The sequence below is a fragment of the Peromyscus californicus genome, unplaced genomic scaffold (assembly GCF_007827085.1).
Source record: "Peromyscus californicus insignis strain IS unplaced genomic scaffold, ASM782708v3 Scaffold_10__1_contigs__length_136768540, whole genome shotgun sequence".
Lineage (NCBI taxonomy): Eukaryota > Metazoa > Chordata > Mammalia > Rodentia > Cricetidae > Peromyscus > Peromyscus californicus.
In genome coordinates, this window is record NW_026294391.1 from 57348853 (window position 1) to 57470748 (window position 121896).

At 41.8% G+C, this 121896-nt stretch overlaps 1 protein-coding gene and 1 non-coding gene across 4 annotated transcripts; both read right to left on the bottom strand.

Moving 5' to 3' along the window:
- Positions 1–39244: 39244 nt before the first annotated feature.
- Snx12 (sorting nexin 12) lies at positions 39245–121694 on the bottom strand. 3 transcript variants are annotated; one of them, XR_008217143.1, is made up of 7 exons: positions 121428–121694; positions 114850–114945; positions 113431–113555; positions 112795–112885; positions 42619–42697; positions 41046–41088; positions 39245–39584 (listed from the first exon to the last, which is right to left on the bottom strand). XR_008217143.1 is itself a non-coding variant. In XM_052733641.1 (6 exons), exons 1-5 carry the CDS (start codon positions 121590–121592, stop codon positions 41065–41067), a joined length of 501 nt encoding a protein of 166 aa, XP_052589601.1. In that variant the 5' UTR covers positions 121593–121692; the 3' UTR covers positions 39245–39597; positions 41046–41064. The 3 variants fall into 3 exon arrangements, 2 of the variants coding, with proteins under 2 accessions (XP_052589601.1, XP_052589599.1); XM_052733641.1 differs by lacking the exon at positions 42619–42697 and having other exon boundaries at positions 39245–39597; positions 121428–121692; XM_052733639.1 differs by lacking the exon at positions 42619–42697 and having other exon boundaries at positions 121428–121691.
- Positions 41284–41426, bottom strand: LOC128118044 (small nucleolar RNA SNORA72). Its single transcript, XR_008220976.1, has one exon. It is a non-coding gene; the product is annotated as a small nucleolar RNA SNORA72 (small nucleolar RNA).
- Positions 121695–121896: the final 202 nt, after the last annotated feature.

Genomic DNA, 121896 nt, shown 5'->3' on the forward strand with positions numbered 1-121896 from the left:
AAGTTCTTGTCATATAGGTCCTTCACTTGCTTGGTTAGTGTTACCCCAAGGTATTTTATGTCATTTGTGGCTATAGTAAAGGGTGATGTATCTCTGATTTCCTTCTCCACTTCTTTGTCCATTGTATATAGGAGGGCTACTGATTTTTTTGAGTTGATCTTGTATCCTGCTATGTTGCTGAAGGTGTTTATAAGCAGTATCAGTTCCTTGGTGGAATCTTTGGGGTCGCTCAAGTATACTATCATGTCATCTGCAATAGGGAAAGCTTGACTTCTTCCTTTCCAATTTGTATCCCCTTAATCTCCTTATGTTGTCTTATTGCTCTGGCTAGAACTTCAAGTACTATATTGAATAAGTATGGGGAGAGTGGACAGCCTTGCCTCGTTCCTGATTTTAGTGGAATTGCTTTGAGTTTCTCTCCATTTAATTTGATGTTGGCTGTTGGCTTGCTGTAAATTGCCTTTATTATGTTTAGGTATGTTCCCTGTATTCCTGATCGCTCCAATACCTTTATCATGAAGGGGTGTTGGATTTTGTCAAATGCCTTTTCTGCATCCAGTGAGATGATCATATGGTTTTTTTCTTTGAGTTTGTTTATATGGTGTATTACATTGACGGACTTTCGTATGTTGAACCACCCTTGCATCCCTGGAATGAATCCTACTTGATCATGGTGGATAATTGTTTTGATGTGTTCTTGGAGTCTGTTTGCCAGTATTTTATTGAGTATTTTTGCATCAATGTTCATGAGGGAGATCGGTCTGTAGTTCTCTTTCTTTGTTGTATCCTTGTTTGGTTTAGGAATTAGGGTAATTGTAGCCTCGTAGAAGGAGTTTGGTAATGTTCCTTCTGTTTCTATTGTGTGGAACAATTTAGAGAGTATTGGTATTAACTCTTCTTTGAAGATCTGGTAGAATTCTGCGCTGAAACCATCTGGTCCTGGGCTTTTTTTGGTTGGGAGACTTTTAATGACTGTTTCTATTTCGTTAGGGGTTATTGGACTATTTAAATAGTTTATCTGGTCTTGATTTAACTTAGGTATGTGGTACCTATCCAGAAAGTTATCCATTTCTTTTAGGTTTTCCAGTTTTGTCGAATAGAGGTTTTTGAAGTATGACCTGATGATTCTCTGGATTTCCTCAATGTCTGTTGTTATGTCCCCCTTTTCATTTCTGATTTTGTTGATTTGGATGCTCTCTCTCTGTCTTTTGGTTAGTTTGGATAAGGGCTTGTCTATCTTGTTGATTTTCTCAAAGAACCAACTCTTTGTTTCATTAATTTTTTGTATTGTTCTCTTTGTTTCTATTTTACTGATTTCAGCTCTCACTTTGATAATTTCCTGGCGTCTATTTTTCCTGGGAGACTGTGCTTCTTCTTGTTCTAGAGCTTTCAGGTATGCTGTTAAGTCTCTAGTGTGAGATTTCTCCAACTTATTTATGTGGGCATTTAGTGCTATGAATTTCCCTCTTAGTACTGCTTTCATAGTGTCCCATAAATTTGGATATGTGGTGTCTTCATTTTCATTGATCTCTAGGAAGTCTTTAATTTCTTTCTTTATTTCTTCCTTAACCCATTGGTGATTCAGTTGGGTATTATTCAGTTTCCATGAGATTGCAGGTTTTCTGTAGTTTTTGTTGTTGTTGAAATCCAACTTTAGACCATGGTGGTCTGATAGAACACAGGAGGTTATTCCAATTCTTTTGTATCTGTTTAGATTTGTTTTGTGGCCAAGTATGTGGTCAATTTTAGAGAAGGTTCCATGGGGTGCTGAGAAGAAGGTATATTCTTTTTTGTTAGGATGGAATGTTCTGTAGATATCGATTAAGTCCATTTGAGTCATGACATCAGTTAAGTCCTTTATTTCTCTGTTAAGTTTCAATTTGGGAGATCTGTCCAGTGGTGAAAGTGGGGTGTTGAGGTCTCCCACTATTAATGTGTGGGGTTTTATATGTGATTTAAGCTTTAGTAATGTTTCTTTTACATATGTGGGTGCCCTTGTGTTTGGGGCATAAATATTCAGAATTGAGACTTCATCTTGGTGGATCTTTCCTGTGATGAGTATGTAATGCCCTTCTTGATCTCTTTTGATTGATTTTAGTTTGAAGTCTATTTTGCTGGATATCAGGATGGCTACACCCGCTTGTTTCTTAAGACCGTTTGATTGGAAAGTCTTTTCCAGCCTTTTATTTTTAGGTAGTGTCTATCTTCGAATTTGAGATGTGTTTCTTGTATGCAGCAGAAAGATGGGTCCTGCTTTCGTATCCATTCTGCAAGCCTATGTCTTTTTATAGGTGAATTAAGTCCATTGATATTGAGGGAAATTAATGACCAGTGATTGTTCATTCCTGTTATTTTTTGGTGGTGATGTGTGGGTACTTCTATACGTTGGGGTTTACTGCTGCGGCTTTATCTGTTGCCTGTGTTTTCGAGGGTGTATCTGACTTCCTTAGGTTGGAATTTTCCTTCTAGTGCTTTCTGTAGGGCTGGGTTTGTGGATAAGTATTGTTTAAATCTGGCTTTGTCATGGAATGTCTTGTTCACTCCATCTATGGTGATTGAAAGTTTTGCTGGGTATATTAGTCTAGGCTGACATCCATGGTCTCTTAGTGTCTGCATTACATCTGTCCAGGTTCTTCTGGCTTTCAAAGTCTCCATTGAGAAATCGGGTGTTATTCTGATGGGTTTGCCTTTATATGTCACTTGGCCTTTTTCCTTTGCTGCTCTTAATATTCTTTCTTTATTCTGTACGTTTAGTTGTTTAACTATTATGTGGCGAGGGGACTTTTTTTGGGGGTCTAGTCTGTTTGGTGTTCTATAAGCTTCTTGTATCTTCATAGGCATTTCCTTCTTTAAGTTGGGAAAGTTTTCTTCTATGATCTTGTTGAATATATTTTCTGTGCCCTTGAGTTGGTATTCTTCTCCTTCTTCGACCCCTATTATTCTTAGGTTTGGTCTTTTCATGGTGTCCCAAATTTCTTGGACATTTTGGTTCATGACTTTGTTGGCTTTAGTGTTTTCTTTGACTGATGAATGTATTTCTTCTACTGTATCTTCAACGCTAGAGATCCTCTCTTCCATCTCTTGCATTCTGTTGATTATACTTGCATCTGAAGTTCCCAATCGTTTTCTCAGATTTTCTATTTCCAGCATTCCCTCTGTTTGTGTCTTCTTCATTTTTTCTATTTCCCTTTTCAGGTCTTGGACTGTTTCCTTCATTTGTTTCATTGATTTTTCTTGATTTTCTCTCAGTATTTTATTGTTTTCTTCCAGGACTTTATTGATTTCTTCTAATTTGTTTGCCCTTTCCTCTAGTTGTTTACAGCGTTCTTCACATTTTTTTGTCTTTTCCTCTACACAAGCCTCTAGCTTCTTCATGATGTCATTCATAAGGCTGTTTTCTTCTGCTTCTTCCAATTTCTGATGTTCAGGTCTAGGTGTTGGAGGAGGGCTAGGGCCTGGTGATGCTGTATTGCTATTCATTTTGTTGTATATGTTTCTGCCTTGACGTCTGCCCATCTCCTTGTGCTTCGTTACTGGCCTTATCCGCACACTTGGTTCAGCCAGACCAGTGTTCCAAAAGGGAAGTCCGGAGCAAGATGGGAGCTGGGGGCCGGCCCCTAAGTCTCAGGAAGAGGCTTGGGGCTCAGGCGGATGGGCGTGGGGGCAGGGCGTGGAGACTGCAGGGCCTGCCAGGGGTCTTGGAGAAGGGGATCCTTCCCGGTGGGGCTAGCAGGGAACCTGCCCGGTGGCCAGAACCTGGGGCCAAGTTGGGCAGGTCTTCCCTGGAGTGGCTGGTGCCCAGGGATGGGGTCTGGGGCAAGGAAGGGCACTCACCAGTTTTCCAAAAGGGAAGTCCGGAGCAAGATGGGAGCTGGGGGCCAGCCTCTAAGTCTCAGGAAGAGGCTTGGGGCTCAGGGGGATGGGAGTGGGGGCAGGGCGTGGAGTCTGCAGGGCCTGCCAGGGGTCTTGGAGAAGGGGATCCTTCCCGGTGGAGCTAGCAGGGAACCTGCCCGGTGGCCAGAACCTGGGGCCAAGTTGGGCAGGTCTTCCCTGGAGTGGCTGGTGCCCAGGGATGGGGTCTGGGGCAAGGAAGGGCACTCACCAGTTTTCCAAAAGGGAAGTCCGGAGCAAGATGGGAGCTCAGAATTTAGTTTCTTATGGTTGTAGGGTTGACACCCTTGGTCCTAGAGATTGCCATGGCCTTCTACGCTGATGATTTAAATCATGGGAATTTGCTTCTTTTTTTTTTATTCCTTTTGTATACCAACCACAGGTCACCCTCTCTCCCTCCTCCTGCTCTCCCCCAAGCCTCCCTCCCCGACCCAGCCCCCATCTCCTCCTCCAAAAGGGTAAGGCCTCTCATGGGGAGTCAGCAAAGCCTGGTACATTCGCTTGAGGCAAGTCCAAGCCCCTCCCCCCTGCGTTAAGGCTGTGCAAGGTATCCGACCATAGGTAAAGGGCTCCAGAAAGCGAGCTCATGCACCAGGGATACATCCTATTCCCACTGCCAGGGGCTCCTCAAACAGACCCAGCTACACAACTGTCTCCTGTATGCAGAGGGTCTAGTCTGGTCCCATGCAGGTTCCACAGCGGTCGGTCTATAGTTTGTGAGTTCCTATGAGCTTGGCTCAGTTGTCTCTGTAGATTTCCCCAGCATGATGTTGACCCCCCCCCCCACCGCTCATACGGTAATTTGTTTCTTTTTTTTTTTTTGAGAGACACTAGATTATTTTAATTTATTGGTTATTATGTATATTATGAACTTACATTTCATACATCACCCTTTATATGAATATTTAGGTTTACTCACCAGAATACTTTCTTTTTGTCAATTTGTTATAATTTCTTTTTTTTAAGATTTATTTACTTATTATGTATACAGTGTTCTGTTTGCATGTATCCCTGCAGGCCAGATCTCATTACAGATGGTTGTGAGCCTCCATGTGGTTGCTGGGAATTGAACTCAGGACCTTTGGAAGAGCAAGCAGTGCTCTTAACCTCTGAGCCATCTCTCCAGTCCAGTAATTTGCTTCTTTAAGGGTAATGAGAAAGTTTTTCTTACTCTATTTGGCTGAACTAAAGTTTCCTATAACCTGGTATAATCACGAAAATGACAACCTATCACCATTGTCATAGAATGCATCTTAATCAAGGGAGTACAATCCATCATCTTGGCTACATGTTATGGGGGATGCAAGTCACAAGGGCTATCTGTCCTTGGGGGGGGGTTATACAAGGTGTGACACCATAGGGTTTACCTAAGATATGTTTGTCACACTAAGACAGATACTAAATTTACAAGAAAGGAAGAACCATATTGTTCATTCAAACATTTAAAAGCTGGGTATGATGATGCAGGCCTATAATCAGCAGGTGTTCAAGGCCAGCCTGAGCTACATAGGGAGACTCTGTCTAAAGAAAAAATGTAGACAGGCATAGCAGTGCATGCATTTAACCCCAGCACTCAGGAGGCAGAGGCAGGTGGATCTCTGAGTTCGAGGTCAGCCTGGTCTACACGGAGAGACCATGTCTTAAAAACAAATAAACAGGCCGGGCGGTGGTGGCGCACGCCTTTAATCCCAGCACTCGGGAGGCAGAGCCAGGCGGATCTCTGTGAGTTCAAGGCCAGCCTGGTCTACAGAGTGAGTTCTAGGGAAAGGCGCAAAGCTACACAGAGAAACCCTGTCTCGAAAAACCAAAAAAATAAAATAAAATAAAATAAAATAAACAGACAAAAAACCCAACATACTGCAATCTTGATGGCCCTTGCCACAACTAGTTTGTAAAGCAGAGGTACCACAATTGGAAGCCAAAGACCAAAGGCTACCAAGGCCATCCAAGTACCTTTTGAGTCAAATAGGTGTGACTCTCTCTACAAAAGAAACAGGCTACTGTCCCTACCCTGATCTTACAGTAGAGACTTGGAAAGTAGCACAGGTGAAGGATCACCCTCAAGAACTATGAAAGCCCGTGGTTACCATATTCAATGCCCAAATGGTGACTGTTTTCTCCTAAGATCAGTAACAAGACAAAAATGTCTACACTCTTGCCATTTTTAAAATTTTATGTAGGAGTGCCCTGTCTGTATCCCTGCAGGCCAGAAGAGGACACCAGATCCCATTATAGATGGTTGTGAGCCACCATGTGGGTGCTGGGAATTGAATTCAGGACCTCTGGAAGAACAGCCAGTGCTCTTAACTGCTGAGCCACCTTTCCAGCCCCAAGTCTTTTCAATTTTTTTTGTTTGGTTGGTTGGTTTGGTTTTTAGAGACAGGGTTTCTCTGTGTAACAGTCCTGGCTGTCCTGGAACTCACTTTGTAGACCAGGCTGGCCTCGAACTCACAGAGATCCGCCTGCCTCTGCCTCTCAAGTGCTGGGATCAAAGAAGCACCACCACCGCCCGACCAGTCTTCTCATTTTTACTCTGCATTGTATAATCAGTTCTAGCCATGGCAATTAGGCAAGAAAATGAAATAAAGGCAAAAAAAAAACTGGAAATGAAGAAGTAACTTATTTCCCAAGGAGTCCACCAAAAATGACTAGATCTAATAAATGAGTTGAGTCAAATTGCACCGTACAAGTTCAGCATACAGAATCCAGTGGTAAGATCAAACATGGCAGCACACACGTAATCCCAGTCCTCAGAGAAGCAGAAGCAAAAGTGCCGTCACTGCATATTTGAGCTCAACCTTGTTTACACAGTATCAGCCAGTCAGTGTTCCATAGCAAAAGACCATCTCCAAAACAACCCAAGGAAAAGCAAACCAAAAAAAACTGACCTCATCATATTTCTATACAGAAGTAATAGATAAACAAAAATGCAGCGAGGGGCCGGGCGGTGGTGGCGCACGCCTTTAATCCCAGCACTCGGGAGGCAGAGCCAGGAGGATCTCTATGAGTTCGAGGCCAGCCTGGACTACCAAGTGAGTTCCAGGAAAGGCGCAAAGCTACACAGAGAAACCCTGTCTCGAAAAATCCAAAAAAAAAAAAAAAATGCAGCGAGGGACTCATTCCATTTATAGTAGTATCAAAAGAATACAATATTTAGGAATAAATTTATCAAAAAACGTAAAGGTTATGCCCTGAAAACTTTAAAAAAATAGCTGAAAGAAATCAAAGACCTAGATACATGGATAGCACTCGTTCGTGGGCCAGAAGACTTGACAATGTTAGGAAACCAATACTCTTCAAACTGATCTATAAGGGTTTAAGCAATAGCCACAATTTGCCATTAAAATTCCAAGTTGACATCTTACAGAAACAGATGCAGTGATTGTAAAATTCCTATGAAATTCAGAAACTCCCTCCTACTTTCCCCCAACTGCAGATGATTTTAGGAGATGCTAGAATGTATAGGAAGTGGAAAGTTAACTGAAAAGGGTTTCTTTTTTCTTTCTTTTTTAAATTTATTTTTGAGATTGTCAAGACAGGTTTTCACTGTGTAACAGCCCTGGCTGTCCTGGATCTCACTCTGTAGATCAGGCTGACCTCGAACTCACAGAGATCCGCCTGGCTCTGCCTCCCAAGTGCTGGGATTAAAGGCGTGCGCCACCACCGCCCCGGCTGAAGAGGGTTTCTTATCCTGTTAAGATACCCTGAGAAACGCACTTAAGGGAGAATGAGTTTACTTTGACTCCCAGTTCAAGGGTCCATGGTGGCCAAATCACAGCAGCGGGAGACTGAGAAGGCGGCTGGGTATACTGAAATGGTAGTCCAAAAGCAGAGATCAATGAGCATTTGTGCCCAGCTTGCTTTCTCCTTTTCATTCAAGTCAAGGACCCCAGCCCACAGGAATGGTGCCACCCACCTTTAGGGTAGGTTTTCTCGCCATATTTAGCGGAAGCAAGATAATCGCTCACAGGTGTACTCAGGGTCTTGTCTCCTAGTGATTCTAGACCCTGTCAAGTTGACAACCAATATTAACCACTACATACTCCAAAACAGAGCCTCCTGGCTTCCTACGTGTCACCTACCTCAACTCCAGGCCTCAGGTCTCCTCAGGCCTCAGTTCAGAGTCCCAGAACTACTGGCTAATAGGATCCTCTAGTCCTCCAGGGGATGTTCTCTGGATTCTGCCCTCTAATACACGAAGAGAAAATATCATTTGTCCTTCATTAAGTGTAGCAGGCAGAGTCCAAAGTTCCAGACTCAGCGACAATGAAGAGTGATTGTGGCCCTCCACGGACTGTCCCACAGCAGGGAAAGGTGGCACTCCGTGTGAACTGCAGCTTGCTGTCACCAGGTGCCACACAGCTTAAGGAGGGTCTACTAGTGTGCCCGAGGAAATCCAAGGGAGTTAGGAGCATGTATTTTCTAGTCAAACTTCACATATATTTGAAATGTAAATGAAAAGGTTGCATCAAGTCTACAAAAACTTTCCAAGTATCTCTATTTGGTGTATTATAGCAATAAAGAAGAAAATGTGCATTGTCATTCACTGCTGGGGAAAATGCACATGTTCAGATTTTGAGGGATGGAATGATTTAGACAATCAAGAACCTTGAGGGCTAAGAGTACGTTCAGGGGCAAAGCACTTGCCAGGCATGTGCGGGGTCCTGACTCGCGTTTCAGCAACTTAAAAAAAGTCACATAAAAAAATTCATGTTGTTTTAATTAGCAATCCTGTTGGCCTAAGTTTTCTTAAACAATTAACTACAAAGTTATGGAACAATTTTATTCTGGATCATTCATCAAAGCTTTACTTACTAACAAATAGACGTGAGGTGAGAGAGGTGGTTCAGTGGTTAGGAACCCTGATTGATGTTCTAGAAGACCTGGGTTCAATTCCCACGTGGTCTGGTATCCAATCATGCCAGGATAAAAAATAAAAATAAAAAGGAAACAGATAGACGTGAGTGTTGGCTGACAAATGGGATTACTGTTATGATTTCGATATTGAAGCATCATCCACATGGCTCGGGTATTGAACAGTCTTCCGGCAGTGTGCAGAGAGGCGGGGCCTTTAGAAACCAATTGGATCACGGAGGTTGTGATCTGATTTGCAGCTTAATGCTGTTTGTTTCTGCTGAGTCTGGAACTTTGGACTCTGTTCCTTCCTCACTTACAGGAAGGGTCAAATAATTTGACGACATTACCAGGAGGTGGTGAAAAGTTGTAGGTGGAGCAACTTGGAGGAAGATGGCCACTGCCTCTGAAGCACGCATCTGTATCCGGGCCCCTTCTCTCTTTATTCCTTGGTCACCTCGAGATGGACCACTTTACTCCCACACCCACCCTGCCACAATGAGCTGCCTCAACGTGAGCCCAGTTGGACAGGGCCCCCTGACTGCGGACGGAGACCTCGGAAGCCATGAGCTACAGATCAGTCTCCGCTCCTTTAAGCTGATTTGTGATCATTCACAACAATGGAAACATAGGGAAGTTTTCAAATGTCTATGGCAATTAATGTTTGGTAAGCTTTATAAAATCATACCTAAGCCGGGCGGTGGTGGCGCACGCCTTTAATCCCAGCACTTGGGAGGCAGAGCCAGGCGGATCTCTGTGAGTTCGAGGCCAGCCTGGGCTACCAAGTGAGTTCCAGGAAAGGCGCAAAGCTACACAGAGAAACCCTGTCTCGAAAAGCCAAAAAAAAATCATACCTAAAGAGTGACCAGTGACAGGAAGATATTAACCATGTAGCAAGTTAAAGGCTAATTTCTTGTACAACAGTCTGTGCCTTGTGGATACTATTATCTGTATACATGGAAATTGTTGGGGTTGGATTTTAGATCTGTAGAACCGCACTCTAAGTAGAAGAGCTAATGGCAGGCTAGCGTCACAGAGAGAGGAAGTCACTGTGTTCGGTGATGTGGACACTGGTGGGCTGGTGAGTACACATGCTCCAGTGGACAAGTCCACACCCATGCCCAAGGGCACAGCCCTGGTTAAGACAAAAAGACGCGAAAATGAAAGGGGCTGTGGTGGGAAGAGCAGGGAACTGGTGGGGGATGGACAGAAGATGAGGGATGGTGGAGGGATGAGTGTGATCAGATTGTTACATACGTGTATGAAATTATCAAAGAACAAATTATTTTTTAAAACCAATACAGTAGTATTTGGAATGAGTTTCTGGTGTGTATGGAATATTCTGTTTCTTAAGCTGCATGATGTTATATAATGTTTCGCTCTACATTAATGCATTGAGTTGAACACATATGACTTGTACCCTTTTCTGTATTAGAATTACACGTCAATTGAAAAGTTAACCGCTCCTACACAAAGAACTGCAGGCAGCTGAGGAATGCTGAGAGCGGGAGAGATGGTCTTCCCCAGGGAAGAGCTCATCAGTTGGTTATGCAATACCAAAGGGTCAGCCCTGAAAACATGCATGCAAGTGACATTATACAGACTGAGCAGGCTATACTTATATATTTAAAGCATACACACACATATGTAACAATACACATAATTATGCTTATGTATTTAAGTATAAATAAATATATATATAAATGTTACACACACACACACACACACACACACACACACACACACACACACACACACGCAACAACTGAAGAAGAGACCATACATTTGAATGAAACCAAAACCGTGGACATGGGAGTGGATGGAGAGAGAAAGGGAAGAAGGGAAATAATATAGTTATATTATGACCTCAAAATATTTAATGCATATTAAGAAGGTTAATAATAAAAATGCTGACTGTCTCAATTTTGTTAAGGACTTACATGACATAACATAGAGCACCTAGTACAGTCAACAAGGCCCCCAAAACTTTCTTCCTAACCGATCTGCAGTTCACAGGGGATGCCCTTGTGAGCAGAAGAAATGAAAACTCTATTCTTCAAATATACCATCAAGAAAGCAATGAGTTAGCCAGGCAGTGGTGGCTCTCGCCTTTAATTCCAGCATTTAGGAGGCAGGGGCAGTCAGATCTCTGAGTTCGAGCCCAGCCTGGTCTACAGAGCAAGTTTCAGGATAGCCAGGCTACACAGAGAAACCCTATCTCAAAAATCCCCAAAAGAAAGAAAGGAAGGAAGGAAGGAAGGAAGGAAGGAGGGAGGAAGGGAGAAAAGAAGAAGGAGAAGAAGGAAGAAGGAGGAGAAGGAAGAAGCAAGCAAGCAACTCAGGAGGCAGAGGCAGGCAGATCTCTGTGAGTTTGAGGCCAGCCTGGTCTACTGAGTGAGTTCCGAGACAATCAGGGCTATATACAGAGACCCTATCTCAAGAAACAGAGAGAGAGAGAGAGAGAGAGAGAGAGAGAGAGAGAGAGAGAGAGAGAGAGAGAGAGAGAGAGAAATGGAAGCTCTAGATATGATGGTGTGTACTCATGATCCTAACACTTGGGAGGTGGAGGCTAAAACACCTTAGAACTTAATAATACTAAGACAATCACTTTGTATCTACCAAGAAGATTTTTACAAAAACAATCCTCTGGGGAAAAAAAAGAAAACTGAGAGTGTAGCAGTCACAAGTTCCTGCATCCTATCCCTTTGCATTATAAAAACAAACAAACCATAAATTCCCAAATGTTGGTGAAGAACTGGAATTGGACCCCTCATGCACTGTTCTTGGAATATAAATTCTGTTGTCATTACAGAAAACATTATGCTGATTCCTCAAAAACTTAAAACATAAAAGCACATGTGATTCAGCACTTCCTCTTCTTGGTATATATTCAGGCAAAGGGAAAGCAAGGCCCTGAGCAATGCTTGACAACCCACAGTGACAGAGGTATTATTCACAACAGATAGGTGACCCTGTCCTTGGAGTGACTGTTGGTCTGTTCTCTCCTCTTGTCATTTAGTGTTGTAAGCAATAAAGACTGTAAGCTTCCATCAAAAAGAAAGAAAAATGAACAAATGCTACTTATAGATAAAACTTAAAGACATTATACTACAGGAAATAAGCAAAAGGACAAATACTGCATGAGTCCTGTCCTATGAGGTTTGTAAAGTAGCCACATTCATTGAGACAAAAATGGTGGTTTCATTGTGTATATGTACCATATTTTATTTATCCATTCTTCAGTTGAAGGGAATCTAGGTTGTTTCCAGGTTCTGGCTATTACAAACAATGCTGATAGGAACATAGCTGAGCAAGTGCCCTTGTGGTATGAGTGAGCATTCCTTGGGAATATGCCCAAGAGTGGTATAACTGAGTCTTGGGTGAGATTGATTCCCAGTTTTCTAAGAAAGTGCCATATTGATTTCCAAAGTGATTGTACAAGCTTGCATTCCCACCAACAGTGGAGGAGTGTTCTCCTTGCTCCACATCCTCTCCAGCATAAGCTGTCTTCAGTGATTTTGATCTTAGGCATTCTGACGGGTGTACGGTGGTATCTCAGAGTCGTTTTGATTTGCATTTCCCTGATGATTAGCGATGTTGAGCAATTCCTTAAATGTCTTTCAGCCATTTGAGTTTCCTCTGTTGAGAATTCTCTGTTTAGTTCTATAGCCCATTTCTTAATTGGACTGTTGGGCATTTTGATATCTAATTTCTTGAGTTCCTTATATATTCTGGATATCAGTCCTCTGTCAGATGTGGGGTTGGTGAAGATCTTTTCCCATTCTGTATGCTGTCGCTTTGCCTTGTTGACTGTATCCTTTGCTCTACAAAAGCTTCTCAGTTTCAAGAGGTCCCATTGATTGATTGTTTCCCTCAGTGTCTGTGCTACTGGTGTTATATTTAGGAAGTGATCTCCGGTGCCAATGTGTTTAAGACTACTTCCCACTTTCTCTTCTAGCAGCTTCAGAGTAGCTGGATTTATGTTGAAGTCTTTGATCCATTTGGACAATGGAGTACTACTCAGCAGAGAAAAACAATGACATCATGAGGTTTGCAGGCAAATGGATGGATCTAGAAAAAAATCATCCTGAGTGAGGTAACTCAGACTCAGAAAGACAAACATGGTATGTACTCACTCATAAGTGGATACTAGATGTAAAACAAAGGATGACTAGACTGATACTCACAACTCCAGGGAGGCTACCTAGAAAAGTGGACCCTAAGAAAGACATAGGGATCACCCAAGGACAGAGAAATGGATGAGATCTACATGAGCAAACTGGACGTGAAGCGGGGAGAGTAATGAAGGGCGAGGGACAGGGGAAAGAGAGCTTAGGGGACCGGGAGATCCCAGCTGGATCAAAAACAGAGAGGGAGAACAAGGAAAGAGAGACCATGATAAATGAAGACCCCAGGGGAATAGGAAGAAGCAAAGTGCTAGAGAGGTCCCCAGAAATCCACAAAGATACCTCCACAACAGACTATTGTCAACGGTCGAAAGAAAGCCCAAACTGACCTACTCTGGTGATTGGATGGCCAAACACCCTAACTGTCATGGTAGAACTCTCATTCAATGACTGATGAAAGCAGATGCAGAGATCCAGATGGCCAAACACCCTAACTGTCGTGGTAGAACTCTCATCCAATGACTGATGAAAGCAGATGCAGAGATCCATGGCCAGGCCCCAGGTGGAGCTCAGGGAGTCCAATCGGCAAGAAAGAGGAGGGATTGTATGAGCAAGAGATGTTGAGACCAAGGTTGGATAAAGCACAGGGACAAATAGCCAAACTAGTGGAAACACATGAACTATGAACCAATAGCTGAGGAGCCCCCAACTGGATCAGGCCCTCTGGATAAGTGAGACAGTTGATTAGCTTGAACTGTTTGGGAGGCCCCCAGGCAGTGGGACCAAGAGCATCCCTGTCCTTAGTGCATGAGCTGGCTGTTTGGAACCTGGGGCCTATGCAGGGACACTTTGCTCAGTCTGGGAGGAGGGGACTGGACCTGCCTGGACTGAGTCTACCAGGCTGAGCTGAATCCCCAGGGGAGTCCTTGCCCTGGAGGAGATGGGAATGGGGGTGGATTGGGGGAGGTCAGGGGGGGCTGGGCGGGAGGAGGGAGGACAGGGGAATCCGTGGTTGATATTTAAAATTAAATTAAATTATTTTTTTTAAAAAATGGTGGTTTCAGCAGGCAGTGGTGGCACACGCCTTTAATCCCAGCACTCGGGAGGCAGAGCCAGGCGGATCTCTGTGAGTTCGAGGCCAGCCTGGTCTACAGAGCGAGTTCCAGGACAACCAGGGCTGTTACACAAAGAAACCCTGTCTCAAACAAAAAAAACAAACAAACAAACAAACCAACAAGGTGGTTTGGAGAGGGCAGAGAGATGGCTCATCAGGTAAAGGCACTTGCTGTCAAGCCTGAGACCTGAGTTCGATCCCCAAGGATCCACATTATGGAAAGAGAGCACGAACTTCTGTAAGTTGTCCCCTGACCTGCACGTGTGTACTACTGCACGTGTGTGTGGCTACACTAAATAAAATCCATTATAAATTAATTTTCAAATAATGCTCAAGGGGCCTGGGAGATGGATTGGCACTAGCTCTACGAGCCTGAAGACTCAAGTTTGATCTCCTGAACCTGTATAAAAAGCCAGATGTGGTGGTGTGCATCCGTATTCCCAGCATTCCTACCTGGAGACGGGAGGTAGAGACAGGAAAATTGGCCAGAAACTCGCAGGCCAGGCTAGCCCAGAGTACATTGCTGCACAGGAACAAAACCAGGAAGGAGCCCCTGCCTAAGCAGGTGGAAGGCAAGAACTGACTTCCAAAAATTCCCCTCTGACCTCCACACACATACTGTGGCACATACATCCTCCATTAAAAACATAGTGAAAAAAATGATAAGTTTTGTATTATACGTGTTTTACCACGATAATAAGATGGCCGTCTATTTCTTCCTTAGTGTTGTGAAAGGTCTCCTTCTTTCCTACTAACTTACTTTAAAAATTGGCAAAGCATCTAAGGATATATTCCTTTGAAAATATATGTACAAAGCCAAACAGAGCAGAAAAGGGTGTTCAATACCAGCAGCTACCAGAAAGCTAAAACTTAAAACCACACCCAATAGGTTGGCTATGTTCAAAAGGCCCAAACTTACCAAGGGCTGGAGAAGACGTGGAATGATCTCATGGGAATGTAAGATAGCACAGCCTTTGTGCAAAAGTTTGGAGGTTCTTCAAAAGGCTAAACAGTCTTCTTCAGCTCTTCTCTGAAGTATGTACTCGAGAAAAATGAAAATACATGCACACAAAAGCGTATGCCCAGTATTTCTAGCCACATAATAGCTAAAAATGAACAACCTTAAGCACCTACTGACTGAATAAAATGCTGGGTGCTAGGAGAAGTGGCACATGCCTTTAGTTCCAGCTCTCCGGATTCTGGGACAAAAGGATGTCAAGTTCAAAGCCAGCCTGGCCTACACATGAAGACACTGCTCGAAAATAACTAATACCTCTCCAAATGAATAAATTCTGTGAACCTGGAAAGCTGTATGCTAAGTGAGAGGAGCCAGTCACAAGGAGGCCATATTATACAAAACGTCCATAATAGATACAGAGAAACAAAGTAGATTAGTAGTTGCAAGGGGCTAGGTCGGTTTGGGAGGAAACATGGAGTCATTGCCAATGAGTATGATGTTCCAAACTGAGATGATTAAAATGTTCTAAAATTGATCGTCCTGACAATTGCTCACTTCTGTGAACAGACCAAGAATACTTACACAGGTGAATTGTGAGAAATATGAATTATAACTCAAAACATCGAGAGGAAGACTGGGTGTGCAGCTCTGCTTGCCTAACAAGCACAAAGCTGTAACTTTGATTCCCAATAGAACATAAATTAGGTGTGCTGGCGCATATCTATAACCCCAGCATTTCAAAGATGAAGGCAGGAGAAGCAGAAATTCAAGAAGAGCCTGGCCAACATAGTGAGCTTGAGGCCAGCCAGTGCTACATGAGACCCCATCTCAAAATTAAGCATGAATGCAAGTTCCCAGGATGGGGCTGGCAAGAGAGCTTTATGAGTAAAGGCACCTGTCACAGACCACTCCCAGGACCTGCATGATGGAAGATAATCGGCCTCTGAAAATTACTCCTGAATGAATGAATGAATGAATGAATGAATGAATGAATGAATAAATAAATAAATAAATAAATAAATAAATAAATAAATAAATAAATAAATAAATAAATAAGTGTAGTGAAATATAAAGTTCCTGAAAATAACCAGGACCCACATGATGGAAGATAATCAGCCTCTGAAAATTACTCATAAACAAACAAATAAATAAATAAATAAATGTAGTGAAATATGAAGAGCCTAACTACAATTTACCTTGAGCTGCCTTGGTAATCTTTTAATAGCTATTTATTGCCCACCTCTGTGTATGATCTAGCATCCTTGCGATGATTAGGTAAGTTCTTTTAGAATGTTTCTGAAGACCCCTATCTTCCACCAGCTCAAAAGCTGGAAATGTTAGCAGATAACATCTGAGGCCTGCAGGAGAGATCTCAGCAGCTGAGGGCTATGGGAGATGTTCTCCAGCTTTGCTATAATCTGCCTACTTGGTATTCTCAAACAGACTCCGTTTGTTATGTTCTTTGTTCTATTATTGAAAAAGAAACTTTCATGAAACTGGTACCACATTGGAATACAGAATTTGGGTGACTTAAATCTGTGTTTTCAGGACCTATTCACTGATATTTGCCTTTAAAATAAACTACTTCATATCCTCTTTGAGGTGACAGCTGTGGTTTTTATGTCATCAAAAGAGAGCCTCGGGGCTGGAGAGATGGCTCAGATGGTTACGAGCACTTGTTCTTGCAGAGGGCCCAGGGTGAATCCCCAGCACCAGTAGGGTGGCTCACAACTATCTAAAACACTCCTAGCCCAGGTTACCCAATGCCCTCTTCTGACTTCCTCGGGCACCAGGGACACACATACAGGAAAAACATTAATACACATAAAATAGCAAAAACCTTTTTTAAAAGCTGTGAAGCTATTTTTTTTAAAAAAGAAAGAAATTTCATCATCATCATCATCTCCTTCTTCACTGCCCTCTCCTAACTGTTTTACAATAGTAGTTCTACATTGTTAAATTCCATGCTATTACATTCCATAGCATTCACACTGTCATGAAAGCATCAGCACTGTCCATTTCCAAAACTCGGTCATTTTCCCCACATCAATCTCTGTACCTATTAAATGCTGTCTCTCCATCCCCTCCCGCCTTCAGCCCCTGGAAACCACCTTTTTGATTGGTTGGTTGGTTTTTTTGTTTGAGACAGGGTTTCTTTGTGTAACAGCCCTGGTTGTCCTGGAACTCAATTTGTAGACCAGGCTGGCCTCAAGCTCACAGAGATCCTCCTGTCTCTGCCTTCCAGTGCTAGGAATAAAGGTGTGTACCATCATGCCCAACAAGAATCTTTTTCTTTAAAAGAGAGCAGGATGAAGAGACTGCCTAGCTCTAAGATGCCGTGACTCCTCTTTCCAATGGATGATACAAATTTACTGGTTGTTAACTAGCTGGGAATAAGGACTGAGAACAGACTGCCATTGGAATGGTGGGGATCAGAATGTATTCAACAAGGAGAAACTAGAGAGAAAGGAACGGTAAATACAGACCTGTCTTCTGAGACTGTGTGTTACAAAGGAAAAGAGAGAATTAAATTTAGCTGAAAAGAATTAAATTAATTCAGGAAAAGGAAAATGATAGTAATTATATATTTAGTGGATTCTACAATACACACTTCTCTTTCTTCTTAACAGATTTATTTTTAGTGTGTGTGTGTGTGTGTGTGTGTGTGTGTGTGTGTGTGTGTGTGTGTGTGTACCTAAGGGCAGGTGCCCACAGAAGCCAGAGACATTGGCGCCCATAGAACTGGAGTAACAGATGGTTGTGAACCAGCTAACATGAGTGTTGGGAACCGAACTCAGGTCCTCTGGAAGAGCAGCACATGCTCTTAACTGCTGAACCATCTCTCCGGCCTCTCTCCCATTTCCCTCTACCCCGATTTTTTTTTTTTTTTTTTTTTTTTGAGACAGGGTCTTATGTACCTCAGAATGGCCTCAATCTCACAATGTACCTTGAACTTCTGATCTTCCTGCCTCCTCATTCCACGTGCTGGAACTATAGGCATGTTCCACCACATCTGGTTTATGAGGTGTCCAAGGTTCTGTGTATGTTAAACCATCCAAAGATACACATTTGTTCATGTTTTTCCAATTTTCGGAAGCTCAGATCCATCTGACAGTTCCTGGAATCTTAGCGTTTCTGCTGGCCAGGCAGCAGCTGTCATTGCCTGACACCTTCTGGTAAGATAAAGAAAATGAATACGAGGCTAGGAAAGAAAACAATGGGACACTTGTTTTTCCCGTAGAAATCAACCATGTTCTTAATGGCAACAAGTGTTGTGCAGAAACAGCAAATGACAGGGTCCAGTAGTACCAAGTATCAGATTTCAATATAAGGATACTTCATTAACACCTTAGCCATTTTATTTCATTTTGGTGTTTTCTGTAACACGCGTGAGAATGGCATGCCTTAAAAGTCCACTTTCAAGATAAGCATGCTGATGGCACTCACATCAGCACTCAAGAGGCATAGGCAAGAGGATTTCTGCGAGGCCAAAGCCTTCCTGGACTACATGAGATCCTGTCTCAAACAACAAAACCATCAACAATACAATATATCCTATACACATAACAATATATGTGTGTGCATATATACACACAGACATACATATTCCTTTCTAAGTGAGTCTTAAACTCTGGAGAGATGGCTCAGTGGTTAAGAGTACTGGATGCTCTTCCAAAGGACCTAAGTTCGATTCCCAGCACCCACATGGCAGCTCACAGGCACCTGTAACTCTGGTCCCAAGGGTAGGCCCTCTTCTGGCCTCCTTGGGCACTAGGCATGCATTTGGTGCATAGATATACACGCAGGCAAAACACCCATACACGTAAAATAAATATATTTTTAAAAAAGAAAAAAATCATTAGGCCAGCAAGGGAGCTCAGAGGGTAAAGGCACTTGCCATGTGAGTCTTGTGACGTGAGTCTATCCCTAGAACCCACATGATAGGAGAGAACCAACTCCCATAAGCTGACTTCCATGTGCATGCTGTGGTACCCACACCCACACATGCACATCACATACACATACAGTAATAATAATAGTTTTAATTAAGAAAATATAACCTTCAACACTTATAAAGTATAAATGCTAAATGATAAAATTGTCTACTGTGATCATTTGATTGGCAGTAACTTGTTCTTCTGTAGTGGTACATAAAATGAGGGGGAACTTTCTACTCATTGTTTCAAATTAGATGAAATACTGTAAGACCACATGGTGTTTTACCTCATTAAAAAATTCTGTGCTGCCAGGTGGTGGTGGCACACACCTTTAATCCCAGAACTTGGGAGGCAGGGGCAGGCAGATCTCTGTGAGTTCGAGACCAGCCTCGTCTACAAAGTGAGTTTTAGGACAGCCAAGGATACACAGAGAAACCCTGTCTCAAAAAAAAAAAAGTATATAGGTGTTTTGCCTGTCTGTCTTTGTACCATGTGCGTGCAGTGCCTAAGGGGTCCAGAAGAAGGCACTGGATGCCCCTGGGACTGGAGTTACAAATGATTGGGAGTCACCATGGGAGTGCTAGGAATCTAACCCAGGTCCTCTGCAAGAGCAGCCAGTGCTCCCAACTGCTGAACCATCTCTCCAGTCCCTAAGAAAAATGCTAATTCATTAGTTATTAACATATTATTTAACAAATATTTGCTGAGTGTTTACTATATGGAAGGTATCGGATACTGGGTACATAATGGTGAATGAGACAGACACAGGCCCCAGACTCAGTGAGTTTATTATTAAATAGAACTGGGTAGACCAGTAGAAATGTCCCTCAGCATTAGTTCCTTAAGATAATCCAAGAGCAATTATTTCATGATCAGACTAATTTGAGAAATGTTGTACGCTAAATTCACTTTTTCATAATATGCATTGTTACATTAAAGACTAAAGTCATATAGTAAAGAAGCCAGGATTGGCTGGGCGGTGGTGGCGCACGCCTTTAATCCCTGGACTTGGGAGACAGAGGCAGGTGGATCTCTGTGAGTTCGAGGCCAGCCTAGTCTACAAAGTGAGTTCCAGGACAGCCAGAGTTATTACACAGAGAAACCCTGTCTCAAAAAAACAAAACAAAACAACCAACCAACCAAACAAAGAAGCCAGGATGGTGGCACATGCCACTAGTCCTAGCATTATGGAGGCTGGAGCAGCAGTACAGCCAGTTCCAGGTAAGCCTAGGCTATTAGATAGCAAGATCCTGTCTCTAGATGCTGGAGGAAGAGACAACAATGTTCTTAGTTTTGTTTCACCCTATATATTCTATACACACTTATTTCTTCATCATTTTGAGACAAGATATTGCTACACTGCCCAGACCAACCTTGGACCCCAGGGATTACAGGCATGCTCTACCATATCTGGCTTCAAAGGTTATTAGTGAAATAAATCCAGAGTCAGAATTGTGATAAGTAATGTAAAAAGAGCTCCTATTAGTTTTCAAAATTATTTTTATTTAGGTGTGCATGTCTGTATGTATGTGTGCACATCTGTGCAGGTGTCAGAGGAGGCCAGAAGAAGGTGTTAGATCCCCTGGAGACGGGGTTACAGGTGATTGTGAACTACCTGATGTGGGAGCTGAGAATTGAACTCAGGTCCTCAACGAGAGCAGCGAGTACTCTTAACCTCTGAGCCATTTCTCTAGCCCCAAGAGCGCTTACTAGAAAAAGACGAATGTCAACTCACAGAGGAAACTGGTTAAGGGAAACATTTTCAACCTCGATTGTACTTGAGAAACACAAACTAAAACAATGAAAAAGCAGATCTTTTGGCAATTGGTTGGCAAAGATAGAGCAAGATTATTTTTTTTTACAGTGTTGGGAAGATGTAAAGAAGGAGACAGCCCCATTCATTGCTGGTTGGAGTAAAAAAAAATGGATCAATGCTTTAAGAATGCGATTTGGTGAGATCTACCAGTTTTATTTCTATGTACCTATCCTACAAAAATATTTGCTCAAGTGTCCAAAGATTTATCTACAAGAGGTCCACTGCATTATTCCTTGAAAAGTGAAAAACTGAAAGTAACCCAAATGTCCATTACTTTGACATTTGATGAACTATATTACACCCATGCAGAAGTCTCCCATTCTGCTTTTATAAAGATACAAGAGTTCTAATTGAAGATGCCTGACTGAAGGTATGTGCTTATCTATGTCTCCTCCAGCATCCCATTAAAATGCTAATAAAGGAATAAGCCCTTAAGAAGAAAATGGACTTAACAAACTTCGGGAAGATTGGAAATACATCAGCTGATGAAACAGAATGGATGGGTCAGTATGTCTGGAAAAATCCCAGAGAGGCTGCCACTTCAGAGCTGGCAAGTACTCAAGGTCAAATAAAGGGAGTCTGGAAAGCAGGAAGTAAAATCCTGCCCATGAAACAAATGCTATTGGCTCCCTCCTATCTCCCCACCCACCCATCCCCACCCCCACCCACCCCTACCCCCACCCACACCCACCCCTGCGCGCGGGCGCATGGTACTATCCACATATTTCCCATAGTGAACCAAGTTAATACTTCCTAGCTTTAAAAAAAATAAATAAATTGGGTATGGTAGCACACACTTGGGAGGCAAAGGCAAACGGCCCCCAAGTTGTGACCTGCCTGGGCTACATAACAAGACCATGTTAAAAATAAAAGTAAAAAGCCGGGCAGTAGTAGCACACGCCTTTAATCTCAGCACTAGGGAGGAAGAGGCAGGCGGATCTCTATGAGTTTGAGGCCAGCCTGATCTACAGCGCGAGATCCAGGACAGGCTCCAAAGCTACACAGAGAAACCCTGTCTTGAAAAACCAAAAAAAAAAAAAAAAAAAAAAAAGTAAAAGTCACCTGGAGGTCCTAGGAAAAGCTAAGGCAGCGCAGGTGTTAATGTCCCACAGCTAATGTGACATTTGGGGGTATTGTACAGGACTATCCTGCTGTGGAATAATCCTCTTGTACACTGTAAAGATTTGTCACCCGAATTGGTTTAAGAAAACGCTGATTGGTAGCCAGGCAGGAATTCTAGGCGGGACAACTGAATTAGGAGAATGATGGAAAGAAGGTCAGAGTCAGAGGAGATGCCAGGCAGCCGCTGAGGAAGCAGGACTGTAAAATATGAGGTAACCAGCCATGAGCCACATGGCAAAACATAGATAAGAAATGTGGGGGCTGGAGAGATGGCTCAGTGGTTAAGAGCACTGACTCTTCTTCCAGATGTCCTAGTTCAATTCCCAGCAACCACATGGTAGCTCACAACCTCCTGTAATGAGATCTGGTGCCCTCTTCTGACCTGCAGGGACACATGCAGGCAGAACACTGTATACATAATAATTAAATATTTAAAAAAAGAAATATGGGTTAATTTATATATGAGTTAGGTAGTAATAAACCTGAGCTATCAGTTGAGCATTTATAATTAATATCAAGTCTCCAAGTCAGTTATTTGAGAACAGGTAGTCGGGACAGGAAACTTCTGCCTACACTATCCAAATTGCCATCATCTTCAGGAGTTCTGCTGGGCCTGCTCTCAAAAGATCATAGTTGGTCCAGTTGACTGTTTACCTTCCCTCGGAAGGAAGGGGTAGGGTGGGTCATGGGACCCTCACCTGAATATCCAGTCACTCCTCCCAACCAGCTCTATGCAGTTCTCTTATTGGACGTGGTCTCTAGGTCTTGGGGGACAAGATGGAGGAGGTAGGTGGAGTAGAACTAGGGGAGGGGCCTAGGTGGCTATGGGAAAGCAATCATCCCTAATAGGTAGACTCTCCAGTGCAGCTTGTTTGGGGCAATGGAGCTCCACCCTTCTCTAAGTAATCCCTTGCCTATGGAAGGAAGCCCACTAGACACATTGGTTCCCCCAAGTGAACTCTGATAGAATCATACCTCAGTTTGCTGTTAGGACCACAGGAGGAGGGGTAGGGAAGGAATTTTAGGAACAGGGGAGCTCCTGCCCAAACGCAGCTTTGTAAACTAAGTCAAGGGAGAAGTTACTTGGCACAAGCCCTGATCTGGTATGCAACCATCTTCATTAGACTTCCTATTCAGGGAGAGACCCAGCAAACAAATAGATCTCCAGGCATAAAATGATGAAACTTCTTCCCCCCTCCCTTCCTTCCGCTCTTTCTTTCTTTAGACAGGGTCTTACTCAGTAGTCCAGGCTGGTTTTGAACTCAGAATGTTCCTTCTTCAGCATTCTGAGTGCTTGGATCACAAGTCTGTATCACAAAGCCCAGTTCTTTCATTTTTAAATATAAAGTAACAGACCACCAGATATAAAATGGTAAACAGCGTCATGGAAAGAAGGACAGAGTAAGGAGAATTAACCACAGAGAGACTAGAGACTTTAGAAAGGAGACTAGTATTAGGGCCTACTAAGCTAACAGGGAGAGAAATGACCCACATGCAGATATTATATATTATACCAGTCAGTCACACTGTTCGTGATAGCCAGGAAATGGAAGCAGCTTCAATGCCTATCCATAGATGAATGGATAAAGAAAATGTAGTACATATTCACAATGGAATTTTACTTAGCTATAGAGAAAAAGGGAATCATGATATTTGCAGGTAAATAGTGGAACTCAGAAAGATAAACATATCTGTTCTTTCACATGTAGAACTTGGATTGGTGTGTGTGTGTGTGTGTGTGTGTGTGTGTGTGTGTGTGTGTGTGTGTCCTGAAATTAGAAATCATGGGAGAGGAAGAAGCTATCTTAAGGGACAGATGAGGCAGAGGGCAAGGAAAGCCAGGGGGATAGGGAAGATGGGGACTAGCGCTGGGAAGGGGACAAATCAGAACAAAGGATAATTCCAAACGTACATGTATGAGGATGCACTGTTGAAACCCGTCATGGTATATACTAACTTAAAAGTCAATTTTAAAATAGTTTTAAGGGCTGGAGAGATGCCTTAGAGTTAAGAATGCTTGCTGCTCAAGCCCTGCACCTCTCCTGGGCAAAACAGTAGAGCAGGCCCTGGTGGTGTGGGTGAGGGTGACCTGGCCCTTAAGGGAATGAGAACAGGAGGACTGGTCCTGCTCCTTGCTTTGGACTGCATTGGGTGAACTAGCCAGGTAGTGATGATGAGGGAAAGCTGGCGGGCTGACCAATCCAGCTACCACCCAAGCCCAGAATCAGGTCTACGAGGTAGCCCACCCCAACATCCACCAAATAAGAACTGCTGGAGCATGTGAAGGGGCCAGCCCTGCAGATCCAAAGTTACAGGATCTCCACGACAGGACAACAACAGGATATCCAAGAGGAACCCCAGGGAAAGCCTATTATCAATAGTGTAGCAGAAGCCAGAGGCTTCGAGCCAGACCAATGACTCATAGCAATGAACACTTACAAGATGTATGGACTAAAGGGTATACTGTGTGACTCACTGGACCACACTACAGCTTCCATGCTGAGATATTTTTGTTTTTTTTTTTTTCTTTTAAATTTTATTTTTTGGGGGAGGTTGCAAGGACAGAGGGCAGATATGAAGGGATGGGGAGATGAATGGCATCGGGATCCATGATGTGAAATCCACACAAAAAAAATCAATAAAAAGTTTTTTTTTAAAAAAAGCTTGCTGCTAATTTGTAAGAGTTTAGATCCCAGTACCCCTCAGGCAGCTCACAAATGCCTGTAACTCCAGCTCCAACTGACACTCTCTTTTGGCCTCCACAGACACCCATACAAACAGGTGTACAGACAGACATGCAGACAGGCAGAAATAAATAAATAAATAAATAAATAAATAAATAAATAAATAAATAAATAAATGAGTGAGTGAGTGAGTGAATGAATGAAAGAAAGAAAACAAAAATGTTTTTATGGGCTGGAGAGATGGCTTCCAGAGGTCCTGAGTTCATTTCCCAGCAACCACATGGTGGCTCACAACCATCTGTAGTGCGATCTGGTGCCCTCTTCTGGTGTGCAGGTATACATGCAGGCAGAACACTGCATACATAATAAATCTTTTAAAAATGTTTTTAAATCAGGAAGAGGAAACTGTAACTACATTCAGAAATTAAAAAGTTGATTACCCCTAAAGAAACAAAAATTAAGTTCCAGGTATATATGGCTCAGTAGTAGAGTTCCTGCCTGGTGTATGCCCAAGGCCCTGGGTTCAATGCTCAGCACAACAAAAAAGAACAAAAATCAGAATTCTCACTAGCAAAATTGGATGTTAGAATATTTTCAGGCTGTGAGGAAAATCATTCTGAGCAGCTGCTTTCCTAGGGAGTCATGAACAGATGTCCGTTCCCCTCCTACAGGGCACCAATGACGGACCAGAGGAACAGTTTCACAGAAGTCCAACTTGGTGAACCAGTGAGTTCATTGGGACTACTTAAAGGAGAGTGGGTGGTGTGTTACTTACCGGGGCGTAGGTGACTCAAAAACAGCTACCTCACTGAAAAGTCTCCCTTCATCATGAGTGATGACACCAAGAAAGCGATGTTATGGCCCCCTGCCTTTAATCTTCTGCCTGTCTACTCTAGCACTCCCTTCTCCGGTTCACGTGCAGCTAGGAGGCAGGATGGGAGTGTTAAAAGGCCATTACCTTTACCACAGACCTAGCAATCACAGTATTTGCTCTGTTTATGTCAGCCATGACTGTGGGCCCCAGGTTACCTCTGCTCCATGGTAGTAATAGGATGATCATGCATGCCCAGAGTAAAGAGCTATGCTTGTGGAAACAGGCAGTTTTCCAGCAGGGACCTCAGAAACAAGCAGTACCATTCTTATCCTTGGCCAGAAGCCCAAAATATCTTTGTTCTGTTCTGGCCACAGGCCTGAAATGCCAGAAGTGTTGGCGGTGTCTAGTTTGTGGTCTGGCCCCTTGTTATCTTTCTTCTCCTTTTACACAGTTGCCCAGAAGCTGTGTGAGTGTGACCAAAACTCCAGTGTAGACATTCATCCCCTTGAAGAACTTCAGAACTGGCTATCTGGATTTTCATGGTGGAAATGGGCTATATCTATTATAATCTTAGTAGTTATGCTACTAATCTTTGAACCTTGATGTCTTAGTTAGGGTTTCTATTGCTGTGAAGAGACATCATGACCATGGCAGCTCTTATAAAGGAAAATATTTAAATGGGTTGGCTCTCTTACAGTTGAGTTTTAGTCCATTATCGTCATGGCAGGAAGCAAGGCAGCATGCAGGCAGACATGGTGTTGGAGCTGAGAATCCTTACATCTTGATCCAAAGGCAACAGGAAGTGAACTGAGACACAGTGTGGTTTGAGCATATACGAGACCTCAAAGCCTGCCTTCACCCACAGTGACACACTTCTTCCAACAAGGCCATACTTCCTCTAACAAAGCCACACCTCCTAATAGTGCCACTCCCTTCGGGCCATTTTCTTTCAAACCACCACACTTGTGTACTCAACAGCTGTCTTAATTTTATGTCTTTTAATCTGGTGGTCCTGCTGCAATGTAACTCCTTGATCACCGTCCAAGGCGTAAAAGTCAGTCAGAGTGGAGACCCTAAGTCAGTGTTTCTCAACCTGTGGGGCGAGTCTCTTTTGGGAGTTGAATGACCCTTTCACTGGGGTCACCTAAGACCATAAAAAACACAGCTATTTACACTACAATTCATAACAGTAGCGAGATTACAGTTATGAAGTAGCAACAAGGGGCTGGAGAGATGGCTCAGAGGTTAAGAGCACTGACTGCTCTTCCAGAGGTCCTGAGTTCAATTCCCAGCAACCACATGACGGCTCACAACCATCTGTAATGAGATCTGGCGCCCTCTTCTGTATACACAATAAATAAATCAAAAAGAAGTGGCAACAAAAATAGTTTTATGACTGTGGGTCACCCCAACATGAGGAACTGTATTAAAGGGTCTCAGGAAGGTTGAGAACTGCTGCTCCTAAGCCCTCTGTGTCCCAATTTCAGCCCATCCCTTAAATGATTTTTGGGTCTTGACTCTTGGTGGAGAAGAATGTTACCAGGATTAGGAGATTAGCAGATTTAGAAGCCATTAAAGTGAAGATGGATCACTCTTCTATGATCTGCTTTAGACCCCACCTCCTGTTTCCCTGGTAACAACAGAAGGGGAAGAGTCACATTTGTCCCTTCTTAGGATTTAAAATACCATACAATGAACATAGTTGAGCAAGTGTCCTTGTGGTATGCTCATCCTTTGGATATATGCCCAAGAGTGGTATCATTGAGTCTTGAGGTAGATCTTGTGGGAACTCATGAACTCTAGACCAACAGCTGTGGAGCCGGCATGGGACCAAACTAGGCCCTCTGCATGTGTGAGACAGTTGTGTAGCTGGGTCTGTTTGAGGGGATCCTGGTAGTGGGATCAGGATCTATCCTTGGTGCAGGAACTGGTTTTCTGGAGCCCATTCCCTATGGTGGGACACCTTGATCACCCTTGATGCAAGGTGGGGGGGGGGGGCTTGGTCCTGCCCCAACTTGGTATGCCAGCCTATGTTGACTCTCCAAGGGAGGCCTTACTCTTTTGGAGGAGTGGATGGGGGGTGAGGGGTGGGAGGTGGGGGGAGAGGAGCAAGAGGAGGGATGGGAGGGGGAACTGTGGTTGGAATGTAAAATGAAAAGAATTTTAATAAATTAAAAAATAAAGTAAAATACCATACAAATAGATGAAGATATTGGAGCTTTGTTGAGGCCCATTAAGGAAAAGTGACTTCCTCCTGTTTAAAAAAAAATGGAACCTGAGTTCTGTCTCTGCTCCAAAGATGAGAACATACTATATCATTGCCTCTGCCCTTAAGTGTTAATCTAGCGGGGGCCTGTCAATCAACTGTCCAAGAGACTGTCCCACAAGAAAGCTCATTCACCTGAAGACAAGCTTGGGAGATGGGAGGGAAAATTACCTTCCTTAATGACATTTCCCAGAAGCCACTCTCGTGATACAGTTGCTTACAGGGCTTCTTGTCACATGGCATTGCTAAGCCCGTCTGCCTTTCTGAGTTCTAACTAAAAAGAAGCACAACTTTTCTTTCTTTCTTTTCTTTTAAGATTTATGTCTTTATTTTATGTATATGAGTGCTCTATTGACTTTTTTGCCAGAAAAGGGCATAGATCCCACTATAGATGGTTGTGAGCCGCCATGTGGTTGCTGGGAATTGAACTCAGGCCCTCTGGAAGAGCAGTCAGTGCTCTTAACTGTTGAGCTGTCTTTCCAGCCTGTTTTCCTTCTTTCTATCTCTTATGGATACTGGCTAAAAGCCTAAGTATGCTCTAACATGCTGGCTTTCCTGGACCCTAACTCAAAATATGTAAGACTTTCCTTTCTGAACCCCTCCCCTGCCCCGGAAGCTGCCAAGATTTACAGCTTGCTTCATCTGTTGTTTTGCTTTCAAACTCTAGTAGAACGGTCCTCGAGCTTCCTTCTGAGTCCATTTAAAATGATTTTAACAAGATTAAGAACTCACAAAAGGAAACCATAGGACCAGCAAGATGGCTCAGTGGGCAGGGGACCTTGTCATGTAAGCCTGGCAACCTGAGTTTGATCCTCAGAAGTCCTTTAAAGGTGAAAGTAGAAAAGCAACCCCACAAAGTTGTTCTTTCTGCCATGTATGTGATGAAGCATGCAGGCAAATACATGCCTCAAGCACACACACACACACACACACACACACACACACACACACACACACACACACACACAGTGACGATGACGATAAAAAGGAAACCCCAGAAGACAGGGAGAAGGGCTAAGAAATGTCTTCTTCTTCTTCTTCTTCTTCTTCTTCTTCTTCTTCTTCTTCTTCTTCTTCTTCTTCTTCTTCTTCTTCTTCCTCTTCCTCTTCCTCCTCCTCCTCTTCCTCCTCCTCCCCCTCCTTCTTCTTTTTTTTTTTTCCGAGACAGGGTTTCTCTGCGTAGCTTTGGTGCCTATCCTGTCCCAGCCACAGCAATCATGAATTCACACCAGCTATTCCTCCTGGCTCTGGGACCACACAAGCAGAGCCTTCCTAACAATCAGCTACGACGGAAGGGGAGGTGACCCATAGGTCCCTGCCACCTAGAGCTGATCTTTTGGCGACTAACCGATTCTGGGAAGGGGTGAGGCACAGAATCCAGTTGTATACACAGTGGTGAGCCCACCATGTTCTGATGGTTAGTTCCAAAGCCTGGGTCATTTCAACTTTGTGGGACACAAAATAAAGCAAAAACTAGTAAATATTGGAAAGTGATTTGTAAGGAAGAGTGGAGAGATGGCAGAGGCGGGAAGGGTATAAGAGAGGCTGGGGAGAGAAACCAAAATGCATTATACACACCTGTGAAATTATCAAAGAACAAAACTTACTAATAAAAACTTATTTAAGCTGGGCGGCGGCGGTGGTGCACGCCTTTAATCCCAGCACTCAGGAGGCAGAGCCAGGTGGATCTCTGTGAGTTTGAGACCAGCCTTGTCTACAGAGCAAGATCCAGGATAGTCAGGACTGTTAAACAGAGAAACCCTGTCTTGAAAAAAAAATCATCCAACCAAACAAAAAAACTAATTTAAAAGAGGGACCACAAATTTCTTGGTGACAGTACTACAGCTTGAACTTAGAATTTAAAATTCAACCACATTATTAATCAAGTTGAGTACAAAAGATTATTTTCTAAAATATAAAGACACAGCTGGGTGGTGGTGGTATACGCCTTTAATCCCAGCACTCTGGAGGCAGAGGCAGGCAGATCTCTGTGAGTTTGAGGACAGCCTGGTCTACAGAGTTAGTTCCAGGACAGCCAGAGCTGTTATATAGAGAAAACTTGTCTGGAAAAAAAAGTAAAGACACAAAGAGCATCTATTCTTTCTGAGTATGTTATTAAAGATGCACTATTTGGTTTGGTTTGGTTTTTCGAGACAAAGTCTCCCTGTATAACATTCCTAGCTGTCCTGGAACTCGCTCTGTAGACCAGGCTGGCCTCGAACTCACAGAGATCCACCTGCTCCTGTCTCCTGAGTGCTGGGATTACAGGTGTGTGCCACTATGCCTGGTTTAAGGATGTACTCTTACAAAACCAGGGTAAATAACAGAAAGAAAAAATATAGGGAATAAGAAAATGCAGCCTTAACTCAAATCCAGTGAGAAAAACAAAATTTCAGGTCAACAGCTGTGAAGCAGGCTTGGAACGCAACCAGAAAGATTGTATCCTAAGAAAGAGATAGACTGGAGGCAGAAATGATGGTTCGGGCCTATAAGTCAGTACTCAGGATGCTGAGGAAGGAGGACTGACTGCCTTGGCTATAGTGAGTTCCAGGTCAGCCAGAGTCCAGTGAAACCCTATCTCAAAAATAGATGAACAAAAAGAAATGAAATAGATTTCAACCAACGGATACACTGAGTAGAAAATGAGAAGCATGTACAAGGCTTGAGACTGAATGCTAGAGCTGCAAAAAGGAACTGAATACATATCCTGAAAACACTGACAATTCACCTTTTTCTCAAAAAGAAAATACAAAAGGCAACCAAAAGCTTCAGTTAAAAAGAAGCAAACAAGCAGGCATGGCAGTGTACTCCTTTAATCCCAGCACTCGGGAGACAGAGACAAGCGGATCTCTGTGAGTTCGAGGCCAGCCAGGTCTACAGAGCGAGTTCCAGGACAGTCAGTGCTACACAGAGAAACCCTGTCTCAAAAAAAGAAGAAGAAGAAGAAGAAGAAGAAGAAGAAGAAGAAGAAGAAGAAGAAGAAGAAGAAGAAGAAGAAGAAGAAGAAGAAGAAGAAGAAGAAGAAGAAGCAGCAGCAAACTACTGGGTATCTCCCTTTCCTGTGCTCCAGATTAGTGGAGCTCTCAGCCCTCATCAGAGAAGCCTGTTTTTGCAGTAGAGCATGCTTAATACAGAGATCCACAGTTGGTCAAACTACAGAGAATAAAAGACTGCAAAGTGCTCAGCCCTAATGAGACCTGGACAGCAGCACCACCACCATCACCACCTATCATCATCACCAACCACCACCACCACCACCACCACCACCACCACCACCACCACCACCACCACCACCACCACCAAGGTTCAGGGATCCAAGCAGAGCTGAGGCAGAAAGACTGTGAGAGTCAGAGGACTGCTGTGAAATAGCGTTTTCTGAACACAAGAGGCCTGTTGCACACATGCACTCACAGTGGCTGTGACAGCATGCACAAGATTATGCCAATCAAAATTCCAGCATGGATGTGCCGGGTTTATAAAGTTCCACCCCTAGCTGAGGAGCTATTGCAATGGATGCTGGGGGAGGAAGAGTCAGTTTTTCTTCAGGGATATGGCTTAAGGGTATATGAACAGTACAGGGAGCTGGGAGAACTGGAGGATGGATTTGATCAAAGCATATTGTATACATGTATGAAATTCTCAAATTAAAAAAATGAAGATGAGATGAATGTGAAAGCAAGAGGGAGATTGGTTGCAATAATCCCTAAAACATTAAAAATAAAAACAATACAAAAATGTCCAAAATATAAAGTGAAATTTCTTTTTAAAATTGATTTATTTATTTTTTTTTGGTTTTTTTCGAGACAGGGTTTCTCTGTGTAGCTTTGCGGATTTATTTTTATTTTATGTGCATTGGTGTTCTGCCTGCATCTATGTCCGTGTGAGGATGTCAGATCCCCTGGAACTGGAGCCACAGAGAGTTGTGAGCTGCCATGTGGGTGCTGAGAATGGAACCCGGATCCTTGGAAGAACAGCAAATGCTCTTAACCACTGAGCCATCTCTCCAGTGTTGTTTGTTTCATTTTTGTTTTGTTTTGGTTTTTTTGCCTGCATGTGTGGGATGGTACTACATACAAGCAGTACCGAAAATGGCCAGAAGAGGGCATCAGATTTCCTTGAATTGAGTTATGTAGAAACTAGCGTTACACAGTCATCTCTCCAGAGATGAGACATCTTTCCAGCTCCTATTTTCTCCCGGGGGAGGAGAGAGGCTGGAACTTGCTACTAGATCAGGCTAGCTTTGAACTCACAAAGATCCATCTGACTTTCCTTCCTGAGTACTGGAGTTAAAGGCATGTACCACCAAAGGCGTGGACCACCAAGGCTGTACCTTTTTTTTTTTTTTAAGAGAAGTTCTTGCTATGCAACCCAGGCTAGCCTCAAATTCCTGACGCTTCTGCCTCTGTCTCCCAGGTGCTGTGGCTACATTGTGCCTACCTTGCTTTCTGTTTTTATTAAGCTATTGAGGAGTGAGGATATTTTAAAAACTATAACACCTCCACAAACCTGCCAAGAACCTTCCTAACAATTAATTTTAATTGAAATATTATACTTTTTAAACATTTTAAAAACAAACTTTTAAAGTCAGGTGTAGTACTCATTTTTATAATCCCAGCAATTGTGAGGCAGAGGCAGGAGGATCAGGATCCTCAGCTACACAGTAAGTTTAAGGCTAGCCTACGCTACATGATACCCTATCTCAAAAATTTTAAAAAATACTAATTATAAAGAAAAAATAAAGAGGCCCTGCCTGAAAAACGCAACAACCAAAACAGAATATCTGCTATAGAAAACCCCAAAACCCATGGACCATAACTGTCACAAAGCTAGGTAACAAGAGCATTTAGCCTAAATATGTGGAAGAGTACAAGGCGGCACCAATAGAGGCTGTAAAACAGATGTGATATTAGCTGTGTGTGAAAGGAAACACGAGGAAGCAAAGAACATGCCACAAATCCCAGGGGCTGAATTGAGGGGAATTTTGCATATTCCAGTAGCAGGTGTGACCTAAAGGGTTTAAAAAAAAAAAACATGTCTGCAGCAGTGTGGGCCCCATGAACTCTCCACACTAACCAGCCAGGAGCACAGGACACTGCTGGAAACAGAGTCCAGATTCAGCAGTAGAGAGGAAGTGGCCCAAATGCCCAAATGCCCGGGAGAGGAGAGCTCCCAGGTCTGAGAAAGAAGTCACAGTTTTGAGAACTACACAAGAGCAACAGAAGAGGGCGCTAGAAACCACAAAAACGGAAAAGCTGTTGTGCCCCTAGCCTCCATCCTTCAAAACATTTCAAAAAAGATGTAGTGGCACGGACCTCTAATTCTGGCACCCAGGAGGCAGAAACAGGAGAATGGCAAGGTCAAGGCAAGCCTAGACTTCATAAGAAGACCTTGTCTCAAAAGGTCAAAATAAATAAACACATAAATCTGTAAACTCATGTGAAAACGAGCAACAGTATTTATTAGAAGAGAAAAGATAACGAGGACGATTCACTTTGACAATCAACAGTATAGTGGAAGTACATGATTATGAGACATGAAAACTATAGCCTGCCGTCTCAAACAAGTCCAAAATAGACAAAGGAAAGGATAGAAGATGTGAAAGAAGTCAGGACCCGAAAAACTAAAGCACGAGGTAATTTAGAGGGTTAAGGAAAGACTTGGAAAGAAGGGGAAATAGAAATGAATTCTGAGCCAGAAAGAGCAAATTAACCCCCGATGGAAACAGAAGCTAAGAAGATGGAACTGTACAAATCCAGAGGAAAGTGACTGAAGTGATGAAAAGGACTTGGGCGTCAGAGAGCATCTTAGCACTTGGGACACTGGGGCCGTGTCCCAAACCATACTGCCCCCTACAAAAACGAAGAGGAAAGAGAAAGCCAAATATAGAGAGAAGAAAAGAAAAGCAGGAGGATGGGACAAAGGAAGTCATGTATAGAAGGACAAATACTGTGTTTTGTTTGTGGATCCTAGAACCCTTTATAGAGAATATGTGTGGATATTTATATTCTCTGTCTCTCTCTCTCTCTCTCTCTCTCTCTCTCTCTCTCTCCCCCCCCCATCTCTGTGTGTGTGTGTGTGTGTGTGTGTGTGTGTGTGTGTGTGTGTGTGTGTGTGTGTGTGTGTGTGTAGTTCTTGATATGGGTTTTTAGGGAAAGTATTTTTATATATGGCACAAAAGCAGGATGGAGAGTAGGAGAAGGGAGAAATTAATGCGAAGGGGTAAAGAGAAGGGAGCTTAAAGGGAAGGAAAGGGAGGGCTGAATATGATCAATGCCCATGGCATAGTTGAAAGAAACAGTCTGTATAAAACACAATATTATGCGCAATGAATGCACACCCATAAAAAATGAAAACAGAGCTGCTATGGTAGCCCGTGGTTGCAGTTCCAGCACTTGGGAGGCTAAGGCAGGAGAATCAACACAGGTTTGAGGCCAGCCTGGGATATATGGGGAGTTCCAGGACAGCCTAGACAATAGCGTAATCCTGTCTCAAAAAATAAAATTAAAAGTTTAAAAAGGCAGAAGAGTAGAGGCTACAAGAACGCTTTCCTGAAATAACTTGGAACAAAGAATTGAAACAACAAATTTAAAAAGCAAGTATTTGATTTTTAGGAGGAGATTTTTCTATGTAGGTGAGGAGAACAAAGAAAACCAGCCAGTTATCAGATATATTGACAATGATGCTTAATGCTGGAAGAAACAGAGAACAACCGATTCATGATATATAGGAGAAAGAATGTAAGCCAAGCAGTGAAAATTCCATCTTGGATAGGGAAGGGAGTCAAGAGCCCTCCCTGCGGCAGCTAACAGTTGCTTCTGTGATGCAACCACTGCTAAGTTGTTCGTGATCTAGTAAACAGCCCCATCCATGCTCCTGTGAGCAACCCCAATTAACTTCAGTGGGTCACACATACTAAATAAAACATTGCAGAACAAAAAACATGGAAGGAAGTAGGAGGAGAACTTGTTGGGTAGAAGGAAGGGGATGAGAGGGATCATGCGGTGTGAAACTGACCAAAATACATTACATACATGCTTGACATTATCAAAGTGTAAAAAAGAAATAAATTATTGACCCGGAAGTTAAAAAAATAACAATTTTCATTTGTAGCCAAACTGTTATGGGCTGAATTGCATCCTCTCACTAAACCAAAAAAGTTCACATGTTGAAAGCCTTAACCCCCGGCATCTTAGAAAGAGCAAATATCTGAAGACAAGGCCTTTAAAGGCAGTGATTAGGTTTGAATGAGGCTCTTCCATCTGACTGCAGTCCCTAAGAGCAGGAGGGCTGGGGGTGGAGCTCAGTCGTGCAGCACTGGCCTAGCATTCCACAGGCTTTAGGTTACAGCCCCATATGGTCAAAACAATTTTTAAAGGAGGTGGTTTGTACACATAAAGTCACCAAAAGCCTGCCAGGGCGGCATCTAGTTGAAATTCCAAGGCTAGCCTGGGCTACCCAGCAATGTCCAGTCTGAAATAATAAATAGAGAAAAGGTATCTATCAGGGGGAAAGGCTATGTGACACAGAGCAAAAAGGCAGCCATCTGCCAACCAAGGCTAGATGATGCCTCAGAGAAATCAAATCTGCCAACACCCGCCCCTTGGGCTTCTAGCCTCCAGCCCTGAGAAACACATTCTGCTGTTTACCTCACCCAGTCTCTGGGTTTTTTTTTTATGACATCCCCAGCTAAATAATATTCAAGGATAGAGTCTACAAGCTTGTCAACATGCACTCACTCAGGAAATACTGCTCTTGTGACCCCTTCCTAAGCAATCTGCTACAGAACCAATTCTAGAAAGAAAAAAAAAAAACACTGAGAAAAACATAGACAAAAGGACTGTTTGTGACCATTAGATAAACTAAAACTAAAAACGCACATAGATCCACGTCGAACTGAGATTCAGTGGTGCAGTTTGCAACAACTGCATATGGAGTACAGGTGCAGAGAGGGTGCAAACAGGTTCTGTGGTTTTGCTGTCCTGTTAGTGGTGGGAGCATGAATATTCTGTTTTGAGACAGTTGTGTATGGCATGGCATATGCAAGCGCATAATAATATGATCATTTAAGCCTATTATCTCCTATATTTGTGAATTCTTGAGTAGGAAAGGAGATTGAGAGGTAAGACAGCTCAGAAAACCCCCAAGACCTGACTTTGGAAAAAACAACTCATCAATATCTCCTGTAATATTTTTCCTGAAAAGGTTTGAAACACTGATCAACTCGGTACCTACGAGTATTGCTGCTAGCATCCAGACAGACAGTGGCCTTGAGATGCCATTTCCCACAAAACAGAAACCAGGCCTTTTTAGAGAAGTGATTTCAGGTCTATGCCAGGAAATGTATAAAATGAGCCTGAAGCATCAATTTTGTTCCATTTCTGAGTTCATTGTGACTGCTTTTTATATTACTGACATTTTTAGAATAGAAAAAAACAAGTAACTATTTTGAAAAAATTGAAGAGAAAAAGGCAAACATTTACATTGCTTTCCCTTAATAAACTATACCCTTAGCCAACGAAATAATAGATGTTTTTCTTTTTCCTAGAAAACAAATGATGAGTAATAGAATTCGAATGTCACCATGCTACAACCCTTAATGAATAAATGGACTTAGGCTTTAAGCAGCAAATGGCTACTAATAGCCCAGAGAGAAGAGTAAACATTGTGTGCCTTCTGCTAAGAGAATACAAAAACCATCTGTGCACTAGTCTTCCAAAAGCCTCCTACCTGAACCCGATGAAATCAACTACAAATACAAAGACAAAAATACAAGTCAGCCATGACGGTGAGTGCCTGGAATCCTAGCACTGGGGACATGGAAGCGGGAGGATCGGTTCAAGGTTCTCCTCGGCTGCATGAGACCCTGTCTTAAAACAATAACAAAAAAAGAAAAGACAGTAGAGGAGCTGGCACACTAGCTCACTGGGTAAAGGCACCTACCATGTGAGCCTGCTCACCTGAGTCTGAGTCCCCAGAACATGTCAAGGTAGGAGAAGAGATCCGATTCCACAAAGTTGTCCTCTGACCTCCACAAGTGCCATGTGGCATGTATGCATCATGTATACACACCATAATAATAAACTTTTAAAAAAAATTTAAAGAAAATACAGTATGGAGAAAATATGGCAATCTAGATCATGAGGAGACAGTCAACAAAATCCAGACTTGGAGAAGGCTCTAGAGGTCCATTTCCCAGTTTCTTCAGTAAACAAGTTGCCAGAGAGAACAGCTGGAAAGGTATTGGGAGTGTGGCTCAGGGCTCTCTACAGAGCTTACCCAAGCACACAGGAGACAGCGCTTCCATCCTCAGCACTGTCATTAAAGAAAAAGAAAGGCCAGTGTGCTGGCGCACACCTTTGACCCCAGCACCCAAGAGGCAGAGACAGTGGATCTCTGTGAGTTCGAGGCTAGCCAGGTCTACGGGGTGTGTTCCAGAACAGTCAAGGCCACACAGTGAGACTGTCTCAAAAATAGAGTCGGGGCTTAGGGGAAGAAAGACGAAAATATATTAGCCAGTTGGGTAAGTGTACGGACGATCAGAAGGCTAGGGCAAGGGACACTGCCCTGATTTGTTTAATATTTTAATTTAAAAATTAGATCTAGGCTGGAGACATGACTCAGCAGAGGACCAAAGTTTGGTTCCCAGTACCCATGTGGCAGTTTACAACTGCCTGTAATTCTGTACTGATAACCTCTCCTGTCTCCATAGGCATCAGACACTCACATAGTGCACAGACATACATTCAGGCACTCACCTATACACATAAAAATTTAAAAAAATCAGTCTTTTAAAAATTAGATCCATATGCACTGGTATTGGAAGATATCCAAATTCTATAGTATTTTTTTTAAAAGTCAGAACAGTATGTTCAGTATGCTCAAATTTTCATTTAATAAAATAAATAAAACTATGCATATTGGGATTATGCAAAGAGACTGCATATAAGTATGCAGCAGTCAACAGAGCTATTCTCAGGGCTGCCGCTACAGAGGAGTTCTCTCAAAGTGTGACTTGCTATAATGCCTATCTGAAATCTAATGAGCACCTTTTACTTTTGTAATCAGCAAACAAGCTGAAGGAAAGACAGAGGGAGGAAGAAGAGGGAGGGAGGGAGGGAGTGGAAGAAGGACAAAGAAAGTTTCTTAGCTCTTAAGAACCTTCCAGATTAATAGTCCGGTGTGCTGGCGCATGCCTTTAATCCCAGCAGGTGTAGGCAGGCGGATATCTGTGAGTTCGAGGCCAGCCTGGTCTACAGAGCAAGTTCAGGACAGCCAGTGCTGTTACACAGAGAAACCCTATTAAAAAAAATAAAACCAAGAAAGGGGCCGGGCGGCGGTGGCGCACACCTTTAATCCCAGCACTCGGGAGGCAGAGCCAGGTGGATCTCTGTGAGTTCAAGGCCAGCCTGGGCTACCAAGTGAGTCCCAGGAAAGGCGCAAAGCTACACAGAGAAACCCTGTCTCGAAAAACCAAAAAAAAAAAAAAAGGAAGGAAGGAAGGAAGGAAGGAAGGAAGGAAGGAAGGAAGAAAGGAAAGAAAGAAAGAAAGAAAGAAAGAAAGAAAGAAAGAAAGAAAGAAAGAAAGAAAGAAAGAAGCGTTCAGATTATAAACTGAGGCATTCCCCTGACTTGACCACACTACGCAATGAGGAAACAGTGAGAAGTCGTCCTAAAGCAATCCTCAGTGCTTTGCATCTATGTTTAAAATCCGTCCTTTTGACTAGCTAGTCCACTGCTGTCACCCCTTAAAATTTACAGCCTGACCTGGGGACTGCTGTCCTGGGAGAGGCGCTTGTCTAGCATGTGCATGGCCTGGCACTCCAAAAACTCTAAAAACACTACAATTCAAGCACCCTTCCTCACACATGGATTCCTGATTAGGGGTGTGTGTGTGTGTGAGAAAATCAGGACTCAAAAACAAGCCACTGCTTCAAGTTTCAGCAACGCTTTTCTCTACCTTTGATGCTCTGAGGGAGACAACACCCTTATCTTTTTCTGTTTATCTTATATGCCAGGGGCTCTCAAGAGTGCAGTCCCCAAACCCGCATAAACAAACTCTTAGGCCCCATCCAGATCCACCAAGTAGGAATTTCTCTTCTGATAAGTTCTCTAGCAGGATTGCCAGATAAAATACAGGATAGTGAAGTTTGAAATTCAAGTTTGTGATGAATTTCTACCAAAAATATCTGTAGCAATTGGGACACACATATTCAAATTTCATGGAACATCCTGGTTTTTGTTTGTTTGTTTTTCTTTTTGGTTAGTTGTTTTTCTCAATCCGTCAGCTTGCTTTCCAGGGTACTGTAACCATGTTTGAGGGCTAGGGTAGAGGGAGGGAGGGCGAGATGCTTGTGTTCACACCGGCACGACTACATTTCGTTTGTTAAAAGGAGAATGGAATTCCACAAATATGACTGTCATCTCCTTATGACAGAAGACCCATGACAAGGAAGCAGAGATGTGGGGACAGAGCCAGTCAGCCTCAGGGCCTAGGATAAAGTTTGGTAGCAGAAGGGACCTTGATTTTACCAGAAAATTAAAACATACTGACTGACTTCAGCTCCAGACCTCATAAAGTTCTGTCTCCACACCAGGACAACTGTGGATGATCTAGGGTAGACAATAGGTTAGGGGGACACCAGAGAAAGGGCAAAATATACTTTAAATTTTTGCTTGTTTGTTTATTCATTTGTTTCAGGAAGGGTCTTGATATGAACCCAAACTGGCTTCGAAGTCATTATGTAGTGCAGGCTAGCCTTAAACTGGAGAGCCTCCTGTTTGTACCTCCCAAGTGCTGGCATTACAAGTGTGCATGACCACACCTGTTTGGAAAACAGAACTTTTTTAAACATTTTATTTTATATGCATTGATGTTTTGCCATGGGTGTTGGGTCCCCTGGAACTGGAATTACAGACAGTTGTGAGCTGCCATGTGGTTGCTGGGAATTGAACCAGGTCCTCTGGAACAGCAATCAGAGCTCTGAGCCATCTCTGCAGCCCCTGAAAAACAGAACTTTTTAATAGAGTAAGAAGACTATACAGGACACAGGAAAAAAGCTGACTTAAAATTGGCCAAGGTCAATTGGAGCTCACATCAGGCTGACCATCACTGACTTTGGGTAAAAACTAGAGAAGAGACACTCCCTTAGAGGGCAGAGAGGCTCCTGGGCAGTCCTGTCGGTGTCTAAGGCAGTAGTTCCAAATCAGGGGAGATTTTAACCCCTGGTAATGTCTGGAGACATTTTGGGTTGTCAAAGTGTGGAGTGGGCATCTTAGAGACATCCCGAGATACTGTTCAACATCACTCCACAGCCCCAGACGGCCCCTCTACAGAGAATTATCCAGTTGCAAATGCCAAGTTCCACGTCCCGGAAACTACTCCAAGCACATTAACACAAAGAGCCGCCCGCCCGCCGCTGCCGCCTTCACACTGCCTGTCCCGTCTCCCTCATCTCTCAGCCCGAGACCAGGCTGTCCTCTCCCGTGAGAATCAGCTATGTATGCACATTCCTGTAAATCAGAAGGCTGATAACGAGCTCTCTCTGTCTCAGGGTTCTAATCTGCAAAATGTGGGTAAAAATACTTAACTCATAGGTTTGTTGCAGAGATTAAATGAGTAATTTAACAGCTGAAATTCCGACATCTATTGAGCGCCTACACTGTGTGCCACGTACTCAGAGCCCACACATAGTCTTTGCTAGTGAGGACTTTGGCAAGTTTTATAGCACACAGCAGATTTTCAAACAGAAGCTAATCTCATCACCCATACTCTTCCTCTCCCTTATTAGACAAGAGACCTAATCCTCTTGTTTCCTTCCCGGAGAGTAGACGGAACAGTAGAATTATACCTCATTCAGAAGAGCTACCTGAATCAGTGCTGTTTGTTAAGGTCTCTCATTATTAGTTCCAAACACAGCACCAAAGCTAATATGCCATATGTATTTACTTCACTTGACAGTTTCATATATATCTATAATGAGTGGTCATTATACACACGTCATTTTCACTCCCAGGAATCTCTCACTCTCCTCCCTCCCTGGCTGAACCCCTTCTTCTTCCCAACAAGTCTCCCAGACATTGCTCTGATTTAAAAAAATAATAATTTAATTTAAAAATTAGGTCTAGGCCAGAGAGCTGGCTCAGCAGTCAAGGGCACTGGCTGCTCTTGCAGAGGACCAGAGTGTGGTTCCCCCTCCTCCTCCCGTGTCTTGTGGGGGAGGGGACTCGGTCACCAACACATTGTTCTTAATCATCAAAAGAGGCTGGGGTCTGGGAGGGCTGCTCAGTGGCGGAGTGCCTGGCTCCGGCTCCGGCTCCGGTTGGTTTCTTTCGTTTGTGTAAACAGTGTACCCTCCAGAGCTCTCTTATCAAAGCTCACGCTCCCTCTTTCTCCTTTATTTCTTTTTTAACAAGCCCTGGGAAGTTTTATCAGAGGCAAATTAACATTTTTGCATGGTTTACCTTTTAGCAATCTGTTCTGTCATGCTTCTAATATCACAATCACCTAGAAAAAGAAAAACAGTCATTTTACAATTCACTCACCTGCAACTGGCATTCAAATTTCCTGCAGTGGCTACACATTCTTTACTCAAGACAACTGATTCTACGCAAATCATTGCAGCAGCTGCACTGACACTAACTTAGAATGCTAGCCATCATCTGATCGCAGGGGAGATGATCGTACAATCAATCAGACCTGCTTTATCACCAGAATTTATAATACCAGGGAAACACCCAGGGAAACAACTAGGATGAATCTGGGGATTCATCCACGACCTTAGCACAGTCAAGGTTCAGCCTGTCCTGATTTCCAGCAGATAAGAAGAGCGAAGATGTTTGCAGTCGGTACTTCAAATGAGTTCAAACCTTTCCACCCATGAGGATTCTGTTCACTGTGACTGTGTGCAGTGTCTGCCTCCTCTTTAAAGGCCCTCCCCGCTTCAGCAGCCATGATTGCCTTCTTTTCTGGGCAAGCCAGGTCTGCCATGCTGACCATTTTCATTCACAGTCCTTACCATAAACTCAGTATGTTCATAATTCAATTCCAAACAAGGTCGTTAACAGAACAAGAAAGTCAAGTTGCCAAAAGTGAGGAAATCCGTTCTACTAAAGAAATACAAATAAAACAATAATGTGGTGTTTCTCATAAACTTAATGAAAATGATAATATCCAGTACTGGTGAAAATTCGTGGCCACAGGCACTTTTACACTGTTGGTAGAAATATGAGCCTCTGTAACCTTTTAGAAAAATAATGCCCATTAAAGTTTAAAATGCATACATATATCCCTTACATACTTGCACATACTTGCTTAATACTTGGACCTTAAGCACACATGTACAAATATGTCTGTGGCAACAGGAAACTGAAGGTAAATAATACTATGCTATGAATTGAGAGATGTGATTAACTCAGCCTGCATCACTAAGGAAATGCCCAAATTAATAACACATTATCCTTGACCCTACAGTTTATTTCAAGTTTTGCCAGTAACAATTCTGCTGCAATCAATATCCCTTCTCTTGGTGATTTTCTTTCTATAGCATGTATGTTAAATGGTGGTATCTTCACCTATAATGCAGTACACAATTATCAGAAAGCCAGCTATAAGACTGCAGATGTGGCTCAGCTGATAGAGTGCTTGTCTAGCTTGCAGGAAGCCCCGGAGTTGATCTCTAGCATTGTATAAACTGGTGATGGTGGTGCATAGTCCAACACTCAGGAGGTGAAGGCAGTAGAATCAGGAGTTCAAAGCCATCATTGGCTTCATAGTGAGATTGAGGCCAGCCTGGGTTACACAAGACCTTGTCTCAAAACCAGAAACAACAGAGAGAGGTTAGAGACACGGGTCAGTTGGTAAGAGTGCTTGCTGCACAGTGGTGAGGACTGGTATTTGGATACCAGCACCCATCTAACAAGCCAGGCATTAGGTGCATGCTTGTAATTCCCACTCTGAGGCAGCCAGAGACGGAACATCACTGGGATTCCAGCCCTAGGACAAAATGTGAGCCTTAGGTTCAAGGAGAGACCCCACCTCAAAGAAATATGCAGAGTGATAGAAGAAAGCATCAATGTCCTCTTCTGGCCTCCATGGGCACACATTGGCGGAATGTCTGCAGACAAACACATATATACACTCACATAGACACATTTACATAGACATAAAATAAGTGAACGAAAGAATCTTTTTAAAGTCAATGTCAGGGGCTTCAGGCAGGCAGGTATCTGTGAGTTTCAGGCCAGCTAGGGCTACATAGGGATACTCTATCTCTGAATAATAAATAAATATATAAATAAATATCTTCTTAAATAAAGGTTTTATTACAGAGAAGCACATGTCAAGCCACATCACAATGAATCTTCATAAAACAAAACAAAGACAAAGTCTTGAAGTGACTCAGAGAGAAATACTGCATCACTCACAGAGCTCCCCAGTCTGAATGAGAGTACATCTCTCATCTGAAGCTGTGTAGGACAGAATGAAGTGGAACATTTTTCAAATGCAGGAGCAAATGAACTGTCAGAAAACAGCAGAATACATGATGAACTTAGAACCGTGCCCAAATGTAGGAAACTGTACCCTCAAAACAAATGATAAGGGTAGGTGAAAAGGGTTAAGAGCAGGCTAAAAGGGCTCCCATGGCCAAACTGGAACAATCTGAGCAAGAAAATGAAGCGGTGCTAAATTATAACCCAAAGTATAAAAACATACCCATGAGTCCATGCCAATATAAATCAATGATTGTTGTACTGAACGGACAAAAGGACAGACAGACCAATACATTCATACACACATGCATGCATGGGGAGAAAGAAGAGAGCAATGTTCCATTCCAACAGTATCTGTAGACTCTCCTCCCTCAAAGAAATGAAGTGCGACTCTATTCCTTCACTTTGGATGTACATACTGGCTTCCAAAAGTCTAGTACAGAGAGGGGGTAGTAACTTTCTGTGGCGACAGTAAAGCCTGACAAAACTCCCTCAGCCAGCTTAGAAAGCTCAACACTGACAGTAGTAGGGTGTTTTCAAAGTAGGTATCCTTGACACGACATGGCGAAAATTTGTCTACCTCCGTAGTCTTCCCCAAGTCCATAACTCAGTCCAATGGTGACAAATGCATCAGACAAATTCCATTATTTTACAAAACAACTGACAAGTAGTCACTGAAAACATCAAGGTTTGAAAAATAAATGTGTGCGAAACGGTCACAATCACGGTGACTAAACGTCAGGCATTGTTCTGGACAGTATGTCAGAACAGATAAAAAATAACAGATAAAAACTAAGGGACCCTAAGGGCTAAGGAGATGACTCTGTGGAGAGAAGCACTCGTAACACACGTATGAGGACACGAGTTCAAGTCTCCTCTGTAAAAGGCCAGTCTGTACATGCCTGTAACACCAGTGCTGTACGTGCTGGAAACAGGATTGCTGGGGCTGGGTGGCTTCCGGTCTAGCTCTAAGTTCTGTGAGAGACCCTGTCTAAGGGGACAAGGTGGAGAATGAACATGACATCGGACAACCACTTCTAGTCTCTGGAGAAAGTTGTCCTCTGGCCTCCACTTCTGTCCTGTGGCTTGCATGCACCCTCACACCACCACACTGCCCCCCATAACACAACAATAATTCATCTTAAATTAAAATTTAAAAAACACCATAAATAGCCGGGCGGTGGTGGCACACGCCTTTAATCCCAGCACTCGGGAGGATCTCTGTGAGTTCGAGGCCAGCCTGGACTACCAAGTGAGTTCCAGGAAAGGCTCAAAGCTACAAAGAGAAACCCTGTCTTGAAAAACCAAAAAAAAAAAAAAAAAAAAACCACCATAAATAGGTTAGATGTAGTGATGCAAGCCTAGAATCCAGCACTTGGGAGGCAGATGCAGAAAGATCTCAAGTTTGAGGCCAGCCTGGGTTACGTAGTAAGACCCTGTATCCAATAAAAATCCACAGGAAAATAAGGAAATAGAAAGAAAGAAACAGAAGAAACGGAAACAGGAAAAGAGTACTAAAATGCCAGACTCCAGGCATAACATACTGACAATTACCATTGTGAGTTTGTGTTCTCTCCAAAATGGATGTTGAAGTCTTCACCTCAGAGCCTTTCAAAGGGACCCCTTGTGGAAACAGAGTCTTCGCAGATGTAGTCAGGTTACAATGAAGCCGTTTCAGGGCTGGAGGAATGGCTCCACGATTAAGGGTACTGGCTGCTTTTGTAGAGGACCCAGGTTCAGTTCCCAGCACTCACATGGTGCTTCACAACCATCTGTAACTCCAGAGAATGGGTCCCAAGTCCTCTTCTGATCTCCACTGACACCAGATCCACGTGAGGTGTACACACACACATGCAGGCAACACACACACCCACACCCACACACACACACACACACACACCCACACACACACACACACACACACCCACACACACACACCCACACCCACACACACACACACACACACACACACACACACTTAGAAACTAAAATAAATGTTTAATGGAGCCATTAGGGTGAGTCCTAACTTAACAAAGCTGATTTCTTCACAAGAAGGTGGAAGTCTGAAGAAGTCATAGAGACAAGAGGGTGCCATGTGAAGACAGATGCACAGGAAAGATGGTCCTCTGAGGACAGGACAGAGGCTGCAATTAAGCTGCTGTAAGTCGGGGAACACCTGGGGCTAACCCACCAGAAGTGGGGCCATGCAAAGAAAGGTCCTTCTCCAGAGGCTCTGGGTGGAGCATGGCCCTGCCCACAACTCAGGCTCCAGAACTGTGACAGGATAACTATCATTTTATGGCTCTTGTCACAGCAACCTCAGGGCACTAATACAATCGATTACCTAAAATGCAAATGGCCTGATTAAAATACAGATATCGATAGACTAAATTAAAAAAATCACTAGCCAAATATGCCATTTTGCTGAAAAGTCACTTGAAATGTAGTATAGCCAGTTTGAAGAAAGAGAGGCAAAAAGCTGTCTCCTACAGAAAAGTGAGTTAACTTGGTATGGAATGACCTAGAGCATATCCACTGCAGATGATCAGCTGGGGAAATCAAGTTGCAGTGGATTTTACATGTCTGTATAAAAGAAATAACCTCATTTTTATATGAAAATATCCATTATTGGGTCTGGAGAGATGGCTCAGCAATTAAGAGCACTTGGCTGCTCTTGCGGAGGACCCAGGTTCAGTTCTCAGCACCCAGGCAGCTCACCACTAATTGTTTATACCTCCAGCAAGGGAATCCTGCCTCAGGCCTCCGTGGCCACCTACACTCACATGCACATACCCACATACAGGCACACACAAGCACATAACTAAAAATAAAGTAAATCTTAAAAAAAGAGAGAGAGAGAATACCCATTATTCAAAATCACACACTCCCCCCCCCACCCCCGACAGAGTTTCTCTGTGTAGTTTTGGTGCCTGTCCTGGAACTCACTCCGTAGACCAGGCTGGCCTCGAACTCACAGACATCTACCTGCCTCTGCCCCCTGAGAGCTGGGATTAAAGGCGTGCACCACCACTGCCTGGCTTTTCAAAATCACATGCTTTTTACATATGCATATACACACTCATAAAGACTATGTCAAAGGCCATATCTATTGGTTCCCTCAATGTTACAAGTGGACAGTAGAAGGATGCAAAAGGGGACACGTCATGACAAATGTGGCAATTATAATTATTATTACTTTGTAACCAGGAGTACACTACCCATTTTTTTTTTGAGACAAGAACTTATTATGTAAATCAGGCTGCCTAGAGCTTGCAGCAATCCTCTTCCCCCTGCCTCCTGAGTGCTGGAATTGCATGCATGTGCCACCATGATGGGCAGCTTTGAATAATGTTATGGTTGCCAGTGGCTTGTATCAGGACAAATAAGCATAATAAAATGCCAAGGAGAAACACAGAAGTAGAGAATGTGTTTCTCAAGTTGCTGCTTTGCTGAACTTTCTGTTTGGTTGGTTGGTTGGTTCATTGGTTGTTGTTCTTTGGGTTGAGACAGGGTTTCTCTGTGTAGCTCTGGCTGTCCTGGAACTCACTCTGTAGACCAGGCTGGCCTCAAACTCACAGAGATCCACCTGCCTCTGCCTCCTGAGTGCTGGGATTAAAGGCATTCGCCACCACACCAGTCTGCTTTGCTGAACTTTTGATAAAATTCTTTCTGTCCTTATAAAGATATTTTAAATTGTTAGTGAGGAGTTCAAAGTCACCGGGGCTGTAGGACTCCTTGTTGGAGCCGCTTAAGGAAGGCTAATCCAGTTGTGTTAGGCACCTGGTTATTTGCATATTTTCCAAGTTCCTGTCTCTTTTTTATATTGAAAAGATAACTGTGGGAGATCTTTTACACACAATCTGTCTTTTACATGTCTCACTCTATATATACAAGGAAGGGAAGAGACATTAACTTGATCATCTTGTATCTTGGGATTGTTTTAATTGTTACAGTGAGAATATACTGGGTTTTTAATCAGAAATAAAATTGAAATTAACAAAAACAAACGAACAGAAAAGCCTGTCTTTCCTCACGCACGCACGTACTTTTGCTCCTTTCCCTGTGTTAGTAATAGTGTTGTCACTGGTGTCAAGAAAGACTGTGACTCCAGGTCACTCCTGTGATCTTCCACCCTTCCTTATTAGTCACCAAATCCAGATTCTAGTTATAAATAGCCCTACTTCCTCTAATTAACCTAGCCTAAATCTCTTTTAAAATCCCTTCCCTTCTTCACTGCCCTTGCCAATAAGGCTTTTTTCGTTTAGAAGTTTGTCATCTCTGGGTATTTCAATTGCCTTTGATGTAATCTCCTCCGTTACTCCTCTGCCTAATCTCTTTCAATAATGCACTCGGCAATGGCTTTCTAAAAAAGTGTCCGTGTATACAAAGTATAGCAATACATATACTATTATTATTTTAATAGTTTCTCTTTAATGTTATAAATAAAACATATCACAAGTTCATGACGCCAAAGATAAGACATGAAGGCAAAATACAGTAAGTGAAGTTTGGAAAGCATTGCTTTACAGTGTAAGATAAGAACTGGTAGTCCCAGCCCACCTTCTCACTGCCACCTTCAGGAACATTCCTGAACCTTCTCTTTAGTTAGAGAAGGCCTTTAGACTGCTCCCAAACATCCCATATTCTTTCTTCGTTCTCTTCTGTTTGTCCTCATGTTCTTCACTCCAATTCCTGCCTACTAAACATCTCCTTATGCTTTACTGTTCAGCTCAAAACCGAGCCTGATGACACAGACCTGTTATCCTAGTTACCCAGGAAGCAGAGGCAGGAGGATCACAAGTTCAAGACCTACCCGGGGAACTTAACAACATTTGTCTTAAAACTTTTTTTATTTTTTATTTTTTTAACGTTTTTTTTTTAAAAGCTAAGGATATAGCTTGGTGGTAGGGTGCTTACCGAGTATGCATGAGACCCCAGGTTCTCTTCCCAGTACTGACTGCTCTCTCCTCCCAAAAACTTTAGCCCATATATTTTCCCCCCGAGGATTTTTCTTCAGACACTCTCCGGCTCACATACTGTTTCCCCATAGCACTTCTGTTCTAAGACTTACACTTCATAACATGGTCACCATTTGTTTACATGTGTCCCCACCCCACAAAATTATAAATTCTTCCTGGACAAGGGCTGTATCTTACTCAACTTTTATCCTAAAGTCTTGCAACACACCTGGCATAAATTATTACCACCATGCAGGGTAAAATGACATTTCAGTCAATGACAGCTGCAGGCATGATGGCTACGTAGTAGGCCCTGTGATGCAGGTTTGTGGTAGTATACAATGTTGACACAGTGACGAAGCACCTCATGAAGCATTTCTCAGATTGCACTCCTATTCATTGTCACATGAGTATACTCTCAAAGGCAACCTGTGTTGCATGTTATTATATGTTCCCTTCTTGTAGGTGTTACCCTTGCTCACCTGAAAAAGAGTATAACACCCTGCATGAAGGTTTCAAGTATAGAAACAGAGCACACTGCAAAGGGCTGGTCTATCTCCTTTGGCATGATGTCTCTTTTTTTATTTTGTTTTGAGACAGGGTCTCGTGTAGCCTATGCTGGTCTTGAACTCAGGGCTGAGGGTAGCCCTGAACACTTGATGCTAGGAAGTAGACAGCTTTACCATAACCATAGAGCTCCGCTGTTCTAAAGGTCAATCACAAGTGGGTCAAACAAAATCTACCTTACAGCTCAGGGGCCAGCGAGATGGTTCCATAAAAAAAGGGTAATGCGATAAATCCATGGGAGTCTGAAACTCACCACTACAAATGGGACTGATTGCTGTACAAGCCTGGCAGCCTCAGCTTCACCCCCAGAACCCACATAAAACTGGATGGTGCAAACCAACTGCACACAGTTGGCCTCTGACCTCCACAAGTGCACCTGGCATGTGTACTCCCCACAACAACAACAATAATAAATACAAATTGTGCAAAGTTCAGCGTCTAAAGGTGTAGCTCGGTTGGCAGAGTACTTGCCTGACCTGCACAAAGCCCTGAGTTCGGTCACCAGATCCACATAAAGTGGATGCCGTGGTACAACACCTGTACGCCCAGCTCCTGGAGATAGAGACAGGAAAGTCAGAAATTCAAGGTCATCTTTGGCCACACAGGGAGCTACATGGGACCCTGTCTCAAAAAAGGCAAAGTTCGGTAGGGATTAACTGCAGGTCAGTATGAAGTTTCTTTTAAGGATTATGAAAATTTTGGAAAGCAATGATACCTACGCATATACCAAAATACATTAAATTACGTATGTGAAGTGTATGAACTGTATGGTATACAGATTGTATCTCAACAAGGCTGTTATTAAAAAAAATGGGGGGAGGGAATCAAGCTGGGCAGTGAGACAGGAGGATCTCTGTGAGTTCGAGGCCAGCCTGGTCTACAGTGTGAGTTCCAGGACAGTCAGGGCTACACAGAGAAATCCTGTCTCAAAAAAAACCCTACAAATCACTTTAAAATGTTTAATTATGTATATGTGTGTAAATATGTGCACCTGAGTGCCAGTGCCTGAGTGAGGCATCAGATCCACTGGAACTGGAGTTACTGGCAGTTAGTTGTAGGCTGCTTAATGTGAGTGCTGGGAGCCAAACTCAGGTCCTCTGCAAGAGCTCTTAATCCATGAGCCATCCCTCCAGCTTCATAAAAAGATTTTTTTTAAAGCAATGTAGCCCCAGTGAGATGGCTCAGCAGATAAAGGCACTTGCCACCAATCTGATGGCCTAAATTCTGTCCCTGGAACCCACATGGTGGAAATAGAGAACCAACTCCTGCAAATTGTCTCCTGACCTCTACACATGTGCGCCCCCCCAAAAAAAATAAATAAGTGAAATTTTTAATTAAAAAATAAAATAAAGATCAATTACATAATAACAAAGAGGGGGTAAGTAATTTTAAAAGTAGAGCCTGGCCTGCTTGCTCAAGCCTGGAATCCTAGCTACTCAGGAGACTGAGGCAGGAGGACCACAAGTTCAAGGCTTGCCTGGATTACCTGAGTAAATTTAAGACCGGGCTGAGTAATGGAGAAGGACCCCGTCTTAAAGTCAAAACTAAAACTATCTGAGGATGTAGGTCAGTGCTAGAGTACTTGCTTAGCATGCACAAGACCTTAGATCCAATGCCCAGTAACATACAAAACATTAGCATATACGACTTGAGAGATGGCTTGACCAGTAAATGCTCTTGCCATCAAAGCTGAAGAGCAGAATTTGGTCCCTGGGACCCACATGGTACAAGGAGAGAAGTGACTCCCACAAGTTGTGGGACAAATTGTCCTCTGATCTCCACATGCATGCTCTTGCACACACACACACACACACACACACACACACACACACACACACACACACACGATAAATAAATGTAACAAACATCTTATAATATTAGAATATAATTATTATATAAAATAATGGACTTCATTATTACATTATCATATATGCATATAATGCAATTTGATCATATTCACTCTGAGGACAACTCAAGACTCATGTGAGAGAAAGCATGTGATATTTGTTTTCCTGAATTTGGCTTATTTCATTTAACATGATGATCCACCAAATTTCCTAAAAGTAACAACTTTTTTCTTTGTAAAAAAATGATAATAATAATTTGGAGAGATGACCAAGAGCATTTGCTACTCTTGCAGGTTCCCAACACCCACTTGGTTACTCTGTAACTATCTGTCACTCCAGTTCCAGAACACCCAATGCCCTCTTCTGGACTATGTGGTGCACAGACATACCTACAGGCAACACACTCATACACATAAAATAAAAAGTAAAACTACTTTAAAGGATGTATTTTATGTATGTAGGTACTTTGCCTGCATGTATGTCTGTGTATCATGTAACGCAGTCCACACAGAGATCAGAAGAAAGTGTTGGAGTTATAGATGGTTGTGAGCTACCATGTTGGTGCCAGGAATCAAACTCATGTCCTCTGCAAGAGCAGCCAGTGTTCTTAACCACTGAGCCATTTCTCTAGCTCCATTAAAAATACGTTTAAATTAATTTAGTGTGTGTGTGCGTGTGAGTGTATGTGCCTGTGTTCACAAGTGTACATATGTGTACATATGCACGTAGAAACCAAAGGTCATCTTCAGCTATCATTCCTCGGGAGCTAGTCACCGTATTTTTTGAGACAGGGCCTCTTACTGGAACCCGAGGCTTGCCGATTAGGTTAGGCTGGCTGGCCAGTGAGCCTCAAGGACCCTCCTGTCTCTTCCTTTCCAGCACGGAGATTACAAGCCTGTGCTACCATGCCCAACATTTTTTTACATGGGTGCTGTGGATGGAACTTGGGTTCTCACGTTTGTGTGGCAAGCACCTTACCAACTAAGCGATCTCCCCAGCCCCCTGTTCTTCTTCATAGCTGAATAAATTAAAACTCCATTGTGTATGGGTACCACATTTTTATCCATTCATGTTAATGTGTACCAAGGCTGATTTCATATATTGGTTATTGTGAATAAGGCTACAATAACACAAATGTGAAAATAATTCTCTTGTGCATTGACCTGGATTCCTTTGGGTGTATTCTCAGTGATGGTGGACACTGAGTGGGCAATGCGGTGGTAGGTAGTCCTTTCTGGAAGCTTGTGAAGAACCTCCATTCTCATTTTCATAGAGGTTAGAGTAATTAGTAGTCCTATCCACCGTGTATATAGTCCATTTTCTCTGCATCCTCCTCAGCACTTGTTCCGTGTTTTCTTGATGATAGCCACTCTGACCGGGGTGACATAAAATCTCAATGAAGTTCTGTTGTACATTTCTCTGATAGCTAAATATGCTAAACACTTTCCCCTGCGGTTTTTGGCTGTCTTTACTTTTTCATTTGAAAAGTTATTTTGCTCATTTGTTGATGGGACAACTTGGTTGGATTTTTAGTGTTTAAATTTTTAGAGTTCATCATAGACTCGAGGTTTTTATTCTGTCAGATGTGTAGCTAGCAAAGATTTCCTCCTATTCTGCTGCCTGTCTCTTCACTGCTGTTTCCTTTGTTGTACAGAAGCCTTCGAATTTTATGCAATCCCACTTCAGCAATTCTTGCTAATATTTCCTGAGCTATCAGACTCCTATTCAGAAAATTGTCTATGCCTCTCTTCAGAGTTTCCCATATGTTTTCTTCCAGAAGTTTCAAATCCTTAGATATAGTTAGGAATGTCAATTTTGAGTTATTATTGTATGTGTGGTTTGCTTGCATGCATGTCTTTGCACTATGTGCATGCCTGGTGCTCATGGAAGCCAGAAGAAGGCATGAGATCCCCTACTTGGAGTTACAGATGGTTGTGAGGTGCCATGGTGGTGCTGAGACTTGAACTCAGGTCCTGTGAAAGAGCGGCTAATGCTCTTAACCACTGAACGATCTCCCCAGACTCAGAAATTTCCATTTTAAAAGTACCATTTGGGAAAAAACATCAACTGGAAAATGTGATGATGTGTTATACATATTGTTTACATTTAACTCCATTTGCTATCATCCTGAACTGGTATGAATATTGGAAGTAGGGATAAACATCAATCTTTTTGTTGTTTTCCGTGGTGTGCCCCTTATGAGTATAGATTGATGTGTCCTAAAATAAGAACTTAATAAAGAAAGGAAATCCCTTTTGTCTATGCATAAAAATTTTCAAGCCTCACATTAAAGTATTCAATTTACTTTGAATTGAGTTTTATACAGGCTGAAAAATAGGGATCCGGTTTCAATTTTCTATATCAAGTCAATTTTTACAGGCAATTTTTTTTCTCCAGAGAAGATATAAAAACATTCAAGAAATGCATGAAAAGATACTTAACACACCTAGCCATTAAGAAAATGCAAATTCAAGGCACAATTACAGACTTCTCATGTCGATTAGGGTTACTATGACCAGACACATGCTAAGTGAAAATGCAGAGAAATGGGACTCTAGAAATGGGACTGCCTGGGGAAAGACTTTGCCAGTTCCTCAACAAGTTACACCAAGAATTATCATTAAGACCTGGCAATTCGCCGGGCGGTGGTGGCACACGTTTTTAATCCCAGCACCCAGGAGGCAGAGGCAGGCGGATCTCTGTGAGTTCAAGGCCAGCCTGGTCTACAAAGCGAGTTCCAGGACAGGCTTCAAAGCTACACGGAGAAACCCTGTCTCGAAAAACCAAAACCAAAACCAAAAACAAAAACAAAAAAAACAAAACAAAAAAAAAACCTGGCAATTCCATTTTATGTGTATACACAAAAAACTTAAAAGTAGGTATTCAAAGAAAACTTTAAGCAAATATGCTCAGAAACAATATTCACAATAGCTGAAAGGTGGAGACAACTCAAATGCTGATCAGTGGATAAATGGCATGTTATTCAGAATGGGCTGGTTGATAGACACTATAACACAGATGAACTTTGAAAGTGCCATGTTAAGAGAAAGAAGCAAAACAAAAGACCACATACTGCATGATTCTATTTATAAGAAATAGCCGGAATAGGTAAATCCACAGAAACAGAAAACAGATTAGTGGTTGCTAGGGTCCAAGGGCAGGGTGAAATGAGGAATGATACAAAGTTTCCATTTGGAATGATAAAAAATGTTCCAGAACTAAACAGAGATAATGGTTTTACAGCACTGAATATATTTTTATGCTACTGGATTGTACCCTTAAATCAGTTAAAACGGTAAATTTTATACTATGTTTATTTTATCACAATAAAAAAGAAAATTCTGATCTGCAAAAAACGTTATAAGAAAGCATTAGAAATAATCAAATGTAAATGAAATTTTGGCTTAATTATGGCACAGTGTGGAAAATAACTCCATGTAGGATCTAATTAGTTAGGCATGGTAATACATTCAGCATGATTGTAAGGAGTGGGGTAGTACAGGGGTGGGAAGGAGATAAGAATGCATTATGTACATGTATGAAATTGTCAAAGAAGAACATTAGTCAAATATAAACTGTAAAAACCACTTCTACAGAGCTGGGCAGTGGTGGCACATGCCTTTTGTCCTAGCACTAGGAAGGCAGAGGCACAGAGGCAAGGAGATCTCTAAATTCGAGGCCAGCCTGGTCTACAGAGTGAGTTCCAGGATTGCCAGGGCTATGCACAAAAAACCTGTCTCAAAACAAAACAAAACAAAACAAAACAAAAACCAAACAAACAAACAATAAAATCACTTCTACAGATAGTTAATCTCAGCTTCTAGCCAACAGTTGTTATTAAAATGTCAGTAAGCAATTTTTTTTCCAAGTTCTTAGTTTCCTGCCATACTCATTAGGACACCAAGCAAAGCTCCGTGCTGCTCATTAATCAGTTCCCAGCAAAAAGTATTAGACATTCATATGGAGTAGCAAGAAGAAAAAAGTGAAATCCTTGAAACAGATAGCTATGGCTATGCTTTCAACCCTAGATGGACGGACAATAAAAGTGTGAGACTTCTTGGTGATTCCCATGGTAAATGATATTAGTAGTGAGAAATGTACTGTTAGGATCACCAAACAAATGCTGTAAATGTTTGAGTTGGGAAACAGATATCAGCCTTTCTTTCTCCCCTTCCCCCTCCCCCCTCCCCGCCTCCCTCCCTCCTTTCCTTCCTTCCTTTTTTTCTTTTCTTTTGTGCCAGGGTCATCTGAAACCCAACCCACCCATCTTTGCCTCCCAATTGCTGGGATTGCAGGCATGCCCACTAACCCTGGATTCTTTTCTGTTAAGTTCCTTAAAATTTGTAAAATAAATGTGATAACTATTACAACAGGACAAATCTAAACAGTTAAAGTTATCAAAAATGGTTGTTTTTAATGGTACATAGCATAGCTGCATTTTCCACTAGTCATGGAAGTCAACATCTTTTAGGACGCAAGGAAAGACTTCGCAGTGCACCAGAAGTATTCTCTATTTGTTTGTATCTCCTTCCCTTTTGCCTACTTCCTGGTTCCATTCCACTCTGGACAATCTAAGCCAATTTATTCACAGTGATCCCCGGAAGAATCTATCAGGAATAGTCTTCCTGCAGTTTAATTCCATCCATCATCCTCTTTCTCTGTGATCCTCTACACCTTTCCCCTACTACAGACATACTTAACCGCTTCCCATTTGAAACTTCAAATGTGACTTCCACACTATTTCACTTCAAATACTACTCTTCTTCCATCCTCTTCTTCATAGTCAGATTTCTGGAGTGACTGGTCAGTATTCACTATCCTTTCCCTAATTTGCCCTTCTCCCTTTTCCATTGAGTCACTGCACTGCAGTCTGGCTCCTGCTGTAACATTATCAAACTACAACATAAGCCAGAAGTGGTGGCGCGCACACACACACGCACACGCACATGCGCGCGCGCACACACACACACACACACACACACACACACACGCGCGCGCGCATCTGTAAGCTTAGCACTTGGTAGGCTGGGGCCAGAGGATCATTTTAAGTTCTAGGTCAAGCTGGGCTATAATAGTGAGTTCTAGTCTGGCCTGGACTACATTGTGAGACCCTGTCTAAAAAATTCAAAGAGACAGAGACAGAGACACAGAAGAAAAGAGAGAAAGAAGGAAAGGAAGAAAGGAAGAAAGAAAAAAGAAAGAGAGAAAGAAAGGAGAAAGGAGGGAGGGAGGGAAGGAAGGAAGGAAGAAAAGAAAGAAAGGCAGACAGACAAAGACTTCCTAGGGCTGAACTCACTGGCCCGCATTTATAGAGTCTAGGGCAGCTGGTTGATCTTGTTTCCCAAAAGTTCTTACTGTCTCCTCACTCTCCTATCTTTTCTCTCCCAGTCAGAATGTCTCCGCTCAACTCTTACTCATTGGGATTCACCAGGATTATGCCCTAGTCTCTCTTATCTTCTCCAACCAAGTTCAACTGTCATCTAACAGTGATGGATTGCAAACTGTTTAATAACAGCCCCAAACTCTTGCTTCACTTTCAGACATTTCCAAATAACTGTTAAGCATCTTGACGTACAGGCTACAAAGGTAGCTTAAGCTCCACCATTTCCAAAATCAACTTCATCTTCTCTCTCCACAAACCCTCAGATTCCTAATTGCATTCTTTTTTTCAAGCTAGGTTTTTGTTTTGCTCAACTACCCTGTCTTCAGAACCCTGCACATGCAACAAGTCAGCATATCGTCCTAATTATTGTAACCCGTGTCATTCCATCAAGCCTGCCCTTCGCCCTGGTTGAAGCTCTTTGCTTGGACAATACCTGCTATCTAGCAGTCCCATCAATCTTTTCCCATTCAACGTCCACAACTCTTTTTAAAATCATCTTTGATTTACTTATTACAAAAGCAAATCCACCCTTTTGAATCTTTGGTGCCCACCAGAAAACAGATGCCTTGGTTTAGCATATTGGGATTCAGCCATGTCTATGAGCTTCAATCATCATGATTATCAGTCCCTGAATACCAACTTTCTCACAGGTCCACAAACACCACGCTCTCTCCCATATGCCTCCCTGTCTACACATACTGCAATCCCTCCTCCTTATTTTTTACTCATCCTTTAATATGTGCCTTCTTGACAAACAACCTAGCTATCATCATCAAGCAGTTTTTCTAAGCAAGTTATCTTCATTAACTTCTTTAATCTTCAACCAATACTGTGAGGTGAGTACCAATCATGGTGGCCATTTTACAAATGGAACTAGATAGTTAGGGGGTTAAAAGTTTCCAACTAGGGGTTGGAGAGATGGCTCAGTGGTTAAGAGCACTGACTGCTCTTCCAGAGGTCCTGAGTTCAATTCCCAGCAACCACATGGTGGCTCACAACCGCCTGTAATGAGATCTGGTGCCCTCTTCTAGCCTGCAAGGACACATGCAGACAGAACACTGTTTGTATTAATAAATAAGTCTTTAAAAAAAAGAAAAACCAAACAAGCAACGTGCACTATCTCCAGTTGACTGCTGTTTTCTACACTCCTGTAGACTCTGTTCACTCCCCTGTAATGAGTTACCACACTGGGATATAATATCCCCACCTGCACTTTTTTTGATGCCAGGGATCAAAATCAAGGCCTTGTGTGTGCTAAGCAAATACTCTGCCACTGAGTTTTACATTTGCAGCTGAGAATGTACTGTTTCTGTTCATATGATATCAGCCCCCACTATACTGTAAGTAAGACATGGCAATACAAAGTCTTACTAATGTTTGTATCCTAACGCATTTAATACATTATAGTACATACAGTACATTCAATAAATGTTCATCATATAAATGAATTCTAAAACATTTCCCTGCCAGTACGTTTGTTTTCTGCCTTGCTTTTTCCTCTGCTAGCTGTATCCTTTCAATATTCATTCAATTATAAGCACTGAATGCTAACAAAACTGAATTCCTATGAAGGGATCATCAGAAGAATGGATCAGGGTCTTTCCTTTAGAACCTTGCTTCTTGGATTAACCTGCAGCAGCCTATCTCACTGACATCTCTTCTTCAACCTATTTATGTTCACAAGCCTTTGCCCATCTTTTAAAAAATAGTGTTCTTTAAATCATGCCCTTTTGTCTAGGTAGTGCCTGCTTTTTCTACTGACCTTTCTTTTTGCCAAACTTCTTCAAAGGTTAATCTGTATTTCCGTACCTCCCAATTGCTTTAAAAATTGGAAATAGCTTATGAACAAAAAGGATAGCAAAGAATATAATAAAAATACAGCTCAGTTTGCCAATACTATTAGTTTACCAAATTTCATTCCTGTGTTTTAAAGATTTATTCTTATTTCATGTGTATGGGTGCTTTGCCTGGACTATATATGGTGTGTTTGTGCACCGTGTGTGCATGATGGCCACCCAAAGGGGCCAGAAGAGGCCTCCAGATCCCATGCAGCTGAAGTTACCAACAGTTGTGAGCTGCTATGTGGGTGCTGGGAATTGAACCCAGGTCCTCTGGAAGAGCAGCCAGTGCTCTTAACCACTGAGCCATTTCTTCAGCCCCTTGCTCCTATTTTTATTTAAATTAAAACACAATTGAGGCTGCAGATATACTTCAGTGGTAAAGTGCTTGCCTAGCATGTGCAAGGCTCTAGGTTCAATTCCCAGCACCACAAAAACACAACTGCCTTGTGTGTACTTATCCTTTCTGGTCCTTGTCCCTCCCTTCCCAGAGATTGCCACTCTCAGGCTTTGCTAGTTTTTATTTAAGTGCATGTTCTGTATTTATACTTCACTCACAGTACATATGTCTAAAATAATACATAGTTATGGAAGATGTGGAAGGTCCCATTGAATTACGAGTCTTTGAATCCACACTTTCAGGTAATCTAGTTCCTTGACAGCTCTGGAGTTAGTCATGTGATTTGCTTTGGCCAATGAGATGTCTACAAATGTGATGCACACTTAGGCTTGGAAAGCACTTGTGCCTTAAGTCTTGCCCTTTTAAAACATTGCCATCATGTGAACAGGTTCAAACTTTCTGGAAAGGCACCATGGCTGATAGCCTGTCAACTGCCGGATGTACAAATGAGGTTATATTAAATCATTCAGCCTCCATCCGACTGCAATGGCATGAGCAAGCCTAGGCAAGACAACAGAAATGCCCAAATGGGTCTATTTAAATTATCTGCAGAATTTTGAGCAAACAAATGTTTTATGTGGCTAAATCTGGAGGTGGTTCAGCTTTATCCTGTAGAATCGTATTAAATATATCATGTTATGATTTATTTGTTGGGTTTTTTTTTAAAGACAAAGTCTTACTGTACAGCCTCAGCTAGCCTGGAGCTCCCTATGTAGACCAAGCTGATATCAAACAGAGATCAGCCTGCTGGGTTTAAAGGAAGGTATGTGACACCACACCAAACATTTCATGATTATATATACAACTATAGTTCACTTGAAACTAACTTCCTCCATTTGAATACATCACAATTTGTCCACCTTCTAATGTACATTAGTGCTTCTAGTTTCTTCCTGGTGTATAGCAGGAATCTTAAAAGGTCTTATTAATAAAAACAAACCTGGAGCCAGGTATTGGGGCGAATGTTGGAAGATCAGAGAAGCAGAACAAGCCACAGCCACCTCACCTTGCCAATTCCTCAGCTGATCCTGTTTCCTCAGACTGGAAGCCTCTGAGTCCTCATCCAAATGGATCTCAGCTGAACTGTGCTACACAAAAGCCTAAAAGCTTAACCAGGCTCTGGTTCCTGGTCCTCACGCCTTAAATACCTTTCTGCTTTCTGCCATCACTTCCTGGGATTAAAGGCATGAGTCACCACGTCTAGCTGTTTCCAATGTGGCTTTGAACTCACAGAGATCCAGACGGATCTCTGCCTCTGGAATGCTAGGATTAAAGGCGTGTGTGCCACCATTTTCTGGCCTCTGTATCTAGTGGCTGTTCTCTTCTCTGACCCCAGATAAGTTTATTAGGGTGTACAATATTTTGGGGAACACAATATCACCACACTGGTGCAAGCAGTATTGTCATGGATACTTTTCTGTGGATTCTTTGGCACTAGGAATGGACTTGGTTGGTTGAGAGGTGAAGACAGAGTCAACTTCTTCTCCGAGTAGGTGTCAAATTGCTTTCCTAGTTAGTTGTGCAGGTCCCCCAAAGTCCTTATCAGTAATTTTGAAAACCAAAACTTTTCTGAAAAATCTAAAGTATTTTTCATAAGTTTGACCTTTTTACTTTGTTTATAATGTTGAACATAGTCCAGGGCTAGGGATGCAGGTAAGTGATAGAGCAGGCAGAAGGTCTTGAGCATGACTCCATCACAGGAAAAACCCTTACCACAGTCAAAGCTATCAGCCACTTTCCTAGCTGATTTTCATCTTCCTCTCCCACCCACTATAAAGTGGGCTCTAAGTCACGCCATTCTAATAAAACTTCTCCATAAAGTCCACAACTTCTTATTGTTCATTTTTCTTATGATTTTTATCAATAACTATTTAAAAGCCAAGTCTCTTGGGCATTTCCCAGCACAGCAGACTGGTTGGCCTCTATGGCAACCATCCTATTCACTCTACCTACCCGAGGCCTCTGGTCTCCCTTAGTTTCTTCTCTTTTTAGTGTATGCATTGGGTATGGTGTGGGGAAGAGAAGGCATGTGCCTTAGCAACACAAGTGGAGCTTAGAGAACGACTTTGTGGAGTTTCTCTTCCCACATATACATGGGTTCTCAGAATCAACCTCAGCTCACCAAGCTTCAAGACCAAGAGCCTTTATCTGAGGAGCTATGCCCTGACCCTATGGTTTTCTATTCCTCACCTTCAAGTTGTTCATCTTAGTTCAGTAGTATCTAATCTGATAATCCCACCAAGTATATCACTTTCCTCAGGCATGGTATTCACTATCTCTAGAAGTTGGCTTTTGATTGTTTGATGGGTTTTGATATTTTGAGACAGGGTTTCTTTTTTTTTTTAAGATTTATTTATTTATTGTGTATACAGTGTTCTACCTGCATGTGTCCCTGCAAGCCAGAAGAGGGCACCAGATCTCATTACAGATGGTTGTGAGCCACCATGTGGTTGCTGGGAATTGAACTCAGGACCTCTGGAAGAACAGCCAGTGCTCTTAACCTCTGAGCCATCTCTCCAGCCCCCTAGACAGGGTTTCTTATAGCCCACAGTGACCTTGAACTCATTTATGTAGCCAAGGCTAGCCCTGAACTACTCATCTTTCTGCTTCTACAGGTGTGTACCACCATGCCCTTTTTAGAAGTTTGATTTATATTTTATATCCTCCATATGATCTCATGATCACATCTCCCTGTACTTTATTAACATATGGAGCACACTCATAATTAGTTCAATGTTATGGTCAGCTGATTCCATCATGAATTTTCTTCCTGGGTAATTTATTAATTCACTTTGCTTATAATTATGGAAAACATTCCCTTGCTTTACATACCTAATAATTTGTTCCTGGATGTCAAACAGTGAATTTTATGGCTTTGGGTGCTGATTTTTCCTTACTATTCCTTTAAATATATTTGAGGTTGGTTCTGAGATGCAGTTAGGTTCCTTAGAAACACTTTCTTTTGAGACTTGTTTTTAAGTTTTGTTAAACAAGCCCAGAGCAACCTTTGGCCTAGAGCAAACGTGTCCCTACTCTTGAGATGACACCCTTCTAAGTACTCAAACTAATGCCCTGCGCATTGCACTCTTGGATCTGCTCTGTTCTGGTTCATTCCCTGCTCTCAGGTCATTACTTTATGTGTTGAGGCACTCCCTGCTGAATACTGTAGCTCTCAGGAAGGCATATTTGATTTCCCTCCTTTATTTTATGCCCTTTGAATTCTAGCCATCAAACTTACCTGAATAAATTCTGAAATCTGTCTCCCAAATCACGAATGGTAGGTGTTAGCCAGGCTCCCCTTTCCTGAATTATGGCTTCATGTATTTTGTCCAGGTTTAAAGTTAAAGCCAAAGAGTAATTCAGTCCTTCTTACTTATTCCATCCTAGCTACAAGCATCAGTTCTTACCCTTCTGAAAAGATGATTATATTGACTGTGGAAAAACAAAGAATTGGAGAGGCAAAGGCAGAACCAGGAAGTTAGGTAAGCTACAGTAATCATCCAGGGAAGAAAGGATTAGCTTGAACTAGAGTGGTGACAGTGGAGATGGAAAGAAATGGATTTTAGATACATTTTTGTGTGCATCCTGAGAGTACCAACTGTGCCCGTTATTTACCACATAATATATGGCCTCTGTCCATAAGGAATTGACAATTTAGTCAATTGTGACTAAGATCTGATTGTGTTAGCCTCAAGTCTTTTTGCAGCTTTTCATTGCCTAAAAAATAAAGTTAAGCCACATTAATATATCATTCAAGATTCTCCATGTACTTTAACAATGTTTTATGTTGTGTTTTTCTTTAGGTATGTATATATGCATGTGTTTGTGTGTGTGCACATACATGTGAGATGCATGCATGTATGTGTATGTGCATGCACACATACATGTGAAAGCCAGAGGTTAACAGCTGTTCTTCACCTTCAATTTGTACTTTAAAAAATGTTTAAACTTTTTTCAGAATTTTAAATTTGTTTTTGATAAGGGACATATGGTAGTACATATCTTTAATCCCAACACTCAGAGTGGCCCCTGCCCTTGAGCAGCATATTTATCATATACAGTTGAACAGGGAAGCAGGGTTACTGCATACAGCTGAACAAGGAGGTATGTTTAGTTAATAGTGGTATGAGCAGTCTAGAACATGGGGCCATAAGCACGGGCGGGGGGGGGGGCCTACACTGGACATTTTCTGTACATACTATCAACATTTGTGCTCAGACCAGGATGTCCATTTCCCTGAGCCTACCGCAGGAAAGATTTTGCCATTCCTATGGGTTGAAAGCATTGGGATCCTTGACACGGCCACGCCCATGTCAACACACATTCACTCAGGACTTTTCTCACTCAGAGCTTCATCTGTTCCCCACATCTGTGTTAATTTGGTGGTCTCTGGGGCCTATCTGACGAATAACTCATACAAAGGTAATCCCACACGGCACTGAAAATTTCATTTAATGACCCATGTCTTCTGGGGGAAGCATTGTCCATGCATGCAGGGTACCTCCATTCGAACTCCATTTAAAATATACTTTTAAAGCATTTGTTATTTGTTATTTTATGTGCGTGAGTGTTTTGCCTGCATGTATGTTTTTGCACCATGTGTGTGGCACCCACAGAAGCTGGAACAGGGTGACAGATCCCCTAGAACTGGAGTTACAGATGGTTGTGAACCACCATGTGGGTGCTGGGAAGAGAGCCTGGGTCCTCTGAAAGGGCAGCCTATGCTCTTAACTGCTGAGCCATCTCTCCAGCCCCCAAACTCTCCTTCCAATTCATATTTTTAGAGATTTATTTTTCATTATGTGTAGGTGCTGTGTGTGTGTGTGTGTGTGTACGTGTAGGCCACCAGGTAGGCCAGAGGCACTGCATTTCTTGGAGCTGAAGTCATAGTTATGAGCTACCTGATGTGGCTGCTGGATTCCAGGGTTCTCTGGAAAAGCAGCAAGTCCTTAAACCACTGAAGCATCTCTCTAGCCCCTTAAGTTATATTTTTTAAATTAGCTTTTAAAGCATTGAGTTCCTTTCTTTTTCTTCTCTTTTGTTTTTTGTTTTTTTCGAGACATGGTTTCTCTTGAACTAGCTCTATAGACCAGGTTGGCCTCAAACTCAGATATTCACCTGTCTCTGCTCCTCTGAGTGCTGAGATTAAAGGAGTGTGCCACCACCACCTAGCTTCTATTTTTCTTTTTTTGATAAATAAAATCACCTTATTCTAATTAGCTTACAAATGAAAACATCACACGGCTAGTTTAGTGAACCCACTCAAACACTTGCCGGCTCCCAAATTCCATAGATCTCAGCGAACTTCCATACAGTTAGAATGGCCATTCTAAAGCAATGGAGCTTCGCTTAGAGTTTTACACATTCATTATTAATTTATATTCACTTATCCACCATAATAAAAGAAAAATACAATGGAGTTGAAACTAGAAAAAGAAGTTTCTCTAAGGCTTTTTCATATATGTCTAGCTTGAGTTAATCAGTCCTCTACTTCCCCCTCCCCAACTCATCCTTCATCCCCATCCCCCACCTCATCCCTATCTAAACTTTGAGCACCCAGTAGTCTCTCCTTTAATACCACGTGTTCTACTATCCTGTCTCCCAATTAATGCCTCTTCCCATCATTTTCTAGTTTCCTAACCTCTACAGACACTCCAAATTAAACACATAAATATAAAAATTTGAAGCTAGGACCCACATATGAGAAAGAACATGTAGCATTTGTATTGCTAGGCCTGGGTTACCCCACTCATGGTGACTTTTCTAGTTCCATCCATTTTCCTGCCTATTTCGTTCTTTATAGCTAAAGAAATTTCTGTTGTGTATATGTACGATATTTTCCTTATACATTCATCAGTTGACAGCCTTCTAGGCTGACTCCATTTCCTTCCTACTGTGAGTAGATAGAGCAGCAATGAATATGGATGTACAACTATCCCTGTCGTAAGACACACAGTCCTTTGGCATACGCCCAAGTATATATCTGAGTCATATGGCAGTTCTATTTGTAGTTTTTTGAGAAAGCGCTATGCTAAGTTCCATAACGGCTACACTAGTTTACATAAGGGTTCCCCTTTCCCTGACCCCTTGTCAGCATTTGGTGTCATCTGGTTTTGTTTTGTTGTTGTCTGATGATAGCCATTCTGACTGAGGTGAAATGGAAACTCAAAGCACTTTTAATTTACATTTCCTTGGTGACTAATGATGCTAAGAACTTTTTTTTTTTTTTTTTTGGTTTTTTCGAGACAGAGTTTCTCTGCGTAGCTTTGCGCCTTTCCTGGATCTTGCTCTGTAGATCAGGCTGGCCTCAAACTCACAGAGATCCGCCTGGCTCTGCCTCCCAAGTGCTGGGATTAAAGGCATGCACCACCACTGCCCAGAGACACTTTTTAAAATGTTTACTGTCAATTTGCATTTCTTCTTTCCAGAACTCTCTTTCCTTTCCATTTTTTGAATAGGTTGTTTTCTTTCTTTCTTTTTCTTTTTTGAGACAAGGTCTCACTGTGTAGCCCTGGCTGTCCTGGAACTCACTCTGTAGACCAGGCTGGCTTCAAACTCACAGAGATCCACCTATCTCTGCCTCCCAAGTGCTGAGATTAAAGAAATGAGCCACCATATCAGGCTTGTTTGTTTTCTTGATGGTTAATTTCTTGAGTTCTTTCTTTATTCCAGATACTAATCCTTCTGTGGATGTACACCTAGAAAAGATTTTCTTCCATTCTGTAGGCTGTTTCTTTATTGACAATTTCCTTTGGTGTTTAAAGCTTTTTTTTGGGGGGGGGGACTAGAGAGATGGCTCAGCAGTTGAAGAGCACTGACTGTTCTTCCAAAGGACAATTCCCAGCACCCACATAACAGCAGACAACTATCTGGAACTCTAAGATCTGATACCCTCACACAGACATGCATGCAGGTGGAACACTAATGCATATAAAATAATAATAATAAATTAAAAATAAATAAAGCTTTTGTTTTGTTTATTTTCAAGACAGGGTTTCTCTGTGTAGCCCTGGCTGGAACTTGCTTTGTAGACTAGGCTGGCCTAGGACTTACAAAGATCCAATTGCCTCTGCTCCCAAGTGCTGGGACTAAAGGCATGCACCACCATGACCAGCTAAAAGCTTTTTTTTAAGAAAAAGATTTATTTTTATTATTTTAAAGTATGTGTATGCACCTATGACTATGCGTGGGTATGTGCATGTGAATGCAGGTACCCTTGGAGTCCTAAAGAGGGTGTCAGATCTCCTGGAGTTGGAGTTACAAGCTATTGTGAGTCACCTGACAGGGTGCTAAGAACTGAACTTGGGTCCTCTGTAAAAAGCAGTATATGCCCTTAACCACCAAACCATCTCTCCAGTCCCTGTTGAAAAGCTTTTTAATTTCATGAGTTCACATTCATTGATTATTGGCCTTATTTCCTGAGTGACTGGAGTCATATCCAGAAAGTCCTTACCTATGCCTGTATCTTGACACATATTCCCTAGTTTTTCTTCTAGCAATTTCAGGGGTTCAGCCCTTTGTTGAGACCTTTGATCCTTTTGGAGTTGAATTTCATGTATGGTGAAAGATAAAGGACCTAGTTCCTTGCTTCTATATGCAGATATCCAGGTTTCCCAACATCATTGTTTTGAAAATGTGCTCTTTTCTCCAAAATCAGGTGGCTGTAATTGTGTGTCCCTGTATCTGGATCCATGATTTCTTTCTGAGCATGTTTGTCATTGGCATATAGGAAAAGTACTGACTTTTGTACATTAACTTTGTATCCTGCCACTTTGCTCAGAGTGTTTATCAGTTCTAAGAGTTTCCTGGTGGAGTCTTCAGGGGCTCTTAAGTATAGAGTCATATCATCTCCAAATAGAGATATTTTGACTTCTAACCTATTTATTTTTTGGTTTTGGTTTTTTGAGACAGGTTTCTCTGTGTAACCCTGGTTGTCCTGGAACTTGCTCTGTAGACCAGGTTGGCCTCAAACTCAGCAATCCACCTGCCTCTGCCTCCTGAGTGCTGGGATTAAAGGTGTTCGCCACCACCTCTAGGCTTCCTTTCCTATTTGTATACCTTTTGTTTGCTTATTGCTCTAGCATAGACTTCAAGCACTATATTGAATAGAAGTAGAGAGAGTAGACTCCCTGTCTTGTTTCTGATCCTCAGGAGGAATGCTTTGAGTTTTTCCCCATTCAGTATGATGTTGGCTGTACGTCTGTCACATATAGACTGTGTTATGTTGAGATATATTATTATTTACTCTGAGTTTCTGGGGAATTTTTACTATGAAGGGATGTTAGACTATGTCAAAAAGCCTTTTCTTGGACTATCAAAATGACCATGTGATTTCTGTCCTTGAGTTCATTTATGAAATTTATAACATTTATTAATTTACATATATTGAACCATACCTACATCTCTGAAATAAAGCAAACATGATTGTGGTGAATGTTCTTGGGGGTGTCTGTTGTTTGAAACAGGGTCTCACTATGTGGCTGTTCTGGAACTCGTCCTGTAGACCAGGCTGGCCTTGAACTCACAGAGATCCACCTGGCTCTGCCTCCCAAGTGCTGGGATTAAAGACATGCACCACCATGCCCAGCCCGTGAATAATCTTTTTTAAATGTGTTCTTGAACTTTGTTTGCTCAGGTTATCTCACTGAACCTAGAACTCACTAATTCAGCTCTATTGGCTAGTCAACAAGCTTCAGATCCATCTGTTTCTACTTCTCCAGCACTGGGGTTACAGGGGCTCATTACCAAGCCTGGATTTTGACATGGGTGCTGGAGATCCAAACTCGGGTCCTCATGCTTGCACTTTACCCACTTTACCAGACACTAGAATATTTTAATAACATATGTTATTTAATATAAAATGCCCCCAAGTACTGTAATTTTAACATGGAAGCAATATTAATAGTTACTTTCACATTTTAAAAGGTCTTTGAAATGCTCTGCATTATAATTTTAAAATACAAGCAATGTGAAAAATAAGAATAAATTACTCATCTTGCATTCCCTTTTCTAAGTCATTGAAATGTTATATGTTATCAAGGAAACACTGCATATAAATTATATATTAATTATTCTAATGTTTTTCCTTCTAAATTGAAATACAGCTTGTTATCACTAAAAATAGAAATAATAAAATAAATTATTTTATTAATTTTTGATTCTTTTCTCTAAGTATCTAAAGTATTGTTTTTCATTTCAATGAGTAAGCAATAGGAACAAAATTAAGTTAAATTACTCTAAGCCATCTTGAAATGTCATATTTTACCATTTCAATCTGGAAAATTATAAATATATTATTAATTACCTTTACATTTTTCTTTCTTACTGTCTTCAAAATACAACTTCACTTCAACAAGAGAAGACTATATACAAATTACCACTTGTTTTCAATTATTTTTTTTGCCACTAAATCATAGAAATACAGCATTGACAGCATTTAACATATAAGTGATAGTAACAATTTGCATTCTTTTACGTTGTTTTTAAATGCATCATAACAATTCAATGCATAAATAGTATGTCAGTTAACTAGTGATTCTATAGCCTTTGTTTCTTACTAAGCCTGCATATAGAATGTATCTCTATGCATTTGGGAGTGGCCAGATTCTAGGGCTCCATGGTAAACAGGACAACAATCTAATGGAAAAGCAAGTACACATGAAATGACTCATGCCATGAAGAAAATCCACAGGATGCACTAAAAGGGAACAGATGCAAGAAAAGAAAGAGAGCCGGGTGGTGGTGGTGAATGCCTTTAGTCCCAGCACTCAGGAGGCAGAGACAGGTGCATCTCTGTGAGTTCGAGGCCAGCCTGGTCTACAGAGTGAGTTCCAAAACAGCTAGGGCAGTTACACAGAAAAATCAAAACCAACATTAAAAAAAAGAAAAAAACAAGAACTAGGAGAGATAAAGGAAGTGTTAGGGTTAGACCATGATGCACTACTACTGTTTCTTCTTAACCCATCTGGTACCCTTACTCCCTTGCTCAAGGAACCTCAACAGCTTTTTAGCTTCATTGAGTCAAAAATCCTTAGCTTGGCTTTTAAAGGCTCCCATTATTTTGCTCTACTATCATTCTCCCCTTATTTCCTGTTCTTCTCATGCTTGTAACTGTCATTACACTTAAACCAATTCCTCATTCTTCCTGGATCACACCAGACACATTCCCAACTCCAAGCCTTTCTGCTGTGGGATGTTCTGTATGTTAAATGTGTTACTCCGATTGGTTAATAAATAAAACACTGATTGGCCAGTAGCCAGGCACGAAGTATAGGCAGGACAAGGAGAGAGGAGAATTCTGGGAAGTGCAAGGCTGAGGCAGAGAGACTTTGCCAGCCGCCGCCATGAAAAGGGAGATGTAAGGTACCAGTAAGCCACAAGCCACGTTGCAACTTATAGATTAATAGATATGGGTTAATTTAAGATATAAGAACTAGATAACAAGAAGCCTGCCATGGCCATACAGTTTGTAAGCAATATAAGTCTCTGTGTGTTTACTCGGTTGGGTCTAAGCTGCTGCAAGACTGGCGGGTGAGAGAGATTTGTCCTGACCGTGGGCCAGGCAGGACTGGAGAAAACTCCAGCTACACCTTTCTCCATACTATTTCTACTTCTGAGAATGTCTTCCTATGATGGTCCTCTGGGTCTTAATCAAGTTCTAGCTATTTACTGATCTTCTAATTACTACAACCTTGAGAACAGAATATATCTCAAATTATAGAAGGCCCCAAATTACCTTGCTGAGCACTGTGCATAAAGAACCCAAATAAGTATTTTCCAAAATTGATGAGTATATAAATTCATATTATTTAATGAACATAACAATTTTCCTTACTAGCTCCTTGTTCTGTGCCCATTTCTTCAGTTCTATTATAAAAATGGTGACCATTTACCTATGTCACTTAAAGTTGTTGTGAAAATAAGGTTCTCAGTATTAGCACTATCACCACTGTCCAAATTTGTTTTACTGCTGGTAATCTCATTATTAGTTAATAGTGTCCTCACTGACCTATGCTCCTAACTAGAGCCCTTTAAGGTTTTAAGCATTTCAATGCCATCTAGTAGCTGTACGCTATTATTAACTCCCATTTACGTTCTCCATGCTCACTTAGCAAACACCTATAGATTGTTCCTAAGAACTACCTCTCCAAGCTGGGCAGTGGTGGTGCACGCCTTTAATTCTAGCACTGAGGAGGCAGAGGCAGGTGGATCTCTGTGGGTTCAAAGACAGCCTGGTCTACAGAGCGAGTTCCAGGACAGGCTCCAAAGCTACACAAAGAAACCCTGTTTCGAAAAACCAAAAACAAAAAGAACTACCTCTCTAGATTGATCACCTGCTTTTTGTTGTTGTTCAAGCCCACCATTCTTCCCTTGAGAAGCCAACTGTCTAAAATCTCTCCACCTCTGATATTTCTATTCCCATTCTTTCTTCACACTATACCCAAACATCTAAAATGCACTTCATTTTTCCCTTTACAGTACCTCGATGGCGGGAGCTGGAGATGTGGCTTAGCAGTTAATAGTACTTGCTGCTCTTCCAAAGGACACAAGTTCCTAGCACCCACAGGACTGCTCACAATTGCCTATAGCTCCAGCTCCAGGGGATCTGACATCTTGTGGCCCCCACGGTCATACACACACTCCTCAACAGCTACCAATTATACAGCACAATACAGCATGTGAGGAGGCTCTTTTGTGCTCTGACCTTTGGCTATCCAATTTTATCATCTATTAATTTCTTATTCTAGTCCTGTAGTGAGTTACAACACTGTAATTTCAGTTACAAGGCTGGAGGTGTAGCATACTGATAGAATATTTGCCTAGCATGTACAAAGCCTTGGGTTCCATCCCAATCATGGCAAAAAATTAAAGCCAGGTACTGATGGTACATGCCTTTAAGCACAGCAGAGGCAAAGGTAGAAAGATCTCTATGAGTTTGAGGCCAGCTTGGTCTACATAGAAAGTTCCAGGCCAGCCTAGGCTATATAGTGAAACTCTGTCTAAATAAAGTAAAATAAATAACATATTCATGTACATACATAATTTTTCCACAGCACCAGGCATGCACATGCTGTATAGATGTGTATGCAAGCAAATCTCTCATCCACATAAAATAAATCTGTTTTTAAAAAATTAAGGCCGGGCATGGTAGGGCATGCCTTTAATCCCAGCACTCAGGAGGCAGATATGCTCGGATCTCTGTGAGTTCCAGGACAGTCAGGTCTACAGAGCAAATTCCAGGACAGCCAGGGCCGGTACACAAAGAAACCCTGTCTCAAAAAACAAAACAAAACAAAACAAAAAACTAAAGAAAACCAAGATAAGCCAAACATGACATTGAATTTCCTAGTTTAGAAAATCAGAGAGGGCTACAGAGATGGCTCATCGGTTAAGGACATTTGTTGCTCTTGCAGAGAACCTGGGTTTGATTCCCCGAATCCACATGGTGGTTCACAACCATTCCTAACTCCAGTTCCAGGGGATCCCATACCATCTTCTAATCTCAACAGGCACCAAGTACGTGCACATGGTGCACATACATATGTTTGGGCAAAACACTCACAAATAAAATAAAATGAATAAATCTTTTAAAAAGAAAACTAAAACCAAAGAAAGGATTAAAACAATAATTAAAAGTGAGAACTTGGGATGGTACAGAAGTTAAAGGTAGCAGATTAACCAGTTCTTATCTATAATCCAGCTCTTGGGAGGTGGAGACAAGAAAATCTGGACTTCAAGATCATCCTTATCTACACACCAAATTCAAGGCCAGCCCTGTCTTTAAAAAATAAAGGTAACAGAGAATAAAGAAATCCAAAAGGAAAGGAAAGGAAGGGAGAGAGGGATGGACGGCAAGGAAACAAAACAGACTGGTTAAGATTCTTGCCTAGCCGGGCGGTGGTGGCGCACGCCTTTAATCCCAGCACTCAGGAGGCAGAGGCAGGCAGATCTCTGTGAGTTTGAGGCCAGCCTGGTCTATGGAACAAGTTCCAGGACAGGCTCCAAAGTTACAGAGAAACAGTGTCTCGAAAAACAAAGAAACAAAAACAAAAACAAACAAAAATACTCAAAGTCATGAGTACAAAAAATCCTTCCTATAGAGAATACATAAATGAGACAACAAAAGAACCAAAGATGGAAGTCTCCTTTAAATATTAACCTGGGGTTCCAACTTTTGCCTTTTCCTTCAGGTAATCCTTAATCTCCCTAAGCAATCTCATATAGTCCCATCTTTTTAACCATCACCTAAATCTTGACCAGTATTACATTTCTGCTTTCTGTTTTCATCTCTCTCCTGAGTTTCAGATTCTGATATCCATTGTCTGATTCGTATTTCTTCTGGGATATCTCTAAATATGTCTTAAATTGAAATTATTATCACCATGATCACAAATCTGTTTCTTCGGTATTCCTTACTTCAGCTGGTGGCACCATTTTCTCCCTAAGTCAAGCCAGAAACCTAGAAGCCATCTTCTAGCAATCCACTGGCAAGGATGTCGGGGAGAGGCAATGCTTAAATACTGTTAGTGAGAATACAATCTTGTATGGCCAGTGTGGAAAACAGTACGTATGTTCCTCCAAATATTAAAAAAATAGAACTCTTGTATGATCCACTACTGAGTACAGATCAAAAAGAACTGAAATCAGTATGCTGAAGTGATCATTCCTGTGTTCACTGTAGCATTCTTCACTGTGCCCAAGATGGGAAAATCACTGGAGTGTCCATCAGTGCATAAAAGGAAGATATGCTGTTTGCATATGCAATGGAATATTATTTAGCTTTATAAAGAACAAAATCCTGTCATTTGCAACAACACAGATGAACCTAAAGGGTATTATGTGACCTGAAATAAGCCAGGCATAGAAAGACAAATATAAGACAACTATTGCATGATCTCAGCTATATGTAGAATCTAAATATGTTGAATCAAAGAAATAGAGTAAACTACCTAAGCTGGGGGTAGGTACACTGAGGAAGAGTTGGTCAAAGGACAAATAGGAATATGTTCAAGAGATCTATTGCATATCATGGTGGCTACTGTTAATAGCTCTTTATTGTATAATTGAGAATTTCTAGAAGCAGACTTGGAGATAAGTATGTGAGGTAATACCCACGTTAAATGGCCTGATTTAGCTATTCACAATGTATACATACACCGAAAAATCATGTGGCACACCATAAATACACACAATCTTTACTTGCCAAGTCAAAAATAACAAGCAGCTCAACAGGCAAGGGTGCCTGTGCTGTACCTAATGACCTGAGCTCAATCTCCAGGACCCACACGGTAAAAGAAGAGAACTACCTCACGCCAGCTACCCTGACTGCCACACTTGTGCACACACACACTAAATGTAAAATTATTTAAAGGTAGAATAAAAAACAAAAGAGAGCTACACCTTGTTAAAATAAAATATACTGGAAGAACTACATCACTCTCCCCAACAAGGACAGCATGGATACCCAGCTAACAGGGTGTTGCTAAAGCTTTCCCTTGAGGAGAGATGACATCTACCCTCCTAAGGTCTCAGTGACAAACAGAGGTACAATTCCCCCAAAGTTCATCTGGAAAACAATTCGTTTATCTAGCTTACTTACAGAGCAATGGTGAGGGGTTAGGCACAGAAGCATATGTGACCTTAAAGAAGCCACCCTGGAAGGTCTGCACCCAACAGGGATGACAGTTTCCCATGGCTGGGTAAACAGAACACACTCTCCTCATCCTTCCCCACCTTCACCCAGCGGTTCTCAACCTGCGGATAGCAACCCCTTTAGTGGTCAAAGGACCCCTTCACAGGGGTCACATATCAGACATCCTGCATATCAGATATTGACAGTACAATTCATAACAGTAGCAAAATTATAGCTATGAAGTAGTAACGAAAATAATTTTATGTTGGGGATCGCCACATGAGGAACTGTATTAAAGGGTCGAAGCATTAGGAAAGTTGAGAATCACTGCTCTAGTCCCTCTCAAAGATCCCCAAGGTCAGCAATTAGGGCAGAATTACATACAGCTGGTTGGGAGGGGGGACTGAATACTCAGGAGAGGGTCCAATGACCCTCCCTGGCCCCTCCTTCCAAGAGGGACCATCCAGTCCACAAGCCCAGCTGTGATGAGCTTTGGTGAGCAGGCCCAGCTGGACTCCTGAAGGTGGATGCAGTTTGGCTCTGAGTATGGTCCTGTACAACACAAGAGTATAAGTCCCCAACAGTCCTAGCCCTTACCTTCACGTCTTCATCATTGCCATGCATTGTCTATGACTTTGCAACGCTGTCCAATTTCACCCAAAACCAGAAAATGAATCAGCAATACTGACCTCCTCATAGGTCCCCTTATTAGAGTAGAACAGGTTAATGACAACTCACAGCAGATTGAGAAATGAATAACTGGAGATGAAGAAAGTAGACTTACATATCCAGTATTCACAGGTTTGGTTGGTTGGTTTGGTTTGCCTCCATTTTTTGTTTGTTTTGCATTTGTTTATTGGGTTTTTTTTTGAGACAAGGTCCAAGCTACCATAAAACTCACTATGTAGCCCAAGCAAGCCTTAAAATAGTGTCAATCTTCTTGCCACAGCTTCCTGAGTGCTGGAATTACAGTCATGTACCACCATGCTTGGCTCCCAATATTAATATTTTGATAAATTTATATTTAAAATGAAAGTGAAAAGAAGGAAGGAAATCATATTTTAAGAAAAGACAGAATAAGAAAAAGGGCTGGAGAGATGGCTCAGTATCTAAGAGCACTGGGTGCTCTTCCAGAGGTCCCGGGTTCAATTCCAAAGCACCCATACGGCAACTTACAACCATCTGTAACTCCAGTTTCAAGGGATCCAATGCCCTCTTCTGGCCCCCCTGGACACTGGGCACATACATGGTACACAGACATATAGGCAGGCAAAACATACAAACACATGAAATAGAATTGAAATAAATTTTTAAAAAGAAAAGGCAGGCTATCTGCTTCTGCACTGAGGGCTTGAGTATATCTGTGATATGGGGAAAGTAGCAGTAAAGAGGAAGCAAATGAAGAGAGAAGGGACTGGGAGATGGCTCACAATTATGAAGACAAGAGTTCAGATCCCCGAGCTTGTGTAGTGCCAAACATGGTAGCACATCTGTATAATCCCAACACACCTACAGTGATAGGAGAGGTGGAGACGAGAGAATTCCTCAAAGCTCATGGGCCAGCTAGCCTGTGGTACATATACAGTGGTGAAAACCAAGAAACTATGCCTTAAACAAGGTGGAAAGTGACAAGCAACACCCAAGTTTGTCCTCTGGCCTCCAGATCTATCTGTGGCACATGTGCTCACACTCACACACATGAGCATGCACACATATGTACTATACACACACACACACACACACACACACACACACACACACACACACACACCAAATGATACAAGTCAAAAAGGAATAGCTGGTGGAGAAAGATCATAAAGGAAAGAGAAAAATGACCATCAAGAGCAAAGACAGAAAGTGCTTTTCTCCCCAGACAGTGGTGGTGCACGCCTTTAATTCCAGCACTCCAGAGGCAGAGGCAGGCAGATCTCTATGAGTTCAAGTCTAGCCTGGTCTACAGAGCAAGATCCAGGACAGCCAGGTCTACACAGAGAAACCCTGTCTCAAAAAAATAAATAAATAAATAAATAAAAACCAAAAACAAAAAACCCCCACAGTTTTAAAAACAATCAGATTCTTTAAAACGAATGTAAAATAACAACAAAAATCCTTGTAGGATTTTTCTTTCATCTTTATTACATTTATTTATTTATCTCTTTGTGTGTATATGTGTTTTTAGATGTGTGTGAGCAGGTGTATCATTGACCACATATGAAAGTCAGAGGATAAGCTGTGGAAGTCAGTTCTGTCCTTCTACCATGTGGACCCTGGGGATCAAACTCAGGTCATCAGGCACCTTTATGCACTAGATATATATGCACTAATATATATATATATATTATATATATATTATTTCACAAAAAATGCAGTTCCGCCAGGTGTGATAGTTCATACCTGTAATCCCAGCACTTACTAAGCAGAAGCAGGGTTACAGCAAATTCAAGGCCAGTGGTATACATAGCAAGACTCTACCTCAAAACTAACAAGAAGAAGCCACAGTTCACCTCCTCCTTTGCTATCTAGCTAGTGGAGTCTAGCTTTCCCTCCCTAAGTTCAATAAGCTGCCCAGGGAGCTTCTTGAAGATTTAATTATTTAGGTTCCCTATGATGATTTAAACAACCTACACTCTATTCAGACATGTGACCTAATGAATTCTAGCCAAAGAGTGATCTGCACTAACTATTGAGGAAACTTTCCTTTTATACTCTAATAATCATCTGTTTTCAACCGTATCATCTGTCTACTTAACCACTTTGTCATTTTCTCAAAAATTCAAGCTCTGAGAAAAATAAAATCATCAAAAATACTCACAGTAAATGCTAACTAAAAATGTAAATGTTCAAAATATGATTCTGGCCAGGCATGGTGGCACATGCTTTAATCCTATCATTCAGGACATAGAAGCAGAAGGTTTAAGAGTTTATGCTAGCCTCACATACACAATGTGTTTAAGGCCAGTCTTAAACAAAAATACCATTCTGGAACCGGGAATGTAGTTCAGTAGTAGAGACTGTGCTTAACATACAAGAGACCCTGAGTTCAAGCCACAGCATAAAAGAATATTACCATATAAAGGATCTGATTTCTTTTTTTGTTTGATTTTTCAAGACAGGGTTTCTCTGTGTAGCCCCGGATGTCCTGAAACTCACTTGGTAGACCAGGCAGGCCTTGAACTCACAGAGATCTGTCTGACTCTGTATCCTGCTGGGATTAAAGGTGTGGGCTATACCTTTAATGTAATTTCTTACAAACTCAGGAAAAAATCTGATTGCCCTCCTTCAAATGGGCCAAATTCGCACTAACTGTAGACTGATCTGCAAGAGGTTCTCACCCTGAGAGCTCTCCAAGCTGCTCCAAGAAGAAACAGCTCATTGCATATCTACGTGTGAGTAGTTCATCACCCAACAGGACCACCATGTTCCCTCTTCTTTCCACTGCCTGATGATAGTGGCAATGTGTTGAGCTCTGAGTGTGGGGCAGGCACCATGCTATGTGATTTACATGTTTTTTGATTTAATTATTACTACAACCATCTAAGCATTATTAATGTATTTAGTTGACAAAGAAACTGAGGGAATTTTCTTAAATCTTAAAGATATAATTATCATCTCTAGCTAGCATTTCATGAGAGAGACTTCATTACACTTATCAAGCTCTGCCCATTTTAACTTCAAAGCATATTTCCTTCCTATTTAACCTTGCCTTCACAGATATTTTTATTACTGTTCAACCTAGTTTTCTTCATTCTTGAAGTCCAGCCAGACTTCAAAACAGATTCAGTTCTCCCAGTTCTCGAAATGCTTATATTGCATGAATACCACTCTCCTGGATTCCAGCACAAGCCTCAGGGTTCTCTCCCTCTGCTGCACTCTGTGTCCCAGGCCTTTACTCCTCCTCTAGGCTCTAAGATTCCTATCTATATTTTTCCATATTTTCTTTCTTTGTTTTTTTCTTTCACATTCTTTTTAGAGAGCCAGGTCCTGTATAATAACTAGTCCATACAGACCACCTGGCGCCAACAGATCGAAACAGATTGCCTCATGAACTGGAATTCTAACTGCCCAAGAGCTCAGTATCACAGGTCACAAAGAAGAGACAGATGCACAAGCCATGGATTTTTGCTATCTCTTTTTCTGATGACTTCTAAACTAAAGAATGAATATTACATCAATAATTTTAACCATCAAACGCCCCCATATTGTTTCAGAGTAGAATTCAATTTAACAAGTCCCCAACATGGTAATAAATAGTTGTTCTGCTGTTGTGAACCAGCATCAAATATACAGTACTAACACAGAAAGTTACAAAGTTCTTTTCCAGAAAATCTACTCCTCTCATGCTCTCTAATGCTAACAGTCATGCACTTCAATATCAAATTATTCCAATGTTCATTCAGCCCATAATCAATGGCAGCATGGAGAAAAAAGTTATCAGATTACCATCATGGCAATTTATCATCGTAAGGTTTTCATAGCTGGAGCTCTACGTCAGTATCATTATTGCTTTACATTTGGTCTTCTTGGCTTCTAGCTATGTACCTTATTTACATATCAATACTATTATAGAAAATACAGTTAGGGAGATTAAGATCCAAACCTACACACTGCAGCAAATTCTACACAGCCCTCTATATATTGTGAGTTGCAAACAGCCCTGGAAAAGAATAGTAAAAAAGATTATTCCAAAATGTCAATATATTTTAAAAGCTCTAGTTTTCCAATTAAAATAGATCAAAATTCATAGGTCTTGAAGACACAATCTAGGAATAACCAATTTTATACTAGACTTAATTCTTTCCAAAATTATATTAATTTTATGTTAGCATTAACAACATCAATTATATACTTTTTCCTACATGTGATGGCACATGCCGGTAATCCCAATACTCATGAGGCTGTGGCAAAAAGATCATCCACAATTTTAAAGCTAGTCTGAGTTAACAGCCTGAGTTTCAGGTCAGCATAAGCTACACAGCAAGACCCTTTCTCAAAAGTCTGTGTGTGAGTGTGTGTGTGTGTGTGTGTGTGTGTGTGTGTGTGTGTGTGTGTGTGTGTGTGTATTTTCATGGTGGGAATTGAACTCCAGGTTCCACACATGCTAGTCACACAGTCTAAAGCTAAACTACATCCAATCCATAGCTCTCAATTTGACACTTATCATAACCATAATATTCCAAAGTTGTCAAATTACTTTGCAGCCATCAACATCAGTAATTTTCTTGAGCTCTAAACAAAACCATTTTAAAATCTTATTATACCATGTACCTAACAAAGTTTTCGTTTTTGTTTGTTGGCTTTTTGGGTGGGGGGTTGTTGTTTTTGTTTTTTGTGGGTTTTATGTTTGTTTGGTTTTGGTTTTGGTTTTGGTTTTTTGGTTTTTCAAGACAGGATTTCTCTCTGTGTAACAGCCCTAGCTGTCCTGGAACTTGCTTTGTAGACCAGGCTAGCCTCGAACTCATAGAGATCTGCCTGCCTCTGCCTCTGGAATGCTGGAATTAAAGGCGTGTGCCACCACCACCCAGTGCCTAAAAACATTTTAACAATAGTTAATTTAGTTATAATCTTAAATTCAAACCAATTACACAGATTTTAGTATTATTTTTTATAATATACCTAACTGTACCCTGTACTTGAGGGGAAAAAACAAACTATCTGCTATTTCCTGAAGCTGGCTGGCCTTTGACCATCCTCACTTCTTTTGGGGGGGGCGTTGTTTTGGGGGTTTTTTGTTTGTTTTTTGAGACAGGGTTTCTCTGTGTGGCCCTGGCTGTCCTGGAACTCACTCTGTAGACCAAGCTGGGCTTGAACTCAGAGATCTGCCTGCCTCTGCTCCAGAGTGCTGGACTAAAGGTGTGTGTCACCATGTTCAGCTCCAGCTTTTCTTCTTAACGGAACTGTCATCCCAAAGTATGCTGTTGCCCTTGCAAAGCTCTTAATTTGAGGCTTTTCCCTTTTCTTGGCTCACCCTGCCACATAAGTCAGGATCAGGCTATAGTATTTTTATACCTTCCTTCACTGAATCCCCAAAATTACCATCTTAACTCAAATAGCCCATTTCTCTGACGTTCATACTACCCAACTGCATCATTCTCTGTGTTAAATGACAACCTCCAAAACTCCCCCCTCTACTCACTGATGACTTTGGGACCAACTGTTTTCCTTTTCTCCTCTAGTACTGAGAGCTTTCATTACCCCCTTGATGATCTAACTTATAAACCTTATATCTAGACATAGCCATGTCTAATGTATTCATCTTCATTCTATTCTGATTATTGACTTCTGAAGGGACAGCTGGGATGGTTCTACTCTAAAACTGAACACTGAGTACACTCTCAGAACTTCTTTTCTGTGTGCCTCTTCTATACTTCATGCTCCTTAAATTCACCATTTAACTTCCTCAAGGTGCTTCATTCACTAACCCTTTTACCTACTCTTTTTCCCCCTAGGGCTGGGATTACAGGCATGCACCTGGTTCCCCTCTTACCTAGTCTCTGTAGCCCAGGCTGACCTTAAACATGGATCTTCCTGTCTCAGCCTCCCAAATAGTTCCCATTACAGGCCTGCACCACTGGGACCAACACCCACTAACTTATTCTACAGGTAGACTTCATTTCTTCTTTTACCTAGGAAAGACTCCATGGGCTGTGGGATTTCAGCCTCTTCCCACCATACTATGTCAATCCCCATCCAAAAATCAATCCCTTGTATTATCCATTCCTACAAACTACAATGTACTGCTAAGTGAAATCTTATACATGTGGCTACCAGTTTTCCCTCCACACAATCTATCCTTCACTGCTATCAAAATGATCTTTTTCTGGGTGCTGATGACATGGAGCATAAAAGTGTTTACCACAAAACCTGATGGCCCAGGTTTAATCCTTGAGACCCACATGGTGGGAAAAAATGATTCCTGAAAGTTATCTTCCAACAACCACACGTGGGTCATGGCATGCAAACATGCACGCGTGCGCACACACATAGAAGCACACACACAATAAATCTACATTTAAAAAGATCTTTTTAAAAAACTGACTAAATTATATATTTATGGTATACAATGTTTTGAAATATCATGGAATGTAGAATGGAAAAATCAAGCTAATTACCATGGCATTATCTCACATATTTATCATTTTTTCAGTAAGAACACTTAAGAACTACCTTTCAAAACATAGATTAGGCAGGAATTCTGAAACTGAGAAAATCCTGTTTCTGAAAAATGATAAAGCTATACATATGTGTCAAAAACAATTATTTTAGGACCTAAAAACAGAACAATATTTAATTAAGAAATGTTTAAGATGACTTACGTTTTAAAAAGGTGAGACTACGGTGTTTTTATCCTGGAGGCAGCCCCCATCTACCTTCATAGGTTCCTAGAGCTAACTGTACAAGAACAAGGCAAGGCATCTCAAAAAACAGCAACTTGGCTGTCGGAGGGGAATTACTTGACCAGGAATGATCACAAAATGTCCCATTCCCAGAGGAATTGAAAAACAGCAAACTAAGTGTCCTAATATCCGAAAAAGCCAACATCACAGTTACCTGCAGTCACAACACTGGTTAGGATAAGCAACAGAAGAGCACACCTCCGCTAAGTCTGACAGAGAGATCCAGAAAACCAGCCAACTACAGTGGAGTGTGTAAGACTCCTCGAATCGCCAGTGATCTGGCAGATCACTACACTCAAGCTCGGGACACTGGAGGGAGACCTCGTTATCTGCATTTCCCTGACAGCATGGGAGACATTGCATGGGCACAGAGGAGACATGGGAAGACATAACTAAAGGAGACTTTGAGTATGTTTCTCAATCTACATCCTATCTCATCCAAAAACAGGGGAAGACATCTTGGCCCAAGGTGTTCAAGGGCAACTTTTAACCAATCATTGGCCACCAAGCTATCCTGATAAACATTCTGCATCTAGGAAACTAGGTTTAGAAGTGAAAATAATCTGGGGGCCGGGGATGTAGCTTAATAGTAGAGCAATTAGCATGTAGAAGGCCATAGGTTCAATCACAAGTACTAGGAAAGTAAAAATAATTTTTATACTACTAAACAGAGGGACTACAGGTGTAGCTCAGAGGTAGAATGAATGTTTAGCATATATGTGGCCTTAGGTTCACTCTCAACTCAAAATTAAAGAATACCCAAGCTGGGGTCCGGCAGTGGTGGTGCATGTCTTTAATCTCAGAACTCAGCAGGCAGATCTCTGAGTTCAAGGCCAACCTGGTCTACAAGGCAAGTTCCAGGACAGCCAGGGCTATGCAGAGAAACCTTGTCTCCAAGAAACAAAAAGAATATCCAAGCTGAAACATCATAGTCCACATATTTGAAAGGAGACAACTGTTACAGAATTCAGGCAAACCACTAAACAATTTGTTTTAAGGCACAATTTCTGGGAGTGGCAGTTTCTTTTCTTAAAAGGCATATACCCAACTAGGATGTTTATTATTAAAAAAAATACATAATAAGCAAGTATTGGTCAGGATGTAGAAAACTGATATTCTCATTCCCTGCTAGCAGAAATGTAAAACAATATGATTGCTTTGAAAACAATACTGTAGTTCTTCAAAAGGTGAATCATAGTGGGGCTGGATCTTTCAGAGGACCCAGGTCCAACTCCCAACTGCCTATAACTCCAGTTCCAGAGGATCCAATGTCCTCTTCTGGATTCTGCCAGCACCAGGCACACAAATGGTGCACAGACATACAAGCAGGCAAAAGACCTATACACACAAAATAAAAGAAACTTTGGGGGTGGGGGTTGAGACAGGGTTTCTCTGTATAACAGGCTCTGGTTGTCCAGGCTGGCCTGGAACTCACGGAGATCTGCCTGCCTCTGCCTCCTGAGTGCTGGGATTAAAGGCATGCACTACTACTGGCTAAAATAAACACTTTTAATTAAAAAAATTAAAGGTGACCTATAAGGGTCACAATATGGAAGCAAACCACAATGTCCATCAACTGATTAAGGAAATATAGTATAAATCAGGGCTATTGAGATGGCTTAGTAGGTAAAGTCACTTGCTGTGTAAACCTGGCAACTTGCATTTGGTCCCCAGAACCTACCTAAATATGGAAGGAGAAAACTGACTTCACAAAGCTGTGCATTGTCCTCTGACTGTCATACATGTACCTTGGCACACACATCCACACACCTGCACATATACCCAATAATAACAATTTAAATATATACAGTATATAGAACATTATTCAACCATAGAAGGAATGATGTACTGATATGTACTATAGGATACATGAACCTTGAAAACACTACACTACATGAAAGAAACTAGATACAAAAGACCACATATTACATGGATCATAGTTTTTGTTTTTTGTTTGTTTTGGTTTTTCAAGACAGGGTTTCTCTGTGTAGCTTTGCGCCTTTCCTGGAACTTACTCTGTAGCCCACAAAGATCCACCTGCCTCTGCCCCCTGAGTGCTGGGATTAAATGTGTGCATCACCATTACCACCAACCAAAAAAGGTGTATACCACCATGCCCAGCCTAAGTATTCTTGACCAAAACAGAAAAAAGAAGCGGAATATCATCAAGCCTCCAAATCTAAGTTCCTCTATAAAAAATATGTGGCATAAAAGAATAAGTAAATGACAGCACAAGAAAGAAGAATATCTAATCCAAAAGGAGAACAACACTACAGTACATTTGACCCACTGTCTGTAACTACTCAAAGACCTGAAAAGGAAAAAATGAGGCACAGAGCACTCTAGATTAAGAGACAATAGTAAACACAATATATGGATCACATCTTGTTTGGAATGTGACTTAAATAAATCAACTATTATATAATCTTTTAAGACAAACTAAGAAATTTAATAATAACTTGTATATTAAATGCTATTAAGGAATTATTAAATGTTTGGCTATGTGTATGCTAGTATATTTCTATGTTCATATGTGTGGCGGCACATGTGTAAGTGGGCACACGTGTGCACGTGAAGGCCTGAGGTCAACCTCAGATGTCCTCCTCAGGTGTTATCCATCTTATTTGCAAGGACAGTCTCCTCCCTGGGACTTGGGGCTTACAAGTTCAGCTAAGTCCAGTGAGCCCCAGGAATCCTCCTGTCTCCCCTTCCCCAGCAGTAGGATTCCAAGCACATACGACCACCGTTGGCTCTGTGTGTAAGTGTGCATGTGCGTGTGTTTTAATGATACATACGTATGTGAGTGCAGGTGGGCAAATGACACGGCACAGCAGTGGAGGTCTGAGTCCACTCTGTGGAGGCAGGGTCTCCCTTGTTTCTGCCACTCCACGTACTCCAGGTTATTTGGCCCATGAGATTTCAGGCAATTCACCTGTCTCTGCCTCCCAATTTGTTGTAGGAGTGCTCAGATTACAGGTAGGTTCCACCACAGCCATTAAAAAAAAGCAAAACAAGCCGGGCGGTGGTGGCGCACGCCTTTAATCCCAGCACTCGGGAGGCAGAGCCAGGCGGATCTCTGTGAGTTCGAGGCCAGCCTGGACTAACAAGTGAGTCCCAGGAAAGGCACAAAGCTACACAGAGAAACCCTGTCTCGAAAAACCAAAAAAAAAAAAATTTCTTTTCCAAAAAAAAAAAAAAAAAAAAAAAAAAAAAAGCCGGGCGGTGGTGGCGCACGCCTTTAATCCCAGCACTCGGGAGGCAGAGCCAGGTGGATCTCTGTGAGTTCGAGGCCAGCCTGGTCTCCAAAGCGAGTACCAGGAAAGGCGCAAAGCTACACAGAGAAACCCTGTCTCGGCGACGGCGGCGCCGCCGCACGCCTCTAATCCCAGCACTCGGGAGGCAGAGGCAGGAGGATCTCTGAGTTCCAAGCCAGCCTGGTCTACAGAGTGAGTTCCAGGACAGCCAGGGCTACACAGAGAAACCCTGTCTCAAGAAACTATAATAATAATAATAATAATAATAATAATAATAATAATAATAATAATAATAATAAAGTATTAAAACCCCACAAGTTCCATGGATTGAGCTCAAGTCTTCGGGCTTTTATGGCAAGTGCTCTTGCTCTCTGACCCATCTCATGGGCTTCACCTCCAGCTTTTAATATGGGTGCTGAGAATCAAGTTGCCCAGTATATTAGTTGCTTGTCTCATTTCCATGACCAAATACCTGACAAAATAAACTTGAGGGAGAAAGGGTTTATTTTGGCTTATAGGTCCAAAGATTACAGTAGTCTATCACTGCAGGGAAAGTATGGTGACAGGAGTGAGGAGGCTGGTTACACTTTATCCACAGCTGGGAATCAGAGACACAAACGCTTATTTTCAGCTCACTTTCTCCTTTTTAGTCAGAAGGGGACTCCCACTGATGGAATGGTCTATCACATATTTAAGATGGGCCATCCTACCTCACTAACCTAATCTAGTCAATCTCACAGACACACCCAAATATTGTTTCCATGGTGATTATAAATCTAACCGAGTTGACAATCAAAATTAACCACTACATGTGGCAAGCACATTATGACTGAGATATCTCTCAGCCCCAGAATTATTCATTTTTTTTTTTTTTTTTTTTTTTTTTGGTTTTTCGAGACAGGGTTTCTCTGTGTAGCTTTGCGCCTTTCCTGGAACTCACTTGGTAGCCCAGGCTGGCCTCGAACTCACAGAGATCCGCCTGGCTCTGCCTCCCAAGTGCTGGGATTAAAGGCGTGCGCCACCACCGCCCGGCGAATTATTCATTTTTAAGATAGCATTGTGAGAGAGTGGTCATACGCAAAAATATCTGCACATTTCAGGCATGCTTACTGAGTATTCAGAGGTGAAAACAGCAGGATGTCTAGAATTACTTTGAAGACACTTCAACAAGCTCGGCTTGATGGCACATACATGTTAGTCCTAGCACTAGGAAGGGGGAGACAGGAGGATCAAGAGCTCAAGGTCATCCTTATCTATTTACTGAGTTTAAGGCCAGCCTGGGCATGAGGCCCTGTCTCAAAAAACTATTTGAGCAAATATTTTCTAAAACAAAAGAATGAGGTAGGCATGGTGGTACACAATTATAATCTCAGTACTTGGCAGGCTGAGGCAGGAGGGAAGAATGAAGTGGGGGGAGGGGTGGTGAGGGGGGTGGAAATGAGGGATATGAGGGGAAGGGGAGGGAAGGGGGTAAAGGGAGTTACGGAATGTGATTAATGAGCAGATAGGGGTTCATTATAAGATTGTCTTTATTTATATAGAGTATTGAGAAATGTGGAAATTATATTGTACAACTGTAGCTACACAACTCAAGCATAAAGTTCTTCAAATGGTTCCCCAAGATCCATAGAGAAAACTTCCCAAACTCTAACCTGTCCTAAGAATTCTTCCACTCCCTAGATTCTGGCACTAACCCTCCTATTTTATACTTACATGCCTCTATACCTGTCTTTGCTACCAAACTTCTTGCCATATGCTTTTGGCCTAGAAATTGTTTTGAGGTTTATCATTCAGACTTCAATATGGTCTCTTTAGTAAGCCTTTCTTGATCTCCACTATTCACTCTATTCTGATTTTGATTTTGATTTTATAGAGACTCTTGATTCAAATCTATAGCCCCAAAAGTCTTTGAGCACATTGTAACTCTTGTGCTCAGGGCCTCCGTTACATGAACTCCTAGAAACTTAACATCTAGTTTTCCACAACTTTCACTGTCTTGTTTCACACAGACCCCAACCACTAGTTTATGGCACGAATTTCAAGGAGGCGTTCATCATATGGATCAGTCAAGTACTGGGTTAACACTAGGGCTAAGTGGATTTCTTCATGCTCTAACCCTAGTCCCTCCTCATACCTAATGTCCCAGTGAGAACATTCTTCTTCCCCCTTCTTCTTGTCTTGCACTACCTTGGGCTCAGCTGATTTCACTCCACTCATCCACATCCACTTCTTTCATTTATAATGGGAAATGTGTCTCTCTCCATTTGTGAGCCAAAGATTATCCTAATCATGGGCCCCAGCTGTTGAATATAAAAAGTGCTGGTAATAGCACATAGCAAAGAACTGAAAATAGCTTAAATTTGTAGTGGAATTAGACATAAGAACAGTGCCGTCAAACCCAGAAAGCCCTTAAAGACACTCAGCAGATCACTTCAAATCACCCTGAGTAGCCATCCACTGCTTTCTCTAATTAAGACTGCTTTTTCTCTCAAGTGCTAGCACTCAAGTTGAACTTTAAATCTCAGTCTTCTTCTGTTTAATAACTAATATTACAAAAATAGTTTTGATTTTTTTTTTTTTTTTTTGGTTTTTCGAGACAGGGTTTCTCTGTGTAGCTTTGCGCCTTTCCTGGAACTCACTTGGTAGTCCAGGCTGGCCTCGAACTCACAGAGATCCGCCTGGCTCTGCCTCCCGAGTGCTGGGATTAAAGGCGTGCGCCACCACCGCCAGGCTGTTTTGATTTTTATAACTTATGTGTAAAATTTCATTTAACCTGTGGGATTAGGGAGGTTTTTGTCTGCTATTCTACAAGCACAACCACTACTTACAAGTGGTTTCTCTGAAAAATTTGTCCAAAGCTCTGAATTACAAGTTTAAATAAACTTTTAAAGACATAATCACAAAAGAATTAAACATTTACCCAGACATTCGTGTACACGCTGTTATTTTAGGCAATCAAATAAGCCGAGCCAGTAACAGAAAACTCTTTACAAACACATTTCAGCTAATAGATGCAGAAGGAGGAGCGGAACTAGAAGGATCACCATTTGGGAGAACCTTATGTAATAAGTGATTCGAATAACGATGACTAAGGGATGATAAAAAACAGTAGGAGAGACACAGTGAGGGATTTTTAAATGGGAGGATTAAGCTGTCACCAAGCTGTACTCACTGCTAAGTCATAACATCAGTAAAAGTGGAAAAGCCAGATATTGGAATAGCATGTGTGAAAGTCTGGATTACACAAAAAGAGAGCAAAGCATATACTCCAAGAAGGGAAACTGAGGTGCATAATTTGACATGACGAGTGATAGTAAATGACAGTGGTGTGAGAGCAAGATACAGGACCTTGTAAGCCACTGAAAGAACTATCTAGAGCCAGGCAATGGTGGCTTACACCTGTGATCCCAGTAGCATTCAGCTGTATAAAAACAAAGACAGAAGTAAAGGATAGATTTGTGGTACCACAGCAGTTGAGAGTATGATGATCGGTGAGCCAAGTTAGCTAATTCCTAATTGACATATAATTAGCTGAACTAGATGCCAAAGTATTGGACTATAAAAGGAAACAAAGCTATCTAGGACTAGTGCCAGGCCATATACACATGGTAATCACTTGTGACAAGCAGGCACACTCGGCAGGACAAAGTACATATTAAAAAGTGAGTTTGTAAACGTATTTCTAAGATAAAGACAGGGCTGGAGAGATGGCTCTATGGTTGCTCTTGTTGAGGACCTGGGTTTTGGTTCCCAGTACCCAAATGGCAACTGTGCTGGGTACTTTTATGTCAACTTGACACAAACTAGAGTCTAAAAAGAGGAAGCCACAACTCAGAAATATACCCCCCACCAGATTGGCCTGTAGGCAAACCTGTGGGGTGTTTTCTTGATCAGTAATTGATGTGGAAGGGCCCAGCCCATTGTGGGCAGTGCCCCCCACCCCGGGCAGGTGGTCCTGGGTTTTCTAAAAAGCAAGTTAAGCAACGCATGAGGAATAAGACAGCAAGCAGCACTCCTCCATGGCCCCTGCTTTAGTTGCTCCCTCCAGGTTCCTGCCCGGACTTCCTTTTGTGATGAACTATATCTATAATTTGAGCTAAACCCTTTCCACCCAAGTGGCTTTTGGTCATGATGTTTCATCATGGAAATAGAAACCCTAAGATAGAAATCGGTACCAGGTTATGGGGTGTTGCTGAGACAGACTTGACCATGTGTTTTGGGTGGGTTTGTGGTGGCATTGAATTCTGGCAAGGCCATTATGGGCTCAGAGTTTAATAGACTGTTCTTTGTGAGCTTAGAAGATAAGAATGTTGAGAGAAATGCAAACAGTGGAGGCCGAGCTTGTGAAGTTTCAGAGGGAAATTATTCTATAGGGGCCATTTGTGTGATCTTTTGAATTAAGAACCACTAAGTGGGGGCTGGAGAGATGGCTCAGAAGTTAAGAGCACTGACTGTTCTTCCAGAGGTCCTGAGTTCAATTCCCAGCACCCACATGGCAGCTCATAACTGCCTATAACTATGGTTCCAGGGGATCCCACACCCTCATGCAGACATGGATGTAGACAAAACACCAATGCACTTAAAATAAAAATAAAGTTTTAAAAAAAGAACCACGAAGTGAAACCTTTGCTTTGCTGGGATGACTGATGGAGGTTAGCTGGAGCTAAGAAGTTAGTGGGGATTAAGAAGAGACCAGCATCACTGAGATGAAATCTTCTGGAGGTATGTCCTCAGGGTCAGAGCACAGAAGCTGTGGTTCAGAGCAGGTGAAAGCTGCACCTCATGCTGGCAGCTGAGCATGGTAATGCGTAAGATTTTCCTAGGCGGTACTGGCTTTGAAGGCTGGAAGGGGTCAGGGAGAGCAGCTGAGGCTTGGTACTGAGAGGCCAGGAGAGGCCATTGGTGAGGGTGCAGCCTTTTCCAGTAGAAACCCCAGGACTGAAGGGGTCAGAGAAAGAATTTGAGGCTTGATGTAGTGTGAGAAGAGAGTCTAGGAGAGGCTATTTGTAAAGGTGTATCCCAATGACATAAGAGACCCCAGCATTTTAAAGATGCCAGTACCATGGGATGACCACTAAAGGCAGAAGCAGGTATGGAGTGGAGCAGGCCTGACCCTAGCAGACAAACTGAGGACCTGGAGAAGTAGCACAGACCCCTTAGAGGAGCCCAGAAGATTGTGAGTGGGACTCAGACGTCAAGCACAGAACTTTGTATGTTAAATTTTGGTTTTGATGTGATTTGATTGTAACTATGTCCTGCTTCTTCATTGGAATAAGAAAGTGTGTCACCTCTTTTTTTATTTTATAGGAACCCACAGTTAAGAGACTGGAATTTAGAGAGATGTTGGAAAATTTTAGAGAGACTTTGAAAGAGACCTTAGATGTTTTAAAGAGACTAAACTTTTAACATGTTTGAATTTTTGAAAACTGTGGGACATTTAAAAGTTGGAATGTTTCCTATTTTGATGTTGATACTAATATGAGATCTTGGGGATGAACAAGAAAGGTATGCTTCTAGCTGAACAGTGATGTGTTTGTGTCAGGTTGACAAATGGTCAATTGTCCTGGCTAGTTTTATGTCAACTTAACACATGCTAGAGTCATCTGGAAAGAGGGAACTTCACTTGAGAAAATGCCCTCACCAGACTGGCCTGCAGGTGAGCCTGGAGGGCATTTTTGTTAATGGTTGATGTGACAGGGCCCAGGCCATTGCGGGTGGTGCTACCACTGGGCAGGTGGTCATGGTGTGTATAAAAAAAGCAAGCAAGCTGAGCAGAGGAGCAAGCCACAAGGAGCAATCCAGTGAGCAGCATTCCTCCATGGTCTCTGCTTCAGCTTCTGCCTCCAGTTTCTGCCTGTCTTCTTACATGATGGACTGTGATGTGGTGAAATAAAGCCTTTCCTGCCCAAGGTGCTCTTCAGCAGAAGCCCTAAGACAGCAGCTCACAACCATCTGTAGTTCTGGGGTTTCTGCACAAGCATGATGCACATATACTCAGGCACAGATACACATAAAAAGGGAGGCTAGAGAGATGGCCCAGTGGTAAAGAACACTTGTTTTTTCTGAGGACCATAGTTCCATTCCCAGCACCCACATGGTGTCTTACAACCATCTGTAACTCCAGATCCTGAGTTCTAGAGGATTCAACACCTTCTTCTGACTTTCTGGGCACCACATGAACATGATGCAGGCCTATAGAAACATGCAGGCAAAACATTCATGTAGATATTAGAATAATAAATATTTTTAATTAAAAATAAAGGAAATTCATATCCACAAAGGATATGGTAATATTAGATTATGACCTTGGTAAACTCTCTCTACTAAATATATTTCTATTAAAAGCCTACTAGTGGGGCTTGAGGATTTAGCTCAGTGGTAGAGTGCTTGCTTAGCAAGCACAAGGCCCTGGGTTCGGTCCTCAGCTCCAAAAAAAAAAAAAAGCCTACTAGTCTTGGGTTTTAACGACATGTATAACTGTAATTCCAACACTCAAGAAGTTTACACAGGAAGGAGGATTGTGAGTTCAAAACCAGTTAAATGGTAAGAGAGAATTTACTCTTGGGGTCATGTTTTAACATTTTTATAATATCTATATATATTCAGATACATATTACCTATTAATTAAAAATAAACTGTGTAAAAAACAGAAAAAGCTAATGAAACAAAATATTCTCGGGCCAGGTTGTGGCGCATGCCTTTAATCCCAGCACTCAGGAGGCAGAGGCAGGCGGATCTCTGTGAGTTTGAGGCCAGCCTGGTCTACAGAGCGAGATCCAGAGCAGGGACCAAAACAACACAGAGAAACCCTGTCTCAAAAAAAAAAACCCCTCCTTTCCATGCTCCTTGCAAAGGGTCACCCTTCATTCTTCCTTTTATTAATAGATCACAATTTCAGATGGCCAAATTATACGACAGCTGAATTAGGATTTTTTTTTATATTTTAACATTTCATTCTCTTTTCTTTGGAGAGCACGCTCAGGGCTTTGATGGAAACTTGAAAAACATACTGGCTCCATTCTAAGACTCCAGTGTCTCTTAGGGTGTACTGGACATAGTCTTTCAGATAGCTGCTTTTATCTGCTATGGTTTTTCTTTTACTTCATTTTCAGGCAATAGTTTTCCTATCTGCTGTGATTTGGATGTGGCTTAAACATCCCTAAAAGGTTCATGTGTTGGAATGGGAATGTTGGGAAAGGGTGTGGAGCCTTATAAGGCAGGGCCATAAAAGGTGAGAGGTCCTTAGATGATTAGGCTGTGCCTTTGAAGGAATCAGGTGTCTATCATGGATTCTCAAGTTCCTGAAAGAGTTGTTATAAAAGGAACAAGAACATCTTCTCTTTGCCTTCTGGTTCAAGTTGTGCTTACTGTTCCACGTGTTCTGTCATCTACTGTGGGGACCTTGCCAGAGCTTGCACTATGCCACTTGGACTTGAAACCTCCAGAAATGTCACTAATTAACCTATCTTTGTATTTTAGACAGGTGCCATGTAGCCCAGGTTGGCCTCAAGCTTGCTATGTAAACTCCCTATCACTTCTGGGGTATTTAGTTAGTTATTTGACATTTGGAGGGGGAGAGAGAGGGTAGGGCATACACACCATAGATGTGAAATTCAGAGGACAACTTGTAGAAACGTTTTCTCCTTCCACCATGTGGGTTCTGGGTATCCAACTCAGGTCTTCAGGCTTGATGGCAAGCCCCCTCTCTGCACTGAGTCATCTTGCCACCCCCTACCCTCACTTTTATAATAATCTGACCTTCCTATTTATCTTAAAGCACTGACTCCATGAAAAGACCAGAAACTGGTTCAAAATATAGTCAACAGCAAAAGAGGGTAGAAGAACAGCAGCCACCCTTATCAGATGGGCCGATTTCAATGGAAGAAAGTTTACAATCAGGCTGGAAAGATTTGAGCTCAACACTGCCCTTTTTAGTATCTTTCAACACCTATCTGTATGAAAACACTGATAGCTTGGTAATCCAGTTTACAGATAAGCTGGAAAATAAGATAGTGCAACTGAGTGATATTGGGATTCAAATACATTTGATAAACAGGAATGATAGATAAATTTAGCAAGATTTAAAAAAAAACAGATCAAAGTAAAGACTTGTACAAGATCCTAAGCCACAGATGTTCAAGTACTGAATGTATAAACATAGCAGAGTTAAAGTCTTAAAACTTTAACTAACTATAGGCTCGACCTAAGTCCACAGAGCTTTTGATGTGGCACAGAGGGAGGGGGCTAATCTTTGTATGCATGAGCAATAGCAGAGGGTCTAGAACAAAAGCATCAGCCCACTCCTCTCTGCTGATTAGAACAGGTACTTGAATAGTACATTATGTTCTAGATGGCAATCTTCAAAGCGAGGTATCAATGAACTGAAGTATGAAGAGAACAGAATAACCAGAATGATGAGTTTAGTATCGAGAAGAGACGAATAGATAGAGGAAATGAATCAGACAGAAAGGCATATCAAGGCTGCCCAAATTGGAGGAGACTGTCTCCAGGGCAGCTTCCTGAAATAATGAAGTGCTCAAGCACAGGCTGGGGATATAGCCCTGGGTCTATCCCCAGCACTGCATATACTGGACACTGGTGCACACCATCGACTCAAGACATGGAGGCGGGAGGATCAGAAGCTCAAGGTTATCCTTGGCTGTATAGTGATTCCAGTGATTTCTCTTTGTTGAAGCCAGGTCTCTCACTCAACTGGGAACTCACCAATTCTGGTTGGTCTAGCTAACTGGCTTGCTCTGGGATCCCGCAGCTCTGCCTCTGAACTGCTGGGATTACAGGTAGCTGCAGTGTCTGCCTCATTTTCTTGGCTGTATAGTGAAGCCAGCCCAGGCTACAGATATTGTCTGAAATAAAAGAAAACAGAGTCTGGTGGTGATGGTGGCACACACCTTTAATCCCAGCACTCAGGAAGCAGAGAGAGGATGATCTCTGTAAATTCGAGGCAGGCCTGGTCTACAGAGAGAGTTCCAGGATAGCCAGGGCTCCATACAGAAACTATCTCCAAAAAAAAGGAAGAAATGAAGTGTCAGTATTATGACAAACAAAAAAGGCTGAAGAAGGCAGCTCAGTGAATAAAGCACTTGCCACACAAGTGTGAAGGGTGGAGTTCAGATCCCTAGGCAAAATGGAAGAAAATGAGGCAGACACTGCAGCTACCTGTAATCCCAGCAGTTCAGAGGCAGAGCTGGGGGATCCCAGAGCAAGCCAGTTAGCTAGACCAACCAGAACTGGTGAGTTTCCAGTTGAGTGAGAGACCTGGCTTCAACAAAGAGAAAGCAATCAACGGAGATGCCCAGTCAACCTTATATGTCCACACCTATAGCACGTGCACAAGTGTACACACACACACACACACACACACACACACACACACACACACATGAACTAATACACATAGGAAAACATGTATCTTAATACTGCATACCAAAAAAGCTTTTAAAAAGGCTCAGGAGGCCAGGCAGTGGTGGTGCACGCCTTTAATCCCAGCACTCGGGAGACAGAGGCAGGTAGATCTCTGTGAGTTTAGGCCAGCCTGGTCTACAGAGAGAGTTCCAGGACAGCCAGGGCTACACTGAAGAAACCTTGTCTCGAAAAACCAAAAAAAGAAAAATAAGAAAGAAAGGCTAGTAAGACACTAACATAGGCTCTTCTGAGTAACAGAAACAAGATGGTATCTTGTGTCACAAAGACCATAATTTCTTTGTCTCAAAAGAGCTTCTTGCTCTTCTTTATTTTTACTTTATGTGTGTGTGTATGTTTTAGACAGGGTTTCACATAGCCGAGACTGACTTCAAACCTCTGTATAGCCAAAGATGAAAGGATGACCTTGAACTCCTCATCCTCTTATCTCTGCCTACCAGGAGATGGGTTTACAAGTATTGCCACTGTCATTTATTTTACATTAAAAATTGTGTGTGTGTGTGTGTGTGTGTGTGTGTGTGTGTGTGTGTGTGTGTATGTATGTGTGTGTGTGTGTGTGTGTGAGAGAGAGAGAGAGAGAGACAGACAGACAGACAGACAGACAGACCACGGCACTTGTATGGAGGACAAAGGACAACCCACGGGGGCACTCATATCAGCACTCAAAAGGCTCAAGCAGGAGAATTACTTGAAGTTCAAAAGCCAGTCTAGCACTGGAGATATGGTTCAGTGGTTGAAATCATTTGTTCTTGCAGAAGACCTGTGTTCAATTCCCAGCACCCACATGGGAATTCACAACCATCTGTAACTCCAGTTCCAGAGGATCCTGATTTCCACAAACACCAGGCACACATATGGTGCACACGCATATATGCAGGTAAAACATTCATACACAGAAAATAAATAATTTTTTTGTTCTTCAAGACAGCATTTCTCTGTGTAGCCCTGGCTGTCCTGGAACTCTCTCTGTAGATCAGGCTGGCCTCAAACTCAGAGATCCACCTGCCTCTGCCTCCCAAGTGCTGAGATTAAAGGCATGTGCCTCCATATACGGCTTTAAAAGAAACAAATCTAAAAACAAAATTAAAGTCAGTCTAGGCTACATAGTGAATTCCAGGCCAAGCCTACACTACATTGGTGAGACTGTGCCTTAAAAAACCAAAATATACATATATAGAAATGCAAAGGACTAGGCTAGAGAGATTGCTCGGTGGTTAAGAGTGCTTCCTGCTCTTCCAGAGGACCTGAGTTCAATTCCTAGCACCCATGTCAGGCAGCTCACAACTGTCTGTAATTCCAGCTCCAGAGGACCTGATGCTATCCTTTGGCTTCTGTGGGTACCACACACATGGCATACACTTACACAGGCACACAGACACATAAATAAAAATAGAGGGGTTGGGGATTTACCTCAGTGGTAGAGAGCTTGCCTAGCAAGCGCAAGGCCCTGGGATCGGTCCTCAGCTCTGGAAATGTGTATATATATATATATATATATATATATATATATATATATATATATATATATATACACAAACACAAACAAATGGTTTTTAAAGGTGTGAGCCACCAGGCCCTGCTCAACAAATCTTGTTTTTAAAAAACGAAATGCAAAGGACCCAAGATGTTGAAGACAATCTTGAAAAATGACAGTTGGCAGCGCAAGCCTTTAATCCCAGCACTTGGGAGGCAGAGGCAGGAGAATCTTGGTGAGTTTGAGGCCAGCCTGGTCTACAGAGCTAGTTCCAAGACAGCCAGGGCTACACAAAGAAACCTTGTCTTGGAACAAAAAAAGAAAGAAAAGAAGAATGACAGCTGGAGGGTCTGGGCCCCTGACACCTGTACTCCTGACCTCAAAACTGTAAACCTATAGAATCTGACAGACAAAGAGATCATCAAAACAGAATGGAGAACTCAGAAACAAATGTACACATACAGTCATTGGACTTTTAAAAAGCAATATTGGGTAGGATAAAGGGAAGTCTTTTAAACAAAGTGCTAGAACTTGATATTCAAATGGAAAGATACAAGCTTTGATCTACAGTATATGAGAAACTAAATGAAAATGGATTATGAAACTAAACATATAAATGCTAAGCCTACCAATTTCTAGAGGAAAGCCCAAAGGTAATCTTTAAGATTTGAGGACCAAGATGTTTTAAAACATAGAAAACAATAGTCATAAAAATGAGAGCCAGGCATGGTGGCACATGCCTTTAATCCCAGAACCCAGGAGACACAAGTAGGCAGATCTCTGTGAGTTCAAGACCAGCCTGGTCTACAAAGTGAGTTCCAGAGCTTGTTACACAGAGAAACTGTGTCTCGAAAAACAAACAAACAAACAAAAGATAAATTTGAAGTGGCAAGATAATTGAGAAGGTAAAGGAACCTGCTACCAAGTCTGATGATTTGAGTTCAATCCAAGGGACTAGGAGCTACATGGTGTAAAGGAATGTACAGACCCACACCCACAATAAATAATAACAAAATTAATTTGTTGGGCACATTCCTATAACCTCAGCATTTGGAAGGCTATAGCAGGCAGGCTCTGGGCTACATAGCAGATCATACCTTAAAATACACACACACACACACACACACACACACACACACACACACACACACACACACACACTAGACTTTACCAAATTTAAAGCCCAGTTCATGTTTTTAAAAAAAACACCATTAAAAAATGAAAAGGGTGCATGTCTTTAATCCCAGCTTGGAAGACAGAGGCAGTCAGATTTTTGAGTTTGAGATCAACCTGGTCTACATAGTGAGTTCCAAGTCAGCCAAGACTATATAATGAAACCTTGTCTCCAAAAAAAAAAAAAAAGAATGAATGAATGGATGAAGTAAGGAAGGCAGGGAGGGAGGAGGGAGGGGGGACTGAATAGGCAAGTACAGAGTTGGAGAAAATATCTGCAAAACATAAATCTGACAAAGTACTTAAGACCAGAAAATATTTTTAAGATTCTTACAAATCATTGAAATATTTTGCAGTGCTAGGTATCAAAACTAGGGCCTCACACGTATGTTTACAGTAAGACTTGTAAGGGTCTGGGAATTTGGCACAGTTAGAGTACTTGCCTGCCACGTACAAGGCCCTGGATTCAGTCTCCAGAACCACATGAACTGGATGGGGCAACACATGCCTATGATCCCAGCAAAATGAGCAGTGAAGGCAGGAGGATCAGAAGCTCAAGATCATCCTGGGGGCCAGGGAGATGGTTCCCTGGTAAAAGCACTTACTTGGGGCAGAAACCTGAAGACCTGAGTTCCATCCCTGGAACCAACATAAAAAGCTGGATGCTATGATGTGCATCTGTAATCCCAGCACTCCCTAAGGCAGGGTGGGAGGCAGAGACAAAATCAGACAGAAGCTTGTGGGCCAACCAGCATGGAGTATGCTGACAGTGACAGAAACAATGAGATCCTACTTTAACAATATGGAACTGACTCCTGAAAAGTTGTCCTCTGACTTCTCTGTATGTACTATGGTGTACATGCAAATGCCCATGACAGGTCTAAGCGCTCTCTCTCTCTCTCTCTCTCTCTCTCTCTCTCTCTCTCTCTCTCTCTCTCTCTCTCTCTCTCTCTCTCTCACACACACACACACACACACACACACACACACACACACACACACATATACACATTCTCTCTCTTTCCTCTCTCCCTCCCTCTCCCCATCTCCTCTCCCTATGGATTAGGATGTAGCTCTCAGTTACTGCTCCAGCACCTTCCTGCACACCACGATTCCTGCCATGATGATAATGGACTAAACTGTCAGTCAGCCCCCAATTAAATGCTTTCTTTCATCACAGTTGCCTTGGTCATGATGTCTCTTCACAGCAATACAAGAATGACTATTACATACTGAGTTAGAGGCCAGCCCTCACTGCATGAAACCCTATTTAAAAAAAAAAAAAAGAGAGAGGCTAGGCAGTGGTGATACACGCCTTTAATCCCAGCACTTGGGAAGCAGAGGCAGGCAGATCTCTAAATCTGAGGCCAGTGTGATCTACAATGAGTCCCAGGACAGTCAGGGCTACACAGAGAAACCCTGTCTCAAAAAAAAAAAAAAAAAACAGGGAGGCGGGGAAGGAAGGAGAGGAAGGGAGTAGAAGGAAGGAAAAAAGAAAGAGGGAGGGAAAAAGGAAACAATGCAAAAGGAGAGATCTATAATCTGAGAGTTGAAAGCAAAAGCAATAAAGAGAAAAACAAAAACAAAAACTTTCCTTGTGAAACAAAACTTATCCAAGTTAATAAAGTTCCAGTATCAGTAAACTATAAGAAAATGGACACTCATGTATGCTTGATAATATACATTAAAACAAACATCTAAGATAAAAATTGACAGCAGGTATCAAATACTTTTATTAATTAATATTGTTCTTTAACAATTTCCATAAATTTATGTAATATATCCTAATTATCCTCTCCCCCACCCTTTTTTATCCCTCTCATCCTTATTTATCAATTTTTAAATGTTCATGCATTAGATCCAGATGTTCAAATTCTACAAATCTATCCTATAAGCACATTTACATATACAAAAACATACATTTATTTGGATGCTTATTGTGACATTGTTTGTAAACTAAAATGCTGAAAACCACCTAAATGTTTATTAGAAAAGAAGCAAGTTACATACACTTGTGCCACACACCTGTAGACATGGCTACTTGGAAGACTGAGGCAAGAGGACTGAGCTCACAAGTTTGAGATCAAAGATCAGTTAAGGCAACCTAGTGAGACCCCATATATGAAAAGTGCCATAACAGTAGGGAGAGTATAACTCTTTGGGAGAAGCCAGGAGTGCTGGTTGGTTGTTATCAACACAAACCTAGAAATTGAGAAAATACCCCGACCAGACTGGCCTCTAAGCAAGTCTATGGGGCATTTTTTTTTTTTTTTGGTTTTTCAAGACAGGGTTTTTCTGTGTAGCCCTGGCTGTCCTGGAACTTGATCTGTAGACCAGTTCGAACTCACAGACATCTGCCTGCCTCTGCCTCCCTGAGCCACCACCACATGGGACATTTTCTTAATTAGTTATTGATGGGGGAGAGCCCAGACCACTGTTGGTGGTGCCATACCTGGGCAGATGGTTATGAGTTGTATCAGAAAGCAGGCTGAGCAAGCCCTGGGGAGCAAAGCCAGTAAGTAGTGGCTCCTTCATGGTCTCTGTTTGTGCCTCCAGGTTCCTGCCTTGAGTTCCTGCCCCGGCTTCATGACGAAGTGTAAGATGAAACAAACCCTTTCCTCCTCAAGTTGCCTTTGTTCATGGTGTTTTATCACAGTGATAGAACCCCTAAGACACCAGGTTTCGGTTAAAGTAAGCAAGTAGAAAGAATTGAAGAGGAAATTTAGGATCCAGAAACTTATCTACAAGGCAATCAGTTTCCCAGGAAAAACAATGCAAATACTTGGCAAGGGATGCAACAGTGAGTGGATGATTGGCAATGAGGGAAGACAGGAACGGTAAGAGAAAGACAGCCAAAGGAATTTAAGAAAGGTAACAAACATTTTAAAAATGGCCCCCAAAGCTTGTAGAATAAATGGCTTTCAGATGGTGGACCAGTCTACCTAAAATGCTCTTTTTCTGCCCTTCAAAATCTCCTAGTCGCCAAAGAGAGTATCTGTTACTCTAAAGCTTTCCAGGACAGCCTGTGGTTAAAGTATTAAATCTTCCCCTCAAGTCCCACAAAAAAGTATTCAACTGCCACTATACAGCATCTCACTTCGGATTAGGGGCACTCACACCTGACAGACATCAGGAACAGTGTCTATTTATCCCTTGAAGTATTATTTAAAATTCTGTGCATATTTGTCCATTTTTCTATGGGGGTGAGTCCACAGTTTTTAATCAAATTCTGGAACAACTGCTGTAGTGTAAAATGTTCATCGATCATTTACTGAGTAACCTATTCTATGCCAGACATTGTAAATACACAAATGAAACAAAAAACATCCAAGAGAGTTTTAGATGAGAAAGACAGATGAGTAAACATGGTATTACAAAATATAGAAACCTAAATGAAAGGAGAGACATATCATTACCAAGTCCTGATTAAACTGCGGACTCTACTGCAGTCCTGTGGTCAGGCAAACTCTACAATGTAAGGACAGCTACTTTCTCAAAATGAAAGTGACAACTCAATATAATCTTTAAAAATAAGCCGGGCGGTGGTGGCGCACGCCTTTAATCCCAGCACTCGGGAGGCAGAGCCAGGTGGATCTCTGTGAGTTCGAGGCCAGCCTGGTCTCCAAAGCGAGTTCCAGGAAAGGCGCAAAGCTACACAGAGAAACCCTGTCTCGAAAAATAAATAAATAAATAAATAAATAAAAATAATAAATAAAAGGCTGGGCAGTGCTGGTACGCACCTTTGATCCCAGCACTCAGGATACAGAGGCAAGCAGATCTCTGTGAGTTCCACGCCAGCCTGGTCTACAGAGCAAGTTCCAGGATGGTCAGGGCTGTTACACAGAGAAACCTGTCTCAAAAACAAAACAAACAACAACAACAAAAAAAAAAACCCCGAAAACAGTATGATTTTCTGTGGAATATTTAGCTGTTTCTAAAAATTATCAAAGAAATGTCTGAAAAACAAAGGAAGACTTTGCCACATTTCAAATTCATAGCAAGCTGGACATGGTGGTACACACTCCTTTGAACATGGAACTTTGAGAAGACCCTAGTCAGCATACAAAGACTATGGGTCAAAGAAAAAGAAACAAACCTAAGGTAGTCATTTGAAAAGTGTGATGTTGGCAAAACAAAATAAGTGATCCAGAAACAGACTCATGTATATAATAAGATTCAGTATATGATATAGATGGAATTTCAAATCACTGAGAAAAATGTTGGGACAATTAATTACCTATTTAGAAAATCATTTCAGGGCACAAATATATCATTTACAAAACCCAATTCTAAAAAGTTTCAAGAACAGGATAAAACTTAGTGGGAGAGTAAATGTGACTGAACTGTATTATAGACATGTATAAAATCGTCAAAGAATACACTACGTATAAAACTAAAAAAATCACTCAGAACAACCTTGTATTAGATAAATACTTGATCCTCAGAACTACAAGAGTTTTTAAGCTAACTGGATTCAAGGACTGCTCTATGGGAAGGCATTCATGCTTGTACTATAAACTTAGCCAAGAATGAATAGCTGGGGAGGTCATAGGCCCTAGGGGGTAAAGCTACTACTATTATTTTGCCAAATACACATAATATCAAACAGCCTTCTAAATCTTTTATACCCATAGATTACTGCAGCTCTCAGGCCTCATCAATTTTTTCTTTTTGCTGTTGACAGCAAGTTAATACAGACACAACTGATCAAAGTACAGAAAATAAGTGGTTATGGAGTGATCAGCCACACACACACACACACACACACACACACACACGCACGCACGCACGCACGCACGCACGCACGCACGCACATGCATGCACATACACCCCTCAGGGACATGACAGGGCCATTACACATATAAACTCACAGCAGACGTGGCTACCTGTAGGACCTGCACATGACCAAGACAGTCAGCATTCCAGCATGAGCAGGGGAGGGGCTGGAGAAGCCCCATCCCTACCTGAGGAGTTAATAGACTTCTGGGAGAGAGGAAGGGAGGGTCATTTTGGAGATATGGCCCTCAGTAGGTTGCCCATATTCCAGTGGATAGCCCTACATGCACATACATAAGAGCAACATTCATTGCACTCAGTGGGTTATTTAAAAAAAAAGAAGAAGAAGGACTTAGACGGTGGATATTGGAGGGAGGTTCAAGATGAGCTAGAGAGGGGAATGAATGGTGGTTATGACCAAAATACATTGTATACATGTATGAAATTCTCAAAGGATAAATACATTAAAAAGTTTTTAGTCCTATGTGGTAGCACACACCTTTAAATTCCATCACTAGGGAAGCAGAGGCACACATTTCCATGAATTCAAGGCCATCCTGGTCTTCACGGTAACGGCCACCAGGGCTATATACTAAGATCCTAACTGAAAATAAGTTTTTAAATGCTTTTCCTCAGGGATGGGGATATAGTTTGGTTGGTAGTATGCTTCTCTAAGCATATAGAGTGTGTATGAGGCCAGGTTCAACAGCCAAGACTGCATAAATCAGGTATGGTGGCATGTACCTCAACCCTAGCACTAGGTAAGTGACTACAAAGTGAGTTCAAGGTCAGACTGGGCTACATAAGACCCTGTATCAAAAAAAAGTATTTTCATCAATTGTTTTAGCTATCTCCTTGTAGTTGAGTCATAATGGCCCTCAAATGGAAAAGAGTCTGGGAAGGTACTTCTGTCAGTAAAGTATTACTTGCCTTGCAAGCATGAGGACCCACCTAAAAAGGCCAGGCATGGTGGTGCACACTTGTAATTGCAGGGCTTGGGGTGGGGGTGGGGGTGGGGAACAGGAGGATCCCTTGGACCTGCTGGCCAGTTATTCTACCTTAATTGATTGAGTTCTAGGCCAAAGCGAGACCATATCTCAAAAGGATCATCAAGGAAACTTCTCTTTGCCAACAGACAGAGGTCACTAGAGAAAAACACAACCAATCAAAACACAGAGTTGTGGAGCCAAGTCCTAATGGATACATCTACAAAACACTCCTGCACTTAAGGCTCAGGGAACACTATGGAAGAATGGGGAGGAAAGACTTTAGGAGCTAGAGAGAGTACCAGGTGTTTTGCTGTAAGACTGTGTCTCCTAGTAATGGCAGAAGCTACACCTGTAAAGTCTTACCAACATGGCTGCCTAAACATGAGCTGAACAAGGACAACAAGAATAAACATGCCAAAGTGGACGGGGGGTGGGGGGGGGGTCCCTTCACAAGGCCTCAACCCTACACAAAGAACTACAGGCAATTAAGGAATTCTGGGAGCAGGAGAAATAGTCTTCCCCAGGGAAGAGCACACCAATTGGTTATCCCATACCAATGGTCAGCCCTGAAAACATACATACGTACAGACTGAGCAGGTTGTATTTATGTATTTAGGAACATATGTATGTATGCATACATACATGTATGTAACAACTATTAATGAAAAAAAAGGCCATGAATTTCAAAGAAAGCAAAAAGGGGTGTATGGGAGGAAAGGCAAGGGAGAAATTATGTAATTATAATTTCAAAAATAAAAAAAAATGGGAGAAAAAGAGGGAGGCAGCCTTGAAGTGCAGATTGACTCATGTAGATATTTTGAGAAGAATCCCTTGATAGTTAAGTATGGAAAACAGGAATAAAACCTGAAGTCTCTGAGGGTTCCATTAACCCATTAACTGCAAAGTGACAGAAAACACCATCACAGCTTTTTTTTCCCTTTGGTTTTTCGAGACAGGGTTTCTCTGTGTAGTCCTGGCGCTCATTCTGTAGACCAGGCTGGCCTCGAACTCACAGAGATCCACCTGCCTCTGCCTCCCAAGGGCTGCCACCACACCCAGCCCTCCATCACAGCTTTTGACAGGGACATAAGAAGCCTGAAAACATAGGTGATTTACGTTAAAATTGAAGAAAGCTAAGAATCTAACATTTGAATAGAAACTATAAATGTGTGAGAGCAGAAAACTTCAGACAAATCTTGCATTGAGTGTCTTCTGCAGTAGAGGCTGACTATAAGTAGAAGTCTTACCAGGCTTGAGTCTCCAACTGAATGTATTGAAAACACTCTTGATTTGCAGAATAAGGGTTAAACACCTCTGGAGACACATATCTTCATCATCTAACGTGTCTCTTTTAAGTTAAAGGGTGATAACTTTGACATGGGGACTAACTTAGAGAAGGTAAGTCCACAGTTCAGTCAAATAGTCATATGTGCTTGGTAAAACAATGGGATACTTTGAGAGCAGCTTGTATTTTTTTAAATTATTTTTATGTTCATCATCACTTTTTAAACATAAACATATGTTAGGCAGAGGTCTTAAGGAAATATACTTATTTATTGAGCATTTTTAAAAAGGAGGGGGAAGAGTTCTTAAGGATGACACCTAAAGGTTGTTCTCTGACACCCCCCATATACATACATATGACACATGCATAAATTTTAAAAAATAGAGGTTGTGAGACATCTTAGCAGGTTAAAGGTGCTTGCTGCCAAGCCTGACAATCTGAATTCAATCCCCAGGATCCATATACTGGAACCAGGGAACCAACTTCCACAAGTTATCCTCTGACCTACAGACACAACACTCCACAGCATGCACATTCATGTACACACACACACACACACACACACACACACACACACACACACACACACACACATACACACAAATAAATAGATAGATAAATAAATAAATATAGTTACATTTTTAATTAAAATAAATGGAAACAATTTAAGTGTCCTCAGCATACGAATTAACAAAATGGGATGGGAAATGAATGGAAAATTATCCAGCCTTTAAAAGAAAAGGCATTCTGACATGTGCTGCAACATGGATGACCCTTGATTTTATGCTAAAGTGAAAGAAGCCAGTCACAAAAAAGATAAGTAAGGGTGAGTGAGATGTCTCAGCATGTAAAGGCACTTGCCCCCAAGCCTGACGACCTGAGTTCAATTCCAAGACCTACATGGTAGAAGGAGAGAACTGATCCTGCAAGGTTCCCTCTGACCCCCACACATGTACTATAGCACTTACAAGTGCACACATACCAAACAAAAATGCAATAACAAAAAATCTAAGAACTATTCCTATGAGATACTTGTGATTATCAAATTCAAAGAGACAGAAAGGATGGTGTTTGCTAGGGGTAATGGGAAGTTACTGAGTTTAAAGTGGAAAGATGAAAAAAAGTATTGAGATATATGGTGGTAATGGTTGCACAACAATGCAGATATGCTTAATGCCACTTAAAAATGGTTAGGACAGCCAGACATAGTACACATATCTGTAATTCCAGCACCTGGAAGGCAGAGGCAGCAGGACTGCTGCATATTCAAGCCCAGCCTGGTCTATACAGTGAGTTTGAACCACATAGGGTCATATAGTAATATCATGTTTCAAAAAAAGAAAACAAACAACAACAAAAAAAAAAGTGTAGTGACACATGCCTGTAATCTAAGGGCTTGGAAGACTAAGACATCAGGATTGCCAGGAGTTTGAGGCCAGCCTGGTTTATATAGCAAGTGGCAGGCCAGCCAAGGCTATATATATAGCATGACCCCATATATAGCATGACCCCATCTCAAAAAAAGTTAAAACAGTGAATATTATTATACATAATATATGTGCATACATATATACATATTTTTACAATAATATATGTGATATATTTCAATGGAAACAATAGAAAAGATTAAAGGCAGAGGCAGATATGAGAACTTAGTTGTCTCTCACTAGGGCAGATATCAATGTAACTTACAAAACAAATGTCAATTTTATTCTTCTAATTCTTGACTTTAGAAAAGTTATTTTTCAATGGAGTCCTGCGATCACAGTTTGAGAAGATGAAGAGTCAAATAAAGAATGGCCACACCACTATTGTTTGTAAAAGTAATAATAAAGTTAAAACAATCCAATAGTCTATCAATAAGAGAACAGTTAAATAACCATTCATAGTTATACTATGGCATATTGTGTATATTGTGTTACATTTAATGAATCTAGTAAATAACATTTCCAAAACACTGAATGAGAACTTAAAGCATGGTAATTTGTGGAAATAAAAACATAACACAATGGATTTTCTATGGTAAATTGATGTGTGTAGAAAGGTGCACAGAGTACAGATGACAGAGGACTGGCTGAAATGGTAGCACAGGAATGGATACTTTCTAGGTCAGACATCTGTTCTTCCAATGGACTTAGTACAAAGATCTTCAGTCTCCAGTTTTTGTGGCCTTTCCTGCTTCCATCGAGAATCCTGTGGTGATGTTGTAGCAAGGAAGGTAAAATATGCCAACTAATACCCCATTGCTCAGACCCAGGACCTCAGCAACCAAGTGAAAGGGAGAGTTCAAGTTGGCCTTGATGTACAGCCTAGGGAGGACTTCATGTAACAGCCATAAAATCTATATAACCTGAGTCAACTGTGTCAAAACAGGTGATAACTCTGAGACACATGGAAAGTGTGAGACTGTGAAGGGTGTTCAGGCTGTGGGCAGGCCATTACTAATTCAGCCACAGAAGTTAGGCAGTCCTTCACTTTCAAAAGCAGCATCACACCGTTCCCACTGGTTTCCATCCCAGTGGCTTCCTGTGATCCTTCCCTCCATTAAGAGACCAATCAGGAGAGGGAATGTGCTTCCACAGCATACAAATAACTACAGGCTTGCTCATTTCTGATTGACATACAGCCAACCAGAAGAGTGGGATCTTGTAATGAGGCCTCCTATTTAAATCAACATGTTGTTCTTGGTCCCCTCCCAGAATTTAAGGTTTGGATCTAGGAAAAACAACAAAAGAAGAGGTCCAAGCTGGATCCAAGAAACAAATTTTATTTCCATGTGGATCCATGGGAGTTGCTCTGGACTTGTCCTCAAGTGGTGCTAACCTAAGACAGAACTGGTCTTAAGAGTACCTCATACAAGGTTGCATTGCCAATGGACTAATGAACTTCATTGTCCCCCAAAGGCTAATGGGAAAAAATAGGACTATTCAGGGCTATTAACTTAAAAGTGATAACTGAATTTGTTAAAGTGGTAAGGATCTTTAACTGACAGAAAGATACTGTTTCTAGAATGATCAAAATTAAATGTGTGGGGAAACTTGTAAACTCCTAACAGTTGGTATCATTACAACTAAATGCATCAGGAAATCCAAATTAGAATTATGAAAACAACATTTTCACCAAATACCTTTGATAATTGTAGATTATTTAAATTTGTACCCTGTTTAGCAGGGAAAATTCTTATAAGGAAGCATGAATTTCCTCATTTGAGGGGAGCAGCAGAAACAGTCATTTGATATTTGTGAAGGGAGTCTAAACTATACTCTATTTTTTTTTGTTTTTTCAAGGCAGGATTTCTCTGTATAGTTTTGGTACCTGTCCTGGATCTTGCTCTGTAGACCAGGCTGGCCTCAAACTCAGAGATCTGCCTAGCTCTGCCTCCCAAGTGCTGGGATTAAAGGCATGCACCACCACCACTGCCCAGCTAAACTATACTCTTAAAGAAAGCAATTTAGCCCAGCTTGGTGGCCCACACCTTTAAAACCAGCACTTAGAAGGTAGGTAGATCCCTGTGAGTTCCCAGCCAGCCAGGACTTCACAGAGAGAGCCCTGTCTCAAAAAAGTAATTTAGCTGTAGCTATCAAAGTACAAATTGTACACACTCTTTGACTTAGCAATTCCTTCTCTCAAAATCTATCCTACAGAAATACTTAGATACAGGAGAAAGATTAAATGTAGTATTTATAACAGTGAATGATTGGAGGCAAGTTCCCATCAATAGGTGAATTGTTAAATTGTAATAAAGCTATACTATTGAATGTTATACCATCATTTTTCTTTTCATTTTTCTAAATGAAGTGTCCACGAATTAATGCAAGAAATACACAGTACATTCCATATTAATTTGCATAGTAGTAAAACAACGTCCTATTTTTAAAAACTATACATATGTGCCGATGTTCCTCTATGTTTATGTATGAAGACAGAGGGGAGAGGGAGGAGGGAAAGGGAGATTTAGGATATACCAGTTAAAAGTCATTTTTAGAGAATGGGAATAGGAAAGAATGAGGAAAAAAATCTTTCACTTTTTACTTTATATGCTGGTTTTGTTTAAATTTTGCCCATTTACATAAACTGCTTTTGAATTTTACGATATACTATTTCAACAAAAGAGGCTCTTTTTGTAATCAAATCAAGAGAGTTATAATTTATATAATTTAAATAAGAATAACTCCATATCTGGGTGTAGTGGCATATGCCTGTAATTACAGCCATGGAAAGGAGAATCACTGAAAGTTCAAGGCTATCATGGTCTCCATAGCATGACTCTGTCTCAAAAGACACACAAACACACATGCAACTCCATGTAAGTTACTACTACCAAAATTTTTCATCTAGAAAATTTAAGTTAAAATTAGGGCAACTATAAACTGTTAAATATCTGTGATCATTCAATCAAATATCTTCATTTTATAGTTGAAAAAAAAAGTCTGAAGTCATGAAACAATTCACCTAAGGTCCTCTAGCCAACCACAGCCAGATCCAGAAGTCAGTTTCTATTCCAGCCCTGGTATTCTTTCTACTTCCTTTCAGATTTTCCTGAGTCTTCATTCTAATGACATAGTATGAAGTATTCTTGTCTCCTAAATATTAGATGTCATTGTCTTTAAATGTTAGAACAAAAATACATAGGGAAATGAAAACGTAGCTAGATGTGGTGGTGTACCCCTTAATCCCAGCATTGGGGAGGCATATCTCTGTGAGTTTGAGGTTAGCTTGGTCTACATAGGGAGTTCCAGACCAGCCAGGGTTACATAGTGAGGTCCTATATAAAAAAAAATGTATACCATTACCACAGCCTTGAAAAGCTGACTCTCAGCAAAAAGGTATTGTATTTAGAATAAAAACATATAACAAACTAAAGTGTGTATACCTGTTAGCAAAAATTTTAAGAGCTTACTGCAACTAGACAAAAAAAGCATTACTGATACAACATTTTCTTAAAAAGAAACACATGGATAAAATTTCTACCAATTATTTTGTTAACTAGTTTTCTCCTAATTTAAAAAAGTATTTATTTATTTAAATTTATTTCTGTATGCCTTTGTGAGTGTACTACACCATGTGAAAGCAGTAACAGTGGAAGCCAGAAGAGGATGCGGGATCCCCTGGGACTGGGGTTATAGATGGCTGCAAGCTGCCAAGTGGGGGCTGGGAATTGAACCCGAGTCCTCTGGAAGAGCAGCCAGTGCTCTTACTCACTGACCCATCTCTCCAGCCTAAAGATTTGTTTTCTCTTATGTGAATGTTTTATCTGCATACATGAGCACCACAGGTGTGCCTGGTGCCCATGGAGGTCAGAAAAGAGCATCAGGTCCCCTGGAACGGGGGTTACAGATGGTTGCAAGCCATCATATAGGTGCTGGGAACTAAATCAGGGTTCTCTGCAAGAGCAACAAATGTTTTTATCCACTAAGTCATCTCTCCAACCCTTTTCTCCTAATTTTTAATCTATCTTTAGCTGACAGTTCCTGTTAACCATCTTAACCCTTTATCTTCAGTTTCTCTAGGTAAAGGAATTTATATCTAACACAAACATTTGAAACCACTAGAGAAGAGCCAGGCATGCTGACATACAACAGTAAATGGCAGCACTCAAGAGGCTAAGCCAGAGGATTCTTAAGAGTTCAAGGCCAACCTGGGCTACATAATGAGTTTGAAGCTAGCCAATGTTACAGAGTAAGACAGTCAAAAACAGACAAATAAATAAAGCCACCATAGAAACCACCTATTTAAAGGAGCCCTCAAAGGGTTTAAAGAATCCTTTCATGATATTGATAATTATTCCTACTTTGTATGTTTTATATAAGAATGAGTATCTATTTTTTTTTTTTTTTTGGTTTTTCGAGACAGGGTTTCTCTGTGTAGCTTTGGAGCCTGTCCTGGATCTCGCGCTGTAGACCAGGCTGGCCTCGAACTCACAGAGATCTGCCTGGCTCTGCCTCCCGAGTGCTGGGATTAAAGGCGTGCGCCACCACCTCCCGGCCGAGTATCTATTTTTTAAAGCATAGACAGACAATTGTAATTATTCCTAATTTGTAGGTTTTATATAAGAATGAGTATCTTTTTTAAAAAAAAAAGTATAGACAGACACACACACACAGGGGAGTAGGAAAGAAAAATCTAAAAATAAAATTAAGAAGACAATTTGTTGTATAAGCAAGTCAAAAAAAGAAAAGATGAATGATGCCTGGTGGGTGGTCAGAAGGGCAAAGAACCACAAACTAAATTATTCATGAAGTTGGGCATGGTGACTTGAGTCCTGCAATCCTGCATTCAGAAGTCTGAGGCAGGAGGATCACCCATGAGTTTGAGCCTAACCTGTAAAAAGTGAGTTATAGGTCATCCTGAGGTACAAAGTAACACTGTCTAAAAAAATAAAAAATAAATTTAAAAAAAAGCCAGGTGTGGTAGCACAAGCCTGTAATGGCAGCATTTGAGAATGGAATCAGATCAGGAGCTACATAGCAAGTTCAAGGCCAGCTTCAGCTACCCGACCCATCTCAAAAAATAAAAGTTTAATTACTTGTTTAATTATACTATGTATAATCAGAGTAACAACCACCTAACTTTTAGCTATAATTAAAGGAGTACTCAGTTTTAGACTCCCTGCTTAGGCACAAATGAAGGCTTTGAAAATTTCAGAATTATAAAGATAAAAAGGTTAAAAAACCAAGTGAAGAAAAATCCAAATGGTTATTGTGCCTAAGAGAATACCAAGAGTGACTCAAAGCCCACAAGGCCATGAAGAATTAGCCATTTCAGTGAGCAGCTGGTCTAAATTACCACAGCAGGTGATTTTGCTGAAATTACTACACCAAGCATTTCAACATAGACGTGTCTCACCTAGGATACATAGCATAGAAAATCCTGTGAAGCCTGTTCATCTCTCCCACCTTTACTAGCTCAACTTCTCATCTCCAATAGGTCAAAGGGCAGGTAAGGCATCTTTGGAATGTTAAGATGTAGGCTTCTTTTAGGTCTAGCTATGTGTAAGATTTGTTCTTAGCCTCTCTCTCCTAGAAGCCAATATGAAGTTGAATCTTTCTGAGCAATGAAAAAAAGGGACTGATTAGTAGTAAACTAATGGATGGGAAAAAGGACTTGGATTTAAGGTTCTTAGAGGACCTAGTGACTATGTTTAAAATGGCCAATTTTCCTCCAAAAAGAGAAAATTGAACTTGTTGAAAATTAAAATTAATAATAAAAGGAAATCACCCATACAATGCTATCACCCAGAAGGCAGAGACAGGAGGATCACAAGTTCCAGGCAAGCATGGGCTACAAAATGAAACCTGTCTCAGATAAGAGAATAAGTAGGGAAAGGGGATAATTAATTAGCTATCGTGAACCTCATCTTTCATATTTACCTCTCATTTTTGTCTTATGTATAGAGCTCTTGAATCGTGAAGTCTATGAAGAAATAGAATGTACTCACTCATCTTACTTGTACTTTGATTACCCTACCCTATACCTACCTAGCTGAATACTAGCGATCTAAAACATTGTTCGTTCTTTATTTTATAGCCACCTTTTCTAGTTATTCTCCAGTTCATCCTGCAATACTGCTGCCTATGAAGGCTGGATCTCTTGATCACTCCTTTCCTTTATCTCACAGAAATACCTATTCTTCCTACTCCCTCAGAAATCTTTTATTCATCTCATTCTCTAATGATCAAAAATTTCTTAACTTCTTTACTTCAGCTGACTCTTCTATTTAAAACCAAATATCACTCTCAGGTCTCTGTAATGTCCTCATCTTTTGAACACATCATTTTCTATACCATTGTTTCATTTTAAAATAAATGAAAAGTAGGTTTTCTAGGGCGACCAGGTTGGCCTCAAATTCACCATGTAATAAAGGCTGGACATGAACTCCTGATCCTCCTGCCTCTACCTCTCACATGCTGGGATTACAAGCATGTGCTATCATGTCCAGCTCTAAAACTATCTTTAATTTACCAAATGACAAGATTCCTACCTCCCTCATCCCAACCTTCCTGGAACCCTTCTGTACAAGACCATATTAGTTAGATGAAAACACAGACCCATCAGAAATTCTCAGGATTTCACCCACCTTTCTGTCTGCATCAAATCTGTTTGAAAAACAACACAATGAAGCAACATCAAATGAGGTAAAAGGACAATGAAAGAAACTGTTGTTGATATGTGGGTGTACCAGAGGATGGGTCTATATGTATGTTTCTGTTATAACACATTACATATGCATATATAATAAACACACATAAATACATTCAACTCAAATTAGCAAAACTCCACAAACATAAAAATCAGATCAGCTAAATCTGACCTAAACCACAGATATTATATGGCTACTTCCTGGAAGGAGATGCATTATCTATGTGACAAAGTCAGTTGTAAGTTACAGGAAACTATAGGTAAACTACTATAAGCAGCCTGGATTCTGCTTTTCTGTAATGTTATATAAATGCAAAGCTTAGTCATCACCTCAGGACAATGGCCATGTTGCATGACTTCTACACAATACCCAGCATGCGCTCAACACTGGGAAATAGTAAATTTACAACTTAAGGAGGAAAACGGAGGCTTGCTTCACAGTGGTTTAATATGAACAGAGTTGAATATGACATTGTCTGACAGAAGAATGAACAGTTTGCTGAATAAATGCCCCGAGTCAGGATATATACACAGCAGAAATGGGGCCTCAGAGTCTCAGCACTTGTGCACAATGAAAGAAGAAATATTTTAAAAAATATCTGTAACAGAGGATACAAATCAAAAGGCAGCAAGGACATGGACACTGGTGAAGTGGGAAAGGGGCTGCTCAGCCCCCAGCATGGGCTCAGCAGCTAGAGAGCTAATCTATCTCAAGGATCTTCAACACTGAGATGGGCTCCAAGACCCATGTCAAAATCTAATCCTGATCTCTCTGACCAGGATCACACCAGGATCAGCAATCCTTTTCCCCAAGGACCTACATAGAAAACACAATTCCTTCCATGATAGGGAGTCTAAGCCAAGAGTCCCAACTTTTATCTGGCACCAGAGTTAACTTGCTCTCATCCCACCATTAGGACTGACAGCAGGTCCCAGCAAACAAGCCACCACCTTCCAAACAATAGCCTAGAGAGTTGCCAGCCTCAAGAAGCTGCTTTCGCCTCTAAGATTTGGGAACTGTACATCTAGCTGCTAGCCCTATTTCAGTTTCTGGGAACAACACTAGAGTTCCATGGGAAACAAGTACAGGCAGTTCAATAACCCTGTGACCAAGCTGGGGAAGGCGGCAGACAACTCTTGCCTCTGAGCCCCATTCAACAGCTCAAAGTGCTTAGGAGCAATCAGAAACTGTGGTGTGTGTGCTTCTGCCCTTGGGACAGCACTAAATGAGATAGGAAAAGGAGGAATGGAAGGAGGAAAGTGATGTTGCTCTTCCTTACCACGTAGAGGAACCTAGAACATGACCCCTCCACCATTCTGGAAGTGACCTGGCAGTGGTAAGTTGCTCTTATTCCTCAAAACCTACAAAGCTAACCCATAAAGTCACAAGGGTTGAGGAGGGAGGATTGCTGGCCCATTCTGACTAATTAGCTAGTGAGCAAAATATAGACAGCCAGAGTAGGGAGCCATAAAGGGATAGGGGCTAGGCAATAAGAGCAGCCTACTACCCTATGGCTTTCTTGACTCTGCAGTAACCATGATGATGGGCCCATAAAACCCATACACCCTGTTCCACATATCAGACTGCTTAACTCTATGAGGATTACTGCCGTGAAAAGCAACAAGGGAGAAAAAAACAACCAAAAAAAATTGCTGAGAAAACTGGGAGCAGGCCTAGAACAAACAGTAAGTTTTGGGTCTCTACTACCTTCCCCCCTAAAGGAAAATTTTCATGCAGGTAGGAAAAGCAGAGATTCTCCCTATTCAGTGTTCCTGGTGAAACCTAAGAATAAGAAAAAGCCCCTAGACTTGCAGCATCAGTAATATATCCCAGTGCCTCACCAGCACAAACCCCCCTCCCCCCCAAGGTTAGCCTTCTGGCATGGGTAAAATACCCAAAAATTGCCTTCCAGTCCAATCCCTCCCCCACCCCACCCCAAGCAAAGAGCATCTGCCTGTGGTTTCCCACCTCTCTTCAGAGAAGAGATACTAGCAGAGTGCCCACATGGTGTAGTCTGGTACCAAGGGGCACAATGCAAGACGGTCTATCAGGCCAGGGGATGGGCAGCCAACTTCAGATCAAAAAGAGAGAGAGGCTTAGTGTAAAAATCAATGTCATTTCAGCAGATAAAGTAGAGGGCAAGTGGTGAGAGGGACTCCTACTGGCGCACCTTCCCAGGGACGTAGTTCCTATCAATTGCCTCCTCCTGCAGGAACATGTGTAGACAGCGTTCATTCTGAGCCAGTGGGTGCCCAGCAATTCTATAAAGAGACCAAAATGGTTATCAGTAGTTTCCGGGATCAGAGAGAATTGGCAGGGGAATAGGAATATGAAGAGAGGAAAAAGGGCATGATCAGCCTTAGGTTTGAGCCTCTAGGGGACAGCAGTGGGGTATAACCTAAACTGTAACATTGTAGAAGGGAAATTGAACAGAAGGACAGGGTAGGGAAATTCTAATTAAAAGGGTTAACATGCATTACATTCTCAGGCTTTGACATACAGGATCAGAATTTATTCACAGGAATGGAGTTTAACTATCCAGTTTGCCCACTACATCATACTACCTATTACAAAAAGACAAAGTAGAAAAAAATATAAAAAGATCATGATAGGATGAGAGTATAATAGCTTAGAGGTAGAGTGCTTGCCTAGCATACACAAGGCCCTGGAATCACTCCCCAGCAAAAAAGGAAAGAGGACAGTATGGAACAAAGGAGGAAGGGGGAGGGGGAGAAAAATGGGGAGGGAGGGAAGAAAGTTCGTGATGGCAAATAGAGTAAGCAGGGCAGTCAGGAAATCGGCTTACTTGTTAATAAACTGTTCGAGGCCCTGCCTCCTTTCTTCAATGAAAGATTCCTCAAAGATCCCTTCATCTCCTCGAAAAGGGAGCTGCCGCTTCAAGGCTTTCCCAGGCAGTGGTGGTACTACAATCTGTAGTCAAATAGCAGCCCAGTTGGAGAGGGCAAGAAAGAAAAAAGCAAATGAGACTGAGACAGTAAAGTAAAAGGCTCTCCAGTGCCTGCTTGCTTGCACTCTCTCTCCCTTTCCCCGCGCCCCGCCCCTCTCTCTCTCTCTCTCTGTGCCTCCCTCCACCTCCCTTCCTCCCTCTCCGTCCCCCTCCCCTCCATGGCTGCAAGGTGGCCTCCAACTGTGTATATAACCAAGGATGACCTTGAACTTCTGATCCTCCTGGCTTCACCTGCCAGGTAAACTGTGTATCTCAATTCTTTTAGGCCTGGGATCCACCATGCCAGGTTCAGCTAAGACCTTAGAACAGTAAAGATGGCTCATATGGATCCAACTTGATTTCTGTAGGACAGATTTACCATCTCAAAAGAAAGGAAGTAAAGTTCAAGCACTCTTCACTTTCTTTAACAGTCCAGCACCATCCAAGCATTTAGCTAAGCTTTTCTTGACACATTTTTGCACTTATAGGAGTTTACTAACTTTACAAACAACAGAACAATAGTTAAAAATATTGTTCATGAGGCTGAGGAAATGGCTCATCAGTTAAGAGCATTGGCTGCACAAGCATGAGGACCTGAATATGGACTCCAGGACCCAAACAAAAAAAGTCCAGCTGAGGGTGGAGGGTAGAGACAGGAGGATTGCTGGAGATTGCTTGCCTAGCTCCAAATTCAGTAAGAAGCCCTGTAAAATGTGAGAGGTAGATAAAGCAGGACACACAACTTGCTCCTCTGTCCTGCATGTGCCCTTGCACCATATACCCCTCCTACACACACACTTTTAAAAATAATACAGTCAGCCAAGCAGTGATGGTGCATGCCTTTAATCCCAGCACTTGGGAGGCAGAGGCAGGCGTATCTCTGAGTTCAAGGCTAGCCTGGTTTACAGAGCTAGTTCCAGGACAGCAAAGGCTACAAAAAGAAATCATCTTGCAAAAACAACAACAACAAAATACCTGTCCTACGGAGGAGTAGATGGGGGGGAGTAGAAGGGAGGTGGGGCAAAGGAACAGGAGAGGAGGGGAGGGGAAACTATGGTTGATGTGTAAAATAAATTTTAAAAATTTAATAAAAAAACTATTCTAAATCTCTTTCAAGATTCAAAGGGTATTCCCCCAGGACCAATACATTGGGATTCAGTCTATAAGAATGTGTTCACCCTTCCTACCTACTTCAAGACTTTACGAGCTGTGATCTTATACCCTCTGAGCCTATGCAGATTGCTTCCTCCAATGGTACTAATTAGGGATGAGCTGTACCTTACTATCTCGCTCCAGCTCATTTTTCAGCCACTCAAAGTCACTGTAGCGTCGCCGTACACAGGATTCTTTCAGCTTGAAGATGGGTAGGTTTGTCTACAGGGAAGGAAGAATGAAGAGAAGCCAGGTGTTGTGACACTTACTTTTAACACACACAAGGCTGAGGCAGAACAATCAGCATTTTGAGGCCAACATAGGCCACATAGGGAATTCCAGATCAGCCTGGGCTATATAGTGAGACCCTATCTCAAAAATAAAAACTGAAAACAGGCAATAAGTTCTGTTCAACCAACCTGTGGGGACCACCTGTCAGAACCACTGGAAAAGTCTCAATGAAGAAACAGTTCCTCTGGGACTGAGGATATAACTCAGTGGCAGGGCATTTGCCTACTCTCTATGAGCACCAGAGTTTGACTCCCAACATCACAAAAAAGAAAACTTGTTCCTATGGACCATATACCTAAAACTCTTCCAAAACACCACCAGGTATATATTAACCCTTACCATACCCAATTAACAGAAGTCCCTTGCTGGGGCTGAAGGGTAGCTCAGAGGTAGAGCACTTGCCTAGCATGCTCAAGGCTCTTGGTTCCGCCCCACAAACACACACATAAAATCCTTTGCTACTTAAAATTTATCTTAGAGAAGACTCACAGTCATGTTCTAATGTACATTATACTGGTAAATCATGTTATTTGAGCTCAGATGGGTTCCCCACCCCCATTTCATGCCCACACATGTTTGTCTCAAAGTAGTCTCAAAGGCCCCATCCGGGGATTTGTTCCCTTCCTATCTCTGTGATACAGAGGGAAGAGAACAACAAAACACTCCAACAGTAAAAACAGTCTTTGAGAACAACTAGAAGGTAAACCATTTCCAACAGATGTTTATCCCATGATATAAAAATGCCTGCAGTGGAAAAAAAGCTGAAGCTCACTCATGGGAAGCTCAGCCATGGAGAAAATGCTCAATCAGGAACTCCAGCTGACTGCCTAACTTCCTGAGATGGTTTCTGCTGGACCTTAGGGATGCCTGATTTGATGATGTTACCTTTCTGTTGCTGTTTGTTCTTTTACTTGGAAGCCTCAACCAAGGGAACACTCTGCTGTCTGGGACTCTCTGTTTGGGAAACTCCAGCTGGCTGCCTTAAAGGCACTTTCCCAGTCAGTTTCTGCTGGATATCCTGACTTGATAATGTTTTGCTATCTGTCTATCTCTTGCTATTTATTCTTTTACTCTGACTTGTCACATAATTAAACTTACTCATTCAAAATCAAAAGTATGGCTATTTCAGATCATTCTCTAGATCTCCAAGACATGCTTCTCTCTGCTTTCCTATCCCAATCTTTCCTGTAAGTCCTAGTTCAATTCTCACTTAATTCAGAAAACTTTTCCTGATAATATCAGCTGGGTATATTGTGGTCTACCTCCTCCTTGATCCCTTCTGACATTATACTTTTCTTGAGACCCTGTCTCTAGCCTAGGCTGGCTTCTAACTCTCTATGTAGCTGAGGATAACCTTGAACTTTTGTCTTCCTGCCTCCTTAGGAAATTACAGGGGTATACCACCACACCCAGTTCATGAAGTGCCAGGCATCAAACCCAGGGCTTTAGACATGCTAGGCAAGTATTTAACAACTAAAATACACCCACATCCCCATTTCTAAGGATGATCTTGAACTTCTGATCCTTCCATCTCTACAGTTTATAAAGCGTCACATTACTAGGTTTTCTTCAGATGTTTTATGCATCCTGTATGTTGTCTACATGACTAAATGATAATCTTAAGATCAACTACCTGACTGTGCATGGTGGTGTGTCCCTTTAATCCCAGCACTCAGAAGGCAGACAGGCAGATCTCTGCTGAGTTTGAGACCAAGTCACTACATAGAGAGTTCTAGACTAGCCAGGACAACATAGTGAGACAGTCTCAAAGAAAAAAAAATCAACAATCATGACAACTTTTGCTTTTCCCAAAATGTAAGGTACCAATACTCAATTACTCAATAGAAACTAGAATGAATCTAGTTACCCCTTTCACCTAAAAAATGCAGAATGAAAGCCGGGCGGTGGTGGCGCACGCCTTTAATCCCAGCACTTGGGAGGCAGAGCCAGGCGGATCTCTGTGAGTTCCAGGCGGATCTCTGTGAGTTCGAGGCCAGCCTGGGCTACCAAGTGAGTTCCAGGAAAGGCGCAAAGCTACACAGAAAAACCCTGTCTCGAAAAACAAAACAAAACAAAAATATTCTTAAAATGCAGAATGAACAGCCTTTAAGTAAGTTAGCTTTCTATAGCTTACTCATTCCTACATCTTAATCACTGAGAAGACTCCTTGGGCTCTAGTGGTAAAGGAACTTCTAACATATTAAAAAGCCCATCAAAAAAACAAAAAAAAAAGCTCAAATCTTCATTCCTGTCTACAAGTTCTAAATGAAAATGGTCAAATACATATATTAATCTCGACTGTATTTCTTGCCAGCCAATTCAGAGCAATGGGTGGGGAATAATAGGAACTACCTCTTTCTTCTCAACACAACTGCCTCTTGGCAAAAAAGGGGTATCTTGGAGTTCTTGTAGAGCCTCACATGGTCCTTACTACCTTAATTTTTACAGTCCCCAAGTCTTGAAATTGCCTCCCCAGCCAATAACTGGCCAATTCTACCCAAAATCTTCAAGGTTCAAAAAATATCAATAAGTTTAAATGGAGTCTGATATACATAACATTTTGTCATCTAAACTAAAGAATGAGTTTTCTTCAGAGTGTGGCCCCAGGTATGTCTACAATGCTCCAGCGGATGGCCTCATACCCAGAAGTATATGGGCAATACAAACTGGACTGGATGGCTTGCTTTGGTTTTTAAAGAAGACTCAAAAGTTGGAGAGAGAGGGAGGTGGAAATGGATCAGGAAGGAATTAGGAGGAGAGTAGGAGTGAATATGGTCAAAATTCATTGTATGAAATTCTCAAAGAACAATTTTTTTTTTATTTTTTGGTTTTCAAGACAGGTGTAGTTTTGGTGCCTGTCCTGGATCTCACTGTGTAGACCAAGCTGGCCTTGAACTCAGAGATCCACCTGGCTCTGCCCCCTGAGTGTTGGGATTAAAGGCATGCACCACTGCCGCCCGGCAAAAATATTTTTTAAAGGAATAAACAAGTAAGTAAACATGGTGGCAAAGATCTGTCATGCCAGCACTTGATAAGTGGAAATAGGATGGTCAGTAGTTCAAAGTCATCCTCAGCTACCCAGTGAGACAGTGAGTTTGAGGCCAGCCTAGGCTACATGAAACTCAGAAAACAACAACAAAAAATAAGAATAAATAAGAAACTGGAGGCTGGTGAGATGACTGGGCAAGTAAAGGTGCCTGAATCTAAATCTGACAACCCGAGTTCCATCTCTAGGACCCATATGGTAAGAGAGAACCAAGTCCTGCAAGTTGTCCTCTGACATGTGCTGCAACCCTTCCCCTGAACACAAGATAAATACAAATATAATTTCAAAAATTTTAAGGGCTGGGCAGTGGTGGCACATGCCTTTAACTCCAGCACTCGGGAAGCAGGAGCAGGCAGATCTCTGTGAGTTCAAGTCCAACCTGGTCTATAGAGTGAGTTCCAGGACAGGCTCCAAAGCTACACAGAGAAACCCTGTCTCACAAAATTCAAAAAAAAAAAAAATTTAAGGGACTGGAGAGATGGCTCCATTTTTAAGAGCACTTGTTCTTACAGAGGACCCAGGTTCAATTCCCAGCATCCATGTAGTAGCTCACCACTATCCATAACTCCAGTTCCAGGATGCACATGATACATAGACATATGTTTGAGCAAAACACTCATACACATAGGATAAATAAATCTTTCTTTTTTTTTAAGTTTTTAATTTAAAAACTGTCTTTTTATGGGCTTTGTTTGACTGAAAACAACAACAACAAAAAACTATTCCTTCCTTACCCCCAAAGGATGCTGAAAATATTGTCCTTCCATCTCAGCACTTAACCATCTAAGAAAAAAGCTACTACATAGAAGGCTAGTCCCTGGGCTCCAAACTACAAATCATATGAGGAAGCCAGAATTGTATAATACAGGATATTGAGGGTTTAGGGGTTCTGCTCAGCACAAAATAAAGTAAAAGGACAGAAAAAAATCAAGTCCACATTGATACATTCATATGAACCAGGTGGTGGTGGTGCATGCCTTTATTCCCAGCACTTGGGAGGCAGAGGCAGGCAGATTTCTGTGAGTTCAAGAACAGCCTAGTCTACAAATTGAGTTCCAGGACAGCCAGGGCTATGTAGAGAAACCCTGTCTAGGAAAAAAAAAGAAAGAAACATCCATATGAATATGTATAATGATGTGAGGCCACCATAGCACCTCTCCAGACTCCTCAGGCAGGCAGGATCTATTTCTGAATAAAATTAAAGAGAATAGCTTCATCAATATTTATTATATGGAGCTGAAGCTGTAGATCAATGGCAGAGTGTGTGCTCAGCATGCATGAGGTCTAAATTAAATCCCCAGCACCAAAAAAAAAAATACAAACGATTTTAGATATTTTTACAAAAACTAGAGTTCAATAGAACAGTAAAAGCCTCAAATCAACTCAAACCCACAGAAAGAAGAACCACCGTCAACTCTATCAACATTACATAGCTAGAACTGTGGAAGGGACTGACAAAAAAGCTCAGTGTACATTTTGCATACTAAGTTTTGCAACTAAGCCTTAACAAAGTAGTGGAAAGAACATGGACTTTGGAATTAGAGACTTGGTTTCAAATCCCAGCCCTATCCAATACTGTTAAATGCACTTGGGAAAATTACTTAAACTACATGCTTTCCTGATTTCTACTTTTTAAAAATGCATACAGAAACTAAAACCTACTCAGGCGTACCGACACACACCTTTAATCCCAGCACTCAGGAGGCAGAGGCAGAAGCAGAGGCAGGCAGATCTCTGAGTTGAAGGCCAGCCTGGTCTACAGAGTGAGTTCCAGGACAGCCAGGGCTACACAGAGAAACTCTGTCTCAGAAAAAAACAATGAAAAGAAAAGAAAAGAGAAGAGAAGAAAGCTAAAACCTAGTTTGGTGCCTGGCTCATTGTAGGGACCAGATGGATGGTCTCTGTTATAAGAATACCTAAAGAAGAGAATGATTTCCTTACTAATCCTTAAGGCTCTTATACATCTAGACAAAATCTCCAAAACCCTAAAAGTAGTCTTTATACTGAACAAGTTATACTTAGGTTCCCTTGAGTAATTAAGCCTTCCTCCATTAACACTTCTCTTTTATCATAGTTTAAAGAATGTAAATCCATGCTTCTCCAAAGAGATCATTTCAAATGGTCTAGTCTCCACAAGACAAGCAAGCATTCCTCATGCTGCTATCACTTTCCCCCCTCAGTTTGGAGAGTACCATTTCTCCCCTAAGACTGTCAAGCATTCTCATTCAATTCTTCTAAAAAATGAGAGCACCATATGTCTCTTGGCTCTTCAATGCTATTCAAGTGGGATGCTATTCACAAAGAATATCCTTGATCTCCAAACTGAAAAGAAAACACAAGGAAAACTAAAAAATAGTTCCTAATTTTTTTAAACCTGTACCACTTCAACTGGGAAAAAAATACGTGTGAGCCATGTACTCTATCTGCACATCTGCACATTCCATCCCTGCACGATGGACTAAGAGAACAAAGTCCCCTGGGGTGCAAACTGGAAGAAGCCATGCCTAGAGCCGTTCTGAAATGTCATGTATTAAAGTAACTACAGACTAGGGACAGAAAAAGCAAATGGCCTTTTACAAAAAAAAAAAAAAAAAAAAAGTGAGAGCCAATAAAATCTGAAGTAAACATTCTGCATTCTGGATACTTCAAATCTAAAGGATCAGTAGAGGATGGGAGCAGCAACTGACAATCCACCAATCCCAGTGCAGGGCCGGGTTTCACGCAAGACACGGCATTGTGGTACCTAAGAAACTTAAGCATAAAACATTTCTCTCTTTCAGATGTAAATCTTAGACAAGTCAGCAAAGCATTCAGTCTCAAGACTGCCTTTCTACTTCTGCTCTTTCTCACAAGCCCACTGTCTCTCTTTCCGGTAGTCTTTCCTAGAACTAAAGGTTTGCTTAACTCCATCATCCCAGAGAGCTCTCCTTAGGAATTAGCCCAGCCTTCCCACCGCCCCCCCCCTTTAGAATGACTTCCATAACCTAGTTTAGTTGTGGGACCCAGCGATCCATCGCCTTGGCTTTCCATCCCCCAGCCTTCTTCCACCCTCTCCTTTCGTCCTTCTGTCAATCATGATTCCACTCTACTTGAATTCCTCACTAATCTTGGTCCATCTTCCACACCCTGTCCAGCCCTGCTTCACTTCTGCCTCGTGAGTACTTGTTTTCCTTCACCCCCGCCCGAAGTCCCCTCTGGAGTTTTCTGAACCCTCAGGCCACAGCTGAGGCTGCAGCCTTCCCTCCAACCCTTTCAAGCCCTCACCCTCACATGACCCCCTCCCAGCTTCCCCGCCTTTAGTCGTCCCCATGCCCCCTCCCCTCCCGCGTCGTCCTCCCTCAGCTGTCTCCCTCACCCCGTGACTCACCCGCATGCGAACCTCATAGGTGGTGAAGCGCGCGCGGCCCACGCCCACCGTCTGTGGATTAAAGATGTCTATCTCCAGGAAGTTACTTGGCGGCCCGTAAGCATCGGTCAGGTCCTGAGGCTTCGAGTTAAGGCGCCGAGTGTCAGCCACTGCCGTGTCCGACATCTTTCCTAAGAAGAGACCGGTACCGGCGAAGGGGGTGGGGGACAGAGGCCTGAGGCAGGAGCGCGCACGGCCCCTCCCGCTTGCAAAATAACCAGCCAACCCACAGACAGCGGCGACGCGCACGCGCGCACGCATGCGCGCACGCACACGCCGCCTGAGTCTCGGCCCGTCGCCCTGAATAGCCGCCATGCTGACTAGGGCTTGTACCTTATGGTGAAAGCGTCATTCAGACTTCCGGGTGGTACTGGTAGCTGCCCCGGAACCTGCATCTCTAATATTCCCTGTCCAACATTTTGAGAAGCAC

Coding starts and splice junctions, on each gene's coding strand:
- Snx12 (XM_052733641.1), bottom strand. CDS start 121,592: ATGTCGGACACGGCAGTGGCTGACACTCGGCGCCTTAACTCGAAGCCT. Junction 112,886..113,430: donor CTCGAACAGTTTATTAACAA/GTAAGCCGATTT, acceptor GTCTCTTTATAG/AATTGCTGGGCACCCACTGG. Junction 41,089..112,794: donor GGAACTACGTCCCTGGGAAG/GTGCGCCAGTAG, acceptor TTCTTTTTCTAG/GTGATTGTGATATTAGAAGC.